This window comes from Capsicum annuum, chromosome 10, assembly GCF_002878395.1.
Source record: "Capsicum annuum cultivar UCD-10X-F1 chromosome 10, UCD10Xv1.1, whole genome shotgun sequence".
NCBI classification, from domain to species: domain Eukaryota; kingdom Viridiplantae; phylum Streptophyta; class Magnoliopsida; order Solanales; family Solanaceae; genus Capsicum; species Capsicum annuum.
The window spans coordinates 199,945,456-200,089,634 of NC_061120.1; the positions used below are offsets into that span (position 1 = coordinate 199,945,456).

Genomic DNA, 144,179 nt, shown 5'->3' on the forward strand with positions numbered 1-144,179 from the left:
ATCTTCATTAAACACAATATTTTTATTGACCGTAATTTTTCTACTCAGTGGATTATATAGCTTATAAGCCTTAGATTGTGTATTATATCGAACAAAGATACAGTTTTTACATTTTTCATCAAGATTACATCGATCTTGTGAATTTACCAATGCATAAGCTATACAACCAAAGACACGTAAGTGGCTTACCTTGGGCTTGTTACCTCTCCAAGATTCATATGGTGTTTAATTATACACAGCCTTGGTGGGGGAAATATTCAGCAAATAGACAACAGTGGCAACAGCTTCAGTCCAAAAACATTTTGGTAAACTTCTACCTTCCAACATGCTTCTGCCCATCTCAACAACTGTGTAGTTCTTTCGTTTGACTATACTATTTTGCTCCGGTGTATAAGGTGCTGTGAGCTCCCGATGTATTCTATTTTCTTCACAAAAGGAACTGGATTCTTTAGACATAAACTCACCACCTCCATCTGTCCGAAGAGTTTTGAGTCTACATCCACTTTGCCTCTCAACAAAAGATTTAAATTTCTTGAAATTGTCAAATGTTTCATATTTAAATTTCAAGAAATATATCCAACTCATATGACTATAGTCATCAATAAAAATAAGAAAGTATCAACTTCCCCTTAAGGACTCAACACTCATAGGACCGCACAAATCTGCATGAACTAACTTTAGATAAACAGAACCTCTCAAAGACTTGCCTACAGGAAAAACCTTTTTACTTTTTTTTTTTTCATAAACACAACTTTCACAAAAATCAAGATTCTCAACTTTTGGCATCCAAAAATCATTTCCTTTTGAGTCAATAAATTCAACCCATTAACATTTAAATGCCCATAGCACAGATGCCATAGTCTAGTTTCATTATCACTACTAGCTACCATAGCACATTTCTCGACCATAGAAACTTCTAAGGGAAATATTTTATTGTTAGTCATTGGAACTTTAGCAATGGTTTTCCCAGATTTCTTATTTTTAATAGTCCAAACACCATCATCAAAAGAAATTGAGTAACCGCTAATCATTAATTGTCTAATGCTAAGTAAATTATGAGATAGACTAGGAATAGACATCACATCTTCTAAAATCTTAGAATTACCTTGGTTGGTCATGATGCTAACAGTACTTCTTCCTTCAACCTGAATTTTTTTGTTGTCTTCTAGGCTTACGTCTGATTTTTTGGACTCATCGAGCTCCTTGAACAAAGATCTTGTTCCAGACATATGATTGGAACATCCTTGTCCAAAAACCAAACATCGTTAGGAGTTTCTTTTTCAAAATAAAGGGCCATGAATAGCTTACTTTCATCTCCATTTTCCTCCATAAAGCTTTCTTGGCTATTTTCATCCCTTTGTTTTTTTCAGCAATAAGCTTCTTTATGACTTGGTTTTCTGCAGTAGTTGCATAGAAACGTTCTGTTATGCTTTTCTTTGTTTGATCTTCCTCTATCTTGAATTCTTCCTTGGCCTCTTCCACGGTCTCTTCCTCGAAAGCCATATCTACTTCGGCCACAATTTACAAAGTTTTCTAACTTATCTTTTTTATGAGTGAACTTCCCTTCACTTGAAATGACTTCTCTTCATTTTTTTCATGTGACCTTAGGAGCCTATCTTCATGAGCTTGCAAAGAACTCATTAGTTCATCAAAAGTATAATCAGATAAGTTATGAGATTCCTCTATCGCAGTAACATGTTCAAACTTTAGAGTAAGACTCCTTAAAATTTTTGCTACAACAGTTTCTTCAGATATATCTTTACCATAAGACTTCATTTGATTAACAAGAGAAGAAACTCTAAACAAATAAGTTTGAACAAATACATTACTCTTCACAAAAAGAGTTTCAAAGTCATGACGAAAAGTATGCAATTTTACCATAATCACCTTGGATAAACCTTGAAATTCCTTCTTCAAAATCTTTCATGCCTCCGAAGATGTAGTTGCTGTTGCAATTCTTGCAAAAATTGTCTCATGTACTGCTTGTTGAATCAGGAACAACACTTTGGCATCGTGTTTTTTTATCCCTTTCAATTTGTCTGCCTCTTCGTCAGAGCCTGCTTGATCCATAAAGCCTACTTCTGCTAGCTCCCAAACCCCTTATGATTTGAAAAGAGTTTTCATTTTGATACTCCAAAATTCATACTTTTCACCAGTAAAAATTGGCATAAGTGGCTGCGAAATCTCACGATTAACTGTCATTTCTCTTTTGCTCTCACACTTTCTCGTTCGTTCCACTTAAATATTCAATTGATATAAGCTTCACTCTTTACTCAATTTTAAAAAGAAAACGGTCTCTGATATCAGATTTGTTGGAAAGGAAAAAGGAAGCTAAAGGAGAAACTGGACAGAAAACAGAGTAAAAGAGATAAAAACTACTACAGTGATTTTTTTTTTTGATTGCATTATGAAAGTAAAGAGACCTGCCTTTAAATCGGCTCACAACTAAACTGAAAACTCTAAAATTTAGGTCCACTAACCCACTGATTTATTGACTAGCTACTAATCTACAACACTATCTAAAATTGCTAGAATAAAGGAAACTAACTAGCAACTAACTTCCTGTAGACTTGGTCAAGTATCTTCTGGAATCATTTCTCAACATACTCAACAGAAGGGAAGCCTTTAGAATAGCTGGTAAAGTTGTTGTCGTGTGATTAGGAGGTCATGGATTCAAGTTGTAGAGATAGTCTTTGGCAGAAATGCAAGGTAAGATTGCATACAATAGACTCTTATGGTCCAACCCTTCCCCGAATAATGCACATCGCAGGGCACTTTAGTGCACCAAACTGCCGTTTCTTAACTCAATACTCACAACAGTTATAAAAAATTAAAAATTCGACTATTACTTCATCCACAAAATAAAAGGATAAAAATGTAGAAAGATCAACTGTTAGTGTGTGCAAAGTACAAGTTTTGCCTCATAATTGTCACTTCCATTTATTTTGATATATATAGGACCATACTCAAGGTTCTACATACATATTTATATTCTTTTCCTATATCTTGCCTGTTTTTGATAATTGTAATATCTACACCAGTTTGCATACCTTTTGACTAATTTCTTAGGATACCTACTACCTCTCACCAGTAAAACTAATAATAAGCATTTAAGATGCATACAGTCCGCCAGTGGTGCAAGAACCATTTTGATATTGTAGTTCGATCCTTAATTTTCTGAGATTTTGTGATCTTTGGTCAATGCTCTTACCTGACATACAAACAACAAAAAGTCAATGACTACATTAGAAAACTAAATATAGCACAAATCTATATGGCAAAAAATGGTTTGAACTTGAAATAATATATAAATAGTAATATATAAACAAACACTCAAACATGGTCTTAGCTGGCATTTAAGTACGTCAACTTTATGAATGTATATCTGAACACCTCAACTCGTTCCACTATCTGCAGAACACGTCAACTAACAAAATGATCATCTAGACACCTCTAAAATTTATGTGGTATATCAGCTTCGGGTGTCCATGGTATAGTGGGAACGAGTTGGAGATGCATTAGGCTAAATGAGCAGCTAAGAACACCTACAGAGAAACTCAGAAACTGAGAAATGTAGAGTAGTTGATGATGAAGAAGTGATAGAGAATGAGAGAAGAAGAGAGAGAAAGGAGAGAACAATGTAGTTGTCAAGTGATTAGTATTATTCATCATGACGATTAAATGAGTATAGACGAGTATATATAGAGTTAGTACTAGTGGATTAGCTGGTGGATTAGTGGTAGGTGAGTTAGCTCCACTGATCAATTAACTGTGATCCTATTAACTAACTTTGTGAAGTGAGTTCATTATTAACTAACTGTGCATTTGTCCAGCTGATGATCCGTGACTTCTTTCGTCTTCTCAATAAGTCAAATGAGGCAAACTGTAAAATAAAGCAAGAAAACATTAAATTAAATGGAAACAAATAAAAAGAAAAACGAAGGGAGAGAAGAAAAAGAAAACTTTAAAAGTACTAAGATGCATTAGTTTAATGTGTATTATTAATAACTTGTTTGGTATATTTTTGCACCTTATGTATAACTAATGCTTATACACTCAATTATGTATTGAAGTGTGTATTAATAATACCTCAAAATCCATGGTATTAGCAATGCAATGGATCCAATACATGCATTAACATGATTAAAGACACTATTATCGCTAAAAAAAAATTTCACATCCTTTCCAATATATATAGGGAGGATATTTTTGTAAAAATTTTAAAAAAATTAGAAATTATTTAATTCATGTTATTTTTAATACATCAAATCAAACACTGCATAAGAAAAATACAAGCATAAATAATGCAAACATAGCTAACACAAGCATTACTAACACACCATATTTTGCATTATTCTTATTTGCAAAGGATGGGGAGCATGCAGTGTTAAAATGATATGTGGAGTTACTAAAAGAAAAAAAAATTATAACTCTTTTTAGAAGCATAAATTTAGTGTGATAATTGGTGAAGGATGAGAAGGTAAATTGGAAAAAAAGAAGAAGAAGATATTGAGTTAAATAGAAAGAAAACAAAAAGAAAATGAAACCTGTAAAATAAGAGACAACGGAGCAATTTCCCTGTAGTATTATGCAAGAATATCATACTATTTATATATGTACATGCAAATCTATATGAAAAAACAAAATCAAAAGAATACCTAAATATCTGTATCGATGATTATATTATGTATACTATATGAAAACATGTCTAAGTACATTTTGCAACAGAACGAATGGAAGAAAAAGGAAAAAAAAAGAAAAATCTAAAAATATTAAATAAATAATACAACATAAAAAAAGGAAAGAACTTGAAATGCAAAAATGTAGATCTTGTAAATTATGTTATACGTATTATTTTTAATATAATAAATCAAATAATTAACTAAAACTAATTATCAAATTATTAATTTCAATATAGCTACTCCAAAATAGCTCGTCAGCGATGACGTACATTTACTAAATTTGTCAGTGCTCATCATGCAATAAAAGCTCCATTATAGTTTTTTAGTATTGATAATCAAATTTGACCCTGTACATCAAATTAATGTTATTTATCATAGTTATGTAATTAAATTAAGTAAAATACACATTAATTAATTATGGTTAAGTAACATGAACTTTAAATTCAAACACATGGCATGCATATATTGATTTGATGTATACACCGAGTGCATGTAAATTTTATCCCAAAATATGGTGTATCTTTTGCAGCAACATTAAAATGGCTAATCCGTAAGTATCTCTACCTTCCTCCTTTTCTACCCTTTATGGTTTCTCCAATTCTTCTAACGCTTTGTTTGGGTAGTTGTTAGTCACGGTATTTGTAGGGTATCGTTATTATTCATGTTTGTTTTAATTTGATTGTTACTTAAAATATATTGTACGATATGGTTTGATTCCATAGTTGGATAATTATGAAAAACCTCATTTTATGTAATGAGCGATTTGGTGGAATCATGTGGTAGCTTATGACTTATTTTCTTATTTACCTTTACATATAAACTGTATGTATCTTAACCTTCCTCTTTTTCTTCTTTTTCGTTTCTTGTCTTAGCGTACATTTAGGGTGTGTTCGGTACAAATAAAGATATTTTTCATGAAAAATATTTTTGAAAATATGTATTTCCTCCGTTTAAAAAAGAATGACCCACTTATCTTTTTAGTTCGTTTTAAAAGAATGATCCCTTTTCTTTTTTTGGCAATACTTAATTTCAACCACATGGCATGTTTAGGACCACACGATCAAAGGGCATTATGATACATTTGCTACAACTTTAATTTAAGGCCACAAGATTCAAAAGTCTTCTTTATTTTTTTAAAATTTATGCCAAGTCAAAGTAGGTCATTAAATTTTTAAATTAATTTTTTATTTTTGGTAGATAAGCAAAAAATATTATTTTAAATTATTTAAATATAATTTAGATAAATATTAGAGTCTGGACAATATGAAATGTTACTATAGTAGAGTTGACAAGGTAAAATCGAAAGTATTTTGTGGAAAATATTTTTCTTCATACCAGACGCACCTGTAGTGAGTTGATTTATCATATCATCACTCAAATAATCGTTATTATTGTTAAGATTCGGACACAATAAGAAAACCACAAGTAAAATAAAAATAAGAACAACAGACAGATTTACGTGGAAACCCTTACGGAAAAAACCTCGGGTAGAGGCAGAGGAATTTCACTATGAAAGGAGAGGAGTACAATATGGAGAATGACGTAATTTTTGAATGTCAAAAACCGACCCACCAATTGCACTTATATATTATTTGTGTACAAATAAGTTCTAGGTCCGATCCCTACGCTACCACCACAGACCCCATTAAAAATCGCAAACATAGATCGCACCGTAAAACTTTCAGGGCCGGACCAACAAAATTCAGGTCACAACTCTAACAATCTCCACCTTGACATGAATTCTAATTCAGAACTCAAATCCATTTCAAGACAAACTCTCTGACTCTTCCATAAAAGCCCCTAAGGGCGCATCTTAACATCCAACACCAACCAAGTCTAAGCAATGCTCAAACTTGGCACTTGGTAGTGTCTTGGTTATCATATCAGCAGGGTTATCATGGGTACTACTCTTGCTTACCATAATTTCACCTCGAGCAATAATTTTACGCATAAAATGATACCGAACATCGAATTGCTTTATCCTCTCATGAAATATCCAATCTTTCGTAGGAAAGATAGCACTCTGATTGTCGCAAAAGACCATAGTAATCTATAAGTTTTTGCTAAATTCACCAAACAGACCCTCAACCAAATAGCTTCCTTGAAAGCCTCTATAATACCCATGTACTCTGCCTCAGTAGTTGACAAAGCAACCATAGTATGTAAAGTAGTTTTTCAACTAATAGCACAACCACCAATGGTAAAAACATAGTCTGTAAGGGATCTCCTTTTATCATGGTCTCCTACAAAATCAGAATCAATATACTCGATTACTCCATCTCTATTTCGCCCAAACTGCAAACAAACATCAGCAGATCCATGGAAGTATCTGAAAATCCGTTGAACTGCTTTTCAATGTTCTTTGCCAAGATTTTTCATGTATTTGCTAACCGCACTGACATCATATGATAAATCTGGTGGGGAACACACCATCGCATACATAAAATACCCGACGACACTAGAGTATGGAACTCGAGACATATAATTACGTTCATCATCTTTCTTAGGAGATAAAGTGGCCGAGAGTTTGAAGTATGCTGCCAATGGAGTACTGACAGGCTTAGCATTTTACATATTGAACCTGTGAAGTACTTTCTAATATGTTTTTTCTGACTCAAGTATAACTTACACTTCTCTCTATCCTTCATAATTTCTATGCCAAGAATCTTCTTTGTTGCTCCTAGATCCTTCATCTCAAACTCCTTGCTGAGCTGGGCTTTGAATTTTATTCTCTCTCATATCCTTTATTGTAATCAACATATCATCAACATACAAGAGAAGATACACGAACGAACTATCACTTACCTCCTTGAAATAGATACAACTATCATAACTACTCTTCTGAAATATATGAGATGTCATAAAAGAGTCAAACCTTTTATACCACTGTCTGGGTGACTTTTTTAAGCCATAAAGAGACTTGTTCAGCAAGCACACATAGTCCTCTTTTCCTGAAATTACAAAACCCTCCGATTGTTGCTTATAGATGTCCTCCTCAAGTTCTCCATATAAGAATACAGTTTTGACATCCAACTTTTCAAGCTCATGTTTATGCATGGCCACAATACCAAGCAAGGCTCGAATCAAACTATGTTTTACAACTAGAGAAAACACATCTGTGAAGTAAACACTGGAACCTGACTGTAGCCTTTAGCAACTAGTTTTGCTTTGTACCTAGTATCTTCAACTCTCGATGTTCCTTCTTTCTTTTTAAATACCCACTTGCAATGGATAACTTTCTTATCTTTAGGTAGTCTCACTAGATCCTATGTGCCATTCTTATGAAGTGATTTCATCTCCTCCTGCATAGCAATCATCCATTAGTCGGAATCATCATAACTTACTGCCTCTGAGTAAGAAGAAGGATCTTCATCGGAATCAATACCTTCTGCTAAATTACATGCATAAGCAACCAAATCAACTTCAGTATACTTTTAAGGAGGTCTAATATCTCTTCAAGGACTATCTTTAGTAATAAAATATTATCTCATCACTGGTGGTGAAGAAGAAATAGTACCACTCTGTATCTCCGGGCTAGACTGATAAGTAGGCACTGGTGTAGACTCTGCTCCAATTTGTAATTCAACGTGGGTGCTTGACTTTTGCTGATTCATGTCACTAATCTCATCTGGGGATGAAGCACTAGATTCGAAGGGAGCCCAAATCATGGCAGTTTCATCAAACACAACATTCCTGTTAATTATAACTTTTCTATTTTCTGGACACCAAAGCTTATAACCTTTAACACCAGGCTTATAACCCATTAATAAGCACTTAACAGATCTAGGTTCTAACTTTCCATTATCAACATGAGCATAAGCAGGACATCTAAATTTCCTCAAATCAGAGTAACTAGTGGGAGTACCAGACTATACCTCTTGTGGAGTTTATTTATCAATTGCGGCTGAAGGATAGCGGTTAATAAGAAGACAAGCTATGGAAGAAGCTTCAACCCGAAAAGACTTGGGTAAACCATCATTAAAGAGCATACAATGCGCCTTCTCCATTACAGTCCTATTCATTCAGCCACACCATTCTTCTGAGCTGTATAATGAACTATCAAGTGCCTTACAATTCCTTCTAACTTGCACAGAGCATTAAATTCATTAGAAAAGAATTTTAAACCATTATCAGTTCGAAGGCGTTTTACCTGTTTCCCTGTTTCCTTTTCAATCATAGTCTTTCACTCCTTGAAAATAGGCAACGCATCATTCTTTTTCTTTAGGAAGACACCCAAATTTTTTAGAATAGTCATTAATAATAGGCAATAAGTAATTCGCACCTCTTCTAGAAGGTACACTAGAAGGACCCCAGAGATCAGAATGAATATAATTAAGTGTGCCTTTAGTTAAGTGAATGCCTTTAGTGAATCTGACTCTTTTCTGCTTCCCAAAAATACAGTGCTCACAGAAATCCAATTTGATAATACTATGGCCATCAAGAAGTCCTCTTTTGCTTAGTTCAGCCATCTCGTTTTCACTCATATGCCCCAGGCGCATATGCCAAAGTTTAGTAACGTCACTTACTAATAGAGAGGAGGTAGAAACAGCTACATCACTTGTAACTGTAGAGACTTCCAAGACATACAAATTTGCAGTCTTTTCCTGTCCCTTCATCATAACAAGAGCACCTTTAGTAACCTTCAGGACTCCACCTTTACCACTGTACCTATATCTATTTGAATCAAAGGTACTCAAGGAAATAAGATTTCTCTTCAAGTTTGGGACATACCGCACATCACCAAGTGTCCTCACAACCCCATCAAATATTATAATTCTAATTGTTCCAATACCAGCTATCTTACAAGGTATGTTATTTCACATTAACACAACACCTTTAGATGTTGTTTTCATATGTTGTAAACCAATCCTGATTGCGACATATATGAAACGTGCAAGCTGAATCAAGAATCTAATCCTCATAGGGTTTGGAGTTACCATCAGAAATTACCAAGAGTTCTCCATCACTACCACCATCTTCAACAAAACTAGCTTCACTGGACTTCTCTAGTTGATGTCCCTTCAGTTTTGGAGCTTTCCTTTTCTCTCTATTTTGTAACTTATAGCACTTGGATTTGATATGGCCCTTCTTCTTATAGTAATTATAGCTTTAGCTTTCTGTTTTTGGATTTCGACCTATTCTTGTCATCACCCCCAAAATTTCTCTCACGAGTCCTTCCTCGAACAATGAGACCATCTTCTTGAGTCTCCGACCCATTCACAAGATACTTCATATTCTTCTTAGAGAACAACGCATCATAGACTTCATGTATAATCAGGATATCACGATTATATAAAATCGTATCCCCAAAGGTTATGTATGATGCAGGCAACGAACACAATAAAATCAACCCTAAATCTTCCTTATCGTACTTGACCTCCAGAGTCTTTAATTAGAGACGATTTACTTAAAGACAGATAGGTAATCCTTCAAGGATGCACCTCAGACATGTGATGGGAATAAATTTATTATTTGAGATGCAACTTACTTGTTAGGATCTTCGTCATACACAACGATTCTATTTTCAACGACAACACAGTGGTAGTGATCTCCTTCAACACACATTGTAGAATCTGATTAGATAAATGAAGGTGGATATGAGATAGAGCCTTCCTATCCTTACGTAGCTTGTCCTCATCCATCCAAGATGAGGGCATCTTATCAAACCTTAATAGAGTATCATCCAAATCCATCTGCGTGAGCACAACCCGTATCTTAACCTGGCATAACAAAAATCTAGTGTTACGATCCAATAACGGGATATCATACTTCATGGTTGCCTGGCATAACAAAAATCTAGTGTTGCGATCCAACAACGAAATATCACACTTCATGGTTGCCATCCTCGAGAAAATAATCAAACCTGGCTCTGATACTAATTTGTTAAGATTTAGACAGAATAAGCAAACCATAAGTAAAAGAAAAACAAGAACAATACATAGATTTACGTAGAAACCCTTGCGGGATAAACCACAGGCAGAAGAAGAGAAATTTCACTATGAAAGGAGAGGAGTACAATGTGGAGAATTATATAATTTTTGAATGTCCAAAACCAACCCACTAATTGCACTTATATAGTATGTGCATACAAATAAGTCCTAGGCCCGATCCGTACGCTACCACAACAGACCCCATTGAAAATCACAAATATGGGTCGCACCTCAAAACTTTTATGGTCGGACCAACAAAATACAGGTCAACTCTAATAATTATCTTATAAAATTATTTATTTTGTTGAAGATTGAAATCAAGAAGAATTGTGACATTTTGAGATAATAAGTATGAGTAAAGTGACCGATAAATCAACCCTTGCAGAATGTTTAGAGTCATATTGTTAAGTTTGAATTTGCTCTTTTTAAATGAATGTTGATAAGGTTTGTTTGGTTTATACAGAAATGTACAAGAAAATCGTTCTCCATCTCTCAATTTTACCTTCGAAATGCCACCCCTGTTCGATGGAACTACCAGGTTACTCTCTCTGTTCCAATTTATGTGAAGGAGTTTGGAGCACGAGGGTTAATTAACTATAAATTTGGTTTATATTTTAAAAAAAATAAAATTACATATTTGAAAACTATGTAACAAGTATTAGAAGTTTGGTTGTGATTTTCCTCGTCTTAATATGGTGAAAAGAAGTTCTTCAAGTGTTGGTCATAGTTTATGTAGTTTGACTCTCGAGAAATGAAGCGTAACAAATATCTTAGGACATAGGGAGTACCAATCAATTAGCTAATAACTAAAAAATTTTGGAAAAAGTTTTGTTACACCTATTTGGATTAGTAAGGTAACGACATAGCCTCTTTGCTTGTACTTGTTCTTTTAGTTTTGCAATGAAATTGGAGGGAGTATTCTTCTCTTATTCGATAGATTCTAACTGTTTGTTTTTGTTTTTGAAGGTTGTATATCAGTTATTTTTGCCTTTTTTGCTCAGCGTGCGTGGATTACCAGAAATGTAAAGGCTCCTTAATTAACTGCAAATTCATTTCAGTTTTTTTTTTGTTATTGTTATTTTTGTAATTAGAAATGGGGGTCTCTCGGAAGAAGACTCTCTACCTCCTCGAGGTAGTGGTAAGGTCCGCATACACTATACCCTCCCTAGACCTCACTTGTAGAATTTCATTGGCATGTTGTTCTTGTTGTTGTTGTTGTTAATTTTTTAATTACTCTCGTTCACTTTTTTATTCTTATTTCGTGTAGAGTATATTGCTTAGAATCTCAAATTTATGGAGATGAATGTATGATTAACGAGTGAATGGTCGTTAACAAACTTTGAAGTTGTTGACAATTGCAGGGTTTGCAAGATAAGATTGAATTAGTTCCAATTGATCTTGAGAACAGCCCTGCTTGGTACAAGGAAAAAGTTTACTCTCAAAATAAGGTAATTTCTATTGAAGCACAAAGTTCATCTTGTATTAACTTAGTATATACCTAGCTGAAATTCATGATAGCAGTCGTGTTATATCAAAGTGAAAACCTTAAGCCTTATTATGAAAAGTAAGTGGAACTGGCCTAGTGTCAACATTGGTAGATCTACTATTTAAGTTACACGTTCGACAGAATTCAGTTGCTTTAAGCAAAAATATCACGGCCCAAATTCGAAACCGTGATGACACCTATTCCATCCTCCATGACAGGTAATCCAATTCCAAGAACAACATCTCAAACACATAGAAGTGTAAGAAAATAAGAATATAACCAATCTTGAATAATCTCATAAGTAGATTAATAGGCTAGTAAAATCAATTCGTAGATAACCCCATTTCTGAAAGTCACTAATACAAGACACTAAAATATAGAACCAAAAGAAAGTTTGAGTCTTTCAAAATGTGGAAAATGCATAAGAATAAGGCTGAAGGAGATTTCAGTAGTCTCTAAAGCCAGTAGTAGCTACCTCGAATCTCCAATGATGCTAGTAAAGAAAGAACCACCGGAATTAATATCCACTCGTCGTCGGATTTGTACCTACACGTAGGGTGTAGAAATATCAAGAGTGAGTACGGAACCATGTGTACTCATCAGGCATCGTCGACTGACCCAAATTCAAAGTGGTGATGAGTGACACCATGTAAATCATCTAAAAACAAACATACAACCTGCACTTAGGAAAACCACCTTAATCTAACTAAATAGTCAAGTTTAACAATCAAAAGGATATCATAACGCTATCCAAGAATTTTTCAATCCAGTGAAATCAATAACACATATACAATAAGTACAAAGTCAACATATACACTGTAACCAATCTGAACCAAATGAATCAATGCGATGCAGTGCAATGTATATGTTGTGTACATACCTAGAGAGCAATGGCTTAAAGGTTAGAACCTATGGGCGATTCACTCCGATCCCAATTAATATATTATGTAGGCGTGCACTCCGATCCTAATAAATATAATATGCAGGCATGCACTCCGATCTCAATATAAATATTCTGCAGACATGCACTCCAATCCTAATAAATACACTGTGCAGGCGTGCACTTCAATTCAAATAAATATATATAATATTGTGCGGGCGTTCATTTCAATCCCATCTGAAATGCAATGCACGGTGTGCAGGAGTGCAACTTCGACCCCAAATCATCAATAAAGTCAAGCAAAGCACTTCATGTATCAAGTCAGATAAAACATTAGTTTTAAAGTAAACTCAACTTATCGAGTAAGAGTATCCTCATTAGCTAGCTTTTTCAAGAATTTATTTATCATAACCAATCAGTCCATCGTGCTAGCAAATAGGAAAAATAGTTCAAACATACAATGAACTTATTTTATCCCCTCAAACAACACCATTACCTATATATATGCTCATCACAATCACTTATACGGGATCCCCAATTTTCTTTACTCCCATTACACATAACTATCAAATATTCAAATAAGCACTTTGAAAAAGAGTCCAAGAAAAGTATCAACTTGCCTCAAACTGAAGCCAAACATCAATTAATAAACTTGCCCTTACGAAAAACTTTTGAATGGTCAAAATCTATCCAAACACATATTCCCTGTGAGAATACAAATCTAATGACTCCCATATTGCTATATTTAACTCGAAAAATAGTCAAATCTTAATTTTCATGAATTTTTAACATGAAACTAACTCTTAATCATCTACACAAACCATATTTCCATATCCTCATTCGTACTTCATTGGAGAATATCACATCTAATATGTCACTATCATATCCCAGAATAAAAATTTAAATCAAAATCCTAAAAAAAATTGAAATAGTAATTTATAATCATCAAATCTCTAACAAAACGCCATTATAATTACTACCAGTAATAACCTATTATGACTTCTTAATCATAACCCACTTAGTTTAATTACAGAATAAACAAAATTTTCCCTATTATGTTGCATTGTTACTACAACTTCACGTTTTTCAAGATTCCATTGTATCCAATGTAACTATGCTATATATATAATAGGCTAACACGAAACTGACCTGAAGCCTCAAGAAAGATTTTCCCAAAACTGCAATGGCAAAACTCATTTTGTACCCCTCCTCTTGTAACTTCCTCTGATTTTGTTATTGATTTTTAATATATATAATAAACCCTTCCACTTAAATTTTTATTCTTATACATAGGTCTCAAGAGTTAAAACAAATTAGTTTTACCCCTTACTATAAAATAATGTCTAAATATCATGAGGTGGGTTAAAACGGGATAATTTTGTTAAATAATTTATAGGGTTGTTACATCATCCACCACTAAAACAAACATTCGTCCTCGAATATAAAGATAAATAAGGCACCTGGATTATCAAAGAGGTGAGAGTATCTACTCCGTATTTCAGACGTAACCTCCCAAGTGGCTTCCTCTATGGGACGATGACTCCATTGTACCTTCACCAATGTTATGTCCTTTGACCTCAACTTTCTAACCTGCCTATCCAAAATAGCTATAGGCTCCTTCTCAAAAGTCAAATTCTGGTCCAAACTCGTCGAGTCCCACTGAATCACATGTGAATCATCTGGATGGTATCTTTTCAACATGGAAACATGAAAAACTGGATGTATGGCTGAAAGATCCGGTGGCAAGGACAACTCATAAGCAACTGGGCCAACACACTGAAGAATCTCAAAAGGTCCAATATACTTCGGACTAAGATTTCCTTTCTTCCCAAACCTTATCACACCCTTCGTGGGTGATACCTTCAACAAAACCCGCTTACCTTGCATGAACTCTAAGTCACAAACTCTCCTGTCAGCATAACTCTTCTGTCTACTCTGAGCTGCCAAGAGCTGATCCTAGATCAATTTCACTCGGTCCAAGGAATCTCTCAACAAATTAGTACCCCAAGGTCTAACCTCAAAAGAATCAAATCATCCAACTGGAGACCTATACTTCCTACCATACAAAGCCTCGAATAGAGCCATCTGAATACTAGAGTGGTAGCTATCATTATAAGAAAACTCCACTAAGGGCAAAATTTGATCCCAATGGCCTCCAAAATCCATCACACAAGCCCACATTATGTTCTCCGACACCTGAATAGTTTGCTTTGACTAGCCATCTATTTGGGGATGAAATATTGTACTCATATCCAACTGAGTACCCAACTCCTGCTGCAAAGAATGCCAAAATTTAAAGTGAACTGAGTACCTCTATCTGAAATGATGGAAATAAGTACTCCGTGCAACCGAACTATCTCACAAATGTAAATCTTAGCTAATTTCTCTACATTATAACTCATTTTCACAGGCACAAAATGGGTTGATTTGATCAATCTGTCCACAATCACCCAAACTGAATCAAAATTCCCTAAAGTCTGAGGCAACCCAACTATAAAATCCATAGTGATATTCTCTTATTTCCACTTAGGAATGGGCATCCTCTGAAGCAAACCACCTAGTCTCCTATGCTCGTATTTCATCTGCTGGCAATTCAAATACTTAGCCACAAACTCTATAATATCTCTCTTCATCCCATACCATCAGTAATGCTGCTTAAGGTCATGATACATCTTCACTGTACCTGGATAAATGGAATAACGTGAAAAATGGGCTTCCTCCATAATAGATCTAATCAAATCACCAACTCTAGCAACACAAATCTTCCCCTTAATCCTCAAAACACCCTCCTGGTCTAAAATCACCTCCTTAGCCTCACCTTGCATAACCTTATCCCTGATAATACACAACTTTCATCCTTAAACTGATGATCCCAAATATGCTCTGTCAATAAGGACCTGACCTCCATATATGCCAGAACTCTACTTGACTCAGAAATACCAAGACGCACGAACCTATTAGCCAATGATTGAACTTTCCTGGCGTATGGTCGCTCCTCCATACTCAATAATATAAGACTACCCATACTAACTGCCTTCCTACTCAAGCCATTTGCCACTACATTGGGCTTACCCGGATGATACAGAGTAGTCATATGGTAATCTTTCAACAACTCCATCCATCTACATTGCCTCAAATTCAACTCTTTTTGCTTAAACATATACTGAAGGCTGAGATGGTCAATGAACACCTCACAATGAACTCCATATAAATAGTGTCATCACAACTTCAATACAATCACAACCATTAGTAACTCTAAATCATGAGTAGGATAATTCCTCTCACGTGTCTTCAACTGCCTTGAAGCATACACTACCACCTTATTTTTCTGCATCAACACACCACCCAACCAATACCGCAAGTATCACAAAACACAGTGAAGACCTCACCTTCAATAGATAGGCTCGAAATAAAAGCTAAAGTCAATAAAGTCTAGAGCTTTTGAAAGCTCTCCTCACACTTATCTGACCACTGAAAAGCCATATTCTTCTGAGTCAATCGAGTCATAGAAGCTGCAATAGAAGAGAAACCCTGCACAAATCGCCTGTAATAGCCTACCAGCCTAATAAAACTCTGAATATCTGAAGGCGAAGTAGGTCGTGACCAATTCCTAACTGCCTCAACCTTGGTTGGATCGACCGTAATACTATTCTTGGACACCACATGTCCCAAGAATGCCATAGAATTGAGCCAAAATTCATACTTTGAAAACTTGAAATATAAATTCTCATCCTTCAATCTCTAGAGTACGATCCTTAAATATTTTGCATGATCTGCCTCGCTCTTAGAATACACCAAAACGTCATCGATGAACATAATCACAAAAAAATTAAGATAAGTCTAAAATACCCTGTTCATCAACTCCATAAACGCTGATTGGGCATTAGTAAAGCCAAAGGACATAACTAAGAACTCATAGTGGCCATATCTAGTCCGCAAAGCATTCTTAGGAATACCCAAAGCTTGAATCTTCAATTGATGATATGCTGATCTCAAGTCAATCTTCAAAAAAATAGAAGCACCTTGAAGCTGATCAAACGAGTTATTAATACGCGGAAGAGGATACTTATTCTTGATTGTCACTTTGTTCAACTATCAATAATCAATGCACATTTTCATAGACCCATCTTTATTCTACACAAATAACACCGGAACACCCCAAAGTGATACACTTGGTCAAATAAACCCCTTGCTTAACAAGTCCTATAGCTGATCTTTCAATTCTTTCAGCTCAGCTAGCGCCATCCTATAAGGAGGCATAGAAATAGGCTTCCAGATCAATACCAAAATTAATATATCTATCAAAAAGAACACCTAAAAGATCAGTAGAAAATACATCTATGAACTCTCTAACCACCTCCACTGACTCTAAAGAAGGTGCCTCGGTACAAGTATCATGAATATAAACCAATATGATAGACAACCCTTGTCAACTAATCATAGATCTCGAATGAATGAAATCACCTTCTTAGGATATGAACTCCGAACACCGCTCCACTCTAATTTAGGGCGATCAGGCATGTATAAAGTAACTATTTTGGCATGACAGTCCAAGATAGCATGATAAGACAAAAGCCAATTCATGCTTAAAATTACATCAAAGTCAACCATATCTAAGATAATCGAATCTACCTAGGTATCACGCCCCAAAATATAAACAATGAAGGATCGGTATACCCGATCCACAACTAAGGAATTACCTACTAGAGTAGAAACACGAATAGGCACTACCATAAAATCACAACTCATATCAAAGTTGTTAGAGACGTATGCAGACACATAGGAGAAAGTAAAAACAGGATCAAATAATACCGAAGCAGGTCGATGACAAACAGAGACGATACTTATAATGACTGCATCAGAAGACTCTGCCTCGGGCTTCCCAAAAAATGCATAACAATGAGCTCTGTCATCTATTGGTTGAGTCGCTCCTCTACCACCTTATCTACCAGCTGGTGGTGCACCTCTACCTCTCTAAGATCTGTCTCTACACCTAATTGGGTGCGCTACTGATATAATAGAGGCTTGATAACTCTACTATGGACCCCTTTTCCTGTATACTGGACAATCTCTCTAAATATGATCCTGACTACCATACTCATAACAAGACTTAGGAGCCATCAACTGTCAAGAAGGACCTGAATATCCGGTATGGCCACCACATCCTAAAAATCGCTAATAAGAACCCTGTGAATCCTGTCCCAAACCATAAGAACTCTAACTTAAATATCCACCCTCAACTATCTACATCGCTGCCTGAACTGGCCTACCATACTGAGGGCAAAAATCTCTTCTAAAAGAAACCCTAGCTCTAGATAAGGTACCATTGAATTGACCTGAAGTACGAGACCTCTTGTCCCTCAGATCCCCATCTCCTTAGGATGCATCACTCTTTCGTTGATTCAACCACCCTCTGAAGAGAAGCCTCAGATTGGGCTACAAAAAACACGGCCTCTCTGATCCTAAGTGTCAAACCCCTCATAAATCTCCTGATTATCTTGGCCTCATCTGGTAAGATCACCATAGCATAATGGGCTAAGGCATAAAATAGTCTCTCGTACTCAACCACAAGAATGCCCTTTTGTATCAAATTCTCAAACTGATGCCTATGCTCCTCTCTTAAGCTACAAGGAATGAATCTATTAAGAAACGCCTGAGCAAATATAGCCCAAGTCATCGGTGGAGAACCTATTATCCTAGTGTCAATATAAAAGTGTCACAACTGCTTGGCAAGACAACGTATCTGTAAGGCATTATAAGTAACCCTATGGGAGTCAACCAATCCTACACTCTGAAGTCTCTCATAACAACTGACCAGAAACTCGTGGGCATCCTCACGCATATCACCCTGAAACTGTGGTGGGTCTATCTTTCTAAACCTTTCAAACCATTGTTGCTCCTTATTAGACATAGTTGCCATACCTTCAAAGGTAGATCCAACCCCTGGTAATGCTATACCATCATACCTCGGTGTTGGCTGAACCACTGGACCCTGATAGATTGAAATAGGCTACTGATCTAGGGTCTGTGCCCCACCCTAATATGTGAACCCTGTGGAGTACCAGGTGATTCGCCTCCCTGAACTATAGTCTCCAAAACACCTAACATTTTATCCAAGGTATTTTGAAGATGCGATGCTGCAACAAACCTTGGTAGCGCCTGACTTGGGCCTACGTCATCAATGGAACCTGAACACCATCATCACTTGCCTCGAAGTCAACCTCGAGAGATCCTGCCCTACTAGGAATTTGAGCAGCTCCTCGAGCTCTATCTCTACCATGACCTCTTCTCCAACCGCATCTCCTACCCCATCTAGGTATCCCTCCTCGAGTAATTGGCTTGGGGGCTGGTGGGGGCTCCTGACAACGATCTCGAGGTGTATAAGTCCTTACCATCTGTGAGAGAATAAGATAAGAATTTTAGTATTTAAAGTTAAAGATCAATATTGCACAACAAGAGAGAGAATAAAATGAATGTTTCCTAAAGTCTTATAGCCTCTCAAAGATAAGTAACGGACGTCTCCACACCGATCCGCAAGACTCTACTAGACTCAGCTTGTATTTGTGAGACCAGTGAACCTGGGTCTCTGATACCCTCTATCACGGACTAAATTCGAAACCGTGACGACACCTATTCTATCCTCCGTGATACGTAAGCAAAAAACTCAATTCCAAGAACAACATCTCAGACTCATAGAAGTAGAAGAAAATAAGAATATAACCAATCCTGAATAATCTCATAAGTAGATTAATAGGCTAGTAAAATCAATTCATAGATAATCCTAGGTCTAGAAGTCACTAATACAAGACGCTAAAATATAGAACCAAAAGAAAGTTTGAGTATTTCAAAATAGGGAAAATGTATGAGAATAAGGCTGAAGGAGATTTTAGTAGTCCCTAAAGCCAGTAGCAGCTACCTCGAATCTCCAATAATGCTAGCGAAGAAGGAACCACAGGAATCAATATCCACTGGTTGTTGGATCTGTACCTGCACGTAGGGTACAAAAATATCAAGAGAGAGTACGGAACCACCTGTACTCAGCAAGCATCACCGACCGAGACTAATTCAAAGTGGTGACGAGTGATACCACGTAAATCATCTAAAAACAAACATAGAACCTGTACTCAGGAAAACCACTTTAATCTAACTGAATAATCAAGTTTAACAATCATAAGGCTATCATAACACAATCCAAGAATTTATCAATCTAGTGAAATCAATAACACATATACAATAAGTAAAAGGTCAACAAAACACTTTAACTAGTCTGAACCAAATGAATTAATGCAATGCATATGCTATGTACATACCTACCGAGCAATGGCTTCAAGGTCAGGACACATGGGGGACTCAGAAGGTCCATGTACTGTGCAGGCATGCACTCCGATCCCAATCAATATATTGTGCAGGCATGCACTCCGATCCCAATATAAATATTGTGCAGTCGTGCATTCCGATCCCAATAAATATATTGTGCAAGCGTTCACTCCGATCCAAATAAATATATATAATATTGAGCAGGCGTGCACTCCGATCCCATATGAAATGTAATGCATGGTGTATAGGCGTGCAACTCCAGCCCCAAATCAGCAATAAAGTCAAGGAAAACACTTTATGCCTCAAGTCAGATCAAACATTAGTTTTAAAGTAAACTCAACTTATCAAGTAAGAGTATCCTCATTAGTTAGCTTTTTCAAGAATTTATTACCATAACCAACCAGTCCAACAGGCTAGCAAATAGAAAAATAGTTCAAACATATAGTTAACTTATTTTATCCTCTCAAACAACACCGGTACCCGTATATATGCTCATCGCAATCACCTATACAGGACCCCCAATTCCCATTACTCCCATTACACATACCTAACAAATATTCAAATAAGCACTTTGGAAAAGAATCTAAGAAAACTCTCAACTAGCCTCAAACCGAAGCCAAACATCAATTAACAAACTTTTCCTTACGTGAAGCTTTTGAATGGTCAAATCTATCCAAACACATATTCCCCGTGAGAATACAAATCTAATGACTCCCATATTGCTATATTTAACTCGAAAAATAGTCAAATCTTACTTTTCATGAATTTTGAATATGAAACTAACTCTTAATCATCTACACAAACCATATCTCTATATCCTCATTCACACTTCATTAGAGAATATCACATCTAATATGTCACTATCATATCCCAGAATAAAAATTTAAATCAAAATCCTAAAAAACAATTGAATTAGTAATTTATAATTATCAAATCTCTAACAAAATACCATTATAATTACTACCATTGATGACCTATTATGACTTCTTAATCATAACCCACTTAGTTTAATTACAGAATAAATAAAATTTTCCCTACTATGTTGCATTGTTACTACAACTTCATATTTTTCAAGATTCCATTGTATCCAATGTAACTATTCTATTATATATATATATATATATATATATATATATATATATATATATATATATATAGAATATGCTAACAAGAAACTGACCTGAAGCCTCGAGAAAGATTTCCCCAAAACTGCAATGTTGAAACTCGTTTCGTACCCCTCATCTTGTAACTTCCTCTGATTTTATTATTGATTATTAATATATGTATAATAAACTCTTCCACTTAAATTTTTATTCTTATACATAGATCTCAAGAGTTAAGAAAATATCAGTTTGACCCATTACTATAAAATAATGTGTAAATATCAAGAGGAGGGTTAAAACAAGATGGTTTTATAAAATAATTTATAGGGTCGTTACATCATCCATCACTAAAACAAACGTTCATCCTCGAACGTAAAGAGAAATAAGGTACCTGGATTATCAAAGAGATAAGGATATCTACTCCGTATGTTAGACTCAATGTCCTAAGTGACTTTCTCTATGGGACGATGCCTCCATTATACCTTCACCAATGCTATATCCTTTGAATGGGATAACTCGAACAATGGGCTTCCTCCATAATAGATCTAGTCAAATCACCCACTCCAGGAATACAAATCCGCCCCTTAATCCTCAAAATACCCTCTTGGTCTAAAACTGTCTCCTTACCCTTACCTCGTATCTCCTTATCCGTGATAATACACAACTTTTCATCCTCAAACTAACGATCTCGAATCTGCTTTATCAATAAGGACCTCGCCTCCACATATGCCAGAATTCTACCTGACTCAGAAATATCAAGACGCACGAAACTGTTAGCCAACCGTTGAACCTCCCTGGCTTATGATCGCTGTCATACCCTATTTTTACCTAAAGTCAAAACGAGCACGACATTATGGACTCTAAAAGAATTAATTTTGTATAGAGTCGGCACCTAATTTTTAAGAAAAATGAGAAAAACTTATTTATTTATTAACATTTAAGACTTATGTTTTGATCTACAAAACCAGATTAGATTCTGGGTAAGGGTTCAAATTATTTCGAAGGAAAGGGGTTAGGCATCCTTCAGAATCCACAAGTGTGATTTCCGACTAGACTTAGGTTTATTAAAAATGATGAAAAAATTAATGTTTATAAATACAAATATAAAATGTTTATTAAAATAGTATAAACAATGTGTAAATTACATATGTTATCGTAAAAAATATGCATGTGTATAAAAAATGTATTAAGATAAACAAAAATATAAGAGAATATGTATGTAAAAAATGAAATGATTAAATAATGAAAAATTTGTTTTAAAGAAAAATCATAATGTATTTTAGTGTAAAAAGTGCGCATAATTTGATTAAAATATCTTAATCAATTTAATGTAAATGTTAACGGCCTAAATTTGCATAAACGCATGATGAAGATTGTGTAAATAAAGAATATCCTACCCAATGCCCTAAAAGTAAAGTTTTAGTATAAATATATTTGTATAAGTATAAGAATATAAAATACAACACAAAATTTAAAGGGCTCTTTGAATGTAACTCCCGATGAGTATTCCAAATAACCTGTATAAAAACTTATAAAAAATATTAGTAACAAATAAATAATTATCAAAAATAAATTGAAAAGGTATGTAAAAATATAATTTTCATTAAAAGATGGCATCAGATTAAATTTTAAATATGACATGGCTACGAAGTGGTTTCTCAATTAATTGACCGTCCTATATCGTCTTGCCAAAATATGAATTGTAAAATCTGTTGCGTTGCTATAAAAGTTTCATCATCGCTCAAAATGTTTATTTTTATTACGTAGTTATATACATAATATCCTTCTTTTATTTGTGAAGGCCTAAAAAATTGATGAAAATTTCTTCATCATCTATGACAGCGTAGTATTTGTTCGTTATCATATCCGAATATCAGTAAAAAGGATGGAATAACACCTAAACAGTCTCAACTTTACAAACATATCAGTATAGCATCATGACCATCGAATAAAATCAACAAAGTCATCAAAAGGGTGAAAACCAAAACAAGAACCAATCCAACCCACACAGTAGCAACAAAGAGCAACATACAGTAGCAACATAGAGCAACATAGTTATAAGCATTATAGTGATAATTAAGGAAAATAGAGACAACATTGAAAACATAGTGGCAGCGGTGTGTTGAAGGTGGTGTTGATGTGATGGTGTTGTTTAGCCAAAAATTATCGCTGGTGGTCAGATCCGGTGAAGCGATGGAAGAAAAGAGAAAGGGAGAGGGTTGATGGTCGCGACTAGTGAGGGGTTGGCGGCTGTGGGATGTGGTGGTGGTGCGGTCGATTTTGTTGGTTTTGGGACAGTGGGGGTTTGAGGGTGGTGATGGGTGGTTGTCGGAGAGGTGGTTTGTCGGCCAGATCTTTGGCGGCAGCCATGGTGAGAGAGAGACAAAAAATGAAGGAGAAGAGAAGAAGGAGTATGCGTGTGTTTTGTGTATGTATTGAATTTAGTGTGTGTTAATATGTGTGGTGTATGGATGTGTGATATTTAAAAAGGTAAAAATAAATAAAAATAATATTTATTTTTACTTTTTCTTCCAATATATCCCTTTAATTAGGGAAAGTAGATAAAGTAAAGTAGAGTAAAAAAAAAATTAAAAGTGAGTAGACCTTGATTTGACTTATTTATTACTCTGTGTATTAAAGTAATTAAATCGACTTACTTTTGCAGGTCGTGTTAAATAACGTACAAAATAATAAATGCTAATAACAAATAAAAAATATAATTATCTTTTAAAAAAGATACATTATGCTATAAATAATTAAAATTATACTGTGTAGTAAAAAATTATAGTGTTATGCTGTGTACGTATGTAAATGACTGTGCAAAAAATATTAACATAATAATAAATTGATAAAAATCCTAAAATTTATGAAATTAAAGATAATTATCAATAAATCATGTAAAATCAAAATATGAAAATAAATGAGTAAAACATTATAAAATAATGATAATTATCAACAATCTATTAACAATTGCAAAAGATATGTGAAAATTGCATATTGTGTCATTTAACGATCAAAGAGCCTAAATCCGTTAATTTTAAGTATGGAGAGCCAAAACTGGGTGTCAATAGTCGCTCCTCCACACTCAACAATGCAAGACTACCCATACTAACTGCCTTCCTACTCAAGCCATCCGCCACTACATTGGCCTTGCCCGGATGATACAGGATAGTCATATCATAATCTTTCAACAACACCATCCATCTACATTGCCTCAAATTCAACTCTTTTTTCTTAAAGATATACTGAAGGCTGCGATGGTCAGTGTACACCTCACAATGAAGTCCATACAAATAGTGCCTCCACAACTTCAATACAATCACAACCGCTAGTAACTCTAAATCATGAGTAGGATAATTCCTCTCATATGACTTCAACTAGCTCGAAGCATATGCTACCGCCTTATTTTTCTGCATCAACACACCACCCAAACCAATACCGAAAGCATTACAAAACACAGGTAAGCCCTCACCTTCAACAGGTAGGGTCAAGATAGGAGCTGAAGTCAATAAAATCTTGAGCATTTGAAAGCTTTCCTTGCACTTATCTGACAACTGAAAAGCCACATTCTTTTGAGTCAATCGAGTCATAGGAGCTGCAATAGAAGAGAAACCCTGCACAAATTGCCAATAATAGCCTGTCATCCCAATAAAACTTCAAATATCTGAAGGTAAAGTAGGTCGTGACCAATTCCTAACTGCCTCAACCTTGGCCGGATCGACCATAATACTATCCTTGGACACCACGTGTCCCAAGAATGCCATAGAATTAAGCCAAAATTAACACTTTAAAAACTTGGCATATAACTTCTCATCCTTCAACCTCTGGTGTACAATCCTCAAATGTTTGGCATGATCTGCCTCACTCTTAGAATACACCAAAATATCATCGATAAACACAATCATAAAAGAATCAAGATAAGTCTAAAATACCCTGTTCATCAACTCCATAAATGTTGCTAGGGCATTAGTCAAGCCAAAGGACATAACTAAGAACTCATAGTGGTCATATCTAATCTGAAAAGCAATCTTAGGAATGTCCGAAACATGAATCTTCAATTGATGATACCCGATCTCAAGTCAATCTTCGAAAACACAGAAGCACCCTAAAGTTGATCAAACAAGGCATTAATGCGCGGAAGAGGATACTAATTCTTGAATGTCACTTTGTTCAACTATTGATAATCAATGCATATTCTCATAGACCCATCTTTCTTCATCACAAATAACACCAGAGCACCCCAAGGTGATACACTTGGTCGAATAAACACCTTGCTTAACAAGTCCTGAAGTTGATATTTCAATTTTTTCAACTCAGTTAGCACCATTCTATAAGGAGGAATATAAATGGGCTTAGTTCCCGGCTCTAGATCAATACCAAAATCAATATCTCTATCAGGAAGAACACATAGAAGATCAATATAAAATATATCTATGAACTCTCTAACCACCTCGACTAACTCTAAAGAAGGTGACTCAGTACCAGTATCACTAACATAAGCCAAATATGATAGACAACCCTTCTTAACTAACCGTTGAGCCTGAATGAATAAAATCACCTTCTTAGGATATGGACTCCAAACACTGCTCCACTCTAATCTAGGGCGATCAGGAATGACTAAAGTAACTATCTTGGCATGACAGTCCAAGATAGCATAATAAGGAGAAAGTCAATCAATTACATCAAAATCAACCATATCCAGGATAATCAAATCTATCTATGTAGGGTACAGAAAAAGCAAGAGTGAGTACGGAACCATGTGTACTCAACAAGCATTGTTGATCGAACCTAATTCAAAGTGGTGATGAGTGAAACCACTTAAATTATCTAAAAATAAACATACAACCTTCACTCAGGAAAATCATCTTAATCTAACTGAATAGTCAAGTTTAACAATCATAAAGATATCATAACGTAATTTAAGAATTTCTTAATCTACTGAAATCAATAATGCATATACAACAAGTACAAGGTCAATATATACACTTTAACCAATCTGAACCAAATAAATCAATGTGATGTGATGCGATGCAATGCAATGCGTATGTTGTGTACACACCTATCGAGCAATGGCTTCAAGGTCAGGACCTATGGGGGACTCACAATGTTCATGTACTGTGCAGGCGGGCACTTCGATATTAATTAATATATTGTGCAGGTGTGCACTCCGATCCCAATAAATATACTGTGCAAGCATGCACTCCGATCTCAATATATATATCGTGCAAGCATGCACTCCGATCTCAATAAATATACTGCATCGGTTGCACTCCGATTCAAATAAATATATATAATATTGTACAGGCGTGCACTCCGATACCACATGAAATGAAATGCATGGTGTGCAGGCATGCAACTCCAACCCCAAATCATCAATAAAGTCAAGCAAAGAACTTCATGTCTCAAGTCAGATCAAACATTAGTTTTAAAGTCAACTCGACTTATCGAGTAAGAGTATTCTCATTAGCTAGCTTTTTAAACAATTTATTTACCATAACCAATCAGTCCATCGGGCTAGCAAATAGGGAAAAATAGTTCAAATATATAATCAACTTACTTTATCCCCTCAGACAACACCGGTACCCACATAGATGCTTGTCACAATCACCAATACGGGACCCCCAATTTCTATTACTCCCATTACACATAACTAACAAATATTCAAATAAGCACTTTGGAAAGAGTCTAAGAAAACTATCAACTTGCCTCAAATCGAAGCCAAACGTTAATTAATAAACTTGCCCTTATGTAAACCTTTTGAATGATAAAAATCTATCCAAACACACATTCCCCGTAAGAATACAAATCTAATGACTCCCATATTGCTATATTTAACTCAAAAAATAGTCAAATCTCAATTTTCATGAATTTTGAATATGAAACTAACTCTTAATCATCTACACAAACCATATCTCCATATTCCCATTCGCACTTTATTAGTGAATATCAACTATCATGTCTCTGAATAAGAATTTAAATCAAAATCCTAAAAAGATAATTGAAATAGTAATTTATAATTATCAAATCTCTAACAAAACACCATTATATAATTACTACCAGTGATGACCTATTATGTCTTCTTAATCATAACCCACTTAGTTTAAATACAGAAAAAAACAATTTTTTCCCTACTATGTTGCATTGTGACTACAACTTCACGTTTTTCAAGATTCCATTGTATCCAATGTAACCATTCTACTATCTATCTATCTATCTTTTTATCTATCTATCTACATATATATAGAGAGAGATAAACAGACAGACATACAGACAGACAGATAGTAATAATATAAAATATAATAAACAGATAATAATAATATAGATAAGTAATAATATATAATATAATAAACAGATAAAATAATAAAGATAAATAATAATAGACAAATAATAATAATATAATATAATATAATATAATATAATATAATATAATATAATATAATATAATATAATATAATATAATAATAGACAGATAATAAATAATAGATGAATAGTAATTATAATAATAAAAATAATAATTAACAGTACAATAATTACCGATAATAATAATTATAAATACAGAAATAGATAATAATAATAATAACCAAGATATAAATAGATAATAAGCAGTATAAGAAAATAAAGCGGAGTTAAAGAGGATGTGTAATATATGATGTAAAATCCTACTCAATACTTTCTCCTTCGTTATCCTTAGTCCAGTGTAGTAGCAAAGTTATATAGATCAAATTGTATTTTCTCTCAATAAAATAAATTATTTTTTGCATTTTTGGATTTTTTGAGTTTTTTATTTTTATTTTTATTAATACCCTGTTCATCTCTTTCTCTTCAGTTTTAGGTATTTAGCAATGACTTCTTTAATCACACCCCATGATGATACAATAGTCCTTTCAAATCATTAGCGGACTTCTTTAGTTCCCTAGGAATTTACAGATTAATCCATCGTAATTTGCTAAACACTGAGAGAATAACCATATACTAGGGGTATATTTATAAATAATCTATCAATTTAACAAGATTGAAAAATTGGCGGTAAGCTGTACGGCTGTCCAGATCTATAATATTAAAATATAAGTAAATATGTACTAATATATAATTTATTAACTTTACAAGATCGAAAAATTGGCGGTAATCCACATGGTTATCTAGATTTGTTATATTAATAATAGACAGAAAATATGAACTTCATTAATTCAAACACAATCTACAAACTAGGGAGAAAAATACAAAGATCTATGTAACTACTACTTATATGTCTTAAGGAAGAAGTGAGGTTTCCCTTTCGGGAGTCCCCTGAAAGCTAGCGGCTACCGAAAAATAAAGGAATAAAAGACTAATATGCACTACACACTCTCTCTCTTTTTTTTTTTTATGAACAAACTTTATGAACAAAAACTTCAAAAGACTAAGAACTTCTCGCTCTTGATTTTTTTCTCTCTAACTTTCTATGTTTAAGTCTTCCATAAGGTGGTATTTATAGGCATTTGTGGACTTCAAATCTTGATTTGAATGTGCTTGATAAAATTTTTGCAAGACTTTGGATGGGTCCCATGATCACATGGCTATATCTTTACTTTAATTTTCATTCGTCTATTTATTTATCTATTATATCATTTCATATGTCTCTTAATTTGTCTATTATAAATATTGTCATTGCTTATGTATCCAGATTATGTGATGCTTTTGAGTCAAAATTTATTCCTAAATCATCGTTGACATTTGGGTCTTAGGCAAATTGATCCATGGCCGAATTGTAGTCTCAATCATATTCATCACTATCTCCGTCTGATAGTCCCAGTCTTGTTCCCGTTCTAGGTGGACTTGTTTCTTCTCTTGGAATTCTGGATCATAGTTCTTGTGGTTCTGGATTCATTGCTATTTTTTTGGGCAGTTGCTCTGCTAATAATTTTTTATTAAGTCTACTACTATTTTTTCTATATTTTTTTTTATTTTTCTTTTTTCTTAAAGAAAAGCCCTTCTTAGTCTGGGAAGAACTTCCTTCGTCTATTGTCTGTGTACTTGTGGTCTTGAAGCTGGCTGGGAGTATTCTCCCTGCACTTTTTGGCAAAGTGTCAGTCATTAACAGATTTGATGGGTCTTTACCAGCCACCGTTTGAGCTGGACTAGCTGTATCATTACCCGAAACAGTAAGTTCTTCTACATTCATTGGGGAATGCACACCCATTAACGAATTTAAGAAGTCTTTACCAGCTATCGTTTGAGCTGGACTATCTGTATCTTTACTCGATACAGTAGGTTTTTCAAGTTTTGAATAAGATGGAGAAATTTTGAAGATTATTTGAGTCTCATAAATCTGTTGAGTTTGTTGTGATAGTTCAAAATGAAGAATCTTAATACGATCTTGTAAAATACCTATATGTTCTAACATTTGTCCTTTTTCATTTACAAGGTTTTCATTATCTTGTCTTAAAACCTCATTGGCATGATTTAGTCTTTTAAAATCTTCATTCATAGAAGAACAATGATCACAAAATATACTTTTGTCTGTCTTTTTTAATATTACATTGGAGAACTTCTTTCATAGCTGGTCTTAGGGCTGGAGTAATATAATAATTTGGCCTTAAATTTCTACGGGCATAATCTAATGCCTCTTTTTAATCATCAAAACCTTTATAGAGATAGGTTGCATAGTCTTCTACAGAATCCATTACCCCTATCCATGTCTGAAATACTCCCTGTGTCTTTCCCCTAAGAACAACATAAAATTTTAATCTGTTACTGCTATTTTTCTCGGTAAAATAAAAATTTAAAGCATTTAGAGCTGAAACAAAGTATCTAATGTCTCTAGGTGTCTTGTTGTAGGAAATTCATAAGTTGTCGATCAGGCAGGTCTGTCTTTTGTCCACCCTTATATCTGGTCTTAGTTTGAAAGTCAGATTGGATGGCTCATAACTGACGACATTGTGAGGTCAGAAGATCAGTCTTTCTAATTTTGGATTTTCCAACATTGTTAGTGGCTTGCATCGAGTGTTTCTAAGTAATTTGTTTAAGTAGTCTTGAGAGGATGAGGCTTCCGCCTTTCCTTTGTCATTGCCTGTATTCATACTGAAAATAAAAATTGTTAGTTGTCTTCTTTTATTAGTCTACTTAGTTGATCTGCTAGGTTATTATCTTTTCCTTTAATATATTCTAAAACAATGTTGTAAATAGAAGTTGCATCTAAGAAATTTAACCACCTCCTTTTACTACTATTCTTTTCTTTTATTTTCTGATAGAATTTTACCATAGCCTCGCAATCTGTTCTTACTAATATTTCGGGTTTATTAAATATAGAAAGCTTAAAACTATTTAAACTATAAATTACTGCTAGTATTTCTGCATCTATGCTATTTAAATTGCCCTTTTCTTTATATTTTCACTTGAATAAGCACATATTTTCTCATCATTTTTGTAACTATACTTATTAGGCTTCGCTTTTAATACCGCTCCCCATCCTTGAAGGCTTCCATCTGTCTCGACTATTAAATAGTCTATTTCTAATGGTAATGTCAAGTTTGGGATATCTTGAATCATGCACTTAAGCTTTTGGACTAATTTTATGTCTTCAGTATTAAAAGTTTTTTGGATTGTTGATCCTATTTTAGAATATAACGGTCCTGCTACTTTTCCTAAGTTTTTAATAAAAGCTCTAGCATAATTTAATAGTCTTAAATTTTTTTTGTAAATCTTTAGTCTTGTCTAATCTATCTGGCATTTCTAAAACCTTTTTATCTATGTGTGGTTGTAGTTTTATTCTACCATCTCCAATGACTACTCCTAAAAAGTTAATATTATTTTTACATAATTTCATTTTCTTTCTACTTATTATTATTCCATTAACAAAGAAAAATTTAAAAACTTGTTTTAAATGTCCTAAATGTTCTCTCATATTATTGCTAAAAACTAGAATATCATCTACATAAACTAATACAAAATTTTTATAGTCTCCAAAAATACTATCCATTTTTCTTTGAAAAATTGGAGGGGCTGTTTTTAATCAGAACGGCATAACCAACCACTCAAAATGTCCTTCTGGACATGTAAAAGCTATCCATTTTATGCTCTCTTCATGCATCTTAATCTGTCAATATCCGGATTTACAATCAAATTTACTATATATTTTTCTTCCTTGTATTCTATTTATTAATTTTGTTTCATCTGGTAATTTATACCTATCCAGTACAGTAATATCATTTATTATTTTGTAATTTATTACCATTGTAGCTTTTCCTCTTACTATTTCACTATGGTTTCTTACTATGAAAGTTGCTGATCTATGTCTTGATTTGGATCTTCTAATTATCCCTAATTCTAGTAGCTCTTTTATTTGTATTTTAAAGTCTTTAAAGTCTTCATTTGTAGCTTCTATAGATGTTGTTTTTATAGTATATTCTGGATTAATTATTTCTAATTTGTAAGTAATTTGACTGGAGTCCCAATGTAGCAGGGGTTTCTCTCCAATTATCTCTAGTTTGTCCAGGATTTGTATTATTTTATCTAGGTCTTCTTGATCTTTAATTACTCCTATTTGTTTCATACCTTTCCTAAAATTGTATAATTCTGTTTCTAGCTTTATTAATTTATAGTCTTTTTCTATTTCTTCTACTATCAATAGATCTTGTAATTCCTCACAAATTGTTATCTTATCATTACAAGTACAATTTTCTCTTTTATCACATTCTAGGGTTTTTTCTTATTTTTTTTTGATTATTTGAGCTTTCGATTTTTTCTTCTGTCTTATCTTTAAGAAAACGATATTTAGTTAGCAGGGGTTGTGTCTGCACTGGTGAGTTAGTGATATTACTAGCGAATATTACCCAATTTTTTGTATCAAGACATCTGCCATTAATTTATATCATAAAATCTAATCCTAAGACAAAGTCTGCTTTTATGTTTAAATCTCTAACTAGTATTTCACTAAGTGTATATGATGGTTGGTAGAATTTTTCACAACTATTAATAAAACTTACCTTTTCTTTTGATATATAATCTGTATAGGTAGTATAGGTTCCGTCCATTTGCATGGATAGTTGAGATTTTGGCAATTTTTTAATTAACTTTGATGGTAAAATTCTACTATTTAAAATACTTTTTGTACATCCTGAATCAACTATAGCTAAGGTCTGGAACTCATAGTCTTGAATTTTTATTCTTCCTAAAACTTTGACTGTACTTATCTTTTTTTCTTCATTTCATACCATCCCTTCAAATGGTAAATTTATTGATTTTTTCTGTTTAACTTTATTATTTTCAACAAATGTATTTAATAATTCTACCTCTCCTAAATCTTCTTTTCTAATTATCTCTTTGTTGTACACTCTTATCTCTAATTTTTTTAGTCTTTCTTCTAATTCGAATATTCTGACTTCTGTTGTTCTAGTTATTGGTTCCTTCTTGTAAAATTTATTTATATTACGGGTTGATTTTGGAGTTTCTAAGATTTTTGATGCTTTGTCTATACATTTTATCCATCCTTCCTTGTAACATTTCCTGCATTTTTTCCTTTTATTTTTACTTGAAAACCACTTACAAAAAGAACACTTATTACTGTCTAATCCTTTTCCTTCCTCAAATTCATGTTCACATTTTTCTATCAAATTTACTAAATCATAATAGTCTGGGTTTGTCTTTTCTAATCCTATTTCATTTATAAATTCCTCTTCTCCAAAGTCTGAAGAATCAGATTTATTTATTTCTTCTTCAAAGACTTTCATACTTCTAATAGAGTATATACTTTGATTATCAGACATATATTCGTCTACATTTATTAAACTTTCATTTACATCTTCTATTAATTGTGCATTCCTAGATCTATTATTGATTCTTTTTGGACTAAGATTTGCTAAGTGCTCTATGCTACTGCAGGTAAAACATTCTAATTTATTTTGTAGGTTCTACTGGTGTTATATTTTCTTACATGTTTATTCTTATCTAGGTATGGCTTCCTTGCAGTTGATCTTATTAAATAATATTTCTTCTTGGGGCGATAGTCTTTTTTATATAACTTTCAATATTTCTTCTTTTTATAATCCTAGTCATAATGTTGTGTAGTATATATGTTTTTACAAAAATATGTATCACTTCTTTTTTATTATTTTTGTATCTGTATATTTGTACATTTTTCTTGTAATACATCCATTACATATTGTATTGTCCTATTGACCATTGGTTATTTGGGTTTTATATTACTCCTTCTCTCTTGGACCATTTTTCTTCTATCTCTCTTCCTAGAGCCCCTGGTAATTTATTAAATAATCTAGCTCCTAGAGTCTGATCAAACGAGTTTCCACTAATTGTGCTATAATAAAAGTAATCATTTAGAAATTCTTTAATCCTTGACCAATTATTAATACTTAGTTGTTTTAAATTTATTAGGGCTTTTTGCTGCAATACCACTAATCCACTATTGGGATCTTCTCGTGTTAGTAGAGTATGTACTTTGTTTACAAAATTGTATGGATTTGAACCTAGTTCTACTAATTCTTGAAAGTCTTATGGGAATATTGTCTTATAAGCTTCCCAAAGTGCATTAGTACTTTCTCCTAGAAATGTTTCTAAATATGTATACATAATTTCTGCATTTGGTTCTTGATTACACTGTATATGTTGTATGTAGTCTGCTACAACTACATTTTTCCATATGTCTTTTACATTATTCCATGTCTGAGGGTCATGAGCTGGTAAATTTAGAATTTTTCCTTTATTACCACCTTCTTGTCTTTTATTGGCATTCTTCTTCCTCTAGGTTTTATATCTTGTTCTGCTTGAATGTCTGGGTTCGTTCTGAATACTCTATATCTTGGTAAATTTCTTGTTTTTACTGGTACTCTTTGCATACCGGTTGTTCTAGAGAAAAAGGCTTGCAGTGCTTGCTGCACTTTCCATAAATTCTTTAATACTTTCATCTATACTATAAATCGACTTTGAGTCTTTACCTTTTTGTTCCTTTTTATGTTTATAACCATAATTATCTGTTCTTAATACACATTTTATAAAATGTTCTTTCATTTCTTCAAGTTTTAAGTTTCCTAATTTACAACCTGTGCATTTCAATATGTTATTGATATTTATGCTATATACTTCCATTACCAGACATATATTCATCTACATTTATTAAACTTTCATTTACATCTTCTATTTTTTATTTGGTTAATTTCTTTTCGTACCTCTTGTAGTACTAGCTTTATTTCCGTATTTTCTATGTTAGTCCAGTGTAGTAGCAAAGTTATATAGATCAAAGTGTATTTTGTCCAATAAAATAAATTATTTTTTGTATTTTTTGATTTTTTTATACCCTGTTCATCTCTTTCTCTTCAGTTTTAGGTATTTAGAAATGACTTCTTTAATCACACCCCAGGATGAGACAACAGTCCTTTCAAATCATTAGAGGACTTCTTTAGTTCCCTAGGAATTTACAGATTAATCCATCATCATTTACTAAACATTGATAGAATAACCATATACCAGAGGTATATTTATAAATAATTTACCAATTTAACAAGATCGAAAAACTAGCGGTAATCCGCACGGCCATCCAGAGCTATAATATTAAAAGATAAGTAAATATGTACTAATATATAATTTATTAACTTTACAAGATTGAAAAACTGGCAGTAATCCACACGGTTATCCAGATCTGTAATATTTATAATAGACAGAAAATATGAACTTCATTAATTCAAACATAATTTACTAACTAGGGAGAAAAATACAAAGGTCTATGTAACTACTACTTACATGTCTTAACGAAGAAGTGAGGTTTCCCTTTTGGGAGTCCCCTGAAAGCTAGCAGCTACCGAAAAATGAAGGAATAAAAGACTAATATACACTACACACTCTTTTTTTTTTATGAACAAATTTTATGAACAAAAACTTCAAAAGACTAAGTATGTAAGACCCCGTAAAATCCTAAGTCTAGAATTCAGCTCTTTAAGGTTCTCCAGCTCCAAGACTTAGAAAATTTTTTGCAAGTGTTCAACACTTAGTCTTATTTTAGACCTCCAAACTTTGGGGATTTATTTGGCAACCTTCCCAACCTTTGTTTTTGGATTTTTAAGTTGCATAGCGATGGGGCAAGGTCGTAGTACATCCCGGGTAAGTTTTGAAATTTTTCGGATAGTGTAAGGGCGTGTTTGGGTTTTCAAAATAGTAGCTCGGGGAGATAAGCCCGCATCGCACCAGCTAGAGCACCGCTATAAGGCAGGCGCCACTCGGTGGATAGCACGCTATAAGGCAGGAGCCTCCCCCTGGATCGCCCGAGGCCAATTTCTGCAGTCCAGCTCCGTGTCCTTGAGGGAATTTTGGTCAATTTTCATCCATATATAAGTCCCAAACACGGGATTGAGGACCCAAATTAGCTAATTACACTACTTTTCATAAAATTCACTGAAGAAACATCAAGAACAAGTATAGGGTTCAATTGGGGGTTTAAAGTTTCAAGCAAATTCCACTGTAAATTTCATGAATTCTTAATCTAAGGTATGTGTAGTGTTCATCCACGGATTTCTTTCGTCCATGGAGGTCAAGAATCAATATTTAAATACTAAATTATGATTGTTTCTTGGTGATATGATTTTATATATGTTAGTGATTGTTATTTGTGTTGTAAAGTAGTATTTTGATGTATTTTCATGGAGATGATGATCATGTTAGTTGGAACCCATGAATTTGAGTAATTTAATATGGTGAAACTTATGAATATACCTATGCCTTAAAGAGTGCATGCAAGGTGTTTGATAAAATTCTTAGGATGCTAGAAATTCAAGTTTCCATGGTTCCAAAGTATCTAAATGACAAGTCAATGTTAACTATTATAATTCAATATGAATTTCCATGCTAGTGTAGTGTTGCTATTGTTGTGGTATGAAGCATTCATGATAATGAAGTTATACAATATGTACATGATTTATATATATCTATGTACTCTCTACCATGCACAAGATGTTGAAAAACTACAGGTGATATACTATCCCCTACTTATGATGTTATGAAGTGTGAACTCCAATCTTATGATCAAGTCAGTCACGTGTGTCAATTTTTTTCTATCGAGTCCTGGGGTATTCATACTCGAAACATATAGTTGTGTACCTAGAGCCATGTCATGTTTCATGAAACCCGAAATCAAGCCATGATTCAGTAGAAATTAGTCAGTCATGTGACTCAGGAAACCCTATGATCTCAGTTAGTTATCAGATATCACTAGTATTCCATCAGTTAATGGAATATAGTAAACTCAGTCCATGTCTAGTCAGTTAATCATGTTCAGTCTCTTCAGATGGGAGTAGGAGTTAGCACCGAGTGAACCTAAGGACGGGAACACACACTGTCAGATAGGGGTGTGATTCTTAGCAGTCATCCTTGCATTGTAGAACTATGTAGCCAACATAGGTTGAGACATCAACACTGTTATATGACTGTTGATGAGGTGGCTTAGAAATTTTAGATGAGGGCCCTACCATTCTCTTTTGGGGACACTGTCAGATGAGGGTCACCCACAGTTGTCTTTACCTGTGGCGCGGTATTGACACCCTTCCAGTCAGGGCAGCTATTGGACCCCTGCACAGCTATTATAGAATATATGGGGCATGTCAGTTGAACAACTACCTCCCACAGTTTCAGACCCAGTCTCAGTAAAAGAAATTAGATAGTTCTTCAGATTTCAGTATACCAGGACTGTTAGATACAGTCAAATTCAGTTACAGTATGGAACTCAGATAGTTCCATCAAATTCAGGAACGTTAGACACATTCTCACATGTTATCAGAAATACAGTATCGGTCATGTTAGTTATTAGTAAACTATGTATTAGTGTACATATCCAGATATCATGTAATCATGATTCCAGTTACTATATATGTATGTTTGCACTCTTACGTTCATATCAGTCAGTCAGTTAGCATTGTTCATGCATGTAAACCCTTTTGCATTTAGCCTACCTCACTCGTATACTCAGTACTTTCAGTTGTACTGGTGCATTTGTGCTATGGTACTTTCTTTCATGTTACACCATAGGTTCAGAGACATGAGTTCCAGATCAGTAGTAGCATTCCAGTTGCAGAATTGCAGTGAGTCCATATCCATTCGAGGACGATATTATTTTATTTCATTCATTATTTCAGTTCAGTTTTGCCAGATGGAGTTAGTTGGAGACATGTTTCTTCAACTCCTTATTTCAGACAGCATTTAGAGGCTTTTAGATTTAGTTCATATTTGATTTAGTTTTCAGCATTTTGGGTATTCACTACCCCACATGGATGTTACTATTTGTCAGAAATTTTATTCAGTTGAACCTTATGTCCTATTGTTCATGTTTTTTGCATTATTATGTTATATATTATAGTATACATGTACAGATATTAGTCATGGATTGGCTTGTTGTCCCTCGGGATCATGGGCACCATGTAGCATTTCGATTCAGAAAATCAGGGTGTTACAAACTTAGTATCAAAGCTTAAGGTTAAATAAAGTCCTAGGAAATCTGAAAGTCGTATCTAGTAGAGTCTTGTAAATGGGTATGTTGTGTGCCACATTTATGTGCAGGAGGCTATAAGATGTTTTAGGAACAGTTTTCCTTCTTTCAGTATTTATGTCATGCTAGTGAGCATAATCTCAAGTTAAACTTTTAGTCTAATCCGTTCTTCTCTAATTTCAGAATATGCCTCCAAAGAGAAGAAACCAGCCAGCTCCTCAGCCTGAAGATCCTTTGGGAGAATATGTCTCTCATATGGAGTTTATGGTTGCATTCACTACACTTGATCATTCTGTGGCTGCCCAGAATGAATGGCCACTAGTTATTCCGGCCAATCCAGTGGTCAACTCAGCCGCAGCTAGGATTCTGTACTTCACCTAAATGAACCCTCTATCTTTCTTTAGGTCTAAGTCTGATGAACACTCTCAGGAGTTCATTGACCAAGTCCAAAATGTTATAGACATCATGGGAGTTACTTCTGTTGAGAGCGCTGAGTTAGCCATATACAAGTTACAAGATATGGCTCATACTTGGTACAAACAGTGGAAGTTTGAGAGGTTAGAGGATGTAGGTCCTGTTGAGTGGGAGGAATTTGTCACGGCTTTCTTAGACAGGTTCTTTCCCCAAGAGATGCAAAGTTCTTAAATTCATCAACCTCAGATAGGGAAATATGACGGTTAACGAGTATTTTCTCAAATTCACTCTATTAGCTAGATATGCCCCTGATGTGGTTGCAGACAACAGGGCTAAGATGAGAAAGTTTATGTCAGGGGTGAATAATAGCGTGGTAAATGAATGTAGGTCTGTGATGCTAAACAGTGATATGACTTTAGCCAGACTCATGACCCATGCTCAGAAAATAGAGGAGCAGAAGGTTAGGACAAGGGAGAGCCAGAACAAAAAAGCAAGATCAGGTAGTTTTAGTTTTGCTCAACCCAAATCAGAGGGAGGAAACCGTTCACAGTTTCGTCCTAAGTCGTCAACTCTAGTTCATTCTTCAGCCAGTGTTCCAGCTCCTTCCTCCACCAGTGCCCCAGTGCCAAAATTCAGAGATGGAAATAGAGATATAGAACCAGGCTCTAAGTCTCAGGGTAGTGTCAGCAGTGCCCGAACCAATCCCCTTTACCAGACTTATGGTAAGAACCACAAGGGTGTTTGCAGATCTAGTAGTGATGTCTATTTTGGTTGTGGAAAGCCAGGACACATAGTTAGAGATTGTCCTCAGTTTGGTTATCAGGGTCAGTAAAATCATTCCACAGCTCAGTCCAGCCATCCGAACTAGCAGGGTGCCACTTCTAGTGCTACTAGTAGGCAACGCCCAAATAAATTCTATGCTCTTCAGACCCAACAAGATCAGGAAAATTCTCCTGATGTCGTTACTGGTACCTTACATATTTTCTATGTTCATACTTATGCTTTGCTAGACCCAGGTGCATCCTTGTCTTTTGTTACTCCTTACATAGCAGGAGATTTTGGAATCAATCCTAAAATTTTAGTAGAGCCCTTTTCAGTCTCTACCCTAGTGGGTAAAACTATCATAGCTCGGTGGGTATACAGGAACTGCCCGATTATGATATTTCAGAAATCCACGTCAGTAGATTTATTTGAGTTAGAGATGATTGATTTTAATATCATTCTCGACATAGATTGACTTTATTCCTGCTATGCCACAGTCAATTGAAAAAATAGGATAGTTAAGTTTCAGTTCCCGAATGAGCCCGTCCTAGAGTGGAAGGGTAGTACTTCATCTTTCAAGGGTCAGCTTATTTCCTACCTTCATGCAAGGAAAATGATTTCTAAGGGGTGTGTGTATCATCTCGTATATGTTAAAGATTTCAGTTCTGAATCTCCCAGTTTTGAATCAGTCCCAGTGGTTAATGATTATTCAGATGTCTTTCCTAAAGATCTTTCAGGCATTTCTCACAAAAGGGAAATAGACTTCAGCATAGACCTTCTCCCAAATAGTCAGCCTATTTCTATTCTGCCATACAGAATGGCACCATCAGAACATAAGGAACAGAAATATCAGTTAAAGAATCTCTTAGATAAGGGGTTCATTAGGCCCAGTGTATCCCCATAGGGTGCACCAGTCTTATTCATGCGAAAGAAAGATGGTTCTCTCAGGATGTGTATCAATTACCGTTAGCTCAACAAAGTTACTATCAAGAACAGGTATCCACTTCCTAGAATAGATGACTTATTTGACCAACTTCAGGGTGCCAGTTATTTCTCCAAGATAGACCTCAGATCAGGCTACACCAGCTTCGAGTTATAGAATGTGACATCCTAAAGATAACTTTTTGTACTCGGTATGGTCACTTCAAATTTCTAGTCATGTCCTTTGGTCTTACCAATGCCCCTACAACTTTCATGGACTTGATGAACCGGGTGTTCAAGCAGTACTTAGACATATTCATAATAGTCTTCATAGATGATATTATAGTCTATTCTCGCACAGAGCGTGATCATTCTGACCATCTCAGAATTTTTCTTCAAACCCTCAGAGATCATCAGTTGTTCGCCAAGTTTAGTAAGTGCAATTTTTTTCTAAGATCAGTAGAATTCCTTGGCCATATTGTTTCTGCTGATGGAATTAGAGTAGTTCCTTAGAAGACCGAAGTGGTAATAAACTGGCCTCGTCTCGTATCTCCATCAGATATTAGGAGTTTCTTTGATCTGGCTGGCTATTACAGACGGTTTGTCGAGGAATTTTCTTCTATTGCATCTCCTATGTCCAGATTGACTCAGAAAAAGGTCAAGTTTTAGTGGTCAGATTCTTGCGAGAAGAGTTTTTAGGAGTTGAAGACTCGACTCACCTCAGCTCCAGTTCTAGCTCTTCCAGAAGGTTCAGACGGTTACGTAGTCTATTGTGATGCATCCAGAGTGGGTTTAGGTTATATCCTCATGCAGCATGGTAAGGTCATAGCCTACTCCTCCAGACAGTTAAAGCCGCATGAGAAGAATTATCCTACTCATGATCTTGAGTTAGCAGCCATAGTATTTGCCTTAAAGATTTGGAGGCATTATCTATACGGAGTTCATGTAGATGTATTCACAGATCATAAGAGTCTCCAGTATGTCTTTTCTCAAAAATATCTTAATCTTTGTCAGAGAAGGTGGTTAGAGCTCTTGAAAGATTATGACATGAGAGCTCTTTATCATCCGGGCAAGGCCAAAGTTGTGGCTGATGCTCTTAGTAGACTATTCATGGGTAGGGTTTCTCACATAGAGGATAGCAAGAAGAAGATATCCTAGTAAATCCATCAGTTTGCTAGATTACATTCACTTATTCAAATCTTCAGAGGGTGGTGTATGTGTTCAGAGCAATTCAGAGTCATCTGTAGTTTCTGAGGTAAAAGAAATACAAGACAAGGATCCTAGCCTTGTCAAGCTAAAAGAGTCGGTTTAAAATAAAAAAATAGAGGTTTTCTCCCAAGAAGGAGATGGTGTTCTTCGTTGTCAGGGTCTTCTGTGTGTTCCAGGTGTAGATGACTTAAGGCAACGAATTCTTGCAGAAGCGCATGGTGCACGATACTCTATTCATCCATGGGTTACTAAGATGTACCGTGACTTGTAGGAGATCTATTAATGGAGTGGAATGAATAGAGATATTGCAGAGTTTGTGGCTAAGTTCTCTACATGTCAGCAGGTTAAGATAGAGCATCAGAAACCTAGTGGTCCCATACAGGAGTTTACCATTCCTACTTGAAAGTGGGAAGAAGTAAACATAGACTTAGTGATGGGTTTTCCTTGAACTCGTCATTAGCATGATTCAGTTTGGGTCATTGTTGGCAGAATGACCAAGTCAGCTCATTTTCTTCTAGTTCGTACTTCTTATTCAGCTAAGGATTATGCCAAACTCTATATCAGGGAGTTGGTCAAATTACACGATGTTCCATTATCTATCATCTCAGATAGAGGTACCCAGTTCACCTCTCACTTCTGGAAAGCATTCCAAAAGGGTCTTGGTACCTAAGTCCATCTCAGTACAGCATTTCATCCTTAGACAGATGGTCAAGCAAAAAGGACCATTTAGACTCTTGAAGATATGCTAAGGGCTTGTACAATTGATTTCAAGGGAATTTAGGATGACCACTTGTCTTTGATTGAGTTTTCATACAACAATAGCTATCATTCCAGTATTCAGATGGCTCCATTCAAAGCTCTCTATGGTAGGAGGTGTAGATCTCCAATCGGTTGGTTTGAAGTTAGTGAGGCCTCAGTCATAGGTCCTGACTTGGTATTCAATGCCTTAGAGAAAGTTCAGTTGATCAGAGAGAGACTTTGAGCTGCTCAAAGCCAACAGAAGTCTTATGCAAATATTCGTAGAAAGGATCTTGAGTTAGAGGTCAATGACTATGTCTATCTCAAGATATCTCCCATGTAGGGAGTGAAGAGGTTCGGCAAGAAGGGGATACTTATTCCCTGAGATATCATCCCTTCAGGATTCTTAGTCGCTTTGGCAAGGTGGCTTATGAGCTTGAATTGCCTTCAGATTTAGCCTCAGTTCATCCGGTCTTCCATTTCTTTTTGCTCAAGAAGTACATAGGTGACCCAATAGTTGTAGTCCCTATTTAGAGCATTGATGTTCAGAACAACCTCTCTTATGAAGAGATTCCAGTTGAAATCTTAGACTATCAGACCCGTCGATTGAGGAATAAAGAAGTTCCTCTAGTTAAGGTTCTTTGGAAAAATTATTCTATTGACAGAGCTACTTGGGAAGTAGAAGTAGATATGCATACCAAGTATTCTCACCTTTTTTCTGCCAATTCAGATTAAGCTCAAGGTAATAGTTCTCCTTAAGCTTATTCAGTTTCATATTTATTTCCCATCATAAACTTGGTATCTATTACCACTGCATACTCAGTCATACACTCATGTATCAGTTCAGTTATAAAAATCATGCATCAACTATGCATTCTCATCTTGAGAAACTCAGTTTATCAAAACATTCAGTTATGCATTCATGTATCAGTTATCCATGCTTCAGATATGCATGAGCTCAGTATATTTAGCATGTCGGTCATGAAGTCATGTATCAGTCATTCATGTTCAGTTCATGTTCAGCTTTTCTTTTATCCCCTCTCAGTTGATTCTTATTTGAGGATGAATGTTTCCAAGGGGGAGATATTGTAAGACCCCGTAAAATCCTAAGTCTAGAATTCATCTCTTTAAGCTTCTCAAGCTCCAAGACTTAGAAAATTTTTTTGCAAGTGTTCAACACTTAGTCTCATTTTAGACCTCCAAACTTTGGGGATTTATTTGGCGACCTTCCTGACCTTTGTTTTTGGATTTTTAAGTTGCGTTGCAATAGGACAAGGTCGTAGTACATCCCGGGTAAGTTTCGGAATTTTTTGGATAGCGTAAGGGCGTGTTTGGGTTTTTAAAATAGTAGCTCAGGGCGATAAGCCCGCGTCACCCCAGCTAGAGCACCGCTATAAGGCAGGCACCACCTGATGGATAGCGTGCTATAAGGCAAGAGCCGCCCCCTAAATCGCCCCAGGCCAATTTTTGCAGTCCAGCTCCATGTCCTTGAGAGCATTTTGGCCAATTTTCATCCATATATAAGTCCCAAACACAGGATTGAGGCCCCAAATCAACTAATTACACTACTTTTCATCAAAATTCACTCAAGAAACATCAAGAACAAGTCTAGGGTTCAATTGGGGGTTTCAAGTTTCAAGCAAATTCCACCATAAATCCACGAATTCTTAATCTAAGGTATGCGTAGTGTTCATCGACGGATTCCTTTCATCCGTGGAGTTCAAGAATCAATCTTTAAATACTAAATTATGATTGTTTCATGGCGATATGATTTTATACATGTTGGTGGTTGTTATTTGTGTTGTAAAGTAGAATTTTGATGTATTTTCATGGAGATTATGATCATGTTAGTTGGAACCTATGAATTTGAGTGGTTTAATATGGTGAAACTTATAAATATACCTATGCCTTAAAGAGTGAATGCAAGGTATTTGATAAAATGCTTAGGATGCTAGAAATTCATGTTTCCATGGTTCCAAAGTATCTAAATGACAAGTCAATGTTAACTATTATAGTTTAATATGAATTTCTATGCTAGTGTAGTGTTGCTATTGTTGTGGTAAGAAGCATTCATGATAATGTAGTTATATAATATGTCCATGATTTATATATATCCATGAACTCCCTACCATGCATAAGATGTTGAAAAACTATAGGTGATATACTATCCCCTACTTATGATGTTATGAAGTGTGAACTCCAATCTTGTGATTAAGTCAGTCATGTGTGTCAGTTTCCTTCTATTGAGTCCTGGGGGTATTCGTACCCAAAAAATATAGTTGTGTACCTAGAGCCATGATTAAGTAGAAATCAGTCAGTCATGTGACTCAAAAAACTTCATGATCTCAGTCAGTTATCAGATATCAGTAGTAGTTCATCAATCAATGAAATACAGTTAACTCAATCCATGTGTAGTCAGTTAATCATGTTCAGTCTCTTCAGATGGGAGTAGGAGTTATCACCGAGTGAACCCAAAGATGGGAACACATATTGTCAGATGAGGGTGTGATTCTTAGCAGTCATCTGTGCGTTCCAGAACAATATAGCCAACATAGGTTGAGACATCAACACTGTCAGATGAGGGTTGATGATGTGGCTTAGCACTTCAGATAAGGGCCCCACCATTCTCTATTGGGGATACTGTCAGATAGGGGTCACCCATAGTTGTCTTTACCAGTGGCGCGTTATTGACACCCTTCTAGTTAGGGTAGAGATTAGACCCCAGCTATTATAGCATATATGGGGAATGTCGGTTAAATGACTACTTCCCACAGTTTCAGACTCAATCTCAGTAAAAGAACTCAGATAGTTCTTTAGATTTCAGTATACCAGAACTGTCAGATACAGTCAAATTTAGTTATAATATGGAACTTAAAGAGTTCTATCAGATTCAGGACTGTTAGACACAGTCGCCCATGTTATTAGAACTACAGTATCAGTCATGTTAGTTATCAGTAAACCATGTATTAGCGTACAGATCTAGATATCACATAATCATGATTCCAGTTACTATATATGCGTGTTTGCACTCTCACGTTCATATCAGTTAGTCAGTTAGCATTGTTTATGCATGTAAACCCTTTTGCATTTAGCCTACCTCACTCGTATACTCAGCACTTTCAGTTGTACTAATGCACTAGCGCTATGGTACTTTCTTTCATGTTACACCATAGGTTCAGAGTCACGATTTCCAGATCAGCAGTAGCATTCCAGTAGCAGAGTTGCAGTGAGTCCTCATCCATTTGAGGATGATATTATTTTATTTCATTCATTATTTTAGTTCAGTTTTGCCAGATGGAGTTAGTTGGAGACATGTTCCTTCAACTTCTTATTTCAGACTGTATTTAGAGGCTTTCAGATTTAGTTTAGATTTGATTAAGTTTTCAGCTTTTGGGTATTCACTACCCCACATGGATGTTACTATTTGTCAGACATTTTATTCAGTTGAACCTTATGGCCAATTGTTCATATTTTCCGCATTATTACGTTATATATTACAGTATACAGGTAAAGATATCACTCATGGGTTAGCTTGTGGTCCCTCAGGATCATGGGCATCATGCAGTGTTTCGGTTTAGAAAATCGGGGTGTTACAAAGTACTTCTCACTCTTGATTTTTTCTCTCACTTTTCTCTCTAACTTTTTATGTTTAAGTCTTCCATAAGTTGGTATTTATAGGCATTTGTGGACTTCAAATCTTTATTTCAATGTGCTTGATAAAATTTTTGCAAGACTTTGGATAGGTCCCACGATCACTACAAAAAAACTGCGTTTAGCGACAGATTTATAGCAACAAAGAATTTTTCGTCACTAATTAACGACGGAATTGCAACGAAATAGAAATTTTATCGCTAAATAAACTAAATTAAAATTAATAGCCTAATTAGTGATGGAATGGAAATGGAATATAAAATTGGTTGCTAATTTTTGGCGGTAAATATTGGCGCCTTTATTTTGGTGACAAAATTAGCGACAAAAATGGGAGAAATTTTTTTTGACATGGTGGAGAAAGCAATAGCAACGAAAATCTATCGCTGGAAGTATTTTGCCATTTTTAATAATATATTAGGTATATATTTAATTAATGATTAGCAACGGATTATATATCCGTTGCTAAATCCATCACCCTACCAACCTAATATTAGGACTATGTTTTTTATTTCACTTTATTTCCAAAACATAACATCATCCGCCTTTCTCTCCAAAAATAGTCCCCTTGCCCTTTTCTCTCCCTAATCGCTCAATATCAGTCAAAAAGAGTGTCAATCGACAAATTTTGAATCTAAATTAGAGGTTAGATTTTATATCTCGTAATTTTAGTTGTTTCTCCTCTTTTAATTTCTTAATTTCTATGTTAGAAGTGACATGTTAATGATATGTTTAGGGTTTTTTGAGCTATTTCAGTTAAGGTTCTTCTATTATTATGTTAAAAAATTTGATAAATGGTTATTTACTCGAAATGGGAACCATATTTTCTTTCTCAGAATTATTTTTATGGGGTTTTTGATATTCCAATGTTGCATGTCTATGAATCTGAAATTTCTTCAGTAAAATTTCTAGTTGTGGTTTAATTTTTAGTGTTTTGCATACACTGATTATGTTAGGATTTTTGATTTTTTATTTGAAGTTCTATTTGTGGTTTTTTTGAGCTTTTTCAATTTTCTTTGTTCAATTGTTGTGTTAAAACATTGTGTTAGTGGCTATTTAATCGAAATGGGAATTATATTTTTCCTCTTAACTTCTATTTATGTTTTTTTTTGTATCTTCTATTCCAGGTTCATTAATCTCTGATTTCTTCAATAAATTTTTCATTTGTGTGGTTTAGTTTTGTCTTTTTTATGTACAGGTTTATGTAAGGTTGTACTTAGTGTATTGCATGTTGAAAAAATTAAAAAATGTAGAGCAATTTGAGTCACTTTTGCTTACTATTGTTCTGATTTTTTGTAAACAATAAAATGTAGTATGTTTCATGTTCCTTTGAAATTGTGTAATTGTCATAATCATTTTCTGTTTTGTTGTGTTGATTGTTTAGCCTTAATCCTTCCAAAGATTCCATTTGTGAGATCACATTTGGTATATGTTGTTGTTTTTTCTTAATTTGATTGTGATATTATATTTTGGGTTTTCAGAGAGATCCACTAAGGATACCAGCAAGTGCCAGAAAGTGAGCTAGCATATATCTGGTACTATAACATTTTCCCTTGCAAATGATTTTCGATTAGTTTTTCATATGTTTCTTTATTGTCGTTTGTGTTCTTCATTATTCGTGAAACTGTCTCTATTTTCTTTTACTTACCGATTGAGGATTTGCTTTAAATCCGATTAACTTTTGTGATTTAACTTTGTGTTAAAGTTGTAGACTTTATTTGTTTATTTTTGCCAACAAAGTTGCAACTTATTTTTAGGTTTTTTTTAATGTTCAGATTTTAGGTATGTACTTTGCCGAAATTTGATGTTTTAATCTTGTTGTCGGAAGCTTTGCCTCATGCCTTATGATTGTAATGATAGAAGTTTTAATTTTGTATGTAATTAAACTTTTTCGCTAACACTTATTAAGAAGGACAATGAATGATATGTTGTGTTTGTGATTTCTTGTTTATTTAGAAGAAAAATGACTGATATATTCTATTTACTTGTAAAAATTGAAAGATATATTCCAGTTTGTTAAGATATTTAATTATTTCTTCACTTTAATGGTAATTCTGGATGTATGCATTACTAAAATATAGAACTCTAATTATGTTGTTTATGTTGACATTAATAGGAATATGAATAATCTAGAGCATGGATGGATGTATGATAGGTTGGATGGACGAGGGGCTATAAACTCTAGATTCATTACTGGTGTGAATAACTTTATCCTCTTTGCATGTTCTCAACAAAATTGCATGAATGGTAACAACATTAGATGTCCATGTAAAAAATATCGCAACATTAAATACAAGGATGCTGAAATGGTTAGATATCACCTTCTTCATGATAGATTTGTTAAGGACTATTTTGTTTGGAAACATCAAGGGGAAGCAGATCTGATAGGTGAGATTTCTTTTGGTAATGATTTGATCAATGGTGCCCAACTTGAATTAGGATATGATAATCCATATCGACAAATGATTTTGGATGTTGTTGGTCTCAACTTTAACCATGGTTACAACAATATTGAATCTGGACCATCTCATCTGTATGAACCTTTAATTGAGGAGGAGGAGGAGTCTAATTTAGAGTACCAAAAGTTTTATGAATTGTTGCACTCTGCTGATGCAAAATTGTATCCCAGTTCTTCCCTCTCTCAACTTGTAGTAATCTCTCGAATGTTAAATATTAAGATGGAAAATAATATGTCATAGAGGGGTTTTAACCAAATGATGCAATTTTTTAAAGAGTTTTTTCCGGAAGATAACCTATTAGTTGATAGTTATTATCAGACTAAGAAGCTAGTGCGTAGCTTAGGTTTACCGGTTGAAAAGATTGATTGTTGTGAATCGGGTTGTATGTTGTATTGGGAAGACCATGAACATATTACCTCTTGTAAATTTTATGGCAAAGAGAGGTATAAGCGTCGAGTTGGCTCTCGTAAGAGGAAATTGGTCCCTTATAAAAGGATGTATTATTTTCCTTTGATTCCTAGATTGAAGAGATTATATGGATCCCATACTACAGGAGCTGACATAACATGGCATCATGAATATATAAAAGAGGATGGAGTAATGCGTCATCCATCAAACTCTGAATCTTGGAAGAACTTCAATGAAAGTCATCCTTTTTTTGCCGATGAACTAAGAAATGTTAGGTTGGGGTTATGTACTGATGGTTTCCAACCATTCAGTCAGTCTGGGAGAAATATTCATCATGTCCAGTAATTGTCACTCCATATAATTTACCTCCAGGGATGTGCATGAAAGAGGCTTATATGTTCTTAACTGTCATTGTTCCTGGGCCAAATAATCCTAAACATAAAATTGATGTTTATCTGTAGCCTCTAATAAAGGAATCGACGTTGTTGTGGGAGACAGGTGTAGAAGCATTTGATATCTCCAAAAACCAAAATTTTCAATTAAGGGTAGCTTTGATGTGGACAATCAGTGACTTTCCAGCATATTCTATGTTATCAGGATGGAGTACTGCAGGTAAGTTTACTTGTCCTTATTGTATGGAGGAAACACAATCCTTTAGATTACAACATGGTCGAAAAACATCATGGTTTGATTGTTACAGAATGTTCCTTGACCAATATCATCCATTTAGGAGAGATCGTAAAAATTTTCTTAAAGGTTGAACTTTCAAAAGATCACCACCACCCTACAAAGTCGAAGAAGAGATATTGAATAAAATTTGTGATTTGGGGATAAGAAAAGTTACAGAGTTAGATACAGAAGAAGTTAATCAACGAATATGTAGTTCTTGTGGATGGAAAAAGCGAAGCATCTTTTGGGATTTACCTTATTAGAGTTCTAACATGATTCGACATAACCTCGATGTCATGCATATTAAGAAAAACTTCTTTGATAATGTATTTAATACGGTCCTCAATAGTGATAATAAAACCAAAGACAATCCACAATCTCATCTAGATATGGTCAATTACTCTGATCGACCACAATTGGCAAAGGATGCTTCTGGAAAATATCCCAAAGATGTATATACAATAGACAAGAAAGCAAGAACAATATTGTTTAATTGGGTGAAAGGCTTAAAATTTCCAGATGGGTATGTTTCAAATTTGGGTAGATGCCCAGACACATCTGCGAAAAGGTTATTTGGCATGAAGAGTCATGATTGTCATGTGTTCATGCAATGATTGATTTCTATTGCTTTTTGTGAACTACTTCCAAATAATGTATGTCAGGCACTTACAGAATTGAGCTTATTATTTAAAGATCTGACATTGACTACTCTCTGAGTGGATGAAATAGAGAGATTACAGGGAGATATTCCACAAATCTTGTGCAAGTTAGAACGTATTTTTCCTCCTGGGTTCTTTGACTTAATGGAACATCTACCTGTGCACCTTCCATATGAAGCAAAGATTGCTGGACCTGTACAATATCGATGGATGTATCCCTTTGAAAGGTAATGTAAAAATTCAAGTTTAACTTGTGAGAATAATGTTGTTATTTCCTTTTCAACTATGATGGTTTATCCATTTTTCTATTTAGGTATCTTGGAAGTCTTAAAAGAATGATTGGGAAAAAAGCAAGTGTTGAGGGTTCTATATGTGAAGCTTACTTGATGACAAAGTCAACACTATTATTTTCTCATTATTTTGAACCATATGTCATGACACACAATCATAATGTGGATCGAAATGATGATGGTGGTATTATGGAAAAATTTGAAGGAAATTTATCAATATTCACCCATCCTGGACGATTATGGGGAGAATAAAAAAAGAGGAATCTAACTCTTCAGGAAATCAACGCAGCCCAAACTTACATTTTGCTAAATTGTGAAGAGGTTGAGCCATATGTGAGGTAACAAAGTTAGTTGTATCAACTTAATTTTAGAAGCATATTCATAAATCATGACTTGAAATTGAAATCTTTTTTCTTTAAATGAAGTATGTTTGTGCAACGTTTGCAAGGAGAATTTCCAAATATCTCTCAAGATCAAATAAATGAGAGCCTTGAAGAAAATTTCTCTATATGGTTCAAGCAATATGTAAGGCTTCAAAAATTAAGATCTTTTATACAATTATGCACTTAAATTAACTTATGAAATTGAACTAAATTTTATAATCTTCTAAATAGGTCCGGTTCAATCATATTGAGAATGAATTCCTATGTAGTCTTGCTCGTGGACCATTGATAGGCGCTATATCTCATTTGGTGTATTTTGTTAATGGATACAAGTTTCATATGGATTTTCATGGTAGCACAAGATCAATAATGAACAGTGAATTTTGTATTTCAGATCCAACTTTTGGTGATTTCTACGGGCAGATAAAAGAGATTATAGAAGTGGAATACCGCGAAACACCTTTAAAGCGAACTGTAATATTCAAATGTGAATGGTTTGACCCAACTATGGATGTTGGTGTTAAAAATCATAATCAGTATAAATTGGTTGATATTAACCATCATCGCCGATATAAAAAAATATGAACCTTTTATTCTGGCAATGCAAGCAACTCAAGTGTGTTATGTGTCTTATCCTAGCAAGAAAAAAGACAAGGATGATTGGGTAGCTGTATTGAATATCAAACCTCAAAATGTTGTTGAATTATCCGATGAGGAAATTGAGACAACTGTAGAACTAAATATTCATTTCAAGTTGAAGAAGTTCAAGTCTTTGAGATAGACATGAATGTTGCCACAGATGAAAGCATACACTTGCATGATGCAAATGGTGGCTTAATTAAAATGGATAAAGTCACTGATGATGGTTTATTACAAGAATATCATGACAACCAAGAGGATGCTATAGAAGAAGAGTATGAAACTGAGAAAGATGAAGAGGAAGATTTGGAAGAAGACACAGATAGAGATTAGTGCTTGATAAAAAATATGCTATTGTATCTTATTTTTATTTTGTGAGCAGACATTTTGTCGAACTAGTATCATTTTCTTTGTCTCGTTGTTTACACAAAACTTGTTGCTTCACCTGGTTTTATGCTCTATTTCTTAATTTTTGACCCTTTCATTTCTCATTCATTTTTTTAGGCTACAACTATGATTTTACATTTTGTAATACCTTATCTATATATTGTTGTTTGCTTCTCTTGGTATTATTAAGTTTGCATATTATTTCCACTTTAACTAATACAGTTTTTTATAGATATGGCTAGAGGTTAAGGTCGTGGAAGCACAGAGCGTGGAGGCAAGTCTGCAGTTAGGAGTAATAATGATGTTACTGCAAACATACCTACTGTTCCCACTCCTGCTATTGTTACTTGTCAAGATGATGTCATAGGTGATCAAAATAATACAATGCAAGTTCAACCATTGATTTTTCAAATTAGATCCACGGTTCAAACTTCTGGTGATGGTAGCAACCATACAACTCCTGAATCATCTCCGACTGCTCTAAATCAGATCAACAGAACAAGAGAAGGTACATCTACTCTAAGGAACCAAATAGGTAAGCGTTTTAACCAATCGACTTTATCCTTGAAAATGGCTAAACATAATCAACTTCTGGTCTGCTTTCTGTCTACGCACATATATATATATATATATGTTTTATTTTTTTCTGGTTGATGATCTGTTGTTTGTTCTTCATTTGAGAGTTCTTGTGGACAGAATTACAATGAAAGTATTCTGTAGGATTTTGGTGGTTCTATTGGTAGTTCATGATCTGTTGGTGGTTCTTGTTGTGAGTATTTTGGTGATTCTGTTGGTGGTTTGTGTTCTTTTGTTGGTTCTTCATTTGGGAGTAGTTCTTATGGGAAGAATGACAATGGGAGTATTTTGTTGTATTTTGGTGGTTCTGTTGGTGATTCATGATCTGTTTGCTGATTCTTGTTGTGAGTATTTTGGTGGTTCTTATTATGTTGGTGGTTCTTTCTGTTCTTGGATCTTGTTGTGAGTATTATAATGTTACATGGGATTCTAGAATGACAGTAAGGTATGTTGCTGTGAGGTATTTTGTTGGATAGGATTTTAAAATTTGAATATTATATAATGTTGTGACTTTTTATGCAAAATTTGCATCTTCTTTCCACTTTTAACAAGTATAATCTTTTTAATAGATATGACTCGAGGAAGAGGTACATGTCAAGGAAGCATAGGGCGTGCGGGCAAGTCAGCAACTAGGACTAATATGCCTATTCGTACTGCAAACATGCCTACTATTCCCACTCCTACAGTTGTGCCACAAACAGTTGGTGGCGTAGGTGCTCCAACTTCTAATCATGGTAGTACGTCTCCTACTACTCCAAATCAGACCAAACCAATAATTGTAGTTACGTCTTCACAAACCAACCAAGTAGGTGAGGACATATCTCATAGCAACACAAATGAAGAAAGTAATTCCAGTCGGAGCAATGTTCGGACCCTTGTTACTATAACTTCTGCAGGGTTAGTCCATTTTTTGTCTATTATTATTATATATTATTTTTTATTTATAGTAACCTCTAAATAATGTCTTCACATTGATACTGATTGCAACCTTTTAAAGCATGCTCCAATAGGATACACGAGTCTTTCAAAAGTGAACTTGATCACAATGGAGTCAATTAGAAAGGTGTCTCATGTGACATAAAAGATGGCTATTTTGGGGAATTCAAGGTATACATCTTCATCATAATCGATTTGTAAAGTGTACTCATTTTTTTAAAGACGATATTAATGTGTTATCTTGGAATTTATTTCAGAAACACTTCTATTGGGATTCTTCCATTACTAATGCTGCAGTAAAGAAACACTAGCAGATTAAGGCAGCAACTGTGTATAGAAATTTTATTGCTAAAATCAAAGAGAAAGGAATTAGGCAAGATTTTATACATAAAGATGTCTGGGAAAGCTGGCAGTGACTTTGGGCAGATCCAAAGTGTGTTGAAAAGTCCAAAATAAATGCACAGAATCGTCGTGGAGGCAAAAAAGTCGCTGCTGGAACTCACACGGGAGGATCTATCTCAATTGGAGAGTACCGAAAGAGACTTGTAAGTATATATTTCAAGTATTAAACTATAATTTATTGTGAGACAGTCTAAACTTAGTTCAACGTTATGATATTGTTGCGTTTTTGTTTACTGTTTATCTCAAATGTTGATCTCTTCTCACTGCTTCTATCTCCTATGTTGTATTTGGTTTGTTGTGTTCTGTTGTTGTCTTGTAACCTAAAAAACTGCAATGTAAACTGTGCTTATATGTCGTAGAGTGGTATATTACTGAGGATTTGTATATTTACATATTCTTCGAGATGTATTGGGTAGAATCAAGACCTTATAATTATGGAAATTACTTGTCTGTTTTATGTGATTGATTTTCATCTTATATAACCTTCACACTGGAATCTGAATGGAAATTTCCAAATGTTCATTAGTAGCATATGTTCTCAGTAATTTTGATGCAATGAAATTTAGCAATCTCTTTCCAGTCATTGCTTAGTAAGAACAATGTAAATTGGATAACATAGTTCTGACCACGCAACTAATAATATTTACCTGATGACCAACTACGTTCCACTTGAATTATGGCTTTACAAACATTTCTGGCTTATATGAAATGTTCCAGCAGTTTTGTTCAAGTACAATGCTCAACATTTCTTTTTCACAGGCTGCTGAAATGGGTCGAGATCCGACACTAAGTGAGTTACATTTTCATGTTCACACACATGGTCATGATGGAAAATCTTTCATTGATGAACGTTCCCGAATCGTCCATGTAAGATTAAATCTTAATGTAGTAGTTTACTTAATTCTCATTTTTTAGTTTAAATTACTTTTTGGTATCTAATCATTTGTATGTACAATCCATTATAATTTGACTTCCACTATTACAGAAAAGATTTGAAAAAATATTATGAGAAAAAACATTATCAGAATCTATTATTGATCAAATTGAAGCATATTACCAATCTGCCGGAGGAGAAAAGAAGTGAAGAGTATTTGGTCTTGGATCTGAAGCCAAAGGCTACTACAGCCAAACTCTGTGTATTTCTTGTGGAAAGACTTCATCTTCAGCTTCACATGAATCGGTACCAGCTGCAGATTCGAATTTGGATGAGTTTGTGAAGCGATTGATTCCCGCACTTAAAAATCAATTTTTTCCTATTGTCATTGAAGAGGTACAGAAGTTGGTTTCTTCACGATCAGTTGTCATACCTCCGGTTACTCCTTTGGACAATCTTGATTCCTTAAATGATGATTGCAATGATCTTGATCATTTGTGATACTTTTGACGATCAGTGCATTGGTTTTTGATGGTCTATTTTATTGGTTTTTGATGGTCTATTTTGTTGAAACGTTTAAAATTGTGCAACAAAAAATTATACTTGATGGATGTAGGTATTGGGGATGTTTTGGACATACTTATGTGTTTAGATGTTGCTATGTTTGGTATTGAGGATGTTTAGACTTTTTCTATCTATATATATGGGTTCTTTTATATGCATGTTGGATATTATAAGAAGATTTTTCTATCTATATATATGTGGCTTTTTATATATGAATATTGGGTATTATAAGAATTTTATAATATTCTATTAATATTCAAAATACAAATAAAAAGATATTGAAAGAAAAGTAATGATGACAGATTTAGCGACAAAATTACTCATTCCGAAACTAAAACATTTGCAACGGATTGAGGAAAATATTTTTTGTCACAAAAATTGGGAATTTTTAGCGACAGGCTAGCAATGAAATATTTGGTAAGGGAATAATCAAAATGACGAAATACAACATGAAATTAGCAACGACACTTATAAATATAACAACGAATATATTCGTTGCTAAAATATAGCAACGGTTATAGGACGTCTCTATTCCATTGCAAATCTAGCAACAGATTTTATTTTTTCGTTGCTAAATGGTTAGCAACGCGCAATATAGCAACGAATAATATTTTGTTGCTGATCCGTCTCTAAATGGATTTAGCGACAGATTTCTGTTGATTAACAACGTTATTGGTCTTTTGCTAAACGCGGATTTTTTTGTAGTGAGTCACATGGCTATGTCTTTACTTGCATTTATATCCATCTATTTATTTATCTGTTATATCATTGCATACGCCTCTTATTTTGTCTGTTGTAAATATTGTCATTGCTTACGTATCCAGATTATATAATGTTTCTGAGTCGAAATCCATTCCTGAATCATCGTCTACATTTAGGTCTTGGGTTAATTGATCCATGGCCGAATTGTAGTCTCGATCATATTCGTCACTGTCTCTATCTGTAGTCCTTGTCTTGTTCCTATTCTAGATGGTCTTGTTTCTTCTCTTAGAATTTTGGATCTTGGCTCTGGTGGTTCTAGATTCATTGTTATTTCTTTGGGCAGTTGCTTTGCTAACAACTTTTTTATTGAGTCTACTACTATCTTTTCTATATTTCTTTTTTCATTTTTCTTTTTTCTTAAAGAAAAACCTATTATTACTATTCGTCTATTATTTATTATCTGCCTATTATTTAGTATCTGTCTATTATTATATTATATTACTATTATCTGTCTGTTATTATTTATCTTTATTATTTTATATGTCAATTATTATTGTAATTATTATGTATTATTTGCTTATTATATTCTCTATTACTACTATATTATTATTATCTGTTTATTATATTCTATATTATTACTCATCTATGTTATTATTATCTGTTTATTATATTTTATATTATTACTATCTGTCTGTCTATTATCTATCTATTATTATATTATATTATTATTATTTGCCTATTATTATTTATTTTTATTATTTTATTTGTCAATTATTATTGTTATTATTATCTATTATCTGTTTATTATATTCTCTATTACTAATATATTGTTATTATTATCTATATTATTATTATCTATTTATTATATTCTATATTATTACTTATCTTTATTATTATTATCTGTTTATTCTATTTTATATTATTACTATTTGACTGTCTATTATTATTGGTATCAGAGCACCAAGATTCTAGGAGGCTTATTATGTATGGTATTAAGAACTGAGAAAAGAAAACCCCGATCCTACAAACGTTTAATAATATTAGACTCAAAATATTATTGGTCTATTTGAAATTTAAGGAAAGAATTTATAAATTTAGATAACGTCTTAATACAACAACGACAGTTAAATATTAAATTATTTGAGCTTTGTAAAGAATCAAGAGAAGAAATCTGGACAGAACTACAAGAAGTAGATAATAGATTAAGAGAAGACAGAGACCAAATAATTTATATTAACTACGAACTAAGGGTAGATAAGATTTTTAGAGAAAAGTATCCTTTTTATTTAGCTTAATGAACACACCTCATAGAAATACAAAATCATTAGAAGAAATCAAGAATAATTTGTATAGTTTATACTTAGAATATAAAAGACTAAATCCTACAAAAGAAGATCCGAGAAGACTAGATAATCTAATCACTATAATATCCGGTTTAGAGTACGAATTGACAAAGCATCTTACGTTTAAAAATAATAATAAATGAAAAGACATCATTTTGCTAATGATATATGATTCAAATATTGGCTTTTAAATGAAGAAATAAAAAAGAGGATAGATAAAGTAGCAGAAGAAATAGTTTTGAGTAACTATCTGGACTTATTAGCAACTCTAACAACATCACAATAAGAATTTTTCAAAGAATATTTAAGTGAAATAACGTGGGATTTACATGGACTTAGAATCGACATAACAAATTACAATAGAAGGATAAGTTATCCAAATAAATGGTGTAACATAGTAGATATCCCTTTAGGATAAAAATATGTAAAAAATATATGAAAACGCATCCGTTTGCTAGACAAGTTCAGAGACCATACAACTACTTATATAAAAACTTACAACATTTTAAAAGAATTCTAAAAAAGGAACAGGATTTAATAAAAGAAATAAGAGTAATAGAATCAATAGATTTGGTAGAAGCTATTATATTTTCATACCGCGAAGAGCTTTTACGCTATATAGACCACTTATTTCTATTAAAAAGTAAATTAGAACAGATTGAATATTGTATAGATTATTGAAAGCTTAGAATAAAATCAATTAGAGAAGAATGCAATAGAAAGACGTTTTGGCTAGGATAAGAACATTACAATAGATTCCTTAAAGAAAATAGAATATCTAGATTTGTAAATAAAAGCAGAAAAGAGGCATAGACGAATAAAAGATGATTCATTAATTAAATGTAATTTCGGTAACGGATAACATATTTTGCATCGAGAAGATTATCAACTAAATGCTATTATAGACTTTATAATAAATCTAGGAGAGAAAGTTCAACAACAAAATACTAAAATATTGAAAACTCTAGAGATATTAGAAGACATGCAAAACAAACCAAAGAAATTGTTAGGAAAAATAGAATTAAATTTTGATTTCTTAAAAAATCAACAAGAAAAATTAGATAAGAAATTCAAAGATTTAGTTAATAAAGACAAAGATAACATAGAAAATACGGAAATAAAGCTAGTACTACAAGAGGTACGAAAAGAAATTAACCAAATAAAAAATATAATACTCTTATGAGTGATATATTACATGATAAACTTTATCTAATAATATTACAAAAGGCAGCACAGATTCAACCAAATCCCGAAGGATTATCAGACCATCAACCTAAGGGAAAAGCAAACTCTCCAATCATAAAACAGAATAATATTATAATTTTAGTACTATTAGAACTTAATAAAAATATAGAAAGAGAAAAACAAAAGGACAGTTAAGATAATAATATAGAAGAGTTAATAGAACAACTAAAAAGGATAAAAATAACTCCCCAAAAAGAAAAAGAAGAAGCTATTAAAACCAAACCAAAAGCATGGACTTTTTTTCAACATCCACGAACAGACAAGACAGACCAAGACGAAGCTTCACCCAAGAAAGACTAATAACCAACATGTTATCCAGAATTATAAATAGACCAAAAATGATTTCAAGACAAAAGCTAGAAGAGATAGTAGATGTGGACAAAGACATACAACTTTTCCAGCAAAACAAATTAAAACTATTAAGCTCTAAGACTTTATAAAATGAAGAAATGAATAGAAGAATAATTTATTAATATGTGTAGGATTTATAGAAAAACTTGTCAACAACAGTAGTATAAAATTTAATTTAAAGATAGATGATGTAGTAAGTATAATGGGAAAGAAAGGAATTAAATTAATGAAACCTTTAAAGATAAATCCAGAAGAATATGTAGGATTAGGATGGAATTTAGAAAATTTCATTAAGAAAGAAATATTAAAACCCACATATCATTTAATGTATATTAATAAGAAAGGAGACACCTCAGTAAGATTTACCGATTATACATATACAAATGAAAGAGAAACTGAGGAAGAGATTGAAGAATGTGAGAACACTAATTTTATGAATATAAAAATAATGGAAGAAAATGGTTTTGAAGTAAATAAGGCCATAATGAAAGCAGAAGTCCTATACGAAATAAATAGCAATAGCGTTTTTAAATGCATAGGTTGTAAATTAGGAAACTTAAAACTTGAAGAAATGAAAGAACAATTTATAAAATGTGAATTATGAACAGATAATTATGATTTTACACGTAAAAAGGAACAAAAAGGTGAAGACACAAAATTGATTTATAATATAGACGAAAGTATAAAAGAATTTATGGAAAGTGCAGCAAGCATTGCAAGCCCTTTCCAGAGAACAACCGGTATGCAAAAAGTACCAATAACAATAGAAAATTTACCAAGATATAGAGTATTCAGAATGAATCCAGACATTTAAGCAGAACAGGAAATAAAATCTAGAGGACGAAGAATGCCAATAGAAAAAAAAAGATTACAAGAAGGTGGTAATAAAGGAAAAATTCTAAATTTACCAGCTCATGACCCTCAGGCAAGGAATAATGTAATAGACATATGGACCAATGTAGTTGTAACAGACTACATACAACATATACAGGGTAATCAAGAACCAGATGCAAAAATTATGTATAGATATTTAGAAACATTTCTAGGAGAAAGTACTAAAGAGCTTTGGGAAGCTTATAAGACAATATCCCCACAAGACTTTCAAGAATTAGTAGAACTAGGCTCAAATCCATACAATTTTGTAAACAAAGTACATACTCTACTAACAAGAGAATATCCCAATAGTGGGTTAGTGGTATTGCAGTAAAAAGCCCTAATAAATTTAGAACAACTATGTATTAATAATTGGTCAAGGATTAAAGAATTTATAAATGATTACTTTTATTATTGCACAGTTAGTAGGAACTCGTTTGATCAGACTCTAGGAGCTAAATTATTTAATAAATTACTAGGGGCTCTAGGAAGAGAGATAGAAGAAAAATGATCCAAGAGAAAAGGAGTAATACAAAACTCAAACAACCCATGGTCAATAGGATAAAGAATACAACATGTAATGGATGTATTACAAGAAAAACGTACAAATATACAGTTACAAAAATAATTAAAAAGAAGTGATACAGATTTTTGTAAAAATATAAATATATATACTACACAACATTATGACCAAGATTATATAAAGAAGAAATATAGAAAGACATATAAAAAAGACTATTGCCCCATGATGAAATATTATTTAAGAACATCAAGTGCAAGGAAGTCATACCTAGAAAAGAATAAACATGTAAGAAAATATAACACCAGTAGAACCTAAAAAAATAAATAAGAATGTTTTACATGTGGTAGCATAGAGCACTTAGCAAATACTTGCCCAAAACGAATCAATAATAGATTTAGAAATGCACAATTCATACAAGATGTAAATGAAAATTTAATAAATGTAAATGAATATATGTCAAATAATGAAAGTATATACTCTATTAGAAGTATGGAAGTCTTTGAAGAATAAATAAATAAATAAATCTGATTCTTCAGATTCTAGAGAATAGGAATTTATAAATGAAATAGGATTAGAAAAGAAAAACTCAGAGTATTATGATTTAGTAAATTTGATAAAGGAGAATGTGAACATGAATTTGAGGAAGGAAAGGGATTAGACAGCAATCAGTGTTGTTTTTGTAAGTGATTTCCAAGTAAAAACAAAAGGACAAAATGTAGGAAATGTTACAAGGAAGGATGCATAAAATGTATAGAGAAAGCATTAGAAATCTTAGAAACTCCAAAATCAACTCGTAATAAACAAATTTTACAACAAAGAACCAATAACTAGAACAACAGAAGACAGAATATTAGAATTAGAAGAAAGATTAAGAAAATTAGAGATAAGAGTGTACAACAAAGAGATAATTAGAAAATAAGATTTAGTAGAGGTAGAATTATTAAATACATTTGTTGAAAATAATAAAGTTAAACAGAAAAAATCAATGAATTTACCATTTGGAGGGATAGTATAGAATGAAGAAAAGAAGATAAGTACAGTTAAAATTTTAGCAAGAATAAAAACTCAAGACTATGAGTTCCAAACATTAGCTATAGTTGATTCAGGATGTAAAAAAAACATTTTAAATAGTAGAATTTTACAATCAAAATTAATTAAAATATTTCTAAAACCTCAACTATCCATGCAAATGGACGGAACCTATACTACCTATACATACTATATACCAAAAGCAAAGGTAAGTTTTATTACTACTTGTAAAAAATTCTACCAACCATCATATACACTTAGTGAAATACTAGTTAGAGATTTAAACATTAAAGCAGACTTTGTCTTAGGATTAGATTTTATGACATAAAAAAATGGCGGATGTCTTGTTACAAAAAATTCGATAATATTCGCTAGTAATATCACTCACTCACCAGTGCAGAAACAACCCCTGCTAACTAAATATCATTTCCTTAAAGATAAGACAGAAGAAAAAATCAAAAGCTCAAATGATCAAATAAAATCGGAAAAAACCCTAGAATGTGATAAAGGAGAAAATTGTACTTGTAATGATAAGATAACAATTTGTGAGGAATTACAAGATCTATTGATAGTAGAAGAAATAGAAAAAGATTATACATTAATAGAACTAGAAACAGAATTATACAATTTTAGGAAAGGTATGCAACAGATAAGAGTAATTAAAGATCAAGAAGACCTAGATAAAATAATACAAATCCTAGACAAACTAGAGATAATTAGAGAGAAACCCCTGCAACATTGGGACTCCAATCAAATTGTCACGATTGGTCCTCTCAACAAAGTCATGACCGGCACCCGGTTCCTTACTTGACCGAGTGAACTGGCTTAACTATTCTAACATGTAACTTTATGTCACATACCCCACATGCATATAAAATAGATGAAAAGTATTTTATTAGAACACCAGTCCAAATGATTCTTACAATAATTCAAAGTAACATGATTAACCATAACCAACTAAAAGTATGTCTATGAAGCCTCTACTAGAGTGCACATAGATTTCCTGGATAATACCCAAAGTGAATACTGAAAAAGAAATAAGTGAACAAAGTTGATGAAAGAAGAGAAACTCCACGATCAAGAGCGAAGCTCACCAATTAACTTCTGGAATAAAATGGTCTAGCTTGTAGTCTGCTCATCTATATTACCTGCACCTATATTGACATAACTCAAAATAGGTTCCACAAAGAGAATGTCAGTACACCACTAGCGGTACTCAGTGAGTCTCAACATTCCCCATTACTAAAATCAGAATGAGACAATTGTATAAAACATATATGTGATAAGGGACTGAGAGAAAACAAGTCATCATGCCTTATGGAGCATATTACAGAGAGATCAATCACCAAAACTTATAGCTTAGATAATTAGTTCATTCCTTTCGCTTTCTTTAAATCGATTCAGTCGATTGAACATTTTTAATTATGTCCACTATGGTAATTAGTAACCCTTTATACGGTTACTTGTGGCCCTTTATACAACTACTAAATTTGTGCCTCATTGTGACAATCGTGGCAACCCCTTGTACGGCTGCTTGTGACCCTTTATACGGTCACCATTCAGGTATGTCGACATGGCAAGTCAGTAACCCTTTATACGGCTACTGGTAATCCTTTTTGTACTATTACTAAGTTATTTAAGTTTCCTTTAAAGTTCCAATGAGTTGCTTTATCCTGATCATGATCTAAGAGAGTACATTAACATTATTACCAACATGAAAGAGAATCACACAAAATTTTGGATGGAACGTGTTTTTCACTGCTCGATTATGTTTCCAGAGAACAGTCACTATTTTGGGACATTAAACTTAAGAATATCATTGATTTTGGTTTGTCAACTATGATAGTTAATTTTCAAGAAAGATGTTACTGCAAGGTAGTAATTACCACGTTAATTTGATAAATCCAAAGAGAAAACAGAGAGCACAAGATAACTAACTCAACAAAGGCAATGTGAACTCATTCGTTCCAATTAAATTCACTTTAGCATTTAGAAGCATTTTGTCCTAACACCTTATAGACATGACTTTGTAAGAAAAGACTTTAGTAAGAGCAAGTCTTAACTCACCTCAAGAGTCTTCACTGCTAGCAAGGTTAACTTCTACCTATTCCCACTACCAATCAATAATTCAATCCTTTGTTTTACGAGAGCCAAGAGCAGCAGAATGTTACCAAGGCAAAACTAACCCCTGTAACCTTCCTCTTTTTGTTTTTCTGTTAGTGGTCATAACTTTTTATGCAGCAAAGTTTTAGGCTTGGCCCATATATATAACTTTTCCTCAAATAAATAATTCATATTATTTAACTTGCTAGCTAAACACATGTAGCAATGATGACTACATCTCCCACTTTTAAGTTAATGCCTCCAGCTAAGGTATGCATTATACATATATTCAATAACTACTCCACTCATTCAATTAAATATGCTTTTGACCCATTCTAATACGTGTTTGCATACCCACATCCTATTGAAAACTAGAAATCTAATTCTCCCACATCATATCCATCAAATAAATATAAATTCAAGATTTTTAAAAGCATTAAAGTATCTCGGGACTTCACATTCTTCCCACTTATATGGTATTCGTCCTCGAATGTTAAATCCACGTTATACATATCGAAAAGAGAACCTTAGGACGTGGTACATATTCACTTTTCTTTTATGAACTAAAATTTGTCTAACTCCCAAACTTTTCAAAAATTTTGCTAGAGCTTCCTTTGTAACGGGAGCTATCCCAAACTTTCAGACTGTCCAGATGAGTAATCCAAATCTCATTCAGCTATCCAACCACCACATATGAACAAGGTCATCACGACCACACACATCTTACAAAATATTAAAACTGTGCATGATCATTCATATACAATTAAGGAAACATATTTACAAAAGTTAAATATTTACATACCTTCTTCCCCGAACAAGTGAGGGTATCTTTTCTTCATATCTTCTTTGGCTTCCCATGTAGCCTCTCTTAATTTATGGTTCAGCCATAAGACTTTGACTGATACTACATCTTTGGGTCTCAACCTACGGACTTGCCTGTCAAGGATCTTTATAGGAACTTCTTCATAAGTTAAGCTCTCACTGGCCTCTACCTCATCCACTGGAATAGCTTTGGCCTCGTTGTAAAGACACTTCCTCAACATAGAAACATGAAATACTGGGTAAACCAAAGATAGCTCGGGTGGCAAGTCTAACTCATAGGCCATGTTGTCCTTCTTACTCAAAATCTTATAAGGCCGACCAAATCTAGGACTTAACTTTCCTTTCTTTCCAAACCTCATGACTCCATTTATTGGTGACACCTTCAAGAAGACAAAGTCACCTTCCTTAAACTCTACATCTCTGTGCCTCTTGTCAACGTAAGACTTTTGACGACTCTGAGCTGTTTTAAGTCTCTCTTAGATAATCTTCACTTTTTCTAAGGCATCCTGGACTATCTCGGGACCAATCAAAGGTACCTCTGATGGTTAAAACCAACCTATCGGAGATCCACAACAGCGTCTATACAGTGCTTCATAAAGAGTCATACCAATACTTGCCTGGTAGCTGTTATTATATGAAAACTCTATAAGTGGCAAATGTTCATCCCAATTTCTGCCAAAGTCTATTACACATGCCTGTAACATATCTTCAAGAGTTTGAATAGTCCTCTCAGCCTGTCCATTAGTCTTAGGATGGAACGCAGTACTCAAATTAACCTTAGTACCTAACCTATTCTGGAAGGTTTGCCAAAATCTAGTGGTGAATTGAGCTCCTCGATCAAAGACAATTGAAATTGGAAAGCCATGAAAGCTTAGGATTTCTTTAATATAAATTTGAGCATACTGCTCAACAGTGTAACTAGTCTTCACTGGCAAAAAATGAGCTGACTTTGTAAGTCGATCTACAATCACCCAAACAGAGTCATGTTTATGATAAGTGCGAGGCAATCCAGCAACAAAATCCATATTAATCATCTCCCACTTCCATGTAGGTATAATGATATTTTGAGCCAAGCCACCGGGCCTTTGATGTTCAGCCTTTACCTTCTTACAATTCATACACCTAGCCACATGCTTAGTCACATCCTCTTTAATTTTATTCCACCAATAAATTTCCCGCAAATCCTTATATATTTTTGTTGAACCTGGATGGATTGAATAACCTGAACTGTGTGCCTCTATCAAGATTTGTTCCCGAAGTCCACCAACGTTCAAAACATATAATCTGCCATTTATTCTCAACACACCATCATTATCCCTGATGGTAAAAGCTGAAATCTCCTTCTTTAATACCCCATCTTTGATTGCCCGCATCTTTGGATCTTCATATTGTCGCTCTTTCACTTTAACTACAATGGATGACTGTGCCTTAGGAAGCACCATCAAGTTACCCTGCTTAGTTTCATCAAGCCTAAAACCATCATTGGATAGCTTCTGCACTTCTCTCGCTAGCGACCTCTTATAAGTCTGTAAATGAGCCAGAACACCCATAGACTTTTGACTAAGGGCATAAGCCACCACATTAGTCTTCCCTGGATGGTATAAGATGTTAACATCGTAGTCCTTCAATAGCTCAAGCCACCTCCTCTACCTCAAATTTAGCTCTTTTTTGTTTGAAAATATACTGAAGGCTTTTATGGTCTGTGAATATCTCACAATGTTCACCATAGAGATAATGCCGTCATATTTTTAGAGCAAATACAGTTGCTGCAAGCTCCAAATCATGTGTAAGGTAGTTCTTTTCATGGGGCTTTAATTGTCTTGAGGCATATGCTATGACCTTTCCATTTTGCATCAAAACACAACCGAGCTCTACCCTTGAAGCATCACAATACACCATGAAACCATCTGAACCTGTTGGTAATGTTAGCACTGGTGTGTCAGTCAATCTCTTTTTCAATTCCTTGAAACTTTGCTCACAAACATCAGACCATTGGAATTTAACAAACTTCTGTGCTAGCTTAGTCAATGGTGTTGCTAGTATGGAAAATCCTTCTACAAATCTTCTGTAGTAAGTTGCTAGACCCAAGAAACTTCGAATCTCAATAGACGTCGTCGGCCTAGGACAATTCTCCACTGCCTCAATCTTTTGAAGGTCTACTTTAATTCCCTCACTAGACACCACATGGCCAAGGAATACCATTGACTGTAGCCAAAATTCACACTTAGAAATTTTGCGTAGAGTTCATTATCTCTTAATACCTAAAATGATGTTTTGAGGTGCTCTGTAAGCTCTTCCTTGATTTTGGAGTACACTAAAATGTCATCTATGAACACGATGATAAAGGTATCTAAGAATGGCTTGAATACTCTATTCATGAGATCCATAAATGCAGCTGAAGCATTCGTCAACCCAAAAGACATCACTAAGAACTCATAATGTCCATAGCGAGTCCTAAATGCCATCTTAGGAATATCTCCCTTCTTTATTCTGAGCTGATGATAATCGGACCTCAAGTCTATCTTAGAAAAGTATTTGCCCCTTAAAGTTGGTCACACAGGTCATCAATTCTCGGCAAAGGGCACTTGTTCTTAATTGTGAGTTTATTGAGTTGTTTGTAATCAATACACATTATAAGAGATCCATCTTTCTTTTTGACAAACAAAACTGGAGCACCCCATGGTGACACACTTGGCCAGATGAAACCCTTGTCTAGAAGGTCTCTCAATTGCTTTTTTAATTCTCTTAGCTCCGCAGGGGCCATTTTGTATGGAGGTATAGATATAGGTTGGGTTCCTGGCTGAACCTCTATACTAAAATCTATCACTCTTTCAGGAGAAAGGCCAGATGAGCCATCTGGAAAAACATCTGGAAAATCTCTAACAACTGGAACAGACTGAAGGGTCGGTAACTCTGCCTCAGAATTAACAATATGAGCTAAATAAGCTAGACACCCCCTTTTTACCATTTCTCTAGCCTTAAGGTAAGAAATAAACTTACCCACAGGCGAGGTTGAACAACCTCTCGACTCTAAGACTGCTTTGTCAGGGAAATGAAACTTAACTACCTTTGCACGACAATCCTCCATGGCATAACAAAATGACAACCAGTCCATACCCATAATTACATCAAAGTCTACCATTTCTAGTTCAATAAAATCAGCAGTGGTACTACGACCTATTATTGAAACTGCACACCCCTTGTAAAATTGTGTTACTTCTATCGAGTCACCAACTGGGTTAGAAACCAAATATGATGTTTCTAGATGCTCGGATTTTAACCCGAGATTCTTAGCAAAATAAGGAGTAATATATGAGAATGTAGATCCTAGGTCAATTAACACATATGCATCATGTTCACAAACTGATAAAGTACCTGTAACAACGGTTGAAGATATTTCTTCATTTTGATGGTCTATCGTTGCATAAAGACGGGGTTGTCCCCCTCCTTGGATAGTATACCCTGAACCTCTGCCTACCCCACGTCCGGGTTGAATCTGATGATTGCAAGCTGGGTTAGGATTCATACCAGTGCTAACTGTAGAACCTGAAGAATAAACTGCTCCCCTACTTGCACTGAGTGGCAATTTAGGACAATTATACTTTAAGTGTCTCATGTCTCCACAACGATAACAGCCTTGCATCCCAATCTTGCACTGCCCTGAGTGACCCTTCCCGCAAGTACTACAGGTTACCTTTTGATTGGATGGCTGGCCAACACTACTATTCTTTGAGGGACTGAAGTTCTAAAGTTTTGATTCTGGTGGGATAGGTTCCCATAACTTTGGCTATGTCTTCTAGGAAAACTACCACCTGACTAATGTATGGACTGAGCAGGTGCTGAAAATTCCCTACCAAGAAACCCTTTATTTCCACCACTAACAGGTCTGCTAAACCCACCTGTTGTTCGAGCCTTCTTATTCTGATCTCTTTCAGCTCTTCTCTTATGTTTCTTTTCTTCTAAGCTCTTTGCAAAACCTACCACAGATGCAAAATATTCCATGCTCACAGCTGCAGCTGCAGTAGTATCCTGAATGTGATCACCTAAATCGATGATAAACCTATGAATCTTGGCTTTCTCATTTGGGATCATATGCTTAGCATACTTGGCAAGCTTGATGAACTCCATATAATACTCTTGCACGCTCATATTTCCCTGTCTCAAAAGCTCAAACTTAGTAGCGTTGGCTTCCCTATCCTCGTCTGGTATGAAATTAGCTATAAAAGCCTTTGAAAACTTTTCCCAAGTTGGAGGGTCATCATCTTCGCTCCTTTGTTTTTCCCAAATTTCAAACCAAGCGTATGCTACATCTTTGAGTCGATATGAGGCCAATTCAACTACATCATTCCCCAATCTTTTCATCACACGAAGAGTTTTTTGAACTTCCTCTAGCCATACCAATGGATCTTGCTCAGGCTTGGTCCCGCAAAACTCCAGAGAGTCCAGGTTAATAAACTCCTTGACCTTGGAAGAAATAGAACTATCTCGTCTACTTGTGCTTGGTGGAGTTTGTTCTCCCTTCTGCCCTTGATTAGCCATAAATGTTGCAAACATATCCATAGCCCCCTTAACTGCATTAAAAGCTTCCCCTATTTCTGGAGGCATCATGACCTGAGCTGGAATAGTGGTTGGCATAGGCTGCGGCACTTGTTCATGAACCACCTTCTCGACTAGACTAGCTTGAGGTACCTGAGTTGTCTTAACCGGTTGACCCTTCTTCGGAGCTGGGGTCCTCTTAGTCCTTCCTTGTGCTAAAGAATAATTCCCAGCGGCTGCGATAGAAGTATTTTTGCCAGAGTTACGAGCGCGAGGCATTTCTGCAATCTTGAGAAGAGAGAAAAAAAATGAAAGCGTCAGGAGCATACTTACATTTTATCTCTATCGCACGATCTAAAGTAAAAGGTGGGAAAACTTACTTATATGTTTATAGACTTCTGTATATAAGCATGGCACGCTACATACCCATGTACAAGACTCGACAAACACGGCTTCATAGACTCCTAGGACATCCTAAACTTGTGGGTGCTCTGATACCAAGTTTGTCACGACCCGTCCTCTCAACAAAGTCATGACCGGCACCCGGTTCCTTACTTGACCGAGCGAACCGGCTTAACTATTCTAACATGTAACTTCATGTCACATACCCCACATGCATATAAAATAGATGACAAGTATTTTATTAGAACACCAGTCCAAATGATTCTTAAAATAATTCAAACATGATTAACCATAACCAACTAAAAGTATGTCTATGAAGCCTCCACTAGAGTGCTAAGAGGAATGCACAGGACATAGATTTCCTGGATAATACCCAAAGTGAATACTGAAAAAGAAATAATTGAACAAAGTTGATGAAAGAAGAGAAACTCCACGATCAAGAGCGGAGCTCACCAATCAGCTTCTGGAATAAAATGGCCTAGGTTGTCGTTTGCTCGTCTATATTACCTGCACCTATATTGACATAAGTCAATATAGGTTCCACAAAGATAACGTCAGTACACCACTAGCGGTATTCAGTGAGTCTCAATATTCCCCATTACTAAAATCAGAATGAGACAATTGTATAAAACATATATGTGATAAGGGACTGAGAGAAAACAAGTCATCATGCCTTATGGAGCATATTACAGAGAGATCAATCACCAAAACTTATAGCTTAGATAATTAGTTCATTCCTTTCGCTTTCTTTAAATTGATTCAGTCGATTGAACATTTTTAATTATGTCCACTATGGTAATTAGTAACCCTTTATACTGTTACTCGTGGCCCTTTATACAACCACTAAATTTGTGCCTCATTGTGAAAATCATGGCAACCCTTTGTACGGTTGCTTGTGACCCTTTATACGGTCACTATTCAGGTATGTCGATTCATTGCAAGTCAGTAACCCTTTATACGGCTGCTGGTAATCCTTTTTGTACGGTTACTAAGTTATTTAAGTTTCCTTTAATGTTCCAACGAGTTGCTTTATCCTGATCATGATCTAAGGGAGTACATTAAGATTATTACCAACATGAAAGAGAATCACAAAAAATTTTGGATGGAATGTGTTTTTCACTACTCGATTATGTTTCCAGAGAACAGTCACTATTTTGGGACATTAAACTTAAGAATATCATTGCTTTTGGTTTGTCAACTATGACAGTTAATTTTCAGGAAAAATGTTACTGCAAGGTAGTAATTACCACGTTAATTTGATAAATCCAAAGAGAAAACAGAGAGCACAAGATAACTAACTCAACAAAGGCAATGAGAACTCACTCGTTCCAATTAAATTCACATCAGCATTTAGAAGCATTTTGTCCTAACACCTTATAGACAGTAAGAGCAAGTCTTAACTCACCTCAAGATTCTTCACTGCTAGCAAGGTTAACTTCTACCTTTTCCCACTACCAATCAATAATTCAATCCTTTGTTTTACGAGAGACAAGAGCAGCGGAATGTTACCAAGGCAAAACTAACCCCTGTAACCTTCCTCTTTTTCTTTTTCTGTTAGTGGTCATAACTTTTTATGCAGCAAAGTTTTAGGCTTGGCCCATATATATAACTTTTCCTCAAATAAATAATTCATATTATTTAACTTGCTCGCTAAACACATGTAGCAATGATGACTACATCTCCCACTTTTAAGTTAATGCCTCCAGCTAAGGTATGCATTATACATATATTCAATAACTACTCCACTCATTCAATTAAATATACTTTTGACCCATTCTAATACGTGTTTGCATACCCACATCCTCTTGAAAACTAGAAATCTAATTCTCCCACATCATATCCATCAAATAAATATAAATTCAAGATTTTTAAAAGCATTAAAGTATCTCGGGACTTCACACAAATTACCTTTAAATTAAAAATAATTAGTCCAAAATATACTATAAAAATAGCATTTATAGAAGCTATAGATGAAGACCTTAATGACTTTGAAATATAAATAAAAGAGCTACTAGAATTAGGGATAATTACAAGATCCTAATGAAGACATAGATCAGCAGCTTTCATAGTAAGAAACCATAGTGAAATAGTAAGACGAAAAGCTAAAATGATAATAAATTACAAGAGACTAAATGATAATACTATAATGGATGGGTATAAATTACCAGACAAAACAGAATACAAGGAAAAAAAATATTTAGTAAATTTGATTATAAATTCGGATATTGGCAGATTAATATGCCTTAAGAGAACATAGAATGGACAGATTTTACATGTCCAGAAGGACATTTGAGTGGTTGGTTATGCCGTTCGGATTAAAGAACGCCCCTCCAATTTTTCAAAGAAAAATGGATAGTATATTTGGAGACTATAAAAATTTTGTATTAGTTTATGTAGATGATATTCTAGTTTATAGTAATAATATGAGAGAACATTTAGGATATTTACAACAAGTTTTAAAATTATTTGTAGATAATGGAATAATATTAAGTAGAAAGAAAATGGAATCATGTAAAAATAATATTAACTTTTTAGGAATAGTCATTGGAGATGGTAGAATAAAACTACAACCACACATAGCTAAAAAGGTATTAGAAATGTCAGATAGCTTAGACAAGACTAAAGATGTACAAAAATTTTTAGGACTATTAAATTATGCTAGAGTTTTTATTAAAGACTTAGGAAAAGTAGCAGGACCGTTATATTCTAAAATAGAATCAACAGGCCAAAAAACTTTTAATATTGCAGACATAAAATTAGTCCAAAAACTTAAGTGCATGATTCAAGATATCCCAGACTTGACATTATCATTAGAAATGGACTATTTAATAGTCGAGACTGATGGAAGCCTTCAAGGATGGAGAGCTTTATTAAAAGCGAAGCCTAACAAATATAGTGACAAAAAGGATGAGAAAATCTGTGTTTATTCAAGTGGAAAATTCAAAGAATAAGGCAATTTAAATAGCATAGATGTGGAGACATTAACAGTAATTTATGGTTTAAATAGTTTTAAACTTTATCTATTAAATAAACCCAAAATATTAGTAAGGACAAACTGCGAGGCTATAGTAAAATTCTATTAGAAAATAAAAGAAAAAAATAATTGTAAAAGGAGGTGGTTAAATTTCTTAGATGCAACTTCTATTTACAACATTGTTTTAGAACATATTAAAGGAGAAGAAAATAACCTAGCAGATCAATTAAGTAGACTAATAAAAGAAGACAGCTAACAATTTTTGTTTTCAATATGAATACAAGCAAAGACAAAGAAAAGGCAGAAGTCTCATCCTTTCAAGAATACTTAAAAAAAGCAACACTCGATACAAGCCACTAACAATGTTGGAAAATTCAAAATTAGAAAGACTGGTCTTTGGACCTCATAAACTCGTCAATTATGAGCCATCTAATCTGACTTTCAAACTAAAACCAGATGTAAAGGTCGACAAAAGACAAACCTTCCTGATTGAAAACTTATGGATTTCCTACAACAAGACACCTAGACACATTAGATACTTTGTTTCAGTTCTAAATGCTTTAAGTTATTATTTTACCGGGAAAAACAACACTAATAGATTTAAATTTTATGTTGTTCTTAGGGGAAAGACAAAGGGAGTATTTCATACATGGATAGTGGTAATGGATTCTGTAAAAGACTATGTAATCCCTCTCTATAAAGGTTTTGATAATTTAATAGAGGCATTAGATTATGCCCGTAGAAATTACCGTTAATAAAGTCTCTTAGAATCTTGGTGCTCTGATACCAATACTAATAGACAGACAGATAGTAATAATTTAAAATATAATAAACAGATAATAATATATAAATAAGTAATAATATAGAATATAATAAACAGATAATAATAATATAGATAATAATAACAATATAGTAGTAATAGAGAATATAATAAACAGATAATAGATAATAATAACAATAATATTTGACAGATAAAATAATAAAGATAAATAATAATAGACAGACAGATAGTAATAATAATAATAACAATAATAATTAACTGTACAATAATAACTGATAATAATAATTATAAATACAGAAATAGATAACTATAATAACCAAGATATAAACAGATAATAAGCAGTATAAAAAATAAAGAAGATTTAAAGCGGATGTGTTATATATGGGGTAAAATTCTACTCAGTACTCTCTCCTTCGTTATCCTTAGTCCAGTGTAGTAGCAAAGTTATGTAGATCAAAGTGTATTTTCTACTAATAAAATAAATTATTTTTTGATTTTTTATTTTTTTTTAATTTGTTTTAATCCATGTCCATCTCTTTCTCTTCAGCTTTAAGTATTTAGCAATGACTTCTTTAATCATACCCCGGGATGAGACAACAGTCCTTTCAAATCATTAGCGGACTTCTTTAGTTTCCTAGGAATTTACAGATTAATCCATCGTCATTTGCTAAACTCTAAGAGAATAACCATATACTAGGGTATATTTATAAATAATTTACCAATTTAACAAGATCGGAAAACTGACGGTAATCCGCACGGCTATACAAATCTATAATATTAAAATGTAAGTAAATATGTACTAATATATAATTTATTAACTTTACAAGATCAAAAAACTGACGGTAATCCGCACGGTTATCCAAATCTGTAATATTAATAATAGACAGAAAATATGAACTTCATTAATTCAAATATAATTTATAAACTAGGGAGAAAAATACAAAGATCCATGTAACTACTACTTACATGTCTTAAGGAAGAAGTGAGGTTTCCCTTTCGGTAGTCCCCTGAAAGCTAGCGGCAACTGAAAAATGAAGGAATAAAAAACTAATATACACTACACACTCTCTCTCTCTTTTTTTTTTATGAACAAAAACTTCAAAAGACTAAGAACTTCTCACTCTTGATATTTTCTCACTTTTTCTCTCTAACTTTTTATGTTTAAGCCTTTAATAAGGTGTTATTTATAGGCATTTGTGGAATTCAAATCTTGATTTCAATGTGCTTGATAAAATTTTTGCAAGACTTTGGATAGGTCCCACAATCACTTGGCTATGTCTTTACTGTAATTTGCATCCGTCCATTTATTTATCTGTTATATCATTGCATACGCCTCTTGTTTTGTCTTTTGTAAATATCGTCATTTCTTACGTATCCAGATTATGTAATGCTTCTGAGTCAAAATCCATTCCTGAATCATCATCTGCATTTGGGTCTTGGGCAAATTGATCCATGACCAAATTGTAGTCTCGGTCATATTTGTCACTGTCTCCGTCTGATAGTCCCGGTCTTGTTCCTCTTCTAGGTGGTCTTGTTTCTTCTCTAGGAATTCTGGATCTTAGTTCTGGATGTTCTGGATTCATCGCTATTTCTTTGGGCAGTTGCTCTGCTAATAATTTTTTTTTTTAGTCTACTACTATTTTTTCTATATTTCTTTTTTCTTAAAAAAAATCCTTCTTAGTCTGGGAAGAACTTCCTTCGTCTATTGTTTGTGTACCTGTGGTCCTGAAGCTAGTTGGGAGTATTTTCCCTACACTTTTTGGCAAAGTGTCAGCCGTCAACGGATTTGATGAGTCTTTACCAGCCACCGTTTGAGCTGGACTAGCTGTATCATTACCCGATACAGTAGGTCTTTCTGCATTCATTGGGGAATGCACACCCATTAACGGATTTGAGGAGTCTTTACCAGCTACCGTTTGAGCTGGACTAGCTATATCTTTACCCAATACAGTAGGTTTTTCAAGTTTTGAATAAGATGGAGAACCTTTTGGGATTATTTGAGTCTCATAAATCTGCTGAGTCTGTTGTGATAGTTCAAAATGAAGAATCTTAATACGATCTTGTAAAATACCTATATGTTCTAATATTTGTCCTTTTTCATTTACAAGGTTTTCATTATCTTGACTTAAAACCTCATTGGCGTGATTTAGTCTTTTAAAAGCTTCAGTCATAGAAGAACAATGATCATAAAATATAATTTTGTTTGTGTCTTTTTTAATATTATATTGGGAAACTTCTTTCATATTTGGTCTTAGGGCTGGAGTAATATAATAATTTGGCCCTAAATTTCTTCGGGCATAATCTAATGCCTCTGTTAAATCATCAAAACCTTTATAGAGAGTGGTTGCATAGTCTTTTACAGAATCCATTACCTCTATCCATGTCTGAAATACTCCCTGTGTCTTTCCCCTAAGAACAACATAAAATTTAAATCTGTTAGTGCTGTTTTTCTCGATAAAATAATAACTTAAAGTATTTAGAACTGAAACAAAGTTTCACGACCCAAATGGCCATGAGTGACACCCACACTAATCTTCCTATGGGAGAACCATCTAAACCGAACCATTACTTAAACACTTAGTCAATATTAAATGATATTATTATAAAATTCAACATAATAACAAATATCCAGGACTAATTATTAGTAATGCGGAAATCCAAACAAACTACCTACTAAAATTCTTAAGATCCAAAAGTCATCATACAAGAACTACTAACAAAGATCATATCTAAAGTGATATCAAAAAATAAAGTAAATAAAAAATGTTTCATTGCCCAAAAGATGGACAAGAACAAATACGATGACCCATGGCAGCCTGGAGACGGAGTGCTCACCCTTGGATCAAGATCTGCTATCAAACTCTAGAGGCGAGGTTATGTCTGAGCCTAGAACACTTTCTACACTCAACAAAAGAGGAGTACAGGGTAGTATCAGTACAAACCACTATGTACTGGTAGGTACCATAGGCCAACTCAATTTAATAGAATGTACGCAACATAAATCAAATAACAAGTAGACAGACATCGTCACACAATAAATATTCAATGAATCAACAATACAGCAACAACAGGTCAAACAGTGCTCACAAACAAGCCACATAACCATCAAGAGTATCAACCATACTATAAACATCCACAGAAATAACATGTACACACACGTTATGAGACTTATTTTTGCCCAAATAGTTATGACCTGCGAGGAACAATCTATGTTCATGTACCGTACCAGCGTGGTACCCGATCCAACATAAATATAAATGTACCGGCGTGGTACCCGATCCAACATGAATATAAACGTACCGGTATAGTACCCGATCCAATATGAATATAAACGTATTGGCGTTGTACCCAATCCAATATAAATATAAACATACCAGCGTGGTACCCGATCCAATATGAATATAAACGTACCGGCGTGGTACCCGGTTCAATATAAATATAAACATACCAGCGTGGTACCCGATCCAACATGAATATAAATGTATCGGTGTGGTACCCAATCCAACATGAATATAAACGTGATGGCATGGTACCCGATCCAACATAAATATAAGTGTACCGGCATGGTACCCAATCCAACATAAATATAAACGTACCAACGTGGTGCCCGATCCAACATAAACATAACCAAGTATTATCAATATCAATTTACACAACCTCACAGCACGCCACACAATGTACCAAGTTTACAAGTGAACTTAAAGTCATAAGATAATTCCATCAAGTCAATTTTCAGTAAACAATTATACACGAATCAATAATCCAAACGTCAATAATTTCAAGCATGTTCGAATACCAATCCACAAGTATCCAATTTTGGAGCATACACACAATTAGGCCGAGTTTAAACTCCAATTAAATTGTAACCTACCTCAATTGAAGAATCCAAATGCAAGCTAATTTGTAGGGGTCTTACCCTTCCGTAAAGCTTTTGAATACTTCAAATCTGTTCAAATATATAATTTCCATAAGAGTACAAATTTAACAACACTCATTTTATAAATCCTTAATCTAAGAATCCCATACCTACGCTTAAAATTACTAGAATTGTGCCGAATCAAAATCTAATAATCTAAAGGTAAGGACGCAATGAGGATCAGTGCGATTGTAGCACTATTTTTACATGGAAAAAATGCTCTTTTGGTTCCCTGTACTATGTTGGTTTTGTAAGTTGGACACTTCTACTTACATGTTTTTCATCTGGACCCTTGAACCCATTAAAAAGAAATATTTTAAACCCTATTTCGGTGTGTGTAACACACTCGCCTCCACGTTATTTTTAAATATTAAATTAAATTCCACATCATCTTCCACATTATTTTCAATATTGCATTAAATTCCACATAAGAAAATAAATATTTAAAAAAGAAAAAGCTAAATTAAGAAATAAAAAAAATGGTGGGGGCTGGGCTTTCTCCTCCATCTCTATGGCTACACTTGCCTCGACACCTTCCAAAACCTGTAAATTTTCACCACCACCACCACCACACAAACATAACACCATTGTAGAGGATCTCCCGTTGCAGCCTCAAGCTGTTCCTATTGAAAAAAAGATCACACACAACACGCCATACACACATAAGCTGATATATACACACAACAATCTACACACACCAAATTCACTGATTCACACAAATAAATGAAGCAAAAAAGGAAAAAAATCAGAGAAGAAGCAAAAAGAATGGAGGGAGAGTAGAGAAAAATCGACAAAGGAATTTAAAGAGGGAAAGAATTGAAAGAGAAAGCGGAGAAAAGAAAAAAGAGTGACCGGAGAGAGATGCGATAGAGGAAAAATGCACGGAAGCACACTATTTTTGATGAGTTCTCGTTGGAAAACCATGCCATCTGCTCCATCCTGCCAAAAATCCAACCCAAAACTCCATTAACGATCTCAAACCGCTAAACCTGACCACTGTTGTCAATTTTGATGGATTATTAAGCTTTACTATGCTTCCAAAATAAATAAATTTATCATTCACAATGTGCGCCCACGAAATCCTTGGAAAAATTTATGTTGGCCAATGCTTGTTGCTCCTTTTTCTTCAATTCCATTTAATTCTTCTAAAATTTTTTTTTTCTGAGAAGGATAATTCTTCAAATATTTATAGTATAACTTGTTTCCATATTAAATTTAATAGATTTTGTGAAGGAGGTGGATAGGGACGATAGTGGACGGGGACGGTGAGGAAAGGAAGAGAAAAAGCATGTGTGGAAGAGGAGGAGAAAGGGGGGTGTTAAGGGCTGACTGGCCTCTTTTTAAAAAAAAAATTAATACTACTTTTTTTAAAAAAATTGTTTTAAATTTTTTAATATAAAATTAATTAAAAAATGACCCCACTTGCAGCTCACGCGCGTGTGATCACACACTTTATTCCAGTCAGCCATTTCAATGCCACATGGGAAAAGTCAACGGTCAAAGAATGTAAAATGTTGTTTTTAGTAGGTTCAAGGGTCCAGATGACAAACATGTAAGTAGAAGTGTCCAACTTACAAAACCGACATAGTACAAGGATTCAAAAGAGCATTTTGCTTTTTTACATGTTTAGAAAGCTTTTATTTTATGTGTATTGAGTAAAAGAACACAACATGCATGGAAAAATTCTCAAAGTCATGAATAGTAATGAAGCAGTGCACTACAGGTTAGAAATTTCACTAAATCCATGTGAACTTTTAATCCTTAAAACCATTTTTTTCATTATTTAAATTACCTAGCCATCATTACCCAACCATTAGCCTAAACTTTTTTGCAGAAGTTTTTCAATTCACTAAACATATGCTAACTGTGCTATGACCACGTTAATTTTCTTACTAATTGATCACTATCCCTCCGTAGTAATTTTCATATACAACCACCGACATTATTATAATCAAACCCGTAACACCGCAACAATTTACCACATCTTAGTTTAAGTACTCTCAATCCAAACAATTGATATACTATAGCAATCAGATTCCTTGATATCAACATAGAAAAAGTCAAATTTTTAGCGTATAAAGCCCTTACCTAAAACTTAACCCAAGATTCCTTCAAGACCGTAGATGAGAAGAATAGTATCGTTAACTGTCATGCCCTCTTCCGCCAAAATTTCTGATGTTATTATTATTAATAATGGTAAACCCTACTCACTTAAATCTATTCTTGTATTGGCAACATAAATAAATAAAATTATGATTTTGACCCATTAATTCACTAATTAAATTAATTATCTAAAATACCCGAAACTTCTAATAAATTATCGAATTTATTCAAAACCTCGAGAAAATAAACCAAATATGTTCATTGACCTAAAATTACATTCCGTACCTATTGAAAATATTACAATACTAATCCGAGGTCATCTTGATCAAAGATTGACCATTATCGGGTTTAACTTTCTCAACTGAATAACTCCGTTAATGACTTAAATTACTTTCGAATACCTCAAGAATTGGTACATCTCATCTCGTGTGTCATAATCCACATACACCAACTACGAGAAGGGCTAAAATAGGAAAGATGAGAAAATTTCATAAGCGATCGGATAGGTCATTACACAAAGTATCTAATGTCTCTAAGTGTCTTGTTATAGGAAATCCATAAGTTATCAATCAGGCAGGTCTGTCTTTTCTCCACTCTTACATCTAGTCTCAGTTTGAAAGTCAGATTGGATGGCTCATAACTTATGAGATTATGAGGTTCGAAGATCAGACTTTCTAATTTCGGATTTTTCAACATTGTTAGTGGCTTGTATCGAGTGTTGCTTAGTAATTTGTTTAAGTAGTCTTGAGAGGATGTGTCTTCCATCTTTTCTTTGTCTTTAACAGTATTCAAATTGAAAACAAAAATTGTTAGTTGTCTTCTTTTATTAGTTTACTTAGTTGATCTGCTAGGTTGTTATCTTTTCCTTTAATACGTTCTAAAACAATGTTGTAAATAGAAGTTGCATCTAAGAAATTTAACCACCTCCTTTTACTACTATTCTTTTCTTTTATTTTCTGATAGAATTTTACTATAGCTTCGTAATCTGTTCTTACTAATATTTTGGGTTTATTTAATATATAAAGCTTAAAACTATTTAAACCATAAATTACTGGTAATGTCTCCGCATCTATGATATTTAAATTTTCTTTTTCTTTATATTTTCCACTTGAATAAGCACATGTTTTCTCATCCTTTTTGTCACTATTTTATTAGGCTTCGCTTTTAATACCGCTCCCTACCCTTGAAAGCTTTCATCTGTCTCGACTATTAAATAGTCTGTTTGTAATGGTAATGTCAAGTCTGGGATATCCTGAATCATGCACTTAAGTTTTTGGACTAATTTTATATCTTCAGTATTAAAAGTTTTTTGGCCTATTGATCCTATTTGAGAATATAACGGTCCTGCTACTTTTCCTAAGTCTTTAATAAAATTTCTAGCATAATTTAATAGTCCTAAAAATTTTTGTAAATCTTTAGTCTTGTCTAATCTATCTGGCATTTCTAAAACATTTTTAGCTATGTGTGGTTGTAGTTTTATTCTACCATCTCCAATGACTACTCCTAAAAAGTTAATATTATTTTTACATAATTTCATTTTCTTTCTGCTTATTATTATTCCATTATCTACAAAAAATTTAAAAACTTGTTATAAATATTCTAAATGTTCTCTCATATTATTACTAAAAACTAGAATATCATCTACATAAATAAATATAAAATTTTTATAGTCTCCAAAAATACCATCCATTTTTCTTGAAAAAATTGAAAGGGCGTTCTTTAATCCGAACGGCATAACCAGCCACTCAAAATGTCCTTCTAGACATGTAAAATTTGTCCATTCTAGACTCTCTTCATGCATCTTAATCATTCAATATCCAGATTGACAATCAAATTTACTAAATTTTTTCTTCCTTGTACTCTATTTATTAATTCTGTTTTGTGTGGTAATTTATACCCATCCATTACAGTATTATCATTTAGTCTTTTATAATTTATTACCATTCTAGATTTTTCTCTTACTATTTCACTATGGTTTCTTACTATGAAAGTTGTTGATTCATGTCTTGATTTGGATCTTCTAATTATTCCTACTTCTAGTTGCTCTTTTATTTGTATTTCAAAGTCTTTAAGGTCTTCATTTGTAGCTTCTATAGATGTTGTTTTTATAGTATATTCTGGATTAATTATTTCTAATATGCAGGAAATTTGATTGGAGTTCCAATGTTGCAGGGGTTTCTCCAATTATCTCTAGTTTGTCTAAGATTTGTATTATTTTATCTAGGTATTCTTGATCTTTAATTACTCCTATCTGTTGCATACCTTTCCTAAAACTGTATATTTCTATTTCTAGCTCTATTAATGTATCGTCATTTTCTATTTCTTCTACTATCAATAGATCTTGTAATTCCTCACACATTGTTATCTTATCATTACAAGTATAATTTTCTTCTTTATCACATTCTAGGATTTTTTTCGATTTTATTTGATCATTTGAGCTTTCAATTTTTTCTTCTATCTTATCATTAAGAAAAAGATATTTAGTTAGCAGTGGTTGTGTCTGCACTGGTAAGTGAGTGATATTACTGGCGAATATTACCCAATTTTTTTTGTAACAAGACATCCACCATTATTTTGTATCATAAAATCTAATCGTAAGACAAAGTTTGCTTTTATGTCTAAATCTCTAACTAGTATTTCACTAAGTGTATATGATGGTTGGTAGAATTTTTTACAAGTATTAATAAAACTTACCTTTGCTTTTGGTATATAGTCTGTATAGGTAGTATAGATTCCGTCCATTTGCATGGATAGTTGAGGTTTTGGTGATTTCTTAATTAATTTTGATGGTAAAATTCTAGTATTTAAAATACTTTTTGTACATCCTGAATCAACTAAAGCTAATGTCTAGAACTCATAGTCTTGAATTTTTATTCTTGCTAAAACTTTGACTGCACTTATCTTCTTTTCTACATTACATAATATCCCTTCAAATGGTAAATTCATTGATTTTTTCTGTTTAACTTTATTATTTTCAACAAATGTATTTAATAATTCTACCTATACTAAATCTTCTTCTCTAATTATCTCTTTGTTGTAAACTCTTATCTCTAATTTTCTTAGTCTTTCTTCTAATTCTAATATTTTGTCTTCTGTTGCTCTAGTTATTGGTTACTTGTCCAAAAGAATCAATAATAGATCTAGGAATGTACGATTAATAGAAGATGTAAATGAAAATTTAATAAATGTAGACGAATATAAGTCAGATAATGAAAGTATATACTCTATTAGAAGTATGGAAGTCTTTGAAGAAGAAATAAATAAATCTGATTCTTTAGATTTTGGGGAAGAGAAATTTATAAATGAAATAGGATTAGAAAAGACAAACTCAGACTATTATGATTTAGTAAATTTGATAGAGTAATGTGAACATGAATTTAAGGAAGGAAAAAGATTAGACAGTAATCAGTGTTGTTTTTATAAGTGGTTTTCAAGTAAAACCAAAAGGGAAAAATGTAGGAAATATTACAAGGAATGATGCATAAAATGTATAGAGAAAGCATCAGAAATCTTAGAAACTCCAAAATCAACCCGTAATTTAAATAAATTTTACAACAAGGAACCAATAACTAGAACAATAGAAGACAGAATATTAGAATTAGAAGAAAGACTAAGAAAATTAGAGATAAGAGTGTACAACAAAGAGATAATTAGAGAAGAAGATTTAGTAGAGGCGGAATTATTAAATACATTTGTTGAAAATAAAATAGTTAAACAGAAAAAATCAATGAATTTACCATTTGAAGGGATGGTATGTAATGAAGAAAAGAAGATAAGTACAATCAAAGTTTAAGCAAGAATAAAAATTCAAGACTATGAGTTCCAAACATTAGCTATAGTTGATTCAAGATGTACAAAAAGCATTTTAAATAGTAGAATTTTACCATCAAATTTAATTAAAAATTTGTCAAAACCTCAACTATCCATGCAAATGGACGGAACCTAATACTACCTATACAAACTATATACCAAAAGAAAAGGTAAGTTTTATTAATACTTGTAAAAAATTCTACCAACCATCATATACACTTAGTAAAATACTAGTTAGAGATTTAAACATAAAAGCAGACTTTGTCTTAGGATTAGATTTTATGATACAAAATAATGGCGGATGTCTTGTTACAAAAAATTGGATAATATTCGTCAGTAATATCACTCACTCACCCGTGCAGACACAAGATAAGATAACAATGTGTGAGGAATTACAAGATCTATTGATAGTAGAAAAATAGAAAAAAACTATACATTCTAGAAATAGAATTATACAATTTTAGGAAAGGTTTGCAACAGATGGGAGTAATTAAAGATCAAGAAGACCTAGATAAAATAATACAAATCCTAGCAAACTAGAGATAATTGGAGAGAAACCCCTAAATCATTGGGACTCCAATCAAATTACTGGCAAATTAGAAATAATTAATCCAGAATATACTATAAAAACAGCATCTATAGAAGCTACAAATAAAGACCTTACAGACTTTGAAATACAAATGAAAGAGCTACTAGAATTAGAGATAATTAGAAGATCCAAATCAAGACATAGAGCAGCAGCTTTCATAGTAAGAAACAACAGTGAAATAGTAAGAGAAAAATCTAGAATGGTAATAAATTGCAATAGACTAAATGATAACACTGTAATGGATGGGTATAAATTACCAGACAAAACAGAATTAATAAACAGAATACAAAGAAGAAAATTATTTTGTAAATTTGATTGTAAATTTGGATTTTGGTAGATTAAGATGCATGAAAAGAGCATAGAATGAACAGCTTTTACATGTCCTGAAGGACATTATGAATGACTGGTTATGCCGTTTGGATTAAAGACAGTCCCTTCAATTTTTTCAAAAAAAATGGATAGTATTTTTGGAGACTATAAAAATTTTGTATTAGTTTATGTAGATGATATTCTAGTTTTTAGTAATAATATGAGAGAACATTTAGGACATTTACAACAAGATTTTAAATTATTTATAGATAATGGAATAATAATAAGTAGAAAGAAAATGGAATTATGTAAAAATAATATTAACTTTTTAGGAGTAGTCATTGGAGTTGGTAGAATAAAACTACAACCACACATAGCTAAAAAGGTATTAGAAATGCCAGATAGATTAGACAAGACTAAAGATTTACAAAAAATTTTAGGACTATTAAATTATGCTAGAGCTTTATTAAAGACTTAAGAAAAGTAGCAGGACCGTTATATTCTAAAACAGAATCAATAGGCCAAAAAACTTTTAATACTGAAGACATAAAATTAGTCCAAAAACTTAAGTGCATGATTCAAGACATCCCAGACTTGACATTACTATTAGAAATAGACTGTTAAAAGCGAAGCCTAACAAATATAGTGACAAACAGGATGAGAAAATATGTGTTTATTTAAGTGGAAAATATTAAAAAAAAAAAGTTAATTTAAATAGCATAGATCCGGAGATATTAGTAGTAATTTATGGTTTAAATAGTTTAAGCTTTATATATTAAATAAACCCAAAATATTAGTAAGAACAGATTGTGAGGCTATAGTAAAATTCTATCAGAAAATAAAAGAAAAGAATAGTAGTAAAAGGAGGTGGTTAAATTTCTTAGATGCAACTTCTATTTACAACATTGTTTTAGAACATATTAAATTAAAAGATAATAACCTAGCAGATCAACTAAGTGGACTAATAAAAGAAGACAACTAACAATTTTTGTTTTCGGTATGAATACAAGCAAAGACAAAGGAAAGGCGGAAGCCTCATTCTCTCAAGACTACTTAAACAAATACTAAGCACCACTCGATACAAGCCACTAACAATTTTGGGAAATACGAAATTAGAAAGACTAATCTTCGGACCTCACAATCTCGTCAGTTATGAGCCATCCAATCTAACTTTCAAACTGAGACCAGATGTAAGGGTGGACAAAAGATAAACCTGCCTGATCGACAACTTATGGATTTCCTACAACAAGATACCTAGAGACATTAGATACTTTGTTTCAGTTCTAAATGCTTTAAGTTATTATTTTACCGAGAAAAATGGCACTAACAGATTTAAATTTTATATTGTTCTTCGGGGAAAGACACATGGAGCATTTCAGACATGGATAGAGATAATGGATTCTGTAAAGACTATGAAACCCCTCTCTATAAAGGTTTTAATGATTTAACAGAGGCATTAGATTATGCCTGTAGAAATTTAGGGCCAAATTATTATAGTACTCCAGCCTTAAGACCAGATATGAAAGAACTTCCTCAATATAATATTAAAAAGGAAATAGACAAAATTATATTTTGTGATCATTGTTTTTCTATGACTAACGCTTTTAAAATACTAAATCACGCCAATAAGGTTTTAAGACAAGATAATGAAAATCTTGTAAATGAAAAAAGGCAAATGTTAGAACATATAGGTATTGTACAAGATCGTATTAAGATTCTTCATTTTGAACTATCACAACAGACTCAGTAGATTTATGAGACTCAAATAATCCCAAAAAGTTCTCCATTTTATTCAAAACTTGAAAAACCTATTGTATCAGGTAAAGATACGGCTAGTTCAGCTCAAACGGTAGCTGGTAAAGACTCCTCAAATCCGTTAATGGGTGTGCATTCCCCAATGAATGCAGAAAGACCTACTGTATCGGGTAATGATACAGCTAGTCCAGCTCAAAGGTGGCTGGTAAAGACTCATCAAATCCGTTGACGGTTGACACTTTGCCAACAAGTGTAGAGAGAATACTCCCAGCCAACTTCAAGACCACAAGTACACAGACAATAGACGAAGGAAGTTCTTCCCAGACTAAGAAGGGTTTTTCTTTAAGAAAAAATAAAAATGAAAAAAGAAATATAGAAAAAATAGTAGTAGACTCAATAAAAAAATTATTAGCAGAGCAATTGCCCAAAGAAATAGCAATGAATCCAGAATCACCAGAACTAAGATCCAAAATTTCAAGAGAAGAAACAAGACCACCTAGAATGGAAACAAGACTAGGACTATTAGACGGAGACAGTGACGAATATGATCAAGACTACAATTCGGTCATGGATTAATTTGTCCAAGACCCAAATGCAGACGATGATTCAAGAATGGATTTCGACTCAGAAGCATTACATAATCTGAATACATAAGTAATGACGATATTTACAACAGACAAAATAAGAGATGTATGCAATGGAATAACAGATAAATAAATTGATGGATGAAAATTAAAGTAAAGATATAGCCATGTGATCGTGGGACCTATCCAAAGTCTTGCAAAAATTTTATCAAGCACATTGAAATCAAGATTTGAAATCCACAAATGCCTATAAATACCACCTTATGGAAGACTTAAACATAGAAAGTTAGAGATAAAAAGTGAGAGAAAAAAATCAAGAGTGAGAAGTTCTTAGTCTTTTGAAGTTTTTGTTCATAAAGTTTGTTCATTAAAAAAAAAAAAAGAGTGTGTAGTGTATATTAGTCTTTTATTCCTTCATTTTTCGGTAGCCGTTAGCTTTCAGGGGACTCCCGAAAGAGAAACCTCACTTCTTCCTTAAGACATGTAAGTAGTAGTTACATAGATCTTTGTATTTTTCTTCCTAGTTTGTAAATTATATTTGAATTAATGAAGTTCATATTTTCTGTCTATTATTAATATTACAATTCTGAATAACCGTGAGGATTACCGCTAGTTTTTCAATCTTGTAAAGTTAATAAATTATATATTAGTACATATTTACTTATGTTTTAATATTATAAATCTGGACAGCCATACGGATTACCGCTAGTTTTCCGATCTTGTTAAATTGGTAAATTATTTATAAATATACCCCTAATATATAGTTATTCTCTCAATGTTTAGCAAATGATGATGGATTAATCTGTAAATTTCTAGGGAACTAAAGAAGTCCACTTATGATTTGAAAGGACTATTGTCTTATCCCGAGGTGTGATTAAAGAAGTCATTGTTAAATACATAAAACTGAAGAGAAAGAGATGAACACGGTATAAAAAAAAGTTATTTTATTGGGAGAAAATACACTTTGATCTATATAACTTTACTACTACATTGGACTAAGGATAATGAAGGAGGGAGTACTGAGTTGAATTTTACACAATATATAACACATCTGTTTTAACTCTGCTTTATTTTTTATACTGATTATTATCTATTTATATCTCAGTTATTATTATTATCTGTTTCTGTATTTATAATTATTATTATTGGTTATTATTGTACTGTTAATTATTGTTGTTATTATTACTATTTGTCTATTATTTATTATCTGTCTATTATTATATTATATTATTATTATCTGTCTATTAGTAGTTATCTTTATTATTTTATCAGTCAAGAGTTAAAGAAAATAGCAATTTGACCGATTATTATAAAATAATGTCTAAATATCATGAGGTGGGTTAAAACGCGATAATTTTGTAAAATAATTTGTAGGGTCGTTACAAAAAATGGTTGTAGTTCAAAACTCATAATTTTAAAATTCTGAATTTGATTATGAGCATTGTAACATATGCAAGTTATAAATGCTAGAGAACTCGTAATTAAGATGAAGCGTGCTTGTGACTTTTAAGAAATAATCTTTTTCCTTCAAATTCGAGGTTTTCTGCTGAACCTGATACATAAATGAGGGGTTTTAAAGGCTCTCTTGAAATATTAGATTGAAAATTGAAGACTATTCTTAGCGTCTAGTTATGTATTTTCTTATCTTCTTCCAAAGGTGGCTCTGGAACACAACAACAAAGTGATTGGAGAAAGTCTCGATCTGATTAAATATATCGATAGCAACTTTGACGGGCCATCTCTTCTACCTGATGTAAGTTGCAAAATTCATTCGTTGACTAAACCAACTACTACTATTTTTCAACTCTCCCCTCCTCCCCAACCTAACACAAGAAAGTAGAAAAATTACAAGGAATCAGAAGGTTTAAATTTGATATGATTTTGTAAAATGGTTTAGCCCCCTGAAAAACAGAAGTTTGCTGAAAAGTTGATAACTTATAGCGATACATTCGTGAAATAAATATTTGTTAACCTTAACGGAGATGTCGAGAAGCATGCTGGTAATATTCTTTAACATTTGCGTCTTGAAGATTTTTACTACTACTACGTATTATTTTGTAATTTCCACATGAGAAGTTGACAATAGTTGGAAGCTGCTAAATGACCATAATTTTTTGGCCATAAAATGATCATAAATGTACAAAGATCATATTAATCTTTTCCTTAAATAAAAAAAGAAGTAAATTTTTAATATTAAATGCTACTAAAATTTATGTGGGATAAATTATCACTATCATTAAATGTGAAAGAAAATTATTGAATTAACTTTACTATGTGGGACCCACCTAACTTCACTCATTGCATTTTCATCCTTCTCCCTCAATCTTCAATTTAGTCTTTTTTTTTTTTTTTTAAATCAAAATTTAAAACTAGTTTTATTACTACGTTGATCATAATTATTTAAAATATTTTCTAGAAAAGTTCATCAACGATTATTAATATATTGATCATAATCCTTTAAGATATTTTTAAAAAAGTTCATCTATGAAACACTAATTTTGAACTTATCACAATAATAAATTCATTATTATATAAACATCATTTAATTCTAAAGTTTATCACTTTTTTTAAAATATTAGATAGGGTTGACAAATATGAACAATATAATTTTTATAATGTTTCAGTGTTTATTATATTTAAAGTATTTTGAATTTTGATTTTCAATATTGAAATATTTTCAAATTAGACTTTAAAAAATTTAAAAATTAGTTAAATATATTTAAATATAATAATTACTAAAATTATTTAATTAGAGTACATAGTTTTGGCCATAATTTTTTGGCCCAAAAATGGCCATAAATATATAAAGACTATACTAACCTTTTCCTTTAAATAAATAAATAAATCTCTACTATCTTCTAAATTTAAGAAGTTAAATGTAATTAAAATTTATGTTGAATAAATTATGACTATCATTAAATATGAAATACGAATATTTATTATATTTAAAATGGGAGACCCAGCTTAATTTCACCTTCTATCCAATCACACCCTCCTTTTTCGTCCTTCTCCCTCAATTTCTCTTTACTCTTTTTTTTAATTGAAATTTAAAACTAATTGTATTATGTATTGATCATTATTTTTAAAAATATTTTTGGATAAAGGTCATCAGTGGTTAACTAAATTTTGAATTTATCACAGAAATTTATTTATTTATTATATAAAAGCCATTTTATTCTAAAGTTTATCACAAAAGTGTTTTTCTTAAAACATTACTCCCCTGAACTTGACACGTTTTATTCATCGTACACCTGAATTTTGACTTGTCCTAAGTACCCCCTGAACTTGATCCTTTTTTGCTGATGGACTAGTGCGTGCAAACCACGTGCGTACATGTGGACAGAAGTGTTGATGTGCCTGTCCATGTGGATAAATACCATCCACTTCCCTTATATTTATACTATATTAAAAAGTAACCCACTTCTACCCTTAATTATCCGATTTCTCTCTAAAAAGATTATATTTTTCAGTTTTCCTCTACTCTAAATTAAAATAGTGAAAGGTTAAATTTTCGTCAATCAAGTAAGCTATTATTTAAAAAATTATATTTTTAGTGTGTGTTAAAAATATAAAATTATTTTTTTTGGTTAGTGTTTCATAGTAGTTTTCGATTAGTGTTTCGCTTAATATTTTGAGGAGACTCACATGCACAAATACGTTTCTTATTACAATTAATGGAGTAAGAAATTATAATTTAAGTTAGAAAAAATTGAATCGATAAAAATATGATTGATTTATCATTATCGGGTTAACGATTTTTTAATAATTTTATAAAAAAATATTATTGAGTTATTGATTCAATTTTGATTTTTTTTAATGGGTTATTGAGTAAATCGATAACCTAATAAATTTATGCTAAATTATTATTTTAAGAAACTTAGTATTTGATACGGTATTTGTGGGGAAAACCCCCCTCAAAATATTTAATTACAAAAACAATCCATATATATTATGATATAATCAATTAATCTCCAAAAATCAACTAATAAAAGGCCTAAACTCTTTCAAACTGAAAACTCCTAACTTTACTGATAAATATAAATCAAACACTTAATTACATATAGTTATAATTAATATACATTATAAATAAATTACTCAAATTTGTGCATGGTTTTCAATAATTTTCATTCCTTTCAAGCATCAAATATTAAAATAATCAATTCCTTTAATATTTTGGGGGCTTGATGAATTTTTTTTTTAGATTAGAAGTTAAATAGGAAGAGGGATAGTTGAATTTTTTGAAAAAATTAAAGAAAAATGTTTTTTTTTTTTTTCATTTTTTAAACATTGAAAATACTGATTTTGCCCCAAAATCACTCCATCACGCACGTGATGGAGTGTGAAACCAAGCATTTTGCCATGTTAGCGAAAAAGGGCCACTCAACGTACTAAAATAACAAGGGGGGAGGGGAGGGGAGGGGAGGGTACTTAGGACAAGTCAAAGTTCAGGTGTACCATGAATAAAACGTAACAAGGTCAGGGGGTTAATCGTTACTTCTCTCTTAGATAAATAAATAAATCTTTACTATCTTCTAAATTCAAGAAGTTAAATGTAATTAAAATTTATGTTGAATAAATAGTGACTATCATTAAATATGAAAAATGAATATTTATTTAACTTTAAAATGGGAGACCTACCTTAATTTCACCTTCTATCCAATCATACCCTCCCTTTACATCCTTCTCCCTCAATTTCTCTTTACTCTTTTTTTCATCAAAATTTAAAACTAATTTTATTATATATTGATCATAATTCTTTAAAACATTTTTGGATAAAGGTCATCAGTGATTAACTAAATTTTGAATTTATCACGGAAACTTATTTATTTATTATATACAAGTCATTTCATTCTAAAGTTTATCACAAAAGTGTTTTTCTTAAAACATTAACTAGGTTCAATAAATATGAAAAATATGATTTTTATAATGTGTCAATGTTTATCATGACTAAAATATTTTAAATTTTGATTATCATTATTGAAATATTTTTAAATTAGACTTATAAATTATTTAAATATAGTTTAAATTTATTAAAATATAATAATTAATTAAAACTATTTAATTAGAGGATATATTAATAGTGAATATAAGTAATATTCAAAAGTTATCAAATTACCTAATATAGAGGTACAAAATTACAACAATAATGTGCCTTGATATCTTTAGTTGTTGTTAACTAGGGTCCACAAATGTGAATTTTGTGATTTTCACAATTTCTATAATGTGTCAATATCTATTATGTGTATAATGATTTGAATTTTGACTATCGTTAATGAAATATATTAAATTATATTTAAAATTTACCTAAATATATAGCTTAAATTTTATTTAAGTATAATATTACTTAATTAGAGATCATATTAATAACAGATATAAATTACAAGTCGCAAATTATAAAATCGACGTAACATAAGGACGTAAGACGACAACGTCAATGCATGACTCTATGAGTTGCTGTTAACTAGGATCAAAATATATGAACTATATGATTTTTATAATATGACGATGTCTACCATGTTTAAAGTGTTTTGAATTTTGACTGTCGAAATTGAAATATTTTGAAATTATATTTAAAAATTATTGAAATAAAATTTAAATTTAAATTTATTTAAATATAGTATTTAATAAATTTGCTTCATTAAAGGACATATTCATAAAAATTATTAGTAATGATTCACAAATTATCAAATCAGCATAACCTAAGGGTCTAAGGTACAACATTAATGCGTCTTGTTATCTCAAGTTGTTGTTAACTAGGGTCAACACATTTGAACTGCATAATTTTTAGGATTCTATAATGTATCGACGTCTATTATGTCTCAAGTGTGTTTGAAATTTTGACTGTTGTTATTATTCAAATTATTTAAATATATAGTCTAAATTTATTATAGCAAGTTGGCCCAGACACCACGACTATAAAAAATAATTTAGACATAATTAATAATTATAGGTCATATTAATAACCAATATAAATGATAATTTGCAAGTTTCAAATCAACGTAACACGAGAGCATAAGCCCCCCACAACATTAGCGGAAGACTTTTTAGGATTGTTGTTAACTAGATTGACACGCATGAACTATATGAGTTTTATGATTTCTATAATGTATTGATGTCCACCATGCCTAAAGTAAGACTCGTATTTGATAGCAACTAACTCTTATAAATTATACTAAATTGATATTCACGATACATATATTATTTATTAAAAATATATTAATAAATAAATATATATATTATAACTAATATTATAAAAATAATTGATTCATATTTTTCAATAATTTTTTATGACCCACATAATTTAATTGAAAAGAAAAGAAAATATGAATCTATAACCTTGTTCAACAATAAAATTCTATTTGAATTCAATAATTAAAATAGTAGTGTAGTTAATCAATTATGCTAGATGAAGAAATAAATAAATAAATAAATAAATAATAATAAAGACATAACATAAAATTACAAGAAGTAATGATTGACAAATAAAAAGAAAGGAAATGGAATATAAATAATATAAAATAAAAAATTATGATTAAAAAGCAAATACTAAAACTGTAAATAAAAATTGAATGATGAAAACTACTAAATATCCATGCGACACCTTTTAGCTCGGAGAGAAATTGATGAAAGACGCTAAATTTTTATTTTTTTCTTTTATTTTTAATTCGGGAATAATTTAAAATAAAAAGTTAGCCAATGTATAATTTATTTATTTTATAAAATAATTTATTTTGTGTCTAAATACAAATTATTTTATAGGATAAACCAACTATTAGTAATAATTTGTTTTCACTTTAATCTTTTTTTTTTTTTGGTGCATACCCAGTGTATTCCCACCTAGTGGGGTCTGGGGAGGGTAGAGTGTACGCAGTTCACACCATTAACTCAGGTGAAGTAGAGAGTCTGTTTTCTATAAACCCCCAGCTTAGAACCAATAACAATATAACAAACACAATACATAAATGCAATATTTTACTTAAGTTATTTGTAATTTTATTTAAATGTAATATTTTATTTTATTCTTTCACTTTAAAATTGTTTTATACATTATTTTTTAAAATGTTTAAAAATAGGTATAATATTAAGGAAAGTATAGGTGTAAGATTTTCATAATATAGCATATGTATGTTTGATTTTCATAATTAGGGTCGACACTTATGAATTGTATAATTTTCGTGATTTCTATAGTATGTCAATGTTTATCATAACTAAAGTACTTTGATTTTGAGTGTTGCTATTGAAATATTTAAAATTTATATTTTAAGAAAATTAAATGTATTGTTTAAATTTTATTCAAACAAAATAATTTATAAAATTACTTATTTAGAGCTCATATTAAGAGAAAATATAAGTAATGATTCATAAGTTGTCAAATCGGCATAAAATAAGGGCACAAAAACTACAATATTAATTTGTTAGTACTCTCCTAGGTTGTTGTTAACTAGGTCGAATAAACTTCGTTGAATAAAGATTTACAAAAATACAATACGAAATTTATATTGTGTCTAAATGGCGATTAAATTTTTTTATCATAAAATCAAATACTAAGTTTCATCACAATAATATATTTGCCGATCTAATTAAATTAGATTTTTAATCATTTGAATTGATTTGATACAATCTTACCGAGTCTTACAAGTAAGTTTGAAATATAATTTAAATAGATCAGTGATTATAAAGTAATTATTTTTAATTAACTAATTATAGCCGATTTAAATAAAATTTTACTGTATTTAAACTTAAGTTTTATCTTGATAAGATATTTTGATAATTGTTATGACTCTCAAACATTATTTATTGGAATAATACTTTTATGGTCTATTCTTAAATTGAATTAACTAATAATTACTGCAAATGTAATTATTGTTAGTTGAACAAGGATTAATAACTGAACATAATAGTAATAATTATAAATGTGTATCTATACAATAATTTATATCTAAATAAATGGAAAATTAAATTTAATTACTTTTAATGAACTAATTATATTAATTTAAAGCAAATTAATTTCACTAACTGTTATGTTTTGTTTGTTCGATAATAATACCTTTATTGCAATAGCGTCGATAGAAGTTCAGTATTTTAAAATAAAATCTATGTAAGAAATTATAGTCAATTTTTGGATGAAAGAATACCTCTTTATAAAAAGAAAATAAATAAATTAAATTTCATTTTTTTTGACTTAATTATCGACTAGAAGATTTAGCTTGTATGAATTATTATTGATTTGGTACCAATAATGAACCATCCATTTTTGGCTAAATCATTGTAACTAAAGTATGTTTTGGCTAATTGTGATTGATTGATGAGGAATAAGCGAAAAGGATGTGAGATTTTCTGTCCTAAAAAGAGAGAAATATGAAATTCAGGTTCTTCCATATCGAATTTGAAAACCCATTTTTCATTAGAGGAATGTTCTAGAAGGTTGAAGAAAAGGTGTAAGGAAGATGATTATTGATGTTTTTCATCTGCTTGTTTCACATTTTTTTTTACGATTGAATTTGTGTTTTTATGATTGAATTTGTGTTTGTTGTGAAATTAAAATCATGATGTTTGAAATTTATATTTGTTAAATTTGTGTTTCCTTTTTTCCTTCTTGAAATTGTTTTGGGTGCAAGCACTGCACTACAATAATGGATCCCATCTCTCTATATGTTCAAATTTGTAAGAAAGAAGAAGAAGAAATGGGGTAGTGGGGTGTGAGGAAGAAGAAGAAATGGGTGTGGTGGGGTGTGAGGAAGAAGGAAAAAAAATAATGTTTAAAGATATTAAAGTGGGCCCCACTAAAATCCTTTTATACTTTTTTCCCACTAAAATGCGCTTTTACTTTTTTTTTTCCACGTCAACTGTTAAGGGGGGAAAATAATACACTTTAAAGTTCATAAGGGGAAAAAATAATTGCCTGATTAATTTAGGGTCTAAAGTAAGTTTTGCTAACAAGTTGAGGGGGGGGATTTGATGTCTTTTCTCTAAATATGTTGTTTGATTTTTTTAAACATAAAAATAAATTACGTAGTTAAAGTTCATATTAATAACAAATAGAATTAATGATTCAACAGTCAGTAATTATATTTTTAATTCACCAATTAACAAATATAATAATTAAAGTATGTAGGATCGCAAGACCATAACATTAATGTGTGACTTTCTTGAATTGATGTTTAACCAATGTCGATTTTTTTTGAACTATATAATTTTTATTTTGTGTCGATATCTATCATGTCTAAAGTAATTTGAGCTTTGACTATCACTATTGAAATATTTTTAAACTATATTTAAAAAAAAAACTATTCAAATATGTAGTTTAAATTTATATAAACAAAAAAATTAATATAGTTCCTTAATTAGAAGTTATATATATTAATAAAAATATAAATAATGGTTCCTAAGTTATTAAATAGGCGTAACATAGTGACGCAAGATTACAACACCAATGTGTGACTCTCTTAGGTTATTGTTAATTAAAGTCGACACTTATGAACTATATAAATATTTAATACATAAATATATAATGTTAAATTAAAAATTTCAGATAATACTACTTTGGTCACACTGATTTTGGATATATGAGAATATAATTAATTAATTTTATATTATTATTTTTATCCTAGACTGTTCTTTTTAAGCAATAGGTACTATGCAATCATATTTATGAAAATTATGTTAATTTGTCCATTCTCATGTATTGGGAAAGAGTAATAAAATAAGTAATGAAAGAATTTTAAATTTAAGATGAAATGGCAAAAATGTCCAAAAAAAAAAAACTAATTTATAGTGCAATAAAATTTATTACTATTATGGCGAAAAGGATTTTTCTTGTACTAAAATATGCTATATAAGCTATTACCTTTTACGAAGAGAACCTAGACGTATGTTTCTGGATTTTGCCATTTCATCATACTGAAGTTGAAATTGTTGGTGCATTAGGCCGATACAGTGTATGCTCCCTTCTCGAAAGGTTCCACATCTTGTTGCAAGAGCAGTTTAATTATGAGATCACATCAGGGAGGCCAAAAGTTGCAAAATGGATAGAGGTATGATTTTGCCGAACTAGTTTAGGATTAAGGCGTAGTTGACTCATTAATTGACCGATCTGCTGTGTTGTACGATTGCCCTGCAGGAATTGAACAAGCTTGATGGCTACATTCAGACAAAAGCTGATCCCGAGATACTGATCGACTTATATAAGAAAAAATACTTGGTAGTTATCCATGTAAAGAACTTGATATTTTAACTTCTTCGTGTGAACATCCTATGCGCTAATTTTTTTTCATCTGTTTATTGCAGGCATAAAACTGCATAAAGCTCGATTTATCAACGATATTAAATTACGAATAAGTTTTGCTCCCTGCTCCGTTCATGTCAAGGACTTGAAGGACTATGCATTGTTATTTGTGTAGATTGTACTTTAGATTTGTTGCTTGTGCTGGAAACTAGTATCAGCATAAGTAATAGGTTATCATCTCATGTACTAGAATTCTGTTTCGTGTGCATATCAAGCTACTTAATAAAATATTATTTTTCATAATTCTGGGATGATTTTTTTTTTCTTTTTGTTATTGAGCGACTTATGTATAATAAAGCGTAGTAGAATAAGTAACACACTGGTATTTGTTTCATAGTTGTATTTTCAGGCAGATGATACATATTTTGTTCTCGGTGAGAACCTATCCGCACTTGATGTTTACACCAAATAGTGCTTCTAAGATAACGTTATGGTACACTAATGGTTAATGGAGAAAGAAGAGGGGGCTAAATGATCTCTTTTATGAATCTTTTAACCTAATAAATATCAAATAAGAAACTCATATTTTGAAACAACTGTTTCTCAACTTATCAATAATGATGTCTTGAACATATAGCCAATAATTCAAGTGACTCATAGATAATTATCAACTAATTAGAGGCCAATTGTTTACATTATTGATGCTTAAAAAGATCTCAATAGTAGCCTCTTCTAGCATAGAGGAACTCCCGAGCATTTGCGATCTCAGATGGTTTAGCAAAGGAAATATAATGAATACTGCAATAAGATTAACTTCATCAATTTCCGATCTGCTAAACCATCTTCTTGAGTGTATAATATTAGTATATAGCTTATTTTTGCTAGCATGAGGTTATTCTGCTTGCATCGACTATAATTTCTCTTTCATAGCTGAAGATTTTGAGCTTGTTTTGGATGCCTCTGAATTTGGTCTTCTGTTTGGAACACCATGGTTGTGTTTTCCCTCGTATGTAGTAATAAAGGCTCTGGGATCATCCGTGGTTCCTTCAACAAACTTCCACACATTGCATTTAGGACTTATGCATCTGTAATATCTCCTGTATATAGCAGCAATCGAGACATGATTTAGGAAAATATGTGAAGAGGGAAATAGGCCAATGCATTTTTTTCAAGCGACCGTGTGATAACTTTTTCTTCCTGATCATTCATGATATTATGTGAGTTAATATATCATCGAATCTAATGAGTTAAACTTGAATTAGTCGCATATATTGCTATTACCAAGATTACTTTTAACATATGGATGTGTAAAGTAAATGCATTCACGCAAATGACGGTAAATACACTCTAATAAGTTCACACATTTAAAGTAAATGATCTAACTCAATATAATCAGTAGTTTCTATATTGGTTTTCTTTCCTAGCTCTCTTTAAGGGGTTATCAGTTTTTCTTTTTAGGGCGCGAGTGTGGGATGAGATGCGACGGATTCAACAATCTATGATGAGACGCCACGCCAACAAATGTTCAATCACGATCCAGACTAAACCAAAATTCATATCATAAAGCTTCTGATGGCAAACCTATGTACCGCGGAAAACCAGATTTCTTGTAACTATTAGTGTATTGTAAACAAGGCAACTGTTAAACAGTGATACCTTAAAATGAGCAGGATTAATGGAAGCGAAGCAGCATTATCCACATAACATATACGAGGGTCGAGAGGCATTCTAGTAAATTATCAAAATATCTATTTAAATTATTCTCTACACACAGTATGAGTATCAGGGCGTCCATCAAGAACATACTATGTGTTGATTTTCAAACAACCTATTAACTCTAGTGTGAGACCGCTGTTTGTCATTCAAAAAGCTACAAATGCATAAACTTCATCATATGCATGGCTTTGTGAGTTATTATTGTTTCCTTCCGCAAAGTATGGTATTTCCTTGGATTTTGTCTTCGTAACACTGTCCTTGAGGATGAGAAAATAATTTTACCTGGGATATGAACTTCCCTTCACAACCTTCTGGCCATATTTTCTCCAGCGAAAACCGTCCTCGGTAATTTCAGAGTCAGTAGTACTTTGGTTTGGTATATAAGGAAATGTACTTTCCCCTGATGTACCTGCTCCACTGGATGGACATTTAATTTTCCTGGAAGGTAAAATCCATAGTAGTCATTAATCAGAACGTGAGAAAACGATAGACCACAGTCCAATGCATAAAGCACTGAAATATTTCCTAGCACCAAGTCAAATAAATATTAAAATACAAATTGGAAAAATCTCACCTAAGTTCTTTGAAAAAAAATGTGAAGGATGAACTAAGTGAAATATTATGTGTTAGCAAGGCTTCTGCAGATACACTAATTTCAGATTGCTGATAATAACAGAATATACTTGCTTCTCACCTTCTTTTACTTTTTTGTTCATCACAAGTAGCCTTCAATTTTTTACTTCCTTCAGCAGAATCTTCAGAATTTCTGACTGCAGTGTGCATTCCTGCTGCTACAATGGGATCATAAAAGCATGGTACTTTGCTGGAATGTATAGTTAACCCGCCATCATTCTGATTTTCTCTCCTACAGACGTAAGCTTCACTCATCTGAGGATGTTGGTTACTCCATGCAGGGTTATTTGTTTCTTTAGAAGTGTCATTGCATATGGCTGTTCGCCTATGGCCATCTGACAAGTTGCGCTTTGGAGGCTGAGGCTTTGGGTGGTTGTGCTCACCCCTGTAAACAATTTCAGTTATCTGGCCATCATATGATCTTTCAACCTTCTTTTTCACAAGACACTTCAGATGTGTGCACTTGTAGTAACTTCTTGGGTATTCGCTTCCTTTAACTTGCTTTTGTCCATATTTTCTCCAATTATATCCATCATAACTAGGACGATCGACATTACTTGTGTTGATCAAAGATTGTGCAACCTCCTCTGTGCTCCCTGATACAATTGTTGAGCGCACTTTTTTTTTGTCCTGTCCTGATTTTGCCGAGAGACTTTGTTTAGATTCTGTCGTAGGGTCATGTTGTTGTTTAACTTCATTTGCTGATTGAATATGAGCCTCAGCATCAGCTATTACTCGTTGCTGATCAGATACGGAGCTTCCCTATACATAATATGTTCTAGATTTTATTATTGCTGCAGAGCAATATAATAGTACATTTCTTCGGCTATTCATGACTCATATTGTGAGAGGACAATTTCCTACACTCTTCAACAATTCTGTCCCACCGTGTTGGATCCTCCAAAAATGCACTACTGATGGAGGATCCGACATGCACCCATTCAGATTTGTAAAGAGTCTGAGCAACACAGATTGCAACATATAAAAGGAAACTAACCTTATTTTCAAGTAGAGGAATTGTTTTCTTTGGTGCAAGTTTAGCTATAGGCTTATACAGGACCTTGGGTTTCTTTACCGATTGCAAGATGTTATCAGCGCCAAAACCAACTGGTGCCTCGGACACACCAACCTGACGCAACAAGTTCTTCAAAGGATTAAAAATTGCTCAGAGAAACAATTGGAGTATTTCTTCAAGATGCACCACTGAAGTAAAACGAAACAAAGAAGACATTTGGGGCCATAAATGATGGAAGCTTAGAAAGAGAGGTTATCGACCTGTGAAGAAGGCTCTCCAACTAAAGCATGGTTTGTTGCAGGCTTCAACCTGATAGTCTTTGGTCTTATGGTTGTAATAGCCATTTCAGAATGAACATTTGTCGATGATATATCTACTGCACCAGTCAGGAGCTCTGAGAAAGATTTGTAAAGAGGACATCTTGGCCTTGAAGCGACTGGTCTAGCTATAGGTAATTTCGCTGCTTCATTGACTTCCATCTTAATCTATTGTGTTCCATGTAAAAGTTGAATTAAATTCAGAACTAGAAATAAGCGACAGATATCTAGGACAAAGTACATAATCAAAAAACATATACGAGCAATTGAAAGGACGTTTTCAAGTCCTTAAGCCTTGGGAGTTCTTAAGTTCTACAGTAATGTGAAGGAAGATATTTACTCGATCCTTTCATTTGCACTTGACTGGATTTACATCTCGGAAGTGGCCCATTCTTACTGAATCTCTCACTAATGTAACTGTCTGATTCAACAGCTTGACTACAGTTAATACTAACTTAACAACTGTCTAAACAAAGATTACTATAGCAGCTTCAGATATCAAGAACTCATAATCTCAAAGTTAAAAGTTTGCTAGAAACTTTGTCTCCGAACCTATAGCTCGTTTTATATATGTTGAATGAATTTTCAAATTCAAATACAGGACCTAAGCAAAGGTTATTGGGTTCGTCTGAAACCGCATCTAATACCAGTAGCTCCACCTTTGGCTAGTTGAATACAGGTGTTCTAGTCTCTATTTGTGCATTCATCTTATCATCACTATATTCACAAGTGTGACGATTCATAGAAGTTTTTAACTCCTAGATTAAAACATTAACTCCATTTTAACAGCAAAAGAATGCAGCAAAGAGAATTGCTAGTGAATAAATCTACTCAGCAAGTGAATCAATAGTTTATTCATCTTTTTTTCATGAAAGAGACTCAACAATCAAGTTCAAGTCCTTCTAACTAGTAAATGTGTTCCATAGAGAGTTCCAATTTATACTATAAGAAAGCAATATCAACAACCATAAAAGCAACTACAGTACACTTCTTTTTTTGCTCAAGCTTCCCATCTAGTCTCCGGTACCAACTTTGAGTTGAAATATTTTTCATACAGATTCGCGCCTTGTAAGTTCCATTAAACATTTTTTGCATTTCCAAGGATGAAACCCCAGACCTCTTGTTAAGGACGGAGGGATACTATCCATCACACCACAACCTTTTATCAATATATTGAAGAGTACACCTTGCTCTTTCTTGGTGAAAATTGTTGGTGGTCGGAGGTAGCAAGTATTCCCTGGAATTAGTTGAGCTGCATACAAGCTCAGCGGCGGAGCCACATGTCCTTGAGGGCTGTTAACCGACACCCCTTAGTAGGAATACGTTGTGTAGCTTCACAAAAACATTATTTTATGTAAATATATTACATATTGACACCTCTTGGCTTTTTCGTGAATTTAACTCTTTATATTTTGACATACTTTAGTAAAAATTCCGGCTTCATCACTATGCAAGCTAGCCCAAACATTACAATTATCAAAAAGAATTGAATAAATGAAAGATACAAATACGCTATGTAGCTACGTAAAAACATTATTTTATGTATATATACTACAGATTGACACCTCTTGGCTTTTCGTGAATTTATTCTTTATATTTTGACATACTTCAAGTAAAAATTCCGCCTCCATCACTGTGCAACCTAGCCCGGACATCACGATTATAACAAAGAACTGAATAAAGGAAAAATAAAAATATGGTTTCTTCTCTCTCCCCCCAACCCCCCAACACACACAGAATTCAGTACTAAGGAAAAGGATAAGACTCCAAAGAGAAGAAAACTTTACCAAATGTAGTAATAACTGATGGAGTAAAAACTAAGAATTCATCTGAGCTACCATTGAATTCCATTTACTTTCATCACAAAGCCTTTAACTGCACCTGCATTGCAAATAAAAAAAATAAATAAAAAAAAATCAAGAATGCTGAAAAATAGTGATGCTACAATAAATTTCACAGAATAACTTGTAAAGAAAACAAATTTAACCTTAAATGAAAACTTCAATTTCTGTTTTTCCTGTGTCAATACAGATAACAAGTTCATTGGACTGATTATTGAGAGATAGTGAACACAAACAAAACAAACAAACAAACAAAAGAAATTCAAAGATTGTAATAAATGTACAAAAAAGGAAATGAAGATTTTGTTTAGTCACTTTCACTGTTTTTTTGGTTTATGCAAGTAAATTGTGATACGAGTATGGAGGGACTGACGAAAGTTATAAAAGATAGTGTTATACAATTTTAATAAAAATAGTGTCAGTTCTAGTGTGTGTGTGTGTGACTGAGGCCAACTAACTGTCCATGTTAGCTATTGCACTTTTGACTTTCTGATGAGTGTGTTGTTTTTGTATTTACCTATTATCCTAGTGTAAGGTGCTGGGCAACCCAACTAACTTTATTATTCTTCCAGCTTACACGATCTCTTTTGAAACAAGTAGAATTTTTACTAAGAGATTGAGGAATTTTAGTAGTTTATTTAGTTGATTGTTTAAATTTTCACTTTCTTTGTGAGAGTTCAATTATTGATGTTGTAATATCCTTGTTTCACGTTTCTCTCTTCTCAATATTTTTGAAATATATATATGTATATATATATATAAAGGCATAATACCCTTTAGCTTAACCTCAAATCACATTTATGACCTTTAACTTTGGATGTGCACAAATAGACACTTAAACTTATATAAAGTTAAACAAATAAACACACATGTCCTATATGGCATAATACATACAGGACGTCATGTAGAATAAGAATTAACCACGTAAGATGCCACATAAAACATATGTGTCTGCTTATTAAACTTTATCCAAGTTTAAGTGCCTATTTGTGCACACCCAAAGTTGGAAGTCATAAATGTAATCTAAGGAGGCCAAGTTAAAGGGCATGTTTATATATTGTGCCTTAAAAAATACATAAAGGGTCGGAGAGCGTTTATTAATGATCCAACCTTACATACCACCATAGAATGTGGTGTAGTGGATGGACTGCTCCTCCCTTAACCAGAGTCTCGGGTTCGAGCCTTGGGTATGAAAAAGTCCTTGGTAGAGAGCGCTACCCCCGAAGGGCCATATCTGACGCAAATTCAAATTAATCAGGCTCCAATACGGATATCGAACACCGAATGAAAAAAAATCCAACTTACATGATATTTTTTTGATGGATATGGTGGAGCTCGAACTTTTAAAAGCTTAGCTAACTACCAAACAAAGAATACAAATCAAGTCCTTATATATCGTGAATGTTGATCGACATATTCAATGAAGCAACTAGTACGACAGACACTACTTTCTTGTTTTAGGACTGAAAGATTATTTATGAGTATCGAGTATCAATCAATTCATTTCACAAATCAGGAAAGCTTATACGAAAATGAAAGAGGAGGGTGAGGGAAGCTACTAAATTTGAGGAAAATATATATTAAAAAGGTAAATACGTAAAGAGTCAAAGAAATTTATATATATATTATATTTACATGAAAAAAAAGGCAAAACCCATCGGCAGACCCCTTAAGTACACACCATCTTTCACTTAGGCACCTCAAGTGAACGGGTTAAATTTTAAACACCTAAAGAAGCCTTAATATATGTCACTTTGGAACCTTTTTGCCTAATTAAAACAAAACTCAGACACGTATATTTCAATCCATACACGTGGATTTTGCACGCCAATTAAAACATGACACGCACCAACTCCTTTCCATGTTATCCACATCCACTAAAAGGGGGAAAATCAGAAAATCCCCAAATTAATTTGCCATTTTGAAATCTGATTGAAACCTTATTTCTTTCCCCTTTGTATGTCTTTCTATTTTTTTTTTCATATTTTCTTCGATTCTTCTTTTAATGTTAGTGATTTGTAACTATTTAAGGTGTATTTTGCAGGTACAATGATTGCATGAAAGTGTAGATTCATTTCAGTGATGACTTTAAAGAAATCTAGTTTATAGTTGAAGAAATTGAAGGTCGAACTAAACTTTTTCTTTTAAGTTTATATTTTTCCTTGCTATTTGGACTCTTTCCCGCTTGAAATTATAGTGCTGGGTTGAATTATGTTTTTAGGATTTTTTTTTTGTGATTTCAGTTATAAAGTAGAGGTTTTTTTGTTGGATTTTTGGGGATATCACTAATTTAGGGTTTATTTTGAAGATTTCACCGATAATATAGAGTTATTTTGGTACTTTTAAATTTAAGGGTATTTTGGGTATTTTCCTTTGTCCAGAATCTTTGGGAATTTGTTACAAAAACGGAAAGCTATATTTTGACCTGCTTTCATCATGAGAGAATAATTGTATCCAACCCTAATCTTAGTTATAAAGGTGAGTTAGATATCTTTATTGTTGCTATTGATAAAGACCATTTCAGTCTTGTTGAATTTTTTTCCTACACTAAAGATCTTAGTTATTCAAAAGTTAAGGGGTTCTATTGTCAATATATAGATGGTAGGGGTTTAGTTCAAATCACTTCTGATGGTCAATTACTGGAGTTTGTAAAGGAGTTAAAAGATGGTGATGAGCTTGATGTGTATGTTTTTCATGACATAGATGAAGATGTTGATGTTGTGGAAAATGTTATGCCTCTTTTAGTAGGGTCACAGTCTTGTGATGAAGTTGATATAGGAAATGATGACAATGAAAATAGAAGTCTTAATGAAGATCTGAATAGTGATGAAACAGATCTTTCCAATAGTGAATCAAATCTGAATGGTGATGGTATCCCTAATGAGGATGATTCAGACATTGATGAAGAGTTGAGAGTTTTTAGAGATGAAAATAGAAGTAAAAAAAATACAAGACAAAAATCCAAATCAAGAGAAGAAATACTAGTAGGTGAAGCTGGTATTGATAAAGGTTTTCAAGACATTAACAAAAATAAGAAAGATAGATATGTGGGTAGATTAGGAGGTGATGAAGAGTATATTGATAGTTTAGACTGTGATAGTGTTGATAGAATTGATTTGTTAGATGAGGATGCTGTTGTTGATGTTGATTTTTCAAGAAGAAGAAGAAGTAATAAAATCAGTTTTGATGATGATTGTGGTGTTGTTGTTTTTGAACTTGGTATGATTTTTAATTGTCCTAAGGAACTTAGAAAAGCTTTGGGGATGTATGCAGTGGAAAATAAAATTCAAATTGTCTTAAAACCTAATAAAGCTCATAGAGTGAGGGCTAAGTGAAAATTCAAGACAAAATGCAACTAGTTATGTTATGGTTCACTTGACAGACTCTGGTAGTTTTTTGATTAAGAATTATAATTCAATGCATAAGTGTACAAAATCAAACAAGAATAAGATGTGTATAACTAAGTTTGTTGCTGACAGATTTAGGGATGAAATAAGAAAACAACCATCTTTGAAAATTTGGGAAATACAGGACTTATGCAGAGCAAAATTGAGATATATGTGGATAGAACAATCTATTACAGGTCTTAAGAGAGGCCATGGAGGATTGAAACTTGGAATTTTCAAGATTATATGATTATGCTGAGATGATCAAATAAACCAATCCTGGCAGTTCTATTTGGCTGAGAATGGACAGTGAAATTATCCCAAATAAAAATCTATTAGTGTATTTCTATGTGTGTCTTGATGCATTAAAAAAGGGTGGATAAAAGAATGTAGAAGAATTATAGGGTTTGATGGATGTTTCTTAAAGGGTGCTTGTAAGGGTGAATTCTAGTTGTAGTTGAGAAGAATGAAAACAATCAGATGTTTTCTATAGCCTGGGCTATTGTGGACAAGAAAACCAAGCATAGTTGGAGTTTTTTTGTCAGCTACTTGAAAGAGGATCTGTAATTGGGTACTGGAGCAGGTCTTACTGTGATGGATGATATGCAAAAGATAATATTTGATATCTTTTTAACTGTCAATTAATTAAAAAATAGAATTTCTTTGTCAAGTACTTTAATTATTTTTTTTTGTATGTAGGGTTTTCATGCTGCTGTTCTTGAGTTGTTACCAAATGCTGAAATTAGAAGATGTGCTAAAAACATCTAGGCTAATTGGAGTCAAAAGTGGAACGGAGAAGAGAGAAAAAAATAGTTTTGAAAATGCTCAAAGGCAAGTTTTGAAGTGAAGTTCAAAGAAGAATTTGATTACATAAACCAACTTGGTAGGCAAGGTAATGATATCATTGGTGATTTGCTGCATTATCCTAGGGATTCATGGGTTAGGACATTCTTTAAAGAGCATTGTAAGTATGATGCTTTTGAGAATAACATGTGTGAGACCTTTAATTCATGGATCTTAGTCCCTAGACATAAATCTATCATTACCATGTTGGAGGAAATTAGGAGAAAAATCATGACTAGAATTGTGGATATGATTAAGTTTGCCAATACTTAGATATGTGATATTGCACCTATAGCTAAACTTATTTTGAAGGAGAATAAGGATAGGGCTAGGGCTTGCAAGGTGCTTTGAAATGCTGATATTGGATTTGAGGTTGGAGAAGGGGAGTATAGGCATACTGTGAACTTGACTAATAGGTCATGTAGTTGTAGAAATTGGCAGTTGAGAGGAATTCCTTGCCAACATGCTATTTGTTCTTTCTATCATGTTGAAAAAGAGCCCGAACCTTATGTGGAACATTGGTATAAGAAGGAAACCTTTACGAAGGATTATAATTACTTCATCCAACCAATATCCAATATGAAGATGTTGCTTGAGACAAAAAATAAAAAAATTAAGCCTCCTGAACCTAAAAAAATGCCTGGCAAATCTTCAAAAAATAGAAAGAAAGACAAAGGTGAACTAGTATAGAAATCTGGAAAGATCTCCAAAAAAGGTGGGAAAATAACATGCTCCAAGTATCATCAACAAGGCCATAACAAAAGATTTTGCAAGGTAAAACAGTCACTTTTATTTGATTTTAGAAGTTTATTTTTTATATTGATTTTATAACTTATTAACTGGTGTGCCATGATTTTATAGATTCCTGATCCCAATGCACAAACACATAGCCAAGGATTTCAATTTAGTGGTCAAAGTTCACAAGAAAGCTGCCAGCCTAAATGTTCAAGTCAACCTGTACCTTTAACCTAAAAAAAATCAGCATCATATAGCTCAAGTCAACCTGTACCTTCAACTTAAAAAAAACCAGCATCATGTAGCTCAAGTCAACCTGCATCTTTAACTACAATTTATGGTGATACAAGCAGAGTTAGAAGCTTGAAAGAAGGTACAAAATCTACCTTTTTAGGTGATACAAGAATTCCTATTATAGAAGGAATCAAGAGTCAACTTCCTCCTAGAAGTAGAATAACTATTGGGCAGAAGAGGGAAAGAGTTGGAACCACAAAGGATGTTGATGAAGGTGGATCAAAAAGGTTAAAGAATGCTGGATTTGGGATCTACACTAGTGCAAGGGGAACCCAAATACTGACTATAAGTTCTCACATTATTTCTTTAAAAATAAAAGGCATATATATAATTTTTATTGATCCTACTTTTTTCTTCAAAAAATAGCCTGGGACATCAAGTCAAAGGATCCTACAAAGTGGTACAACTTACAAAGATGCAAGTTCTACTAGGGTTAATGTTGGTTATAAGCCTAGAGGCTTGAAATGGAAAAACAAAGATGTTGTAACCACTAATCAATTACAGTAGATGGCTAACAAAAAAAAGAAGTAGTCAAGAAGAAGCATTTTAGTCTGACGGTGTGTTGTGATTCTATTGTGTAATATGCAGTACCAAACAATCAATTTAGTTTTTGAAGTAAACATTCTGGCTCTTTAGTTTTTGAAACCTGTAAATTTAGGTTCTTTAAGTAGTATCAGGCAAATTGTGAGCTCCAACATGGAGCACGTTTTTTGGATTATTAATTAGTATTAAATAAAGCTCAATATGGAGCATATTTATGAACTTCTTTTTGGTGTTTCTTTGAGCTCAATATACCTGTAAATTTAGGTTCTTTAAGTAGTATCAGGCAAATTGTGAGCTCCAACATGGAGCACGTTTTTTGGATTATTAATTAGTATTAAATAAAGCTCAATATGGTGCATATTTATGAACTTCTTTTTGGTGTTTCTTTGAGCTCAATATAGAGCATATTTATGAGCTTGTTGTTAGTGTTTATTTGAGCTCAAATTAGAGCGTATTAATGAAGTTGTTGCTATTGCATTCAGCTCAATATATAGTGTATAGATGAAGTTGTTGGTGGTGTTATTTTCAGCTTAATAGAAACGTATAATTAGTTGTTATTGGTGTTGATATCAGCTCAATATGGAGCATATAGTAAAACATTGTTGGTGTTGTTGCTTTCCTATTTGGATACTTTATTTAACAAGAGAAGACTAGGTGGGTAGGATCTAAGGCTAGGGATATGGATGGGTACAAGCTTTGGTACTCAGGGAGTGAGAGGCGTCGGAATGGTGTCGGTATCTTAGTGGATGAGGACCTTAGAGGACAGGTAGTAGAGGTTAAGTGGGTCAGTTATAGGCTGATAAAGATTAAGTTGGTCATTGGAGGTTTTACGCTCCATGTGTGTAGTGTTTATGCACCACAGGTGGGCTTGGAAGAGGAGGTGAATGGTTTTGGTATCTTAGTGGATAAGGATCTTAGAGGATATCTAGTGGAGGTTAAGAGGGTCAGTGATAGGATGATGAAGATTAAGTTGGTCATTGGAGGTTTTATGCTGCATGTGTGTAGTGTTTATACACCGCAGGTGGGCTTAGGAGATTTTGGGAAGATTTGGATACGATGGTGAGAAACGTACCTAGCTTAGAGAAGATGGCCATAGCAGGGGATTTCAATAGGCACATTGGGGTCCTACCGGAAGGCTATGATGATGTGTATGGTGTTTTTGGTTTCGGTGTTAGAAATAGTGAGGGTGCTGCTCTGTTGGATTTTGCGAGGGCCTTCGGGATGGCAGTAGTGAATTTAAGCTTTTCGAAGAAGGAGGATCAATTGATTACCTTCCGAAGCGCGATAACCAAGACTCAGATTGACTTTCTGTTGCTTAGGAAGGGGGATAGGGTGTTATGTAAGGAATGTAAAGTCATTTTGAGTGAGCACCTTTTGACCCAGCACAGGCTGCTTGTGATGGACTTATCTATCAAGAAGTGCAAGAAGAGAAGGGCCGGGAAGGGTCGACCTAAAATTAAGTAGGATAGCTTGACGCCAGCTAGTGTGCTAAAGATAAGGGAAAAAATAGCAGGAATAGGGGTGTGGGAGTGTAGGGGGGACATGGATATCATATGGGATAGGGCTGCTAGCTGCATCACGGAGACTGCTAGAGAAGTGTTGGGTTTTTCGAGGGGTCGGGCAGGTCGCCATAAGGGGGACTGGTGGTGGAATAAAGAAGTGAAGAAGAAAGTGGAGGTTAAGAAGGGGGCATATGTTAAGTTGATTAAGAGTAAAGATGAAGAGGATAAACGAGTAAATAGGGAGGTTTACAAAGTAGCAAGGAAGGAGGCTAAGTTAGTAGTTACGGTTGCTAAGTCAGCAGTATTTGAGATCTTGTATGCGGAGTTAGAGGAGAAAGGTGAGGAAAAAAGGTTGTACAGGCTTTCTAAGGTTAGAGAGTGGAAGGGCTGTGACCTTGATCTAGTGAAGTGCATTAAAGAGGAGGATGGTAGTGTTTTGGTGGAGGATGTGCACATTAAGAAGAAATGGTAGGAGTACTTTCATAGACTTTTGAACAAGGAAGGGGATAAAGGCATTGAGTTAGGGGAGCTGGAGCATTCAGAGGAGATCCATAATTTCAGTTATTGTAGGCGTTTTAAGGTTGAAGAGGTCAAAGAGGCTATTAGTAGGATGTGTAGGGGTAGGGCAACGGGGCCTGACTAGATTTTGATGGATTTTTGGAAGTTTGCTGGTGGGGCAGGTTTAAGGTGGTTGACTGATTTGTTTAACGAGATTTTTAAGACTGCAAGAATGCCTAAGGCTTGGAGATGGAGTACGATGATTCCATTATATTAAAATAAGGGTGACATTCAGAGTTGCAACAACTATAGAGGTATTAAGTTATTGAGTTACTCTATGAAGATTTGGAAGAGAATGGTTTAGCGGAGCTTGAGAAGGGTTGTTTCCTTTTCGAAGAATCAGATTGGATTTATGCCTGGTCATTCAATGACAGAGGTAATTTACTTGGTGAGGAGACTGGTGGAATAGTTTAGAGAAAGAAAATGGGACTTACACTTGGTGTTCATCGACCTGGAAAAGGTGTATGATAAAGTCCCAAGAGAGGTTCTTTGGAGATGCTTGGAGGTGAAAGGGGTCTCAGTGACGTACATCAGAGCTATTAAGGACATATATGATGGAGAAAAGACCAGGGTGAGGACAGCGGGAGGAGACTCAGAGCATTTTCTAGTCGATACAGGGTTGCATCAAGGATCCACTCTTAGTCCATTCCTTTTTGTGTTAGTGATGGACGTGTTGACTTGGAGTATTCAAGGAGAGGTACCTTGGTGTATGTTATTTGTGGATAATATAGTGCTGACTGATGAGACGCAGGGGAGGGGGATATGAATGACAAATTGGAGGTTTGGAGTTAAACCCTTGAGTCTAAGGGGTTCAGGTTGAGTAGGTCCAAGATAGAGTATTTGGAGTTCAAGTTTAGTGACTTGAGGCAGGAAGACGAAGTGGTGGTGAGGTTGGATTCCCCGGATGTTTGTAAGAAAGATAATTTTAAGTATCTTGGGTCTATAATTTAGGGGAATGGTGAGATTGATGAGGATGTATCTAAATATATTGGAGCAGGTTGTATGAAGTGGAGGCTCGCCTTGGGAGTGTTATGTGATAAGAAGGTGCCCCTTAGGCTTAAAGGAAAATTCTATAGAGTGGCAGTCAGTCCGTCCATGTTGTATGGAGCAGAATGTTGGCCTGTCAAGCACTCCCATATCCAAAAATTGAAGGTGGCAAAAATGAGGATGTTGCATTGGATGTGTAGGCCTACTAGAGATGACAAAGTTAGGAATGAGATTATCCGAAAGAAGGTGGGAGTGGCTTCGGTGGAGGACAAGATGCGGGACGGAAGGCTGAGATGGTTTGGGCATATGATGAGGAGAGACGCAGATTCCCCAGTTCGTAGGTGTGAGAGGCTGGCGTTGGATGGCTTCAGAGGGAGTAGAGGTAGGCCAAATAAATACTGGAGAGAGGTGATTAGACATGACATGGAGCAACTGCAGCTTTCTGAGGACATGATCCTAGATAGGAAGGTGTGGAGGTTGCAAATAAGGGTAGTAGACTAGTCTGAGTGTGGGGGTTGTAGCAAGCATTGAGGAGAGATCTTGTGTAGCCGAGTTAGGGTATTCATAGGGGTCTTTGGTTTGTAAGTGTATGGTACTACTAGGTGAGTGTCCTATTCCCTATTTCTTAGTTCCTTTTTTCTTATTTCGTGCTACCCTTATTTCTCGTATTTCGTGTTTCTCTGATTTCTGTTTTATTATTCCTTACTCCTTAGTTTTGTTATGTCATCCATCCCCCTATTTATTATTCTTTATCTTGAGTCGGGGGGTCTATCGGAAACAACCTCTCTACTTCTTTGGAAGGTAGCGATATGGATTGCGTACATCTTACCCTTCCCAGATCTCACTTTGTAGGAATACACTAGGTTTGTTGTTATTATACTTCATTTTACAAGACCAACATTGACAGTATTTAGAATCAAAACATTGACAGTATTTAGAATCAAAATAAATATTTTATTTCATCAAAATGTAACATTCTTACAATACCAACATTACATCAACAAATGAAACCTAACAAGGCTTAATACTCACCACAAAAATACACCTAAACTTCATGAAAACAAAAAGGAATTTAAGTCATTTTGCAACTTCAACACTTGAAGGCAATCATAACTTCAAGGCCATCAAAACTTCAAGGCAAAACTTCAGCAATTTGGCTTTAATGTCCATATTTCCCACAACAACAAACAAGTAGCAACGACACCAACAATATTATATCTTCTAGCTCGATTTTTTTTATCTTCAAAGGGCATAACTTTCTTCAACAAACCCCAAATCACCCTATTTGCTTGTGAAGAGTGTTGTTCTTCATACCAATCAAAGTAATCACACCTGGTTAATTTCTACAAAATTAATAACAAAAATGATTACAAAATCAATAATTAATCGACTTATTAAGTTAAGAAGTAAAAAATATTACCTTTGAATTTTTAGACGTAAAAAATCTACGATCGGAATTTTATTGAGTCCAAGAAGTCTTTAGTAATGCTTCATTACCATATTTACAATAGCGATAATCTTTTTCGCAAAAAGCCATGGATGACGAGCTCGACATTGTCCAATTCAATTCAAATAAAATAAGAAAATGTTCAAACTTTTGAAAAATTGAAGAAGAAGAGAGAAGTTTTTTATAAAGAAAATTCTAAGAAGAGTGATAAATTAGGGTTAAAATTTGATTTGGGAATGAAAAAGAAGATGAAATCTGGGTATATTACCATTGGGGGTCATTTATATGTCATATCAGCAAAAAAAAGAGGCTTCCACGCGTCTTTGCGGAGTGTTCCGCACGCATTTTGCCAACAAGGCAAAAGGTAGCAAAGTGACACACTTTAAGGCTACTTTAGTAGTTTAAAATGTAACCCGTTCACTTGAGGTGCCTAAGTAAAAGATGGTGCGTACTTAAGGGGTCTGCCGATGGGTTTCGCCCAAAAAAAATAATTCTAACATTGTATGTACAATATAATTTTTCAACAAAAAGGTGAACCCCTTGCGGGCTGCAACCTTTGCTTTGTTTCAGTATGAAATTTTTAGACAATTTTTGTTTTTTTGAAATTTGTGCTCCAAAATAAGCCCTGAATGCTACATTGAGGAATATCCAAAAAGTCATTTTGGAAATCGCCTGATTCTATCTCTTTTCGTTTGTTTTGAAGAAACGAAGGAACCCAAAGAATCTAGTCATAAAATGAATATTTTAGGTGATATATTATTTTTAAATATTAAAAAATATATTTTTAAAAAAAGTAATCAGCTTACCTAATTTGAGGCATAGGGAGCATAAGCTATATAACTCAAACAATTTGACAACTAGTTAAACACAAAGATTATTGATAATTTTCATTAAACAAAGCATAATTATACATGTAGAATTTAATATACCATTTTATTTTTAACTCCTCAAAATTGGAACAAATTTTTGAGGAAGCTAGGGAAGTTAGGTGAACACGTGCACTAGACCACATTACCAGACTGGTGGTTGAACAAACATTTTGTCTCCTGATTGAGTGAAAAATAATTACCCCTATATTCCTAATTCACAAATAATAATACCAATAAAAAGTTACTATTATTGTTATTACTGTTATTATTGTTCACAGGTCATGGTCATTTTTTTTGGATAATAACTATGAATATTATCATTAATAACAGATAAAAAATACACCTAAAGAACGCCTAATATAAGAACCACTTTTGATCATCTTGTTTGAATGTTTGTTACTAATTGTATTGTATAATGTTCTTTAGTTTAAAAGCAGTATTTAGTTTGATTGTTACTTATTATTCATATTGTTGATCGTTAAATTTATCGTTATGTAACAACGAAAAGTCTCATTTTAGGTAACAATTGATTTGATGTGATCGCGTTGTTATCCTTTTTTTCCTCTCACCGTCTTTGCTTATTATCTTCTATTTTATTTCTCGTATTTTTTTTAGTAATTTTATCTCGTACTCTAATTTTCATTTATGTTTATCTCCAGCTTGCAATTGGATGCTGGTTCATTGTACATTTTCTAAATGTCTATTTTCAAACGTACAATTGTATTTATTTGACTCATGCTGAAGCTATTAAAACCTCCTGCTGCGCATGTACAAGTTATGTTGAGCTATTTTCAAACATATAATTATATTTATCTAATTCATGCCGAGCCTATTAAAATCTGAACGAATTGGACGAATTAATATGATTTGAGTTAAATTTACCACCCCTAACAGTACTGTGTATATGTTAGAAGGTACATGCCATATTGATTTGACGTAAACATCATTTTATTATTATTACGTGAAAACAAATAGTACTACGTACAAAAGTAAAGAATATACCAATAAGTCAGTAACAAATCGATCGACGAGTTATATGTGGCTAATTGAAAAGGTTCTTTCAATTGAAGGAATCTGTTATTGCCTCCGTTCATAAATACTAATTATCACATTTTTTGTTTTCTCTCAAGAAATTGTGTATTTTTACCATCATATTCTTATTTAAGTAATGAAAAGTGTGATCTCTGTTCAATAAATGAAAAGTGTGTTAAGGATAAATAGAAAAAATATACTCAATTATATGTGTCTTGATTTTTTAAAATAATAGTTAACCCCCCCCCCCCCCCCCCCCCCCCTCCCCTTCTCAAAATAGATTGCATGTTTGCTAAAAAATTTGTCTCAAAATAGTTGACATTATTAAAAGATCAACAGATGATTATTGATTAACCATTTTTTTCAACTCTATCCTTAGTAGTAATAATTATTCTAGAATTAAGAGGTATGTACATAGATGGAGATTAAAAAATTAATAAGGGATATATTAGTCAAATCACACTCCTAATTAATTTTTTCTAGAGATAAATGTATTTATTTTAGGTGCAACCTTTTCACTTGAATGGACATTAGTTTATTTTAGGTGCTAGACTACTAGTTCATCTTCCATATAATTAGGTATTCAACAAGGGGATGACTCGAGAACTTTCATGGGCTTTAACTTTAACGTATGATTCTGGGGTTTTTAGGCAAGTCAAGGAGTCAAAGCAAAGGTAAAGATACGACTAATGATGAGAATTGGACCATAGTAACATGCAAGCAAGGCGTGGGAACCGTAGTTCACACTTTGGTTCGAGACAATGAGATGAGCGTTGTGACAATAAAAAAAGGTCCGATCAAATTCTTCAAAGGACATTATTTGCCCAAATCTTTTGATGCTCTTTCGGATAGAGAGGAACAACAACCTAGGTCGAGCAATCCTTAACTTTATGATGCCGCACATTCAGAATTAGCAAACACGTTAATACAACATGCATGTTGGTGAGCTACATTAAATTAAGGGTGCTTGAAAGAACTACTTTTGTAGAATTGTAGTGTGACGTGCAAATTTCATTGTGTCAGTGAGTCTCAATTTATATTTGATTTAAAAAGGAAAACATTTTTATATTTATAAGAAAAAAGTGATAAGGCTAAATTACTCGCTAAACTATACCCGAAGTTGTTATAATACATTTAAACTTTATAAGGGTTCTATTATCCCCTAAACTTATTCTTTCTGTATTATTGTGTTGTCATGGTTGTCATGCCAGCATAAAAGGAGCACAATAAAATATTCCTAAGTTGGTAGCCATGTCAGCAAAAAAGAACACAAAAATATTTTTCAAAAAATGAGTTTTTTTGGGTAATAGGACTCCCGTAAAATTTAGGTATGTTATAGCAACTTCTAGTATAGATTGAGGGGTACTTGTACCTTATCTCTAAGAAAAAAATACAGTAGATAAATGTAACGCCTGAAAAATCTGTCCCGAGACGTCACACGGTGCTTAGGACCACAAGTGATCCCAAGCTAACCCTTCTACTGGCATAACTCATAAGCAACTGAATAATATATATAAAATGACTGAGTTTACAACACGGAAACATAATAATGGTGGAATCTGTGAAAATACAATACTGATACAACTTTTACATTCTGATAAGGTTTGAAAGAGGGACTGAAAATGCATAATTGATCCTAACTGACTTCTGTGCAGACTCTACTATACTGACTATAGATAGCTAGGACGCGACCCCAACTATCACTAATCAATACATTAGAGTAAGGAAGTAAAGTACATAAATAACATCTAATTAAAGTCCCCAAAGTAGGAGAACTCGTCATCTGCTGGATGGAATCTGCAAGCTGTCTGAATATGGTATACGTGCTACAACTCATACCTACATTATGAGATAATGTAGTGCATAGACATTTATGTGGATTAGTACTTTAAGGATGTACTGAGTATATGGGGGTGAATGCATAAGTAAAACATAATATCAATCATCATAATTTGTAAAACAATGCATGCTAAATGTAAATGACTCACACAAGCTGGAATATCTGAAATACTGAAATATGCAGCAATAGAAAGCAAAATATACTTTATAAATCCTGTGAGCCATAACATTTAGTTTTAAAGGCTGAGCTTGTATTGTCTCTTTAAGTCATACTGTCTAAGTGTAGAAAGGAATCACTCTAAAATCTGAATTCTAAAAGCAGAAATTTGAAGTTACTATTTTCTTTAAAACATAATCTGAGTAAAACTTGTTAGCCATTACACTTAGTTTTCTAAAAGCTTTTCTGTTACCTTTTCTGTTCTAAGATCTGTAGTCTGAAACGAAACTCTTTAGAAACTGTTCTAACAAAGGAAATACTTTATCTTAAGACTTTAAAAATCTTAAAATCATAACTTTCAAAACATATGCTTTTATCTTAAGGCTTTAAGCTAATATACTATTTTAAGAGTTGGGAACATTTTTTTTCTTGGAGGTTCTTCTAACCGACATACACCATGTGACCATCCATGGAGTCCCACGTCTTTCCCCCATTAGGTAGGGTTGTTCTACCCTTGCCATCGGAATAGAACTTCTTATCTTAAGTGATGAAAATCTTAGCCATCCACGTAGAAGTGAGAATAATCTTAATCCTACGGTGGCACGTAGTCCTGGGGCATGAAACCTTGGTAACATACCCATCTCGTTGCTAAATACTACTCTCATTCTTATGCTCAAAATCTCCAACATTCCACTTCAAAATGGCACAAGGGTTTACAAGAAAATCAATTATGCTCTTTCTTTTCTTTAAATCTTAAGTCATATGAACAAAGTGGATTCTTTATCTTAGCTTACGACCAAATAGGTCAAATCTTTATCAAAATCTGAGAATAATATTATTTGAGGGTGCTCATAACACAAATAGCCTTGAAATAACAATCTTAATTAGGGCTTAGTGACCCATGCATCAACTCATGTTAAAAACATCAAAATTTTCATGCTTGGCGATATAAACATTCATAAATCAACTAAAAATATGAAAATTTCTGCAAAATACATGAAGATATGAATATAAACATGCAATTCAACTTCTAAATCATTGGAAATCTCATAAACTCATAAATAGCAATATTGGGTGTAAACCCTAACTTTAATTTCATGAGAAATCACATAAAATTTCAGTAAATTTGTAATTAAAATAAGTTTTGGGTACAAGAATGAAAGGATTATCCTTGTTCATAACTCCACATACCTCAATTGATGAAATAGATGCTAGGGCTTGAATCTTGGATCCCTATTGATGCTTTAAAGTTGAATTCTTGGAGTTCTTGAGTTGAAAATCCTTTATCTTGAATTACCTCGGAGAATTAATGAAGGAAAATGGGATTTCCTTCGGGAGAAAGCTTTGATGATCTAAGATTTTATTTTCTTTGAGAGAGAATGCTTTGATTTGGAGAAAATTCAATAAAGAATGACTTGAGAATTATTTTAGGGATTAAATCCCATATATGGACGAAATAAAATTATGGGAAAAGGCCAATTTAACCCTGGAAGAAGCTTTTAATTTTCATCAAAATTTTTCAAAATAGGCACTTGGCGCGACGTGCCGTGATCGCATCGGGTCACTGGAAATAGACAACTGGGAACTAAGGGCTTGGCGCGATGCAGAAGAATCGCGGTTCCCTTTTGAAATGTTATTTTAACCACCAACACGCTGCGCTAAGATTGAGTTAGGCTACTGGATTTTGACAAATGGGAAAATGGACCATTCCGCAATGCACCAATATCGCAGAGGCCCACTGGAATTGACGATTGCCATTTTTGCCTTCTCCACGATGCACTGAGAGTTTAGGTGGCATACTGTCAACTTAAAAATGCTCTAACTTCTCAATCGAGTGTCGGATTTGGGTGAATTTGGTATCGATGAAAAACTTATTCAATTTCCCACACAATAAAAAGTTGAAATCTTGGAAATACTGCATGAAATAAAGGTATTCATCTTTGAAGCAAATTCTTGACATTCTAGGGACGAATTTAAGCTAGAAAAATATAGGGTATTACAATAAATAATCTTTAGTGAATAGAATATTCTTTTTAGAGATACAGGGATCCTGAACTCAATTAGATTTGAGTCATCTATTACAACCTTTGGAATGTTATCACCTTGAGAATATGTGCTTCATCAATTGGAATAATTGTCCATTGGATGAGTCGAATTGAGCTATATATTTAACAAGAAAATTGAAAATTAACCAGCAATAATTTTTATCATTCAAAAGGATAAATTTAAAATCCGAGAATCACAACTACTAATTTTAACTAGTTTCACTCAAATTTTCTGAATACTGTGAAAAAGAAATAAATTAAAGTTGTTAAAATGTATATTGTAGCATTAGTTTTTATAATGCAGTAAAACAATTTTCACTGCTTTACTGTTTTAACTACTCTAGATGATTAGTTAGTGAGTAGTTACACAAGTTATTAATAGTAGTTATTAGAAGATTCTAGAAGATCATGTGTGACTCATGTGAGTCTATAGATACCAAGCTTGGTAGTCACATTGTGTAAACTTTTCAAGCTTATCAATGAAGCTAACTTCTTCACAATAACCATAATATAATTTTTCCTTCTTCTTAATCGTAGTCAGTTTCTGTCCCGGTCAAGTCGACTCAAATGATTTTAGCATGGTATTAGAGATATAGCTCGATAGAGGTTTAGAAGAGACATTGATAAAGTTTAGATCTCTATTATGGAGAGATTCTCAATCTATATTACTAGCAGTTTTTGAGTAGTTGCATAGAAAGTTCGATCTATTTTTAGTTGTTTCCAGCAATTTGGTGTGTGCTATTGTTGGAAAATCCAATTTTGATCCTAGTGGAACTTGATCTCTGCCTCAACAGTTTCCTAAATCAATAATGGCGCCCAAAATTGATCCAAGTGATCCTTTATTTATAGGAACATCAGATATGTCCGGAGCTACTTTGATTTCAATTAAGCTTGTGGGATCAGAGAATTATGGAGTATGGAGCCGATCGATGAGGATTGCATTAATGAGGAAAAGGAAATACGGTTTCATGACGGTGCTTGTATAGAAATGTATATAGAGAAAAATTGCACGAGAAATGGGAAACTTGCAGTGCAATAGTATTGTCTTGGTTAATGAGCTCTATTAGTGAAGAATTGTTAAGTGGTATTGTATATGCAACACGTGCATTTGAAGTTTGAGATTAATACTATTTTTAGGAGGCTTGAACGATTCCTATGATCAGGTTAGAAGACAAATTCTGTTAAAGGGAGTTACACCTACACCTAGTCTGGCCTATGCCATAATTTTAGAAGATGAAATTCAGCATTTGGCTTGTGAAACTACTACAAATAAAAACACAGATCCAATTACAATGCATGTAAGTAGAATCTCAGAAAGCAGTTATGGATCCCAAAATCACAAAGGGAAGAAATATGACTATTGCCATTTTACTGGGCATACTAAGTAAACTTGCTTCAAATTAATAGGCTATCCTATTAATTGGAAGAAGAAAAGAAGGGGAGGTTACAATGGCAATTCAAGAGTATATAGAGAAAACAACAATCATGCTTATGAAAGGTCTAGAGGATATAGAGGATATAGAGGTCAAAGACATCAGTTTTTTGGTCAATCTAATAATCAATTCTCTGCCCATAATTTCACTGGACATTAGTCAACTGATAATGTAGGACAGTCGAATCCATCTAGTAGTCAAGGAAATAAAAACATCAATAATATTATTTTGGCTAGAGGCAGAGCTTCTCAGATGAAGAGTATAAGCAGATTGCGACCCTGTTGAACAAAGATTAGCATGATTTCAAACAGGTTAACATTTCAGGTATAGCTACTTGCTCGGTATCTCATGTTATTTCACATGACTGGATAATAGATTCTGGTGCCACACATCATGTTACAACGCATAAAGATTTGTTTCTCAATTTCATAAGATAGATATGAATAATCAGGATAAGTTAAATCTTCCTAATGGTGCTACGACAAACATTACACATGTTGGAGATGCATAAGTCCTTAAAAGTGAGTCTATGGGGGATGTATTATTTGTGCCTGAATTTAAGCTAAATTTGTTGTCAATATCAAAAATAACCAAACAACTCTCATGATTTGTATCATTCTATCCTAGTTTTTGTATATTTCAGAACCTTCACAGTGGGAAGGTGAAGGGGATTAGTAAGGAAAAAGGAGGTCCATATATCCTCAAGAATATTTTTAGAGTAGATGAGATGCACAGAGATGGTTAAAAATTTGTTGCAGAAGTGAGTATACAAGATTGTATTTCATGGCATAGGAGGCTTGGGCATCCCTCAACTCAATATATGAAGTCACTAAACTTATTGTGACACAAAGAAGACATATAGTCTTTAAATAAGTGTCATATTTGTCCATTAGCTAAAAAAACTAGAATGATGTTTCCTACAAGTAGTTCTTGCGCTGAAAGATATTTTGATGTTGTGCATATAGGTCTTTGAGGGCCTTATAAGATTCTAACTTTTGATAAGAAGCATTATTTCTTAACTGTTGTGGATGATTACAGAAAGTATACTTGACTTCATTTGTTACAACTAAAATCTGAATGTGTTGTTGCTATTAAGAGTTTTTTGAGTATGATTCATAATCAGTTTGATGCTAAGATAAAGGTTATTAGATCTGATAAAGGGACAAAATTCCTCAAGTCTAAGTGTAGAGAGTTATTTCAGTCTTTGGGCATAATACATCAAAGAAGCTATCCATATACACCACAACAAAATGGTATAGATGAAACAAAACATAAATAGATATTGAATGTTGCTAGATCTATTAGATTTCAAGCTCAAATGCCCATCAGATTCTGGGGTCTAATTATTAAAGCTATAGTTTATATTATTAATAGACTACTATCTTCATCTATTGGAGGTAAGAGTCCTTAATAAATGTTGTTTTTGAAGGTTCCATCCATAACACATTTGAGAATTATTGGTTGCAAGTGTTATGCTTCAATAGTACCTAAGGTTAACAAGTTTTCAGAAAGAGAAAAGTCTGCAGTATTGATGGGTTATTCAGCTACTCAAAATGGTTATTGCTGATGGATTTTTCAATAACAAGCTGTTTGTAACTATAGATGTTGTGTTATAGGAAAATAAGTTTCCTTTTGCAGAAAAAATAACTTTAGAATCATCAAAGAACACTCTTAAGATTGATGCAAGTATCGTAAATCATGGAACTAATGATCTTTATTCAGCTTGCTCTGAGATATCAAAATCTCAGTTTCAGGTTCGTAAGTCATTAGAAGAGGATTTACATCAATTACATATTCCAGCAAACACATTAATTGATGTACCCTCTAGTTCACCAGATGTAGGTGCATCAACATCATTTTCACCTACAACTGACGTTCCAAGAAGATTATCTAGAATAACTTAGCAACCTGCTTGGTTAATGGATTATACTTCACCAGGGAAGTAGAAAGGAACTAGATATCCCTTAACTAGTTATCTATCCTATGCTAATACTACTGTAGGTTACCCGTGTTTTTTCTCCAATATTTCAGCACTAGTTTGTAAGAACCCACAAAATTCTAGTCATTTAAGCCCTATATAGCTGATATTAGGTGTATTATGCATTCTAGCGCTACTATTCTAGCCTATTTAGCCTTGTTTTGAGGATGATTAATGTGATTAATGGATTGAGAAGGATATAAATGAGCATTTATGTGTCCAATTATGTGTTTACAATGTTTAATGGTGGTTTCACATGATTTTTGATTCAATTTGAGCATTTAGAGTTCAATCGAGAAAACTAATACAACTAGCTTGAGTTAGGTATTTTTCTAGTCTATTGTGTTGGTTTCTAATGTGTTTTAATGAGTTACTAAGGTTTTTGTTATGTACTTATATGTGAAAATACTTATCTATAATGTTCAAGGGTTAATTGGATCAAGAAAAGAGTCAAAACAAAAAGTTAAAGCTCAATGAGAATTTAGCCTATGTTTAGCTCGTGTTTCTAGTTTATTGTTGAGGATGTTGTATTGTTTTGAGCTCTAAATTATTGTGTTTAATGATATAGGTTTTTTGCAAAAATTTTGACTTTTGGAAAGAAGAGTCGCCACTTAATTTTAAAAAGGAATTAAGAAACCTTTCGAAAGTTACTTTAAACGATTCAAAACAGAAAAATTGTTTTAAGTTAGAGATTCTAGATAAGCGGTTCCTATTAACATTTTATGAAGGTTTTAGGCACCTAAAACGTCCGCTAACTTGAGGTTATCCGGATTGTTTGAAAACATCTTTTGATTAACTTCTGAAAAGATTAATTTGTTGAAATAGTGATTTGATTTTTTATTAATGACATGTGTAAAATAGATTTAGGCGACTTATTAGGACTTTTAAATTAAGTCTAAAAAAATAAATAAGAAAGTAAACACATAAAAGGGTAAAGGGAGGATAAACTAAAAAATTTAGGCCATCAAACCCAAATCAACGAAACCTATCCTAATCTAGTTGGGCTTTCGACCCATTTTCACCTGTCCCAATCTAGTTTTCGAGTGTTTGGCTCGAGTCTCTCTTCACCTGTATTAAATACAACTTTGGATTCGAGGTCCCAAATAAATGAATAAGTAAATGATTAAATGAATAAATAAGAAGAAGACAATAATAAAAATTGAGACTTTTCAAGTCTCTTAGTGACCTTATCAATGGGTTTTGACCCATTTTCCTTCATCGTCTATCTTGTATCACTCGCATGCCATATAGTTGACCTTGGATTTAAACTTCAAACTTGACTCAAAGAGGTGAACCTCATTGACCCATTACGAAACTCAAGAGGAGAGGAGTCTATTTGAACTCAACACATTTTTTGCATGCAAAGAAAAGATAAAGAAATTAATGTACGTGCAAGGCATAAAAGTGACATATTTAAAAGCAAAAGACAATATCAAGAACCAATCTTAGAATGACAATGATAAGCATACTTGCACACGAATGAGAGTAAACAAATAAAATTCAAAGCAAAGACACCAACTTACATGGCTAATGAGTTATGTTCATATAAGAATGAATAAAGGTAAAAGGAAGAATACCATATTCAATGAATTAATGCGAGAACAAATAATGTAAGTTGCGAGAATAAAGGGATGAGGCGATAAGAAAAATACCCATAACGTCTAAAATTGCACAAACATAGAAACTAATCCATAGAACAAAAGAAAATAAAGGCTAACTTTTCAAGAAAGAGAACCCTTAAATTTCAATTAAGGCGACATTAATGAAAATTCATACATCTAAGTCATGGACAACTTTAGGAAAAACATGTAAAAACCTATGATTTATCGTTCTAAGGCATCATTGGTTATCGTTCTAAGGCATCATTGGTTCTCTTTTGATATTATGAATCAAGGAGAGACACGATCCAGTCTTTACACTCACAAAGTGCACATATAACAATCCAAAGGGAGTAAGAAAATTTGAATAAAATTTTAGCATTTCTAAAAGTGAAATATCATTTTATAATCATACTATGCATGTCACGAAAATATCTAAATAATTCTATTTTGCCAAAAATACAAACTTTCTCATCATTTTGACAAACTTAAAAGCATGCAAAAAGAAAAGAAAGAAAAAGGAATAAATATCGTGGATGGAAAATAAAGCTAGCACTTCATCTATTATATGAGGATTTTGAAATCCATTAAAATAATTAACAAGCAAATGACAAAACTTTATACAAAATAATCAAAGAATAAAGCTAAAAGGAAAAAACAATTAATATTAACTATTCTTTTCAGCATAAAGGAAATAACTTTACATGCTAAAAACAAATGTATCTACCAACAATGAGTTTAAACAAGACATGGGTATGTTTAAGGAAAGATCTAAACTTTATCCAAAATAATCAAAGAGTAAGGTTAATAGGCAAAATAATCAATATTAACTATTATTTTCAACATAAAGAAAATAACTTTACATGCTAAAAACAAACATATCAATGAAAAATGAGTTTAAACAAAGCATAAATACATCTTTTAATCAAAGATTGAAACTTTATCTAGAATAATTAAATAATAAAATCAAAAGGCATGTACAATTATTGCTTGCTCATTTTTTATACCGTGAATATGAAAATAACCATAATATCGATACCACAACGTCCTATGGCCTTCAAGGCCATCTACAGCAAACAATCCTAGCAAAAAAAGAAAAAAAAATTACAACTACGAACTACGAAGAAGAAAAAAAGATGAAAATAAAATGATAATAAAACAAAAAATAAAAAATAGAGAATAGTGTGTTTACCTTTTTGCGGGCAGCAAAACGAGACTACAAGCTTAGTCAGAATCAACCACCACCGAAAAACGTCGCCGGCAACTCAAAAATTTTGATTAGCCAACCAACTCTATGAAACAAAAACTTTTACTAAATAAAATAACTATTTTTCTCAAAAGAATTTTTTCCACCTTTCAAGCCTTTTTTTTCCTTTCCCCCCTTCTTCTCTACCAAAGTAGTGGTAGTATTTATAGGAGAGAATGGGGTATGTTTTTCTCTTCTCCACCAATATGGGAGAAAAGTATTTATTGGAAATGATAGATATTTATTTCTTGTCATCCACCAATGTGGGAGAAAAAGCATTTAGAGGTGTTTTTGGAATGTAAAAATTAAAGATAAGGTGAGGTGGAAGATAATGTGGGGGAAAATAGTACAATGTAGTACAATCTTTGAATTTCAAAATTGGGAAAGGACAAAGTTGGGGGGAATAGTACAATGTAGTACAATTTAAATTTATTTTTTGGTGGGAATTGGGTAGAAGTTATGAGAGTTCTTGAGAATTTTGGGGTTATTTTAAATATAACCTCAATTGGATTTTAAAATTTAGCTATATTTATTTATTTTGACCAAATTAAAAATAAATTGACGAATTGCATTGCAATTATGATCAAATTTTCAATTATGGTCAAATCTAATAGATTGGCTAAATTAACTTGAAATTAGATACGAATTAATATTTTTTTTAATCCCGAGCTGCTTGATTTAATAAAATCAAATGCATATTTATCCGAATAAATTATTTTTGAAAATAAATTATATTTAAATCAAGATTTTAATCATTTGAATTTATTTTCAAGATGAGCCTTAATTAAATCCGATATTTTGTAAATTTAATATTTAAGTAACAAATTATATAATCTCATATAACTGACCACGATAGTATATAATCTCTACTCAAAATGACAAAATTACGTATGAAAAATATTTTTTTATTTGGATTAAATAATTATTTTGGTTTTATTAAAAACTGAAGAAACTAAGGATTAAATTTAGTCGTGGAGGGCAAAAATTAGGTGTCAACAATTTCCTCCTCCATTTGGGTAGGGTGGATGTAAGTAACCCTAGGCAAATGGAGGTTGACGTTTCTAATTTTTGTCTGACCATAGATTCGAATCTAAAAGAGGCTGGTTTTTGCATGAGTTTCATAGAGTCATGGCCGGACCTTGGTATTAGGTTTCCAACATATCTCAGGTTACATGAGAATTTAGGCCACTTTTAGTTTATAGAGCTTGATTTAAAGCACGATTTTCAAAAAATTCACAAGTTATCTCGATTTTAGAGTTTTTGATAAATTCGAGAAATTGGGGAATAAAGGGATTAGGGGGGAGGTTAGAATGTAGTCGAGTTTTATAAATAGATTCCAGCTTACATATCCTTGAGATTCCGGGAATCAAACTGCTTGTAGTTTGACTCAATCGGTAGAAAAGATAGTCTTTTATTTCAGACGATCTTTGGCTCAAGATGAGTGACAAGTTGATCAAATTGCGGAAAAGAGGCTTGTAACCTCTTAACCATGAACGTGGAGATCTTCACATCCATAGGTAAGAATTTATCTGGGCATAATTTCAAAAACTCTAGGAGTCTTATCACTCGAATTTGGAAGAAAGAGAAGGTTACCCTTGGTATAAGTTGAGAAATATGCCGGAGTTGAAGCTGAGAATTAGAATATCCCAAAATACCCACATACCTACTAACAGGGGTGTGGTTGGATGGTGGTAGAGATCATCCTTTAGCTCGCGTCCAGAGCATTTGACCTCCCTCTCTAGACTATGTTCCGTTTTGCTGCTAAAAAAAAGTTTCACATTGTGCTGCGTCCTTTTTGGAGTCGTCCGCACCTATGGGTTTTATTTGATATTTTTATCCTCTCGGATGCTCTTGACAATATCTCAAGCAAAATTGTTAGTGCTAAACATAATTCACAAAAGAGGTATATAGATTTTTACTATATCTCCACGTGAGTTGTTGTCTAAGAAGCGAAGTAATCTTTCCATGTACCTGTTTGAAATGAAATAACCGGCAACAAAAAACTCAACAACCATCTTGGTTGTTGTATAATTATGACATTTTTCGGTTGAATATGTCTTCAAAGAAGGGTAGCCCTTTTGGACACCGGCAACACTTTATGCAGAACGATCCCTGTAACCGTCTAATCTTGTATTGATGAAGCAACCTTTTTGGTCACCTATAATGCTTGTTATATGTAGAATGATAACCTCTTCAGTTATAGGAGATGATCGATTTATAAATTTCCATTAAATTATCAATCTTTGGATAATCTTGCGTATTATTTGATGTTGGATACGGGGCGACTTACAGATATCCTTTGAATTTCTAGATTTTAGGTAATATTGCACATTATCTGACTTTGGATAAGAGATGGCTTACAAATATACCTCCAATCGCTAGCTTTCAGGTGTTCCTGCACATCATCCGACCTTGGATACAATATGAATTATAGATAATCTCTCAAATTGTTAGTCTTTGAGTAATCCTGCACATAATCAATATTGGATATGACGTGGCTTATAGAAAACCCTTGGACGTATCAATTTGATAATCTTGCATATTCTCCAGTAAGGATTTAGTTGCGACTTATGGATAACCTTTGAACTGTCAATTTTTGGGAGATCTTGCACACTATCCGGTTAGGATGTTGTTGTGGCTTACAGATGACCTACAGGCTATCAAATCATAGGTGATATTGCACACTATTCTATTTCAAATAATATGACTTATAGATAACCCTCAAATTGTTAATTTCTAGGAAATCTTATATATCATTCATCCTTAGATAACGTCTTAAAGGCGTCCCTTCAAATTTGTGCTCTTGATGCATTCAGATGTTGATTCATAAAATGATGAGATATCTTCGATGCCAACATTTGTGTCTAGCGTGTCAACAGATATTAAATGATGATGATATCCTCGACGCCAACATTTATGTCTTGCGTGTCAACAGATATAAAATGATGATGAGATCCTCGACGCTAGCATTTATTTCTTGCATGTCAACAGATATTAAATGCTGATGATATCCTCGACGTCAGCGTTTATGTCTTATGTGTCAATAGATATGAAATGCTGATTTATATCCTCGATGCCAGCGTTTCTGTCTAGTACGTCAACAGATATTGAATGATGATGATATCCTTGACGCCAATGTTTCTATCTAGCGCGTCAACAGATATTGGATGATGACGCGCGTCAAGCTTTTTTTTTCCTTCCCCCCCCCTCCTTCTCTAACAAAGTAGTGGTAGTATTTATAGGAGAGAATATGGTGTGTTTTTCTCTTCTCCACCAATGTGGGAGAAAAGTATTTATAGGAAAGGATAGAGATTTATTTCTTGTCATCCATCAATGTGGGAGAAAAAGCATTTAGGGGTGTTTTTGGAATGTAAAAATTGAAGATAAAGTGAGGTGGAAGATAATGTGAGGGAAAATAGTACAATGTAGTACAATTTTTAAATTTCAAAATTGGGAAAGGACAAAGTTGGTGGGAATAGTACAATGTAGTGCAATTTGAATTTATTTTTTGGTGGGAATTGGGTAGAAGTTACGAGAGTTCTTGAGAATTTTGAGGTTATTTAAAATATAACCCCAATTGGAATTTAAAATTTAGCCATGTTTATTTATTTTGACCAAATTAAAAATCAATTGACGAATTGTGTTGCAATTATGACCAATTTTCAATTATGGTCAAATATAATAGATTGACGAAATTAACTTGAAATTCGATACGAATTAATACTTTTTTAATCCCGATCTTCTTGATTTAATAAAATCAAATGCATATTTATCCGAATAAATTATTTTTGAGAATAAATTATATTTAAATCAAGATTTTATTCATTTAAATTTATTTTCAAGACGAGCTTTAATTAAATCTGATATTATGTAAAATAAATAATTAAGTAACAAATTATATAATCTCGTATAACTGAACACTATAGTATATAATTTCTACTCAAAATGACAAAATCACGTACGAAAAATATTTTTTTGTTATTTGGATGAAATAATTTTTTTGGTTTTATTAAAAACTGAAGAAACTAAGGATTAAATTTAGTCGTGGAGGGAAAAAATTAGGTGTCAACAATTGGATGATTTGTTTAATGGAATATGATGATATATGAAGGTTTTACAAACTTCAAATAAAGTGGAAACAACTAAAAAGGGCTTGGAATGGATCACGGAAGCACAATACATAGTTTGACGTCAATTTGGATACCTGAAAAGTATTGGGAGAGTGCGGGCGCGTGAGAAGGAGTCTTGGCGCGTTAGACACATCAATGGATTCAGAAGGAACCTAAAATATTGAAAAAATTTGAATTCGATGCGTCTAGTCGATGTACCCAACACGATAATCAACACAGTGCGTCACTAGGTTTGCAGAAAACCAGAAACTGTTTCCTTGTTCAACAAGGCATGGGCTATTTCTTCCACTATAAATAGGACATTATTCACATTTTTTTACTAACTTTTGGACATCCTTTAAATATATTGGAGGCTACACAACTTCTTTTTAGGGTTTATATCATTCTTTTATTTTTGTTTCTTTCATGGTTTGTATCATCAATCCAAGGATTGGATGATGAATATTTCCATTAAAGGCTAAAACTCCTATCCGGGGTCAAGGCCACAATCATGACTACTTTTGTTTTGAATTAAGTTTGTTAATTTGCTTATCATTACTAGTTGTTTGTTTACTCTTGTTTTAACTATTTTAAGGATTAGCTACACTTAGAATACATCAATTGTCAACCGTGTGACTCAGGAGAGAGAATATGGAGATAAAAAATGGGAATAAGCAAAGTATGGTTCTTGTTTCTTTATAAAATTAGGAATTTGAATTAGTATCTAGGACAAGGATGTACTTAGATGCCTTACTTGATTCATACGTAGGTTGATAGCTTTAAAGAACTTAAGTGAACTATTACATCCCCGCTCAACGATGTAGTTGTAAGGTTCAACTTAGGTAAAGGATTAGAGGTTGGGAATCCATGATCATGCAATTAACCCTACGAATCAATAACCACGATAAGCAATTTAATGAATGAAGTTTAATAACGTAGTATGATTGTTCGTAAGCCTTAACCCTAGATCTCTATCCTTTGATTGTCTAAAGTTATTTACTTTTTCGCATTAGTTTAGTTTCTTTTTAGTTATCAATTCTAAAACTCTATTTGTTACTCTTCTTAACTAGTTAAACTAGAATTGTATAGACAGCGAACGCAAGTCCTTGAGAGATCGATACTTGGGATTTCTTGAAGCCACTTTACTACTTGATAAGACCACGTACACTTGCGTGTGCACTATCAATAGCATGCCAAAAGAGATCCTAGACTTAGAAAATTTAAGCTAAGTGTCATGACTTAGAATCATTTTTAGCCTTCAAAATTAGAGGATCTTATTTTCAATCTTTCCGACATTAGTATGTCGATTTTCAAGTTGATTCATGATCAGGGTCACCTGTAGGTCATCTCAGGCGATTTTTGAATTTTTTAGACTAGTGTAAGGGTGGGTTTGGATGTCCAAAACAACAAGGGGTTGCGATAGGGCTGCGTCGTGAGGGCCAGTTGACCCAGGCTTTGGGTCATACTGTGAGGTCTGCTTTACCCAAGCAGGGGTCACGTCGCGAGGGCCTCTTGACACAAGCAGGGGTCGCAGCACGTGCGGACCACGTCTAGCATTCTTTTATCCAGGTTTGTGAGGGCAAATGGATTTTTTCCCCTTACATAATTCAGCCTTAGCATTGGGAAAAATTTATTCTTTATTCACAAAATCCTTTTAAGAAAGAACCCTAGTTCATCAAGCTCAAGATCAAGTTTTGAGAAATCCCTAACAATCTTCACGAATTCTGTCACTCAAGTATGTTAGGTGTTTATCCTTGGGTTCTCTTCCACCCTTGGAGCTTAAGAAACCTTTTTTTAAAACTTGAATTATGATTCCATGTTATAAATTGAATTGTGCTCATGGTTGTACTGTTGTATGAATTTCAATTTAAGATCTTTTATGAGTTCCATGAAATTATGTTAGCATGCATGTTTAATTACGAATCTCCCATGTTAAAACACTTGAAACTATAAGTTCACATTGTATTCATGATGTTTATATGTTGTTCATTACTAAGTACACTAATTATGCTCCCCAAGTGTTTGATAGAATGTCCATGTGAATTTAATAGTGTATTCAAGACATGTTATCATGTGTTCTCATTTATTTACAAGTTCATAACCTCCCAGTGTTTGACTAAATACCTCAATGAATGAATTGTGAATAATTAACTATTGCTATGCTTTCAAGATTTGTCATACTTTATTATTGATGTTATCGAGTCCCGGGGGTATTCATTAGCCAAATTCTATCTGTTTTCTTAGTTGTAGTAGTTATAGAACAGTCCCAGTAGAGGTCAAGAATTGCAGTACTCAATCAGTAACAGAATTCAGTGAACTCAGTCAAGTTCATTCAGTCAACACGATCAGTGTTAGTTCAGTCAAGCCTAGTACAGTCTAGTTATCCGTTTAGTGTCGATTCAGTTGGGAGTAGGATTCAACATCGAGCAAACCCAGGGATAAGGGCATTCCTGCCAACAGAGGGTTTGATCTTTAGTAGCAGTCTCTGCATTACAGAACTACGTAGCTAGCGTAGGGTAAGTCGTGCTCCTACCAAATTAGGGTTGATGCAATTATATATATATATATATATATATATATATATATATATATATATATATTTCATGAGTCTTCCTTCCAGATTAGGGCTGACCCAGCATTATAAGTATCTCGTGGCAAGGTGCTAATCCCTTCCAATTGGGGTCATGGGTTGGACCCTTAATCAGTTTATAAGTTAGGGTTTGTTGGTTAGATGAACACTCCCACAGTTCTAGTGTTAGACTCAGTATTTAGTAAAGAACTCAGACAGTTCTACAGAATAAAAAATAATATCTAAGGGATGTGTCTATCACCTTATTCATGTTAAAGACTCTAGTTCTGAAACTCCCATCCTTGAATCAATCCCAGTCATGAATGAATATTCAGATGTCTTTCTCGAAGATCTTCCAGGAATTTCTCTCGAAAGGGGAATAGACTTTGACATTGATCATCTTTCAGATACTCAACCTATATCTATTCCGCTATATAGAATGGCACCAGTAGAACTCAAAGAACTAAAAGAACAGTTGAAAGATCTCCTAGATAAGGGATTCATCAGACCCAATGTGTCCCCATAGGGTGCACCAGTAATATTCGTGTAAAAGAAAGATGGTTCTCTCAGAATGTGCATTGGTTATCGTCAGCTCAATAAAGTCATGGTCAAGAACAAGTATCCACTTCCCAGAATCGATGACTTGTTTGACCAACTTTAGGGTGCTAGCTATTTTTCTAAGATAGACCTCAGATCAGGCTATCATCAACTTAGATTCAGAGAATGTGACATTCCAAAAATAGCTTTTCATACTCGGTATGGTCACTTCGAATTCCCAGTCATGTCCTTTGGTCTCACCAATACCCTAGCAGCTTTTATGGACTTGATGAACTATGTATTAAAGTAGTACTTAGACATATTCATCATAGTCTTCATACATTATATCCTTTTCTATTCCCGCAGTAAGCATGATCATACAGAATATCTCAGAATCGTGCTTCAGACTCTCAGAGATCATCAGTTATTCTCTAAATTTAGTAAGTGTGAATTTTGTCTAAGATCAGTAGCATTCCTTGGTCATATCATTTTCGGTGATGGAACTAGGGTTGATCATCAAAAGATCGAAGTAGTGAGAAAATAGCCCAGACCTATCTCTCCATCAGATATTAGGAGTTTCTTAGGTTTGGCTGGCTATTACAGATGGTTTGTTGAGGGATTTTATTCTATTGCATCCCCTATGTCTATATTGACTCAGAAAAAAGTTAAGTTTCAGTGGTCAGATCCTTGCGGGAAGAGTTTTCAGGAGTTGAAGACTTGACTCACCTCAGTTCTGATTTTGGCTCTTCCAGATGGTTCAGATGGGTACGTAGTATATTGTGATGCATCAAGAGTAGGTTTGGGTTGTGTCCTTATGCATCATGGTAAGGTCATATCCTACACCTCCAGATAGCTTAAAACCAATGAGAAGAATTATCCGACTCATGATCTTGAGTTAGCAGCCATAGTATTTATCTTAAAGATTTGGAGGCATTACTTGTATGGGGTGCATGTAGATGTGTTCATAGATCATAAGAGCCTTCATCATGTCTTTTCTTAGAAATATCTAAATTTTCATAGACAAGGTGGTTAGAGCTCTTGAAATATTACGACATGAGTATCCTTTATCATTCGGGTAAGGCCAACATAGTGGTTGACTCTCTCAGTAGACTGTCTATGGGTAGTGTTTCTCATATTAAGGACAGTAAGAAGAAACTTGCTCAGGAAGTCCCTCAGCATGCCAGACTAGGTGTTCTCTTAGTCGATACAGAAGTGTAATGCCCCGAATCTGGTATGCATGTGAGGTAGGCTAAATGCATGGGATTCATATGCATGAACAATAATAATACTAGACAGACTATCATGAGCGTGAGAATTCATGCATAAGACATAACAACTGATAATGATAACATGATAACATGATTACAAAATCTAAATACTGATAACATGAATCACTGTATCTAAGAGTCCTAATTATGATGGAACTATCTGAGTTTTGTACTGTATTTTACAGTCTTAAAATATGGAGAACTATATAAGTTCTTTTACTGAGACTGATACTGAAACTGTGGGAAGTATTCATCTAACCGACATTTCCCTATTACACCATTATGGCTGAGTTGGGGTCAAATCTGTAACCCTAATTGGAAGGGTGCCGATACCGCGCCATTGGTAAGGACAAGCTGTGGGTAACCCTTATCTGACAGTGTCCCCAAAAGAGAATAGTAGGGCTCTCATCTAACAGTGATTATTCACCTCATCAATCCTCATTTGACAGTGTTGATGTCTTAACCTATGCTGGTTACATAATTTTGGAACGCAAGGATGATTTCTAAGAATCACACCCTTATCTGACAATATGTGTTCCCATCCTTGGGTTCACTCAGTGCTAATTCCTGCTCCCATCTGAACAGACACTGAACATGACTAACTAGACTTGACTAAATTGAATTCATGGAGTTTTATTGACTGACGGAATACTATTAAGATTACTGAATTACTGAGCTTTCCTGAGTCACATGACTGACTGAGTTCTATAAATCATGGCTTGACTTAGGATGGCGTGAAAACATGACACTGGCTCTAGGAACACAACTATTTTTTTATGGTACAAGTACCTCCAGGACTCGATAGAAGGAAACTGACCTAACATGGCACTTATAGATCACCGGACTAAAGTCCACATTTCATAATATCATAAGTTGGGGATTTCATACAACACATAGTTCTTAAAACCTTATACATGGAAGGGATTGCACATAACTACATTCCACAAATTCATCTATCTAGTTTCATGAACATCCTATCAACGACCATAATGCATAACTATGTCATAGCAACAATACAGAACAATAACATGGAATTTATGTTGAATCATAAGGGATAGAGAATGGACTTGTCATTTAGGTCCTATTGAGTTATGAAAACATAATTTCTAATCTCCTAGGCATTTTAACGAACAACTTGCATGCACACTTTATGGCATAGGTATACTTATCAATTTAACAATTCAAACCACCCACAATTCATATGTTTCAACTAACATGTCATCCTAGTTTTATAAAAAAAAAATATTCCATCTTGGAATCGTTCAACACATAAACATGATTAGCAATCAAGTCATAACATGAAAATCAGGATATATAGTTTAAGATAGGGTTCTTGAGCTTTATGGACGAAAGTAGTCCATGAATCAACATATCGCATACCTTAGTTCGTTAATCTCCAAATATTGATGGTTAGAATTTCTCAAACTTGAATCTTCTATGTAAACCCTAGAATGTGTTCTTGAGCAAATTGAGAGAAAACAACTATTTTTAGTGTAAATGGGGCTTAATCCCGTGTTTTAGACTTATATAAGGGTGGGAAATTGATCTGTTTACCCTCATAACATGTAACAAAAATTGGCTAAACCACTCCAGAAATCGTGGCACGACCCCTATTCAAGTTGACTGGGCATCGCATCTCGACCCTTTATCAACCTGACTGGGCCTTGCGACACGGGGCCATCGCAATAGCTCATTGTTTTGAAAATGCAAACACGCCCTAAACGAGTTTTAAATATTCCAAAACTCACTCCAAGTGTACTATTGACTTTTCCCATCACAACGTAACTTGAAAATTGCAAAATGGAGGCCGGAAAGGTCATTAATTAATCTCCCAAATTTCAGAGGCTTAAAATGAGACTAAGTGTTGAACACTTAGCTGAAATGTTCTAAGCGTTGGGGACTTTAAAGAGCCTACGAAGCTGAATTTTTGACTTACAAACTTATGGGGTCTTACAATATCTCCCCCTTAGGGATATTCGTCCTTGAATGAGACTTAGATGAGAGGGGAGAATAGATAAACTGAAACACATACTAAATATGGACAACTGAGACATGGATTCATGACTGACATGAATGATAAACTATATACGTATTGTGATGAACATGCATATCTAATGCATATATATCTGATTCATCAATGCATAACTGAGTGTTCTGACTACCTAAGTTTTCTCACAATGAGTATGCATGTTTGATACATGATTATTTGACTGAACTGATACATGAATGCATGACTGAATATGCATTGGTATTTAATACAAAGTTTCTGATGAACGCTGAACCTGAAACTGAATGAGCTTAAGGAAGACTGTTACCTTGAGGGGGGTCTGAGTTAGCGGAAAAGAGATTAGGATACTTGGTATGCATTTCTTCTTCTGCCTCGCAAGTAGCTCCCTCTACGGAATGATTATGCCAAAGAACTTTGACTAGAGGGACTTCGTTGTTCCTCAGTCTATGAGTCTGATAGTGTAGGATTTCGACTGAAATCTCTTTATAAGAGAAGCTATTCTGAAAATCAACGCTCTAAATAGGGACTACAACTGATGGGTCATCTATGCACTTCTTGAGTAAAGATATATGGAAGACTAGATGAACTAAGGCTAGATCTGAAGGTAATTCAAGCTCATAAGATACCTTGCCAAATTGACTAAGAATCTTGAAGAGACCGACATATCAAGGACTGAGCTTTTCCTTTTTGCCAAACTGCTTCACTCCCATCATGAGAGAGATATTTAGATAGACATAGTCACCAATTTCAAACTCGAGATCTTTTTTATGAACATTTACATAAGACTTCTATTAGCTATGAGTAGCCCGACGTCTTTATCTGATTAACTGGACCTTCTCTAAGGCATCGAACACTAACTCAGGCCCTATGACTGAGGCTTCACTGACTTCGAACCAACCAACTGGAGATCTATATCTCCTACCATAGAGAGCTTCAAATAGAGCCATCTGAATACTAGAATGATAGCTGTTTTTGTATATAAACTCAATCAAAGGCAAGTGGTCATCCCAACTTTCCTTGAAATAGATTGCATACGCCCTTAGCATATCTTCTAGAGTATTAATGGTCCTTTCTACTTGACTATCTGTCTGAGGATGAAAGGCTGTACTGAGATGAACCTGGGTACCAAGACCCATTTGGAATGATTTCTAATATAAGAGGTGAATTGGGTACCTATGTTTGAGATAATAGATAACGGAACACCATGTAATCTGACCAACTCTTTGATGTAGAGTTTGACGCAATACTCAGTTGAATAGGAGGTATGAACTAGAAGAAAATGAGCTGACTTGGTCATTCTGTCTATAATTTCCCAAATTGAATCATGCTAGTGATGAGTTCAAGGCAAACCCATCACGAAATCCATGTTCACCACTTTTCACTTCCAAGTAGGAATATTGAACTCTTTCATGGAACTACTAGGCTTCTAATGCTCTATCTTAATCTACTGATATGTAGAGAACTTAGCCCCAAACTCTGCAATGTCTCTCTTTATCCCACTCCACTAATAGATCTCCCACAAGTCGTAGTACATCTTTGTGGCCCTTGGATGAATATAGTAGAGCACACCATATGCTTCTGCAAGAATTTACTACCTTAAGTCATCTACACCTAGAACACAGAGATAATCCTGACAACACAAAAAACCATATCCCCCTTGGGAGAAAACCTCTACTTTCTGATCTTAGAATGACTCTTTTAACTTGGCAAGGCTAGGATCTCTATCTTGCTTTTCTTTCACCTCAGAAATTAGAGATGATTTTGAACTACTCTGAACCCATATATCACCCTCTGCTGTATCGACTAAGCGAACGCCTAGTTTGGTAATATAATGCACTTTCTGAGCTAACTTCTTCTTACTGTCCTCAACATGAGAAGCACTACCCATAGAGAGTTTACTGAGAGCATCGGCCACAATGTTGGCTTTGCCCGGATGATAAAGGACACTCATGTCATAATCTTTCAAGAGATATAACCACCTTCTCTAACAAAGATTGAGATCTTTCTAAGAAAATACATACTAAAGCCTCTTATGATCTGTGAATACATCTACATGAACTCTATATAGATAATGCCTCCAAATATTCAAGGCAAAGACTATGACTGCTAACGCAAGATCATGAGTAGGATAATTCTTCTCATGGGGTTTAAGCTGCCTGGAGGTGTAGGCTATGACCTTACCATGCTGTATAAGGACACAACCCAAACCTACTCTGGATGCATCACAATACACCACAAACCCATCTGAACCATCTGGAAGAGCTAAGACCGGATCTGAGGTAAGTTGAGTCTTCAATTCTTGAAAAATCTTCTCACAAGGATCTGATCACTGAAACTTAACTTTTATTTAAGTCAATCTGGACATAGGGGATGTAATAGAAGAAAATTCTCCAATAAAACATTTGTAATAGCCAGCCAAACCCAAGAAACTCCTGATGTCTGATGGAGAGATAGCTCTGGGCCAGTTTCTTACTTCTTCGATCTCTTGAGAATCTACTCTAATGCCATCAATGGAGCCAATATGACCAAGGAATTCTACTGACCTTATCCAAAACTCACACTTACTAAATTTGGCAAACAACTGATGATCTCTAAGGGTCTGAAGTACTATTCTGAGATATTCTGCATAATCACTCTTACTGCTGGAATAAACCAGAATATCATTTATGAAAACTATGATGAACATGTCCAAGTACTGCTTAAACACACAGTTCATCAAGTCCATAAAAGTGGCTAGGGCATTGGTAAGACCAAAGGACATGACTAGGAATTTGAAGAGACGATACCAATTTCGAAAAGCTATCTTTGAAATGTCACATTTTCTGATTATGAGCTGATGATAGCCAAATCTGAGGTCTATCTTAGAGAAATAACTAGCACCCCGAAGTTGGTCAAAGAAGTCATTAATTCTGTGAAGAGGATACTTGTTCTTAACCATAACTTTATTGAGCTGACGATAATCAATACACATTCTGAGAGAACCGTCTTTCTTTCACACGAATAAGAATGGTGCACCCCATGGGGAAATACTGGGCCTGATAAATCCCTTATCTAAGGGATCCTTCAACTATTCTTTCAGTTCCTTGAGTTCTGATGGTGCTATTCTATATGGCGGAATAGATATAGTATGAGTATCTGGATAAAGATCAATGCCAAAGTCTATTTCCTTTTGGGAGGAATGCCTGGAAGATCTTCGAGAAAGACATCTGAATATTCACTTACTACTAGGACTAATTCAAGGCTAGGAGTTTTGGAACTAGTGTCCTTAACTCAAATGAGATAATAGACACTTCCCTTAGATATCATTTTCCATGCCCGAAGGTAGGAAACAAGCTGACCTCTGAAAGCGGATGCACTACCCTTCTATTCTAGGATGGATTAATTCAGAAACTAAAACTGAACTATTCTATTTTTGTAGTCGACTGTAGAATAACAAAAATAAAGCCAATCTATGCTGAGAATGACATAAAAATCAGTAATTTCTAATTTGACTAAGTCTACTGAGGTGACTTTTTGAGATATCAAAATCGGATAGTCCTTGTATACCCACTGGGCTATGATGTCTTTAACCACTGGGGTAGAGATTGAAAAAGGCATTGCTAGAATTTTAGGGCTGACTCTGAAGTCGCCTGCTATGTAAGGAGTAAAAAAAGACAAGGAAGCACCTGAATCTAGCAAAGCATAAACATGAACATGAAAGATCTATAACATACCAGTAACTACATCAAGAGAATTTTCCTGATCTTGTTGGGACTGGAGAGCATAAAGTCAATTTGGGCGTTGCCTAATAGTAGCACTAGAAGTAGGGTGACACTTCTAACCCTGATAACCCGACTGAGGATAATCTCTAAACCTATGTCCTAGCTTGCCACAATCGAAGCAGATATCGTCACCTAATCTGTAAACACCCATGTGGTTCTTACCACAAGTCTGACAAAGAGGATTAGTTTGGGCATTGATGATACTGCCCTAAGACTTAGAGCCTGGCACTCTATCTCAATTGCCATCTCTAAACTTAGGAGCTGGAGCACTGGCTGAAGAAGGAGCTAGAACTGATCAATTAGGATTAAACTGAGTATAGTTTCCTCCTTCTGACTTGGGTTGAACAAAGTTGAAACTACCTGTCCTTTCTCTCTTATTCTGCTTCTCCTTCATCTTAATCTTTTGATCTTCTATCTGCTGACCATGAGTCATAAGCTTGGCTAAAGTTATGTCACAATTCAACATGGTAGATCTGCACTCATTAACCACACTATCATTCACCCCTAACACAAACTTACTTATCTTAGCCCTGCTGTTTGTAACCACATGAGGGTCATATCTAGCTAATTTAGTAAAATTAAGAGAACATTCTTTCACCATTATATTTCCCTACCTGAGGTTGATGAATTCTATCACCTTAGCCTCTCTAAGCTCTTAGGGAAAGAATCTGCCTAAGAATGCAGTGACAAATTCCTCTTACTCTATAGGACCTACACCATCTGACCTATCTGACTTCCACTGTTTGTACAAAGTGTGAGCAATATCTTACAACTAATATGCAGCTAGCTCAGCACTCTCAACAGGAGTAACCCCATGATGTCAGTAACCTTCTGAACCTGATCAATGAATTCCTGAGGGTCCTCATCTGACTTAGACCTAAAAAAAGATGGAGGGTTTATTTGTATGAAGTACTGAATCCTAGCTGTAGCTGAATTGGCCACTAGGTTGGCTGGAACGATAGCTGGTCATTCATTCTAAGCAGTAACTGACTGATCGAGAGTAGTGAATGCAGCCCTAAACTATAACGCCCCGAAAATGGGTCCCGAGATGTCACATGGTGCTTAGGGTCACAAGTGACCCCAAGCTAACCTTTCTACTAGCAAAACTCATAAGCAACTGACTATAATTCTTAAATCTATATAAAATCAACAAAAACATAAAACTTTTCTAAGCTTGATCAATACAAATCTGAACTTTACAATATTACAACTCTACTTTTACAAAATAAAACTAAAATTGAATACATTAACTCTATTGGCTGTCTATAAAGCCTCTACTAGTACTGACCATAGGTATCCGGGTCATGACTCACAACTATCCCAACTTAATATGACTGAGCAAATAAAATACAATACTTCTCAAAATGTAAAACTAACTCAAGCCCTTGAATCATAAGGACTCATCACTTGCTGACTCGAAGCTGCGAACTGACTAAAAATGGTATATGCGCTATAAATTGTACTTAGATTATGAGAAAATGTAACACAGAGAAGAGTATGTGAATTAGTACTTTGGGAATGTACTGAGTATATGGGAGTGTATACTTCTAAATAATCAATATCATAAATCCTTATAGAAAACATGCATGCTAGTATAGATGACTCACATAGCTTGAATTAAAGCCATCATAATCATGAATAACAAAACAGGTAATGTAAATCATGTGAGTCATTGCACTTCATTCAAAATTTGTATTCTTTCTTTATTCTCAAACTTGTAAGATAGATAAAGTCTTAAAACAACATCTTTCAGAACATACACTTTAATCTCATGAAAACTAGGAACTTCTTTGGAAACTTAAATATTTTGACACTATAGAACCTTAGAAATCTTGGACTCATAGCTTTCGAAATGCATATACTTTTATCTTAGATAGAGTGGGGGAATACTTTGGGAGTTTCTTCTAATTGACATAAACCATGTAAGATACATGGAGTCCAATGTCTTGGCCATGTTGGGGAGAGCTATTCTATCCTTGCTATCGGAGTAGAACTTTTAACTTTTAGTGATCACTAGCTTAACCCACTTGGGGTATATCAAAAACCTATGAGGGCACATAGTTATGGGGCATGACACCTCAGAATTAAGCCAAACTTGGTGCTAAATACTACTCCCTTACTTAGCTCAGAACTTTTAAGAAAATCCACCTTAAAATATTTCAACAATATGTGATGGGAGCCACAATGTATCCCCTTTTATCTCAAAATCAAGGATGTGGATTTCTTTCTTAACTTAGGATCAAAACTCACTTCTTTCTTGAAATCTTGATAGACTTATCATGAATAAGCTCTAAAGTCTCAATAATATGGAAATATATGTACTCTTCTTGAAACACTTTAAAAGGTATCAATAAGTCATTCTCAAAGACTCGCAATTTCACAATAAGGCTCAATTCACGACAATAAATCTTGGAAATTCTTGAAAATAGGCTATCAATATAGGCATGTGCAATTTATATCTTGAACTCTCAATATAGATCATAATTAAACAAGATAATCATGCAATTCAAGACTTGGACAATTCCGTAATCTCATAAACTTGAAATATAACAAAATAATATGAATTCATCTTGGAAATATGAAATTATTTAATAAAAACTAAAACTTTTGGGCACAAGAACGAAAGGATTATTCTTGTTCAAACCCCACATACCTTAAAAATAAAGAGTTGGATAAACTCTGAACTTCGGATTCTATTCTTGAGATTAATGTGTGCTTCTCGTAGCCCTCGAAATGGGGAATCCAAATCTTGAAAAATTATTGAAAACCTATGGTTGAATCTTGAGATATTTGGATATTTAGGTTGAAACCCTAATGAATGTTCTTGGTGATTTTGAGAGAAAATAAACTTTTTTTGGTGTTTTGGGAGTTTAATCCCGTGTTATAGCTGGATAGGGGTTGGAAAATACCAATTTTGCCCTTAAAAATGCAGAAATAGAACTTGAAATTGCTAGCGTGCGACAGAGCGTGCGTGGCAGGTTTATCGCATGGTGCTACTGCCTCAGTCACTAAAATGGCCATAGCTTTTCGCTCGAGTATCGAATTTTTGCAAAATTGGTATCATTGGAAAACTAATTCAATTATATACAATTTGATAGGCCTTGGGATGAAGAATTCCATGTATATTAAGAGTTATACATGTTTAAAGTAGACCCTTGTAGAATCAAATGTCAAACTTTGGACGAATCAATTGATTTTATCTCAACTTTGTTCTAGGTCATTGCTATGAATATTTTTCACCTCTAAACTACTCCATAGAGTAGGATAATGACCATGAAACTTATATTCCCATGAGTATCACTTGTATTAGAGCTTAGACGTATAGAAACTATTGTTAAAATTCTAGCACAAAAATATAAGGTATTACATGAACTCCGCATGAGAAACATGTTCGTCCAAGGGATCTTCCTGAACAGACTTGTTTTTTCTCTTGGGAGGCATGTTCTAAAATTAAGAGAAGAAATGGATTAGATTAAAAGATTAAATTGAGATTATGTTAATTGGCATGACATGTATACTGAAAGAAGGGAAACTATTCCTAAAACATCTCATAGCCTCTTGCACATAAATGTAGCGTGCAACACACCCATGTACAAGACTCTACTAGATGTAACTTTCATACTTCCTAGGACTCTATTGATCCTTACGCTCTGATACCAAGTTTGTAATGCCCCAAATTTGGTACCCAGAATGTTACATGGTGCTCATGATCCCGAAGGACCACAAGCTAACCAATGACTGATATCTGTACCTGTGCTATAATACCCCGTACCTTTTCCTAACTTAAAATCATCTCAAGAATTTTAAAACTTGCTTTGAAATATGATAACGCTCAAACTACACTCCTTAATGGGAGTAAGCGATCGTTGTCAATATAAAACCCAACTAGGTTGGGGTCGAATCCCACAGGTAATAGGGTATGAACTCAAGTTATTTACAAAAATAATTCATTGGTAGTTTATTATTTACTGAAATGGGGGTTTAAATTTCTCAGACAATTGTCAGTCACTTTGAATTTAATGTTTGTAATAAATATTTTATGAAATAACCAGGATTATGTTCTCTAGGGCTTACGACACATGACCGATGCTAAAATTAACTCAAGGTTCTCATGGTTGTTAGGATAACAAGCTATCTTTATCAATGGTATGCTCAAATATCTCTCAACTTATTTAAGCATATAAATTCCTAATCCTCTCAGACTTAGGGAATCACAACTCACTGCACAGATTTTACCTCAGGTTAATCCACCTTGTTACAACGCTGATTATTAAATGAAGCTTTTCCGAGTCCTTGTTGATAATTTGCTTCCTACTATTTATGATTTATTTCTCAAGCAAACCAAAGTTGGTACGCCTATTATTTGCAACCAACAAACGTAAGTTATAATATCAGAAATACCAAGAAATCCTAACACCTATTAGACCTTAAGTAACTAATTAACACCTTATCATGACTTGACCCTAGATTCCATAACCCAGGTTAAGAGTGTTTAGCCACTCATGATGCAAGAAATAAGCACACAAGTTGAATTCATGATTGAGAGGATTAACTTACAATGATGAATGAAATCAAAAGTGAACTTGTATTTGAATCACAAGGTAAAACTCTAGAATATTGTTCTTGAAAATAGATAGAGAGAAAAGTCGTATCTTGTATGATAGATGGATAATGGACTCCTCAATACCCAATGATAAAAAAACCCTAAAACAAAGATTTAAATATTCAACCCTGAATAAGGAAATAAAATTAAGGTTTTTGATTTTCTTCAGAGTAGATGACGGTGCCCGTGATGGTTTATCATGGTCTTGACGGCCTGTCACAGACGTCATCAACTTCTCTGCAAAATCAACTCATGCTGCCTAAGGGTGATGACGATGGTGATGCCATATTATAATCTTAATGACGTGTTATGATTTCCATCACAAAACTTCCTATAACTTTACATCTTTTGTTAAGGTTGACGGCATCTGTGACAGCCTATCACCAGGATGACGGCTTGGCAGGGATGTCATCAGCCACACTTAGCTCTCTATTTGCTTTCGATTTCAGTCTTTTTTCTTCCTTTATTGATGGTTCTCCCTCTTCTCTACTTTTGCTACAAAATTAAAGTAAAATAATCAAAAACGACTAAAGTTTCTTAATACTTCACAATTATTTATAGTTAAAAGCTTCAAATGTGTTAGCATGGGCTCACACATAAACACCCTCAACTTAAACAATTGCGTGTCCTCAAGCAACCATAACATAACTAAGAGTATACAAAGTACAATTCGGTAGCTAACTACTCATATCAATTCAGAATACATGCACCATCTCCACGATTAGTGAAATTAAAACCAACTGTGTCTATTATTATAAAACATTCGTGCAACTCACAAGGATCAAGATATGGCAAAAATTTCAGCAATAACAACCCAGTACAGACCCAAATCACACTACCCAAACAAGACAGTGATTAGAAACATACTTAGTGTGCCCTCACATCAAAGAAATCCCCTTTTCACTCATATCAACATTCATAAATGTAGGGATAAACACAAGACTCACTTTTAGAATGAAGTTCCATATTGCATATCAAATTCTATAGGCTTGCCTTTATAGTCAGTACCCAAGTCTTCAGACAGGTTAGTTAGAATCACTATAGGTCTTTTCTTAAGCTTGTAACATAGGCTAGGGGCTGGTATGATATTCATAGATATTTCAGAGTGACTAAGACTCCTTGACACTACATTAGACTCTAGGGGTTTCAACTCTTAACCTTCTTTTCTTTCCTCTTTTATTGATCATGCATGCTCAAGATGGATGCGTTCTTTTTAATTAACTGATTATCTTTTTATCATTTTTCACACAGTTTTCTCTTTTCTTATTTCTTTTTCACCGCAACCAAATCTTTATTCATCCTTCTTATTATACCTCTCTTTATACACAGATTGCATCACGTACCACTATAATTTCCACCCTCAACTTAGGTTATTTGCCTAAGTCAAGGTGCACAGTGTCCAAGGAAGACCAGGGCCAAGACAGGTTCATTATGATGTAAGTGGGAAAGTAAAAGGTGCATAAGAAAGAAATATGCTATTAAGGCTCAAACGGGGAGCAAGGGATATTATTCACATTGGTAAGGTCATTTAGGCTAA

The 144,179-nt window shown here is 33.5% G+C and overlaps 3 protein-coding genes, 1 long non-coding RNA gene and 1 pseudogene across 11 annotated transcripts; 3 read left to right on the forward strand and 2 right to left on the reverse strand.

Annotated features, from left to right (window-relative positions):
• The first annotated feature begins 5,221 nt into the window (after positions 1-5,221).
• On the forward strand, positions 5,222-87,562 carry LOC107844555 (annotated as a pseudogene).
• Positions 61,369-70,356, reverse strand: LOC107843539 (transposon Ty3-I Gag-Pol polyprotein). Of its 8 annotated transcripts, none has more exons than XR_007045386.1 (4): positions 70,133-70,355; positions 69,181-69,240; positions 67,165-68,613; positions 61,369-62,012 (listed from the first exon to the last, which is right to left on the reverse strand). XR_007045386.1 is itself a non-coding variant. In XM_047397198.1 (3 exons), the coding sequence occupies exon 3, from the start codon at positions 65,337-65,339 to the stop codon at positions 64,335-64,337; it is 1,005 nt and encodes a 334-aa protein (XP_047253154.1). In that variant the 5' UTR covers positions 65,340-68,613; positions 69,181-69,240; positions 70,133-70,356; the 3' UTR covers positions 61,369-64,334. The 8 variants fall into 7 exon arrangements, 5 of the variants coding, with proteins under 5 accessions (XP_047253154.1, XP_047253153.1, XP_047253155.1 ...); XR_007045384.1 differs by having other exon boundaries at positions 61,369-62,018; XR_007045385.1 differs by having other exon boundaries at positions 61,369-62,032.
• A 7,831-nt stretch (positions 87,563-95,393) lies between the features above and the next one.
• On the forward strand, positions 95,394-96,076 carry LOC107843540. The gene is made up of 3 exons (XR_001666429.2): positions 95,394-95,582; positions 95,669-95,749; positions 95,836-96,076. It is a non-coding gene; the product is annotated as an uncharacterized LOC107843540 (long non-coding RNA).
• Positions 96,077-96,375: 299 nt separating this feature from the next.
• LOC107843538 (WRKY transcription factor 44) lies at positions 96,376-101,761 on the reverse strand. Its single transcript, XM_016687850.2, has 7 exons — positions 101,442-101,761; positions 101,242-101,335; positions 99,398-99,622; positions 99,120-99,251; positions 98,184-98,884; positions 97,772-97,927; positions 96,376-96,870 (listed from the first exon to the last, which is right to left on the reverse strand). The coding sequence occupies exons 3-7, from the start codon at positions 99,614-99,616 to the stop codon at positions 96,684-96,686; spliced, it is 1,395 nt and encodes a 464-aa protein (XP_016543336.2). The 5' UTR covers positions 99,617-99,622; positions 101,242-101,335; positions 101,442-101,761; the 3' UTR covers positions 96,376-96,683.
• A 6,014-nt stretch (positions 101,762-107,775) lies between these two features.
• LOC124887865 (craniofacial development protein 2-like) lies at positions 107,776-108,560 on the forward strand. Its single transcript, XM_047397785.1, has 3 exons — positions 107,776-107,862; positions 107,959-108,039; positions 108,102-108,560. Exons 1-3 carry the CDS (start codon positions 107,776-107,778, stop codon positions 108,558-108,560), a joined length of 627 nt encoding a protein of 208 aa, XP_047253741.1.
• Positions 108,561-144,179: the final 35,619 nt, after the last annotated feature.

What these genes read in the sequence shown, in the direction of transcription:
- LOC107843538 (XM_016687850.2), bottom strand. Translation starts at nt 99,616, where the DNA reads ATGGAAGTCAATGAAGCAGCGAAATTACCTATAGCTAGACCAGTCGCT. An exon ending in TTGGAGAGCCTTCTTCACAG is followed by an intron (nt 99,252 to 99,397) that starts GTCGATAACCTC and finishes TTGTTGCGTCAG; the next exon opens with GTTGGTGTGTCCGAGGCACC. An exon ending in GAACAAAAAAGTAAAAGAAG is followed by an intron (nt 97,928 to 98,183) that starts GTGAGAAGCAAG and finishes TTTACCTTCCAG; the next exon opens with GAAAATTAAATGTCCATCCA.
- LOC107843539 (XM_047397197.1), bottom strand. Translation starts at nt 67,432, where the DNA reads ATGCAAGGCTGTTATCGTTGTGGAGACATGAGACACTTAAAGTATAAT.
- LOC124887865 (XM_047397785.1), top strand. Translation starts at nt 107,776, where the DNA reads ATGGATGGGTACAAGCTTTGGTACTCAGGGAGTGAGAGGCGTCGGAAT. An exon ending in ATGAGGACCTTAGAGGACAG is followed by an intron (nt 107,863 to 107,958) that starts GTAGTAGAGGTT and finishes TATGCACCACAG; the next exon opens with GTGGGCTTGGAAGAGGAGGT. An exon ending in ATCTAGTGGAGGTTAAGAGG is followed by an intron (nt 108,040 to 108,101) that starts GTCAGTGATAGG and finishes GCATGTGTGTAG; the next exon opens with TGTTTATACACCGCAGGTGG.